Source organism: Eschrichtius robustus, chromosome 12 (assembly GCF_028021215.1).
Source record: "Eschrichtius robustus isolate mEscRob2 chromosome 12, mEscRob2.pri, whole genome shotgun sequence".
In the NCBI taxonomy this organism is placed as follows: domain Eukaryota; kingdom Metazoa; phylum Chordata; class Mammalia; order Artiodactyla; family Eschrichtiidae; genus Eschrichtius; species Eschrichtius robustus.
In genome coordinates this window covers 12,956,321-13,078,216 of record NC_090835.1, presented here as the reverse complement: position 1 = coordinate 13,078,216, position 121,896 = coordinate 12,956,321, and the positions used below count along the sequence as shown (strand labels likewise).

The window sequence follows — 121,896 nt, the reverse complement described above, 5'->3', positions numbered from 1 at the left end:
GCTGGGAGGTTCTCAGGTTTGTTCCAGATCACACAGCTGACCAGGGAGGCCAGGAATTCAGATGCTGGTGGCTTGTGACTCCAGGCCTCTCTCCAAATAGTTAGATATTTATACCAATGGGGAGGGAGGGAGGGAGGGAGATGATAGATAGATAGTAGGGATACCGGTTCCCAACAAGAAGGGTAGTGAGCTTCATAGGAAGTTGTACACGGGGTTGTTGAAAAGTGACCAGGGGCACGGGCGGGGCTCCCAGGTGTAGGGTTCCTGCAGGGAGAACCCATACAGCTCAGGTGTGGTGAGTTCTTTGCTCCACGGTGGTCTAGCTCAGCTGCTTGGACTTCTTTAACTACAGAGGATGGTCTTTGCTTGTTTGTTTTACTTGGCTTCAAGTGTCTCAGAGTTGTTTTTCACACTCGGGCTATCCTACAAGATCAGGGTAGCCAGATAAAGTACAGGAGGCCCAGTTAAACTTGGATTTCAAAACTAGTACTTTTTTAGTATAAGCATGTGTCATGCAACATTTACCGGAAATTCAAATTTAACTGGGCCTCCTCTATTTGTATTTGCTAAATCTGGCAAGTTTATGCGGGGAAGAAGTTGCCTGCTCATTGAGGCAATTCATTTCTAGTGCAAAATTCCAGGGTCTTGCTGATGTGTGATCAGTTCTTTGAAGGTTGATGCCGCTGACGGTGCCAGCACGAGTTTGCTGTTTTAAGCTCTCTTTGGTTTGCTGAACTCTCCCACCCCTTTCCGAGGATGGCCTGTGTGTGTGTCCAGGGAGCTAGGGCCCGATGGCTCTCACAGCTGAAAAGGTTTACTATCGAGCCCTTTAAGAGGAAGCTGGCCGACCTTTGAACTATGACACCAGTTGCTTAAGTGTTGATTTCTTTCCCACAGTTTTCCCCCAGGCTTATGCATTCTTTCATTTTATCACCTGGCAGGGACAAATCTTGGGTTTTCATTTTAATAAATGAAAGAAAACGAATAATACACCTTCACGGGGAAAAGAGCCCACTGGAACTTTAACAAAAGGCACGTGAGTCACGTGAGTAGAAGGGGCGGTGCGGGCTCCCGGAAGGTCGGTGGGCGGTAGAGGCTCCGGGAGCCCGGGTGCAGGCCGGCCGCTGAGGTCGAGGAAGGGAGGGCCGCGCCAACCGTGAGTTCTTGTAACTTCTTTGTTAAACTCTGGTGATATTTCTCCTGTTCCCACACAGCGTTGATAAGTGAGCGCGCTGACTAGAGCTCGGTTCTATCTGAGATGAGTAGAGTTGTCTAGTCTGGCTTACACTTAAGAAACTGACTTTAATTTTTCATGGTCTAAGTTCACCCAGTTCCTACGCAGTTGTTGAGGGCACGAAGATAAACACGGCCGCCTTCTCGATTTCGGAGTGTTTCCCCTTTAAAGGAGACCGAAAATTTTTAAATAATAAGTGATAAAATAGAATGCAACAGAAGGTACTTGGGGAACATAGACTTCCTGGTGGCAAAGAGCCGAGATTTAGAAGCTAAACTGTCTACAAGATGGGAAAAAAAAAAAAAAAAGATTGAAAGAGCTTGTCCATCAGAGAAAGCTTCAGGCGTGGCTTGGAGGGATGAGGGACATGGTGGTTGTGATACGGGGTGCTCCCCGGGGACGTGGCTGGAGAGCTACGGAGAAGCCAAGTCAGAGGGGACTTGGTTTTAAAAGGAGCTTGAACTTGAAGGTGCTGGAGTTATTTAAGGGTTTTGCGCAGGGGTGATCTAGGTAGATGTGCTTCTGCTGCGATGCTTCAAAGTAAAGGAAATACCGGCGGCCAGGATACTGAGAGGCTGCTGCATTGGTCCTAGCTGAGAGATAATGCAGACAGTAGTGTGGACAAAGAATGAGAATATTTGGGGGGGAAATGAGAAATGTGCTCCTGTTCAACGTGCAGACAATTCACTGTCAATTCTGTTCGGCGTTTCTCGTTCTGAACTGCATTTACATTCATATCTATTACCTAAAAGGGGGATACGGGGGAAAAAAACAAGGTTAATTTTTTAACAAGAAATAGTTTTTGAAAACTTGGTACCCTGGAACTTGGTCTGTAGGCTGTGGAAGCAGGAATAGCTGCACAGGGGTCGTCACGGAGACCCTTGGGCTGACACGAAGTCCTATTCTAATTAGGTTTTTCACCTTTAGTCGTGCCATCAAAGACTGTTGTCGGTTCTCCGTTCTCGCTTCCAGATATCTACTTTTTCTTTAACAAATTAGCGCCTAAGGATTATTAATTCCACCAGCAGATGATCCTGACACAGACAAGCCTCCCCCATGAAAACGTTTGGGTTTTTAATCAGGATGTTCTCGGCCCACACGGAATTCCTCCCCAGCCTGCATCAGTAGCTCCAGGCCTTAAGGCATTTCAGTGAGGCTCAGGTGGCCGAGCTCTTGGCAAACTGCCCTTCCCCCTCTGGTCTCCCCGGCGCACTCAGCGCATGGCAAACACTGCATTTCAGGTGGGGCTGAAATCCTTATTGGAAAGGCTGTCGTTCAGAAGCACTGTTTGAGCATGAAGGCTCTTGGGAGGGAGGTGGCCGTCCACCGTGTCCTGGTGGGAGATGGGAAGAGGTGGGTTGCCTACATCAACCTGCCGACGAGGGTATTTGCTGTGAAGCGTTCACACTGATTTGCCATGGCAGGGCAGTGAAAGCAGGACACACCACTCAAAACCCAAGTCCTTTTACATAGTGACTTACACATTGCAGCGTAGCCACAGCATCAGCAGAAAGAGACCCAGGCTACACCAGCCAGATGGCCAGGCACACGCGAGCCTCCTGGTTATTTCCAATCATGTTCTCACTAGACACCCGTCTTCCTCTCCGTGCTTTCAATTTAGACCTTGATGATCTCTGCCAAATAGCATTCAGTTCCACTGTTTGCAAGGAGCTGTGCCGGGGTGAGAAGAGGGTTTAAGAGGGTCCAAGAAGCATTGATCCCTTCTAAGAGTCAGGAACTGTCCCAGAGGCTGCAGGTAAAAATGCACTTCACATGAGCCCCATCGTCCTGGATGGCCCATCCTACAGGGCAGCTGCTCCAAGAAGGGGGCTGAGGCCCAGAACAAGGCCCCAGAGGCAGGATCAAGCAAACTCTGCTTTGGAAGGTTTCACGAAGGAGGAGGCGTGGGGTAAACGTTCCCAAAGACTGAGTGTCAGTTCCACAAGCCAGAAAAGGAAGGGCCTAACCCTCTGGGGAGACACGGGCTGCTGTGTGCTGCCCTGACACTCATATCCCCATATCAGGCGGTGGGTTGGGCTCAGTACCAGGGTGACGGCTGCCACTGAGGTGGAGGCAGGTGGGTGTGAAGCCAGCACCTCACCAAAGAGAAAGAACTGCCACACTGGGGACGGCTCTCTCCTTGTCGTCCAGCCTCCTAGGCAGAGGCAGTTTTCACTGTCCTAGGTTTCCGGGCCCCAGTTTGAAAGAGATCAGATGTGGAGTAATAAGTCGAAAAAGGGGGGTAGGGTTTTTGTTGGGTTTTTTGCAGGGCTTTTCCTGCAACAAAACAGTTGGTTCTCAAATTTTGATATTCACCAGAATCACCTGGAGCAGCTGTTCGCAAAGTGGGGTCAGGAGACCAGCATCAGCATCACCTGAGAGCTTAGGAGAAAGCAGATTCTCAGCCCCCCCGGACCTACTGAGTCACAAGCTCTGATCTGCTTTAATGAGCCCGCCAGGTGATTCTGATGCGCTCAAGTTTGAGAATGCCTAACCTAAGACTCTTACAGATTCCTAAACACCGTTCACAGAGCTTCTAGATCAGGTGATCAGATATTTTGCCGGTCATTGCAGCCATGCCCTCCTGGTCCCAATCCCTAAGCGGACTTCAGCTTGTTTCCTAGCCATCCCCTCCACATTTCCGGGGTCACTTGCGCCTGTATTCAGCCCCTCACTATCCATTTCATATCTAACATGCTCTCTGAGCCACAGTGATTGCATCTGTCAAACAGGGGCAATAGGAGCATGTGGGCTTCTCAGGATTAGAGGTGATGTCTGGGAAGCGTCTGGTGCAGCTCCTGACACTTGGCATCTTAGCTCAGGCTGCTGTAACAAAGCACCACAGTCTGGGGGGCTTATAAACAACAGAAATTTATTTCTCACAGTTTTGGAGGCTGGAAGTCCCAGATCAAGGTGTCAGCATGCTGGGGTTCTGGTGAGAGTCCTCTTCCTGGGTTGCAGAAGGCCAACTTCTCATATCACATGTGGGAAAAACTCTTTGGGATCCCTTTGTAAGAGCACTAATCCCATTCATGAGCATTCCAACCTAGTCACCTGCCCAAGGCCCCACCTCCAAATACCATCACATTGGGGTGTAGAGTTTCAACACGTGAATGGGGGGTGGGGCGCATTCAGTCCATAACTCTTGGAAATAGGCAGTAACTGACAGCTGCCAGACTGCTGTGCCTACTGTCCTGGGCCCAAGTCCTGCTGTTTGCAGTGGACGGTTATCAGAAAAACAACCCCTGGGGACTTCCCCAGTGGTTAAGAATCCACCTGCCAATGAAGGGGACACGGGTTCGAGCCCTGGTCCGGGAAGATTCCACATGCTGCGGAACTAAGTTGTGGCGCAACTAAGCCCGTGCACCACAACTACTGAGCCCTTGTGCCACAACTACTGAAGCCCGTGCACCTAGAGCCCGTGCTCCACAATGAGAGAAGCCACCGCAATGAGAAGCCTGCGCACTGCATTGAAGAGTAGCCCACACTCGTTGCAACTAGAGAAAAGCCCGTGTGCAGCAACGGGGACCCAACGCAACCAAAAAAGAAAAGAAACACAACCCCTGGAAGTATTTGGTAGTCAGCATGCCCCATTCCTGGATCAAACTGACTAAATCAACTATGAAAAGCATGTAGAGTCTGCCACAGTGGAGGTTCGTTCTGAGCACTGTGACCTTTCCCTGTCCTAAGCTTCCTGCTCCAGGGCCGTGTACAATCAGCCCTGTTTGGATCCCTTCAAGTACCAAGTGTCCCTCCTACCCCCTCTCGGCCCAGGCCACACCTGTACTTGGTTCTACCTGTAGCCCATGGCCCATCACAAGGGCCACCGATCTAGTTGCAGACTCATACAGCAGGATGTTAGAGGAGGAATTCCTGTCTAGATTGGCATGTTTGTTGGGATACCTGTAGGACCCCTTCCAAACCTCCAAGGCTAGGGCTGACCCAGCACTACTTGACCAGATGCCCAACAAGTTGCTCTGAAGTCTTTGCAAGCAGACGTCTCTTCAGAAAACTCATTCTTAATTAAGTGATCCCCTTCCAACACAATTCCACCCAATGCCTTTCTCAGTATAATCCCAGAATATCAAGGCTGGCTTTGAGAATATAATCTTCAAACAAAATCCTGTCCCCTCCTTTGGTATGGACTGATACGTTAGCTTCTTATGTTTTGAAATTTGTTTGCCTCAAATGATGCTAACTTGATTGTGCCCATAGAACTTGAGATTCTCTCTCTCTCTCTCTCTCTCTCTCTCTCTCTCTCTCTCTCTCTCTGTCTCTCTGTCTGTCTGTCTGTCTGTGTCTCTCTCTCTCTCTCTCTCTCTCACACACACACACACACACACACACACACACTACTTGAAAGAAAAAGTATTCCAGAACTCAGAATAAAAACACCATGGCTCCCACTTGCTATAGGGAAGATAGTCTTCAATCCAAGTTCACTGTTCACTCCAGGATGGTGCAAAATGCCTTCTTCCTGAGATTTTAGCTGATCGTTACCAGTGGCAGCTGAACCAGTCAACCTGGCACTACCAGAGTAAACACAGTTGGCGTTAGCCTTAATAACTGTCTCTCGCGCAGAAGTGTTTGAGGTGAGTGATGCAGATCAGGAGACTGGCAGGTGAGGAGGTGCTGCCCTGTGCAGAGATCAGACCTGGCAGGACAGTCAGATGAAACAATCAACCTGTGTGAGTTAGGAGACTGTGTTGAGGGATTTGTATGCGTGTTTTTCCCCTTGCAGCTAAATTGAGTGTCCGGTAAACTCCTCCTAGCCAAGAAACAGTTGTTCCCATTCTTATCACTGGGGCTCGTGAGCGTGAGTTGGTTTTGACACTGCTCTAGGGACAGTCAAAACACGGAGTCCTCCAGGGTCTCAGATCCATCCTCCTCCACATAGCTTATGACTTCAATTTCTGTTTCACCAGAACAGGTTTTCTGCAAAACAAACCATCCTTCCTTAGATGTCTTCTAGAGAACTTTTTGAGTCTTTGAATTTCTTTACAATTGGTTTCAAGTCAGTTTTGCTTATGAAAATAGTAAATGGTCACTGAAGAAAATACGGAAAATGAAGTAGGAAAAAACCCAAAAAATACCCGTGAACTTAACTCCCAAGCACAGCCCACTGTTTGTCTTCAGCCCTTTTTTCTAGATAGAAAGTTATCTTTACAGTTATATGAAGAGCTTTATAAGTGGATTTCTTTCTGCGTAGCATCACATCCTACTTTAAATTACATACAGCTAGCCCTCGGTATCCACAGCCTTCACCCTTTTACATAATGGACTCGAGCGTCTGTGGATGTTGGTGCCCGCTGGGTCTCCTGGAACCATGCTGCCTGCAGATGCTGAGGGATGACTGTATGTTCTTTGGCTGCCTCATTTTGAATAGTTCCATTGTTGACTATAGTCAACACAGGTTGACTATAGTCCACAGTTGACTATAGTCTTCCCTTAAATAGGGGTCTTATGGCCAATTTTGGCTATTATAAATAATGCTGATATTAATTACAAAATTCATGACCAAAAAAATACCTCCTGTAAGAGATTGTATTCCTTGACCCCCTTTACTCATTTGAGGTCACTTGACCTCACTTTACTCATTCAGCACATCTTTTTCATATTTTTTTAAGTGAAGTACAGTTGATTTACAGTGTTGTACTGGTCTCTGCTGGACAGCAAAGTGACTCAGTTCTACACATACATATTATTTTTTTTTAATATTCTTTTCCATTATGGTTTGTCACAGGATATTGAATATAGTGTCCTGTGCTATACAGTAGGACCTTGTTGTTTATCCATCCTATATACAGTAGTTTACATCTACCATCCCCAAACTCCCAGCCCATCCCTCCCCCCTAACCCGCCCTTGACAGCCATAAGTCTGTTCTCTATGTCTATGAGTCTGTTTCTGTTTTGTAGATAGGTTCATTTGTGCCGTATTTTAGATTCCACATATAAGTGATATTACATGGTGTTTGTCTTTCTGACTGACTTCACTTAATATGATAATCTCTAGTTGCATCCATGTTGCTGCCAATGGCATTATTTTATTCTTTATGGCTGAGTAGTATTCCATTGTACTGTATATACGAACCACATCTTCTTTATCCATTCATCTGTCGATGGACATTTAGGTTGTTTCCATGTCTTGGCTATTGTGAACAGTGCTGCTGTGAACATAGGGGTGCATGTATGTTTTTGAATTATAGTTTTGTCCAGGAGTGGGATTGCTCTATCATATGGTAATTCTATTTTTAGTTTTCTGAGGAACCTCCATACTGTTTTCCATAGTGGCTGCACCAACTTACATTCCCACCAACAGTGTAGGAATCATTCCACACTTTTGTTTTTTTGGCTGCACTGGGTCTTAGTTGCAGCCCATGGGATCTTTTTTTAGTTGTGGCACATGGGCTCTCAGTTGCAGCATGCATGTGGGATCTAGTTCCCTGACCAGGGATTGGGCCCGGTCCCCTGCATTGGGAGCACGGAATCTTAACCACTGCACTGCCAGGGAAGTCCCAGAACATTTTTTGCACTGGACACCATGTGATGCGTTGAATACGCAGTGATGAACACGGCAGCTGTGCTCTCTGCCTTATGTACTTTTAATAGGTTGCTGTCTACTTAATCTGGGAAGGAACCCTCTCCGGTTACCAGCGTAGAAACAAAGAATGGCTGGAAACCAGTTTGTACCAAATGGAAAGCTCAGAGTAAGAGTTTTTTCAGTGAGTCTTTTTTATCACTAAGCCAGCTCATCCCCCTCCTTCTTCCCTCCCTCTCCTCCCACCAGAACCTGTCTCTTGAGTGTTACAGAACAATTTCTAACTCAGGCCTGGACAAGCAAAAACATGCTTAACAGCCTCTCTGGGTTGGCAGCTACCCTCTGAATCCCAGGATGCTGGGTACCAACATCAAGCTGAGAGGTGTGAGCGGTGATGAAAAGCAGAGGGTTTCCTTTCCCGCCAGCGGGAGGCTTCCCGGCGGTTTGCCCATAACTCTAATGGACCCCCTCGTTGTCCTTGTAGCAAAGGCCCCAGAAGTGGGTTGCACAGGCTCTGCCTTTGAAGGTAGAGGCTGGGGCACTGCCACACGTGGCCCAGCTATGGTTAGCTCTGTACTGAGGCACCTACTCCTCCAGGTGGAGGTGGTAGAACTGAGAGCAGGAGGTGACACTTCATTTCCCCAATTCTCCCCACTCTCCCCCTCCACCCTGCAGGCCTCCCGCCCCGTCCCTCTCAGTGATGTGTTCTTCCTGACCCGCTGAAATGTGAGAGGAGGGTGCGTTGTCCAGAAGAGCTTGGCAGTGATGGGTTTTGACATGAATCCTTTGCTTATTCTGAAACCAGCCTGTCTACCCCAAGAGTTGTTTTGCACACATGACTTGATTTTTTTTTTTTTTTTTTTTTTTTTGGCTGTATCGGGTCTTAATTGTGTGGGCTTCTCTCTAGTTTTGGCATGTGGGTTTTCTCTTCTCTAGCTGTGGCCCGCAGGCTCCAGGGCGTGTGGGCTCTGTAGTTTGTGGCACATGGGCTCTCTAGTTGAGGCGCTGACCTCAGTAGTTGTGGCGCTGGCTTAGTTGCCCCGCGGCATGTGGGATCTTAGTTCCCCAACCAGGGATCAAAGCCACGTCCCCTGCACTGGAAGGCGATTCTTTACCACTGAACCACCAGGGAAATCCCCATGACTTGATCTTAATTAACAACAAACCGCAAACTTACACAGTAAGCTGTTAAGCCAGTTTCTTTTACCAACCTCAGAATGTGCAAGGAAATCTTTGGGGGCTGTGAAGGAAAATGAGATACCGGCACTAAGATGTGCTATTAAGAAGCTGGGACAGATGACTTGAGTCTGCTGCTTAAACCACAGGTGCTTTCCAGGCATGAGTGTGCCAGATCCAGGAGGGATCCACAGCACGAATTCACAGGAAGCGAAACAAGTTTCACAGTGGGGCACACGTTCCTTCCAGAAAAGCTACGGGTTAACAGGAGCAAGCTGGCAGTCCCCCTGATAAAGGAGACCACAAGGGTGGAACTGAGGGTAGGGGTGACTATAGGGCTAGCCTCGATTCTCTGCTTCAGTAGGTCAGTGACTGTCATCCGCTAAATCATCCCAAACACCCGAACTGCAAACTCTAAAGAAAGGTCACCGCTTACTGCAGTGATCCATTTTGGTGAGTGAATGATCGACTCAAACGCCCCTACAACCAGGCACCAGTTGACTCCTCCTACCATGAGTAACTTTATCAGAGAGAAAATGAAATTTGTTAAGAAAATTGCTTGATGAGGGTCTGCAGTCTGCAGCCTGTGGGCTGAGTCTGGCTCGTCGCCTGATTTTGTAAATAAAGTTTTATTGGCCAGAGCCATTTGCATATTGTCTGTGGATGTTTTCCCACTACAGTGGCAGTGTGATAAAGCATTTGGCCCTTGAATGTTTACTATCTGGCTCTTTACAGAAAGTCGGCTGGCCCCTGATCTAAATAACCATTCAATTTAAGGACAGATTTGACAAGCAACATGCAATACACTGAACATCACAAGACCTTGCTGACAAAAATTAAAGAAAACCTGCAAAAATAAGGTGAGATGTCATGTTTACAGATCGGAAGACTCGTTATGTTTAAGATGTCACTTCTCCCCAAATGCACCTATAATACAAGACAATCCTGGTCAGGATCCCAGCAGCTTTTTTTGTTGAAAGTGATAAACTGGCTCTAAAATTTATATGGAAATAAAAAGGACCTAGAATAACCAAAACAACTTTGAACAGTCATGTTTGGAAGCCTTACACTACCTGGTCTCCAAGTTTACAGTAAAGCTCTAGTCATCAAGACAGTATTATATTAGCATAAAGATAGACAAATAGATCAATGAAACCTAATAGTCCAGAAGTAGACACAGATGTACATGGACAACTTATTTTCAACAAAGATGTCAAGGCATTTCACTAGGGAAAGGATGACTTCTACCATGTGATGCTAGAACAATTGGATGCCATTGGTAAGTGAGCATTCAGTTAAGCCTGAGTGCTCTGAATGGTTAACAGCGCCTAAGAAAACATATTTGGGGAAATCATTTGCCTTTTCTATGGTTCTTTATACTAAGGAACTAGGGAAAATCCCTCTGAAAAACTTTACTGATTGGGGTACCCATGTGTAGAAACATTGATTGTTAGAATGTCAGAGCTAAACAGGTCATTGGACCATCTCATCTGTGCCCCTTACTGTGCAGAAATGGAAGTCAGGGCCCATGGGGTTGAAGGAATTGCCCAAGGTCACTTAAGAGCTGGGTGATAGAAAATAAAAATTCAAGTCTGACTGTTGAGATCACTCATAATTGAGTAGGACCTTTGCAATATTCAAAGACTGTAATGAACATATATTAAAACAATCAGCCAAAGAGCAGAATGACTAAAGCAACATGAAGGCACCTGGCCTCCTGGGTAAAGACCCTGCCTTGTAACATGGAAAACGAATGACCCAGTGACAGATCCCTGGGGACCCAGCCCTGGGCAGATATGACATATCATAAGAACCTTCAATATTACCTCATAGTTGATGGTTACAAAGAATTCTTTAATATTACTCTTTGGTGCCGGAACAGGTGGAAACAACTTGGTCCATAAGTGGCATCTGAAAACAGAGTAAAGAAGGGAAATAGCTAAGCAAGAACAGCCTTTCTTGTCCTTAAATATCTACTCTAAAAATTGACCTAGTTAATCCCTGAACCTGCTGTTTTGTAAATTCAAAATCTTCATTGACTAAGACTTCCAAATATCTACACTGTAATAATAGTTGAAGACCTCGGGGGTACTGCAAGACTCTGATGTGACTTCTGGATCATCCAAGAAAGACAAAATGGCAATTGCTTCATGTTGGTGCGTGTTACCAGGCCTGATTTCTGAAAATGATGTACATCAAGTGCGTGGGGCCCCAGGGTTACCCACGACGCTGGTAGGCGGCCCCTCCCCCTAGGCGCCAGCTCTCAGGGTTTACTGTCTTTTCCCTCTCCTTTGAGCTGCCAACCGCCCCCCAGCCTATAGATGCCATCTGATGAGACATTTATAATAGTGAAGCTGTTTAAAATAAAAGTCACTTTCTAAATTGTGAAAAAGCTAAGATAGAACATGTTCTGAAGCCTCCTAAGTGGCACTTGGCCTTCCTGGATGCCAGAAGGGATGAGAAGTTCTTATGGGGCCATTTGCAAGCTCTAGGTTTGGCCACCAAATCTGCATGACACTTCTAGAATCTGCGTCTGACCTGGGAACGATCAGCCACTAAGGGACTGGATGACCGAAGGGCCAGGGTAGGAGTTGGTACCTCATAATTGGGGATCATGACACAGGAGGCACCATAGTGACTTCAGCATCCAATGGGATGCCTTCCTTTACCCAAGACGTAACAAGCATGCCCTGGGGGCTCAACAGAGGCAACCAAGTTTGGAGTGGAAGGCAGTCAAGGAATCAAAAAAACACAAATGTAAAAACCTTCATAGAGGGGCTTCCCTGGCATTCCTGTGGTTAAGAATCCACACTTCCACTGCAGGGAGCACGGGTTTGATGCCTGGTTGGGGAACTAAGATCCCACATGCCACGCTGTGCAGCCAAAAAAAAATCCTTCATGGAAATGAATAGACTGTTGGCAGATTCAGGAAGGGGGTATCTAATGCCTGAGGGCTGTGTTGTGCTCTGTGTCCAGTTTCTGCAAATCACCTCCTGTTTCCCAGTTTTTTATTTGGTCTACACTCATCTTGGAAAGGCTGTCCAGGAAGACACAAAAATGTCATAAATTCCACCTGATAACAAGAACCCTCCATCCGGTGGATGCATGGCAAGAAGGTAAAAATCCAATATTTAGATCCCAGTGAAAGCACCCAAATAAAAAGAATACCTACATTCTGCAGATGAGTGAGAAAATTAACAAGATAAAGCAGATGGTCGCCGTAACTGCAATAAGGAACCATTTTGTCCAGGGCTTCTGCTCATTGTTTCCTAATGAAAAAAAGAAAAAAAAAAAGCAAAAGAAATCAGAACTCGAATCATCAACAGAAAAGAGAGAGGACTACACTAGGGCATCAGGGGGCTTGGGTCTGAGTTGAAGGTGCTGGGTGATGCTGGGAAAGTAGCTTAACCTCCCCGAACTTTAGATTGTTCATCTGTAAAATGGGGCAGGGTGGGCAGGGAGCATCCATCTCACAAAGTTGATACAAGGGTGAAATGAAATAATGGCAATGACGATGAGGCCACTTTTAATCTTGAGGCATTATTTAATCAGTGAGCAGATATTTATGGAGTATATATTCTAGGTAATATGCCAGCTGGATCTTGGAGCTTAGCAGCTTTTGGTGAGTACTAAGGTTTTTGGATGAAAAAGGTACAAAAATGTAAGCCTACTCAGTAACCTAATTGCAGTACAATCAAAACATTTTACAAAGTTGGACTTTTAGAGGAAGTACAGTGTGGGATAATACTCATAGTTCACAACAAAGGTATCAGACTCGGTTGTAAGTTTACAATCTGAATTATCCTCACAACACCTCTTACGATTATACCTGTTTCACAGATGGGAACGTAGATGCTAACTTGATTCAGTACAGAAAGTATAAATATGCCACATGCTGCCCGACTATCTAGTTAAATTTGCTTCTAATCTATACTCAAGGATAGCTCCTTCTATGGGCTTTGATGATAGCTTTGGGGTGTGTGTGATTTTTTTTAAGGTACTGGAAATGCCTTCAAGAAAAACCCAAGGCCATTTACCAAATGGTGTTTAAAGGGTAACCCGCTTGCTAAACTGCCTGATTCATTTTTAGAGAAGAATGCAAATCTTGAGTTATCTCCCTGAATGCATGGGTCCTTTCTGTGTTCATTCATTCCGTTATTCACCCATTTAGCCAATATTTATTGGGCTCCTATTATGTGTGGGACATTGTACATGTTGCTGGGAGATGGTTAAAAGAAAGCATGTGAACCCTCCCTTCCTGCAATTGAGGGAAGAAGTCGATAAGCAAATAAAGACACAGGTAATTTAGTGACAGCAGCTCTAAGTACAGAGGTGAGATATACACCCCACACCAGGAGAAGCAGGTCCTAATCCTTGGTTTGCCATTAACGGTTTCTATTATAAAATGAGAAGTGAATGTAAGTGGAATTTTCAAGCCCCTTGTAAATATCTTAAGACTTCCAAAAGCCCCAAAATACTTAAAACTCAAATCTTTCCAGGTATCAGGATGGAGAGATGTCTTGAGGATTTAATGCTAGTGATTCCAATGTTGCCTTGATCTCATACACTTTTTTTTTTTTTTTTTTTTTTTTTGGCCTCCTGAGACTCTTACTTGAGGTTTATCTTCTACCTCCCAAAAGCTTTAATCTCTCCTCCTCCATCTCTTCCTTTCTGCTTTCAAATATTCATAGAGTCCTTTATCTTAAATAAGCCATTACTTTGCTCTGCCATCTCTCCCAACTATCATCCAATACCTCCTTACTTTATTTCCCAGCCTCATTTCTTGAATAAGGGATTCAGGCAGCTTCATTTTCCCATCTCAGAAAGCACTTTAAAAAATTGCTGGTGGCTTCCTCCTGGTTGAAGCCAAAGGACGGTCAGTTTCTTTTTCCAACTTTATTTTTCCTGACCTCCCTCCTGAATTTCAAACTTGATGGTTGCACCCACATGGAAACCAAGCCACTGGCTCCTTTACCCAAATATTCCTCTTCTTCAATATCATTTCCTTCCCCCCTTTTTAATTTCAACTGCCCCTCACCGCTCAGCCTTGACCCTCTGGTATTTTCCACTATGGTCTATTCTTTGAACTTTGCAAAGTTTGTTGAGCACAGCTTCGTCTTTTAATTCCATGGCATCCTCTCCCGAGTCTTTATCCCTGCCCAGCTCCCGGTCTGGATCTCAGACTGCCTGCAGGTGGAACCCACTGGGATGTGTCTCAAAGCTGACAACATTCAAAACCAAACTCACACCCTTCTTCACATCAAAACAACTTCCCTCATAACTTCCCCCTTCTGATCTCCCCTCTTCCAAGATCCCAAACTGGAATCCTTGGAAGGCACTTGGATTCTTCTCATTCTCTGTAGCCCCTCCCTCCTTTCCTCATCCACTTGGTTTACACCAGTACATCATACCCAACCATAAATGCAAGAGAACCAGCCACATGTATACACATATCCCCTCCCTTTTGGATTTCCCTCCCATCCACGTCACCACAGAGCACTGAGTACAGTTCCCCGTGCTATACAGCAGGCCCTCACTAGTTACCTATTTCATACCCAGTGGCGTATATATGTCCATTCCAACCTCCCAATTCATCCCACCCCCCTTTCTCCCCACCCCCGGTGTCCACACGTTTGTTCTCTACATCTGTGTCTCTATTTCTGCTTTGCAAATAGGTTCATCTGTACTATCATAAATGCAAGATATGCATGCTTTTGTCTCATGACTTTGCCTAGTCTGGAAACCTGGGTTCTATTCCTAGCTTGTTGTGAAGGTGGCCGTTCTGGGCCTCAGTTTCCTCATCTGCAAAAATGAGGAAGTTCAACTCTGACCCTTAAGAACGCTCTCAATCCAGCACATTTTTTAGTACCCCTGACCCAATCCAGGGCATTGTCATTTGGTGTATACTGACCTCTCACAAAATTGACTTTAGTATATTTTCATTGGCGAAAGTTGGAAATTTGTAGAAAAGAACAAAAAATAAAAGTTATCAGAAACCAGCAGTCACCAATAGCTTATCTTCTATACATGTTTTGACATTCCCTTTTCAGGTACCAGGCACTCCGCGAAGTGCTCACCTTGCAATCTCACTTGAATTCTCACAGCAGTGCTTCAGGGTGGGCGCTGCTGTCCTAGTTTGATGGATGGGGGAGCTGTCGCAGAGAAGGGCGGAGGGGGTCAGCTGAGGACCACGGCTAGTAGCTGGGGGTGAAGCCCAGGGCGTGCTGAGCGGCTGTGCTCTTAACCACGGTGCAGGGACCCCATCCCACTGCCCACCACCCCCAAACCCAGTACCCACCGCGTGGGCAGGCGCTTCACGGAACACCCCCCCCCCCCCCGAGTGTCCTCTTCCTGGCTGGATACCGCTTCCTTCCAAGGTTGTGTCTCAGCTGCTGGACGTGGCTGGGTTCGCAGGCTGTGTCTCCAGGAGAAGGGGGCTGCCTTGTAAGCGACCCCTCCTCCTGATGCTCCCTAGGCTCTAGCCAGGACTGAATCACTTTATTTAAAACCTCTGACCATGGCGTTGAAAACGAAGTTTCATGTATTTATAGCTATTTTACAAACAGGTGGTGGCCACACTTTGGCTCTCTGAGGCTCTGCTTTTCATCATTTTACAAACCTTTTATTTTCCCAAATCCCATAGACACTCAGTGGTTCTAGGATTAGTATTCAGTTCTCTGGATTGTCACCGAGTGTCCCGTTAAACCTAGTTTTTACTGCACTTGCACGTAGCTAATATAAAGAGCAACTGGGGCGAACTACTACCGTGAAATCAAATACCAGCTCGCTTTATTTGCCACTCTGACTTCCTGCATAAGGGATTCTGCCTGCCTCATTGCCCCATCTCTGAAACTCACTGTAGCACACTTTGAACCATTATGCGAGTCCCCTAACAAGTACATTCAGAAACTCTAGACTCATATACGTGGATTATAAATTTAGCAAGGGTTATGCCAGTAGCAAAATTATTCCTGTTTACAAGTAGGTTAAACAGGTGAAGCTTGAGTTCTGCAGAAAGAATGATGTTACCAGTATTATCAGGGTGGCACCCTGGGTCCCGTTGGTGTCTCAAATTGTGCAATTCTCTGCAGGCTGTTATTGTCAGGTCCTGATAAAAGTGCCGTTCACTTCTGAGCATGCTTACACAAATCTTTTCAGTTAAACCACTCTCTAGCTGTTCACTTGAGCGCTCACATTGATAAGTGAAGATTCTCTCTGAATTAACAAAACCTCTTTGGAGAGGCAACTGATTTTATTTCTTTCGATCAAAAAAAAGTTAGCGGTGCATGCAAGGTACTATGTGGAAAGCAAAGTCACGGTCACTGCCTGGAGGGAGGGGCACATGAGTCATTTCTCCCCACCTGGCTTCTGCAGTGTCCCACCTTGCTTCAGAACTACTCCCCTACCGCCACCTGAGAACAGAGCTAACCCCCCAGACAGCAGAGCCGAGGTCAGCTTTACTGCAAAGAAAACCTAAACTGGCAGGTAAATTCAGTGCAAGAAAAAGCTTTCACATGTTCACTACCAAATGGAAATTGCTTGGGGATTATCTACCGTTACGTTATTTATTAATGCAAAAACGAAGTTGAGAGTCAGTTATGTAAGTAGAATGAATTGAAGACAGCACCTCCTCTGATTTCACTGAAGGTAGAACAGGGGTGCAGTTCCCCCTGACAGTGTATATCCTTCCGGTCAAAATGATTAAGAATTTTAATTCTGTAAAAGTTGGGAGGCCCCTCGGTACATCATTAATTTGAATTCTGGGGTCTCTGACTTTGGACATTTTCTTAAGAACAAGTGTTTCAAGGTAACTTGAATGTTTTCTCTGACTCAAGAATGACTTTTCTGCCGTCAAAACGGAAGCCACAGATGTTTCTTTTCAAGAAATTGATGGGCACCACTGTTTGGTTATGCAGAGATGAGCTTTAGAAAGACGAAGTCGCAAAGCCTGTCCTGCCAAGGAGAAGAAGCCCTTCAGACTCTGCACCTCCTTCTAGGATGTTCTCCCAATATTGACAACTTGGAGCATTTGGGAGCTCAGCTGTCTGTTTTCTTGGTGACCTTGGCTTCCTCAGTTTCTGACGTCTCGACCATTTAACCTTGAGAATTAGCCAACTAATGACCATTCTGCTTGTGCTGTACGTCCTGGGAGTGTATGGTGGGAAAGGGACAGAGGGGGACGAATAGCATGGTGGTTAAAGAGAATCAGGCCCTGGACCTAGTCGCAGCTCCGCCTCTGGCTTCCCTCAGAGCTTTGTCAAATCATTTTCCTCCTGGTGCTGCAGCCCCACTTGTTCTAGAATTGTATGATCTTGGTAGTTCAGACTAATAACTCTTAGGAGGTCAATTTGGTTTGGAGGCTTGTTCCGCCCTTAAGCTGTTCATACAAGTACGACTTTTAGGGATTCCATATTGCATTTGAATCTAATTTCAGACTCAACAGTAGGTTCTGCAGGAAAAGAGCTCATTAGTAAATTGATGGGGCTCTTCCAGTGAAGCAGCCCTACTCTGTTAAACCAGCAGGCGCTGGGAGGAGTTCTGAGGGCACTGACAGGGCTGGATAACTGAGAGGATGCAGGTGCATCAGTCTACAAAGCCTCCTGCACTTGTCTTTCATTAGAGGGGGAGGCCGCGGCATCGTCTGTGAAGGGACCCGCCAAGCTGGTCACAGGCTCACAATGCAAGCAGAAATCATAAGCAAGCCCTTTGGGGGGGGGGGGTGAGCTTTGTAAGGCAGCTGTCAAGTGGATTGTGGGAGGTTTTTTTTAGGGGAAAAAAATCCCTTTACCTGATTTCGGGAGAGTGAAAGAGAGGGGTCGGCAAATGCAGCCTCAGTGGACCGAACATAGGTAGTCCAGGGTCCAGAGCAAAATGCACAAAACGTGTTCTGTGTTCATCTGGGGAAGTTGGGCTCAATGACCCAAAACATGGAAAGGACATGGAGATGCTTGGGATGGGGGGGGGGGGTGTGTAGGTGTACCTTCACGCGCTCAGGATTCCCTAGAGGGATCAGTGCCGTACTGTTGGTCTGCATTTGTCCCCAGTAGGACACGACCTGATGAAGCTAAATAGAGAACTCCTCTTTGCCATCTTCTTCTTTGCAGACTTCTGCACACAGCACCAAGAGGTGTGTGCCTTCTGGGGCCCTAGGCAACCCAGAACTTTCTTCCCTGTAAGGGGTTTCCTGGCCCTGTCCTACCAACCTGCTAAAGCAACTGAAAGCTGCAGAGGCTGCAGTCTTCACATAGAAGTAAGAAACAGGGGTGAAGCGCTTTCATCCTGGTTCTGCCACTTACAACAGAGGTGACCCTGAGCAGGGAGCCCTCAGGAGCTTCCATCACCTGCTTTGTTCAACGGGGATAAGAACTGGCTGAGTTATTCCTGTAAAGTGATTGGCCCGGTGCTAGTTCATAGTAGGTGTTCAATGAATGTTATTAAAACTGTGATTATGATTAAACACATCGTGTCAGCAGTAAGGCATCAAGATAATTTCCCTAAATCATCAAAGCCAGACTAAGATTGGAGCCCTTTCAGAATCCTCAGAAGGCAGAGTCATAAGCTCAGGCCTGGAGGGAAAGAAAACACCAAATATTCAAGATACTAGGGAGTAGGAAAGGGCATAAAGCATGATGGTCCTCACCCTCAAGGAGGTTTGTATTAAAATGAACGCCATGGACAACTCCTAAGGGGATATTTAGACTAGAGTAGCCTGAAGAGGTCAATGCAAGTGTCCCCATTGCTTGGGCTCCATGGAGGCTGACCAGCTCATGAGCTGGCAAGGCAACCCTTTCACTGCCGCCAGTCTCCACAGCCAATCCTCCTGCCTCTGTCTCCCTGGCTGGCACTGTCACCCAAGGGGTGACAAAGCATCACAGAAAGAGCACGGCGTGGACCCAGTCCTGTGGCTGTGTTCTAGGTCTGGGTTCATCACTTCCTAGCTCTGTCACTTGGGGTAGCTCCTTAACCCCTCTGCGTCTCTTTGCTCATCTGTAAATTAGGAAAATCCTGTGTTTGTGAAGATACATAAAATAACGTAGGTGAACACGCCAAGCACAGTGCCTGCCCCAAGAGGGGAGTCCGACCTTCCTCCCATCATCTGGCGGGGCTGTCTCGAGGCAGAGGTCACGCGTGGAAGTCTGGTGTGGACACCACACCTCCAGGCGGCCGGGCCTGAAAGCACAGGGGAGCTCCCTGCTCCTGACATTTGGGGACAGAAGTTGAAAGCTCCCTGCTGGCCCTCAGGCCACGGGGCTGAGGCGGCCCTGCTCCCCCTGTTGGGAATGAGTAAGCGGTAGGGCTGCCAGGCGTGGGGCTACCAGGCTGGAAACCACAGGAGCCTGGGGAAAAGGAAACAGTGGATCAAAGCGGCCACCACATTTACCAACCCGAAACCCCCCATTTACAAAGAAAACCCAGCATCGTCACATGTTATATCACCCTCAGGGAAGCCAGGTGGGTTTTTCAAGTTCCTGACTGGGTCAGCTTTTTGTTCCTCAATCAGTTTTTGTCACTAATGATCCAGAAGCCCGCCATTTCTTCACAAAAGCTTTTGAACTTGCAAAATTCATTTGGAAGACCCAGGGAAAGTGGATCTGAGCCCTCTGCAGTGTCTCCCCTTCACCTTTCTCCTTCCTGGTTTTCTCCCTGTTTCACGACAGTGTGAGGATGTGAAAAGAAAGATGGTGACGAAAGGAAAAGAAAAAGAGCACAGGCACGGAGTCTGAGGGTGGAGCCGGCAAGGTGTAAAATGTAGGAGGTGGGCTGGAGGATCTTGAAGGTGACACCAAGCCCTCCAGGTTTTGATTCCACGTGCCCTGGGGCCGGTGTGCCGGGTTTCCTCACTCATTCACAGCCCATGAATGTCACGTCCGAGGAAAAAGGCACCAGAGTTTCCCTGTGGGAACCTTGCTTCCATCCCAGCCCCAGTTCTTACTTCCCTCCCTGATTTTCTGCTTCCAACTCTTTTCATGAAGACCTTACCGATTCTAGAATGTGTGATGTGACGCTAAGGCTCCCCCCACCCTAAACACACACACACACACGCAAACAAACTGTGACAGAAAGCCACGGCCAGGATTTCCTGTGAGTAACAGGTCTCGAGGAAGATGCCCCGAAAGGAAGCCTCCACCCGTGTTGACCTTGACCGCACAGCTGAGCCATCTGAGAAATGCGGTGAACTTTCCCCTACTCCCCAGGGTGTAAGTGCTACACATCTCAAGCCTAAAGCAATGTGGTTTTTTTTTGGTAAATACATTTTAATTGGTACCTGGTACCATCATCGAATAGATCCTGGCCTTCAGATACGGACTTCAGTGAAGTCAGGGCAAAACCCAGTGGTTTGTTTGAGGGGCAGGGCCTGTGCTGGGGGGGAAGACCCGTCACTGATATGCAGGACTCAGAGCCACTGAGCCTGACCGGCAGCACGGCTGGGTGGACACGTGTGTAACGCTCTTTTCCACGGGGAAGGGCGTTATTGTCGGAAACTTTGTTTTCATTATTGCTTGTTTCCTGCATGATACTTGAGCTTCTGGGAGGGGAGAGAGAAGAGAAGATGATGGACTTGAGAAAAGGAATATCTTCACTCAGACCAGAAACCACTCAGGAGACACCAGGTTTTGGTAAACAGGAGATGGCCCAGATAATAAGGGAACAGAAGAGTCCGGAAGTTACGAAAGTTGCAAAAGGAGGAAGAAGTGTGAAAAGTGGAAAGTTCGCCCTTCAGATAAGGCAGAGAAACCAGCTGAGGAAGGGCAGCTGATAACGAGGGCTGATAAGATGAAACTGCTCCTTCCATCTGAGGAAAAAAAAAAAAAAGAAGTATTCCATGTTCTGGAAATCCCAGCACAGGAGGGCAGAGTTTCAGGGCAGGTGAAGAGCCCACTGTGGCTGGCTGGACCCCTGACGGCTGCCCCTGTGCCTCTTGACTGTCCAGGGACCTTGCCCACCGGAGCAGGACAGCAGTCCTGTCTCCTCCGCCCTCCCTTTTCATCAGTCAAAACTTAGTCGTCTGGTGTCTCTCTCTTGATTCAATAACCCTGGGTGATGATGGGTTAATTAGTAAATTGAATCTCTTCCAATTCGCTACTTGACTCATATGTCACCTATTTGAGAATATTATCCATTAATAGCCACTTCTTGGCTGTTTGATAAATACTGAATTATTTAATATCTCTGGGCCTCCGTTTCCCTCAAATAAAGGAGGTGGACTTAATAATCTCTAACAAAGAGGTGATATGTGAGTCGGGCCTTGGTGTGAAAGTGGAAGGGGAGGGCTCCAGGGTGCCATTTTTAAGACAAGGTAGGAGTGGAGGAAGGATGTCTAGAGGAAATGAATGGAGCGGAAACACTGCCTGGTAGGCTGCAGGCAGAGCATTATTATTGCTGCATCCTCGCCGGGTAAGGAAGAGCCATGTGGAATGTCCCAGAGGAGCCCGGGCTTCCTGTGATGTTTATTAATCATCCTGATGACAGTAGAGAGCCTGCATTGATTAAATTCACTAGTGATCCTAAAGTGAGCAGGGAAGTCACTTCCAGAAAGGATGGATTTATAAGGTGCATGGTAATATGAATCAGCTCATCTTCACGACCAGGCTGGCAGCAAATGAAATGGGATTTGCCGTGGATGCTGGCAGTGAGGCACACCTGAGAGCAAACGATAATGAGCCCGGTTCCGAGCTAGGAAGCTGTTATTTAGAAAATAATCATGGGGCGCCAGCTCTAAAGTGGAGAGTGAAAAATAAATTAAAAACAGGCTTAAAATAAACTCTCAGCACAGGTCACGATCTCTCTCTCAGCACTTTTGTCGGTGGTTGATGGGGGTAAGAGAACATGAAAGGCAGAGTAGGGAAGAACTTACAAGTGAGGAGACTCACATGTTACAGGTGAGGAGACTGAGACCCAGAGGGGTTAGAGGCGACTGACGAGGTCGGGGGCAGCCAAACCCTGCCACGCTGGTCACCACCCTGACCCCTGCAGGGGTGACAACAGACGACCACACCTTCGGATGACCTGAATGTACCCTGAGATTCCCTCTCAACACAGCTGTCAAAGCAGTCTCCGATTACTGGGCTCATGAAATATTATCTCCGCATCTCTAACATCAGTCAAAGAGCTAGACACTGGCAGAGCCACGACCAAAACCTAGATCTCCTGATTTCTCTCTCGCTTTCTTCCGCTCTCTAAGTTCTAAACTCTCAACAGACAACACTGATGAGAATTCAAAACCCAAACACTAAAAAATCAGAACTGGCTCCTTGGTCAGAACTTCCCACCTTGGTCTCCAAGTTAGTTTGAGGTCCTCAAACAGAATTTTTAAAAAAGAAGTAAAAAAAAAAACTCTGAAACTGTATGCGCAGTGATGTTGGGAAGACACTCAGAAATATCAACAATTGGGGGCCAATGAGTTTTGGGCCTTTGGGGAATAACAAAGCATTAAAAAAAAAAAATCCACCAAATGCGGGTCATGAAAATTAAGCTTCTACCGCAGGCATTTGAAGAAATTCATAGCCTTGTTGAAAATTCCCTGCGACGGATTCACGTTTCTTCTGCTGGTCCCCCTCTCGGGGCGTAGAGTGGATTTCGTCTGTGCAGATAAAGCGGTGTGGAAGGGGTGCCTGTGTGCGGTGGGTCTGTTTCGTCAGGTTGGGGCCTGGACCTGGGCAGGATGCAGGGGGGAGGGGGAAAGTCTGGCTTTGGCAGAAACATGAAGTAGGTGCAATTGGCCGGTTCTCAGTTCCTTTTGTCCTTTCGGTTCCCTCTCCCAGCAAGGCTCATGCTGGTCCTCTGAGTTCCAGTGGGGTGATATGGCGGCCGTGCCATAAGGCTGTGCTGGTCGTGTCACACAGCTCTAGGGGCTTCTTTCCCCTTTGGAAACTCAGCGACTCAGTAAGGCCAGTCCCCTTGCAGGCTCAGAACCCAGCTCCATTTCTCGGGTCTTTCCTTGTCTTTCCCAATCTCCCTTGGAAATCTGCCTGCTATGCATCTGGGCTGACTTACATCCACATGGGCCCATGGGTCACTGCCCAGGAATGTCCTGCAGAGACACCCATTAGCCTAAGTGAATGAATGAAATGATAGAAAATCCTAGCATATGCCACAAGAAATCTCTCCTTAGGTACACCCTTCAGTGGAGCGTTAACTACCTCGTAGGATGAGGGAGAGTGATAATCACGTGCTTGACCAACCATAACCACAAAGTTAGCTACCAGGATCCCTTAAATACATCTTTAATTTGTTTAGCTCTTTGCAGCTTGCAACGTCCCGGCCCCCATGCCATAGAGCTAAGGTCTCTGGTGCTGGCGTCAGTCAACTTGGGTTTGAATTCCTTCTCTGCCACTTACTGGCCATGCAGAGTTAAGCAAACTGTCTAAACTTTCGAAACCTGTTTTCTCATCTGCAGAACAGTTTGGTGGATAGGATTAGTGAAGCTAGTGCATGTGAAGCACTTAGCACAGGGCTTGGAGGATAGTCAGCAATAAATGTTATGTGCTGTCGTTTGTATTTCACAATAACCTGTGAGACAGGAGAGGTGGATATTGATTATCTCCTTAGTCCTGGGAATCCACGGATGGGCAGAGAGAAGTGGTTTGTTCAAGGGTATGTAGTCAGTACGTGCTAAGGCTGGCATTAAACCTGAGCTTTCTATGGAAGACTCCAGAATTCTTCCCCCCTCTTTGTGTCCTTGTAGCTCTTATGCAGCACTTAGCCACATAGGTCTGCATCCCCAGGCTGCATGTCTGTGGCCCATACATGAGACACACTAGTTGTTTTTGTAACTGGCCAAGATACGCAGATAATAACAAACAGAGGGTGTGCATGTTCTAGCATCATGGTGCAACGCCACCTCTCCAGGTTAGGGAATTGCCATAACATAAACATATGTCTCCCTGACATAAAGGGAGAATGGAAATTTGCCCTTTCATTCAGAGCCACCATCATCACCCTTCTCCAATCCCACAGACACATACAATGATCATATTATTTGCCAAGTAAGCTAGTCAGTTTAATCATAAGTAAAAACGGCTGCAGAACCAGTGCCGGAGCCCAGGTGATGCCCAGTCCTTTGGATCCTCTAGGTCTGTTATGCTGAAGGCCCAGGGCTGGATCCAGACTTTGTGGGCCCTGAGCTTATTCAGTTTTGGAATCTTCTTTATGAAATGAGACAAAAGTATAAATTCAAAATTAGGTATAGGAAAATTATAGAAATGGAGACCAGATTAGTAGTCGACAGGGGTTAGGAATGGAGGAGAGGAGAGAGAAATGCAAGTGCTTAAAAAAGGGCAAAAGGAAGGACCCTTGTGGTGACCTATACATGAACCTGCACATGGGATAAAATTGCATAGAACTAATACACAAATGAGTAGATATGAAATCGATGAAATCTGAATAAGATCAGTGGGTTGTAGCAATGCCACCTTTTTGGTTGCCATATTATATTACAGTTTTGCAAGAAGTTACTCTTGAGAGAAACTTCTCTTGACATTATTCCTTATGACTGCATATGAATCTACAGTTATTTCAGAACAAAAAAATTTAATTTGGAAAAACTGAATAGAAGTAGAACCAGATAATCTGGAAAAAAAAAAACAAAAAAACAGTACCAGACTTTGGAAGGGCTCTTACTAGTGAGAAGCTTGAACACTGGAGCTTCATTGGCCTCATGGTAAATCCACCTCTGGTCGAAAAGGCAGCAGACTGCCAGAGGATGAGGCTTAGTAGGGACGTGAAAGCATTTCAAGACTCACAAGTGAAGGTGTACACTTTCCAGGAGGGTCTGTTATAACCACAAGTAAGGTCACTTGCTTTAAAATAAACACGAGATACTCACCCACATAAATAGGCTGACTCCACTCACTGGAGGGCCCCCCCGCTCTGCACGCAGAGCTCACTGCTGCTCTCACTTGAATGGAATACTCAGAAATACCATCAATTATGGAGATGAATGTATTGGTCGTCATTTTTTCTGTCTAAATGGGAAAAAATAGCATTGTAAGAATCCCTGGACACGCAATTTAAATTATGCCAATCATCAGGATGGGAGGTCGTATGTAAGTAATGTGACTCAGTATTCAGTGACCCATTTAAAATCAGTTAAGACTCACGTCGATTAGTTTATTGTAGACCGCTTCACTATGGAGGTGTTGGCAGTCACCCTTCGGGGGAAAGCTATGTAGTAAGCAAAATAAATAAAACAGGCAATTGTAAGATCTAGATGATCCATCCGGGTCCAACTGATATTTCCAGAGTGAAAGACTGGAGTGGCACATAGCAGAATGCATAACCTCCCTCATCTTGTTCCTGGATGTTCTCTAATCACCTAACTAACGATATCGCATGGCTTCCGTCATATTCAACAGGATCCAGCAAACTACAGTTTATGGCCAATCTGGCCTGCTACCTGTTTTTTTAAGGACTGCAAGCTAAGAATGACTTATATATTTTTCAGTGTTTGAAAAATATAAAAAGAATAATATTTTGTGACTCATGAAAAGTACATGAAATTGACATTTCAGTGTCCACAAACACAGAAATTACACCTGTTTGCTTGTATTGATGGCAGAGCTGAGTAATTGTGACAAAAACGGTATGATCGGCAAAGCCTAAAATACCTACTCTCTGGCCTTTTACATTGAAAGTTCGCTGATCCCTGATACAATGTCTCACCCCAAGCCAGGAGGCAAGGAGACAGGGGTGGAGGGGGCATAAGGAAGCAGAAAGAGCAAGGACCTTGAATCTAGGAAGAAGGGGGTTTGAATCCCAGGTCTACCTCCAACTAACTGCAGGGCAATTTCCTTGACCTCTCTGAGCCTCAGTTTTCTCATCTGTAAAATAGGAACCATACCACCTAATGGATTATTGAATTAAATGGAATTAACTTTGTAAAGCCCAAGTTTAAAGATATATTGGGTTGAATCATATGAAAACTGATAATATTCAACAACCCATTTTTGACCTGCAAAAACAGCCATTTTGGGCAGTTCAACCTAATAATAAGCACTCAGTAAATGCCAGTTTGCCATAGGCAACACAGGCTAACATTGTCTAGTGTTGAAATGAGGCTGTTTTCTCACAAACCCTTCTATATTCTCTCTACTGGTCAGTGTCCCCACCATGCAGCTAATACCCCAAACCCGAGATGTGTCCCTGGCCTCCCGTGTCTTACATACTCCTGAATGTGTTTCTCCTTTCTTCGTCCCTGCCCCAAAACCACTGCCATTTTAGGTCTCATCATTTTTTGCTTGGACCGTTGCAGTAGCCGTGAAACTGGTATTCTATGTGCACATGTCCCCTCTCCATCCATACCCAGTTTTCATGCTGCTACCAAAATAATTCTGCAATTCTGCAGATGTGTTCACATTTTTCTATCAAGCTAAACACTTTAGTGGTTTCCATTGCCTATGACCATGGTTTTAAAAAGAGAAACCATTTCTTTTTATAAACAAAATCGTAGAGTCATTCTGGGAGAAGTCCCAGTGTAAGAGCTAGAGTTATGATTCCAACGTTGGCCTTACGTCCAGGCTGACTAAATTACTGCCACTTGGCTGAAGGAACCATGCTCACTCATGCTGTGGAGTTGCTCCTTCTGCCTAGAACCCCTGCCACTCCAAGGGTGGTTGGAGGACTGGTGTGAGTCAGGAGCTGTTTATTGCTGATCCTTGAGAAGATAAATACAGAAACGGAGACAACAATTTGGGAGCTTTCATAGCAACCTGGCATTGTCATGGCGTCCAAGCCCAGGATCACTGGGCTTGTCTTTGGCTATATGCGATTTTTCTAGCAAATCATTTTTATTGTATTTTACAGAAGTACCAATGTAGGGTGGATTAGAAATTTAAAAAAGAAAGCCAGTCTTTCACCATGTGAGCTTAAATACATGGGGAAGTGCTGGCTAAAAAAAGTCCTTCTCTGCTTCTCCCACTAGGCAAGTTTCTATTCATCCTTCAAGATTCCGTTCAATTCCCCTCCCCTGGGTGGAGGCCCTGGCAGCTTGCTTTGTCCACTCCCTCCTTTGTATCCACGTTGACATTTACGATGGTCAGGCAGCTCTGAGGCTGAGTGAGTGCATCCAGTAGACCAGGCCCCTTGATAGCAGAAACAGTACCTATTTATCTCTGTATATCCCACAGAGAAGCCGGCTCGTAAATATTTATTAACCCGAATTGAATTGAATTGAATTGAATTGAATTGAATTTGTAAGGCAGAAGTTTGAATCCTGACTTCTATTGTATTCTTGCTTTGTGACTTTGGGCAACTTACTTAATCTCTCAGTGCCTCACTTTCCTGTAAAATGAAAATGATCGTTACATAATAGAGTAACTGTGAGGATAATAAAGCATAATGCATAGTTGATGCTCAATAAATATTGACTTTAATTCAGTTCCTTTCCCCTTGAACTTTTTGTCCATTAGGGCTAAGGAGGCAGGGTTTTTTTTTAAGTTGAGGTAAAATGCACATAACACAATAGTTACTATCTTAACCATTTTTAAGTGCATGGTTCAGTAGTAAAGTACATTCACATTGTGCAGCCCATCTCCAGCACTCTTTTCATCTTGCAAAACTGAAACTACTCGTTAAAAACTCCCCATTCCCCCCTCACCCCAGCCCCCCAAAGCACCATTGTCCCACCATTGTCCTGATGAATTTGACTGCTCTAGGTACCTCATATAAGTGGATTCATACAATATTTGTCTTTTAGTGACTGGCTTATTTCACTTAGCATAATGTTCTCAAGGTCCATCCATGATACAGTACATGTCAGGATTGTCTTTCTTTTTAAGGCTAACAATATTGCATTGTATGGATAGACCACATTTTGTTTATCCATTCCTCTGTCGATGGACACTTGGGTTGCTTCCTTCTTCTGGCTACTGTGAATAATGTTGCTATGAACACGGATGGACAAAGATCTTTGAGACCCTGCTTTCAATTCGTTTGGATATGTACCCACAAGTAGAAAGCTTGGGTCATATGATAATTCTACTTTTAATTTTTGAGAAATCCCTGTACTGCTTTCCGTAGCAGCTGCACCATTTCACCAGCAGTAGTGCTAATGAACTTTTACCTGATCTGTTGCATTATTTTCAACCAAAAGTAATAGATCCTTTCAAGACAAAAAGGCAGTAAGGTTTGATTTATTTTCATAAAACCCAGATAGATGTAGATTAGATTACCTTTGACTTTGTTAATTCCGAGGTGTAACCAGCGCAGTCACTGACAATAATTTTTTAAATGTCTCTAAAAGAAATCTATCATCAAATATCAGAATGAGCTGAAGCATTACCTGAAAATACCCCTTCCTTGTGTTGTAAATTTTCACTTCGTAATCAAAGCAATGGACCGGAAAAGCAGAAACTGGTTTCTCCCATTGGATAGAGAGACAGGTTCCTTCAATCTCTGCTGTGACTTTTGCTGGAGGATTTACTCGATCTAGGTTAAAGAACCGAGAGGTCGGTGATCACGGTTGATAAATTTAATCCACCCACATTTCTCAAGGCATCTCTAAGCTACGTCTTCTCGAGTACTGTACACCAGGATTTAATCAACGAATCTGCAAGCCACAGGACTCCAGCGGCTCACATCTGACTCCCGTCTTGTGGTGCTAAAGGAGAGATCTCTCCCGTAAACCTCAAGGATTCCTACTTCATACGGCATCGAATGGTTAAATGCCTTTTCCTTCAGCTTACTGCAAGACCCAGCCCACCATCCATTTTTACTTCTGGGGTTGGACCGATCTGAGGGTAAACCTGATCCTGGAGAGAAAATGCCCTGGAGCCTCCACGAAGCCCTGCTCTACGAAGCAGGTGTGTGGCTGGACTGATTATTTCCTCTTTCTGGGCCTCAGTTTTTATTTCATTTTGTTTTGTGTATCTTGTTTTGGTTTGTTGTGAGGATTTAGTTTTCTCTTACAGAAGAAGAACGGATTGGGCTAAACTTGTCTTTACATATAACTCCACAGTTCTTCCCCCTGAGATCTCACATGATTGTTTTATGGCCACTTGATGTGGATAGAAATTATTTCTAAGTGAGTGGCCTTGTCTTAAGTTATGTGTCTTAGATCTCACAGTTGCTGAGTCATAGGGACGAGCTAAGAATGGGGCCCACTGGCTCCAGAGCCTACCATCCCCTAAGCCAAAAAATTTTTCATCAAAAGAGCATTTATTTCTTTTAGTAATCTGAGAAATTGGTCTCAATAAAATGAATAGCACACAAGAAAATGCCCATGGTCTGTCCCAGGCTGTGTCCACTGGCATCTTAATATCATTGTTTCTCAGGTCCCCCTCAGCATTTTTTATTACCTGTTTTCATGAAAGTGATATTTTTAGGTCATCTAAGTAATACTCTATTGAAGAGAATTATATAACCTCTTTAGCAAGTGCTGTGATTCTTTAAACAAAGTTATACTCCGTTTGATACACATACAGATGATAGAAACATAGAAACAGATATAGATGTCACATGCCAAACCATGTCCTTTGAATAATAACATTTTGCGTATTTATTGGATACTTAGGCCAGGCACTCTTCTAAGCACTTTATAATTATTAACATACTTAATTGTCACAAAGACCTTGTAGGAAGTATTGATTTCTCCCCATATTTCAGATAAAAAGACTGAGGCCCAGAGAAGTGACCAGCTTGTCTAAGGTCACTCAGCAAGTCAGTGGAGGAGCCAGGATCCAAGTCCAGGCAGCCTGGCTCCACAGCCCACGCTAATAAGCAGGCCACCACTGAAACCTTGAACGTTCAGAACCAGAAATGTTATGTGAGAGGCTCCTGGTGAGCTGCATTAATACAAGTATCTCGGATGAAGGAGAAGGTCTCTAGTTTTGAGAACTGAGCAAGTGAAAGCTTAAATAATATGCTTAGATCTGAGAATCACATGGTAAGGGGGACACTCTAACTCAAGAACACCCAGAGGAGAAAGTCCAGAAGGGTAGAGGATCATAAGAGGAATGCATGAGAAATTGGGGGCTGGTAGCCCAGGGAAGAGAGATCTCAGGATGGGAAACCTGGCTGCCTTTGGATAGCTGAGGGACCATCTTGTGGGGAAAAGAATCAGACCTGTTTGGGGGTGGCACCAGCCCATCACAGGACCCATGGGCAGAAATGTTACCAAAGCATCCAGAGCTGCTGAGAGATGATATGGGGTTCTTTCAGCAGTGAGTTTACTTTCCCTGGAGCGGTGATCCTCAATGAGGGGAGATTTTATCCCCTAGGGGACGTTGTTATTGTCACAACTTGGGGGGGAGGAGGTGCTACTGGCATCTCGTAGGTGGAGACCAGGGCTGCTACTGAACACCTGGTAAGGCACAGGATAGCCCCCACACAGAGTTCTTTCGCCAAATGTATCAGGAGCGCGGAGGCTGAGAAACCTTGACCCTGTGGTTCTTAAGCAGCGGGCAGATGGTCACTTAGCATCAGACAAGTAGCTAAACAAGGTGATCCTTATAACCCCTCCCAGTGCTGAGATTCTGCGATTCGGTTATTTTGGCTTTGAGTCAAGCCCATCTTACCAATGGCATGAAGGGCAAAGAGCTCATCGAAAGGCTTGATCGCAGCTTCCTCGCTTGAGCCGTTAACATACACTGCAAGCGAGTCGCGCCCTTTGCTATTGATAAAAGTCCTGGGAAACCAGCAGGCGATATTCCTCTGCAAGGTGTCTTTGCTGTATTCTTGGCATTCTTCAGTCCAAGAGCCATACCTGAATTGGAACACTCATAAGTTTTTAAGGCTGGAGGAAACAACCCACTCGCGAAAGTGAAAACAGATACTAACCTATAGTAGAGAAAATACTGCGTGTCCTCAGGGGCACCCTTGCCAACAAGCCAGGTGCAGTGAAGAGAAACTTGGTACGGCCGTAAGTGTGTGTAATTATTTGCCTTGGTGTTCGTCGTGCAAGTTAAATTCACAATTGAGGTTCCAGGAGACCCTAGATGGTCAAAAAGATTTTTTAAAAGAGTGGATATATGTATATGTATAACTCATTCACTTTGTTGTACACCGGAAAGTAACACAACAGCGTAAATTAACTATCCTCCAATAAAAATTAAAAAAAAAAAAAAAAAAAAAGAACAAGACATTGCCATGACAGCTTCTGCTTGTTTCTTTAGAAAGGGTGGTGATTGGGGAACATCAAAAAGGGCTTCACAGAGCAGGTACGATTTGATTTGGGCTATGAAGTATAGGAAGGATTCAGAAAAGCAGTCAGGTGAGCCCAGGAAAGCGAGGACTCCGAGGCAGGACTGTGCCGGTGTGTAGGGGTCATGCCTGGAAATCCATCTGAGAAGCGGAGGAATCACGTAGGGAGTGGTTGGAAAGATGTCCTGGAACCCAATTATGAGAGACCTGATTGGCCCAGATTTTGTTTATGACCCTCTGTCTTTTGAGCTGGGGAGTGAGAAATATCCGCAGTGCTGGCAGGGACGTGCCAGACACAGTTGGCTTGGTCATGACACTGAGAAGTGATCATGGTCTTGGTGAGGGTGTTGATGAGGTAAGAGAACACCGGGCAGGAACTGGTGACTAACAAAAGAAGAGAAAACTGAGGTGTGTTTGTTTTCTGACTTCCCTGTGTTTACAAAGCTTGAAATATAAAACTGGGCTCTTAGCGGCCTGCCTTACCTGGTGGGGCTTTAAGCTCCGCGGAAACCCAGCTGCTTGGCTGGAGGGAGCGGTCGTTCCACGGGACCGTCTGCACACTTGCTGAGAAGCCTTTATGAAGGATGGTTATGCGTCTGCTCTCAGTGTTCCTGGTTTCGTACTAAAAATAAGACCCACAGGTCACGATATGCAAAGGGGAAGTGGCCCTGAGAGAACTATTTTAATCAACTAGGCGTTTTCTTCCACTTTTAAAATGGCACGTAAACAGAATGCAATGAAATCGTTTTGCTAGAAAAAATTAAACCCACTGTTTCAAGGTTATGTCCTTATCCCTAAACTCATCAAGTTGTAGACATTAAATAGGTGCAGCTTTTTACAGGTCAGTTATATCAAAATAAAGTGGTTTTAAAAATGAATAAATAGGGCTTCCCTGGTGGCGCAGTGGTTGAGAATCTGCCTGCCAATGCAGGGGACACGGGTTCGAGCCCTGGCCTGGGAAGATCCCAAATGCCGCGGAGCAACTAGGCCCGTGAGCCACAGCTACTGAGCCTGCGCGTCTGGAGCCTGTGCTCGGCAACAAGAGAGGCCGCGACAGTGAGAGGCCCGTGCACCGCGATGAAGAGTGGCCCCCGCTTGCTGCAACTAGAGAAAGCCCTCGCACAGAAACGAAGACCCAACATGGCCAAAAATAAATAAATAAATAAATAAATTTAAAAAGAATTCTTTTAAAAAAACAAACAAAAAAATGAATAAATAAATTACCCAGTTCGAGATGTGTACATGTTTTAAAAATACATAATAAAAATATAAAAATTAATTCTTCAAGGATACCTGAATAAATGCTTCTTATAAAAACAAACAAAATGTTACAATGAAGGCTCCAGTTTCCTTTGACCACCACCTCTAGTTCCAGTCTCCTCACCAGAGGTAACTTTTGACAGAAAATTCTCTAGAATTCCATATTGACTGGAATTTAATTTGTTTAATTTTATTGAGCATCTACTAGGGACCTGGTGCTTTAATGTATGTCTGCAGTGAAGTTGGGGCTCTGAGAGGTTAAGTGACTGGTCCACGATTCTAAAGTCAGGAAGTGGCCGAACTGGGATTCGAACTTGGCCTCTGCGATTAGGTACCCTGCCCTCCTCCTCTTTTATTCGGCTTTTCTCTTCTGTTCTTTTGGCTATTTTAGAGGAAATTGTATAAAACCAATATCTGAACCATTGTACCTCAGAAGTTACTAAACTTGATTTTTAAGTGGAAGAATTGTCCCAAAGTTGAAATGTTCCGAGCTGCTGTTTAATGCAGGTGTGGCACTAGTTCTCAGTCATTTCAATAGAGACATTGCTCTACTGGGAATATAACAAAAAGCCCTTTAGTGGTTTTCTATTTTTTTAGTTAAAATTCCTTTGATAAGGAAGATGCAGTCAAAATTAAAATTTAAATAAGGATTGCCGTCAGAATAAATACTTACATCTTCTTCTTGTGGAGCATTTATTTTCACGTGATACCCTAGCTGGACATTTCTTTGTTCTTGATCAGTATTTGGTTCCCAGCGTAAAAGAACTTGAGCTAAATTGATAGCTTTAATGGTGAAATTGACGGGTGGGAGAAGTAAAACTGTAGATCAAAAGAAAAAAGCCACACAATGTTTAATTATACATAACATTTTAAAGTTGTTAAGTATTTTGTTGTGTAGTATAGTATTTTATTATGGCTATCAGAATGTAGCCTGAAATAATCTTGGGAAAAGTTTCCTTAGAACTGTTTTTAACTCATTTTTTTTTTTTTTTAACTTTGCCCAGGTATTTACCTATAACATCTATAGGTATTTTATTGAAATCTGAATATTTTACTATATCATTACTCAATACAAGCATAATTTTCAAAGGGTCATTATCCATTAATGGACTACAATAATGTATTAGTTTGTGGGTAGCAATGTGTTTAATGACATGGAAGAAAATAGAATAGAAAATACCAGGTGCATCAAATATATAAGAAGTACTGTTTCGTGAACCTCTTGTTTCTATTATATAAGTGTACTCACATATTTGCGTATGTACTGGTTCATGATGTTAAATGGATTTATTTCTTATTATTCAAGGTCAAAAAAACTTGTGAGCAAAATTACTCAAATAGGCATTTATAGAAAGAAAAGTGTTCTATTCCCCCCGTTAATGAACCGCTCTCTAATGTTGCCTCGAAAATGAAAGCTTTCACAAAATAAAAGATTTCATTTAAATTACAAAATCAATGCCTGTTCTTCTTAGAAATCTTGGAAAGCACAAATGATCAAAAACGAAAAGGAAAATTTACCCACACTTCTATCACCGAGAGTGACATTAGCATGTGATACATTCATTCTCTTTTTTCTTGGGCATATGTTTATACAACTTTATAATTTTTGCTAAAATTACAATATTGTACAATTATGAAACCTCCTTTGATTAATTTACTACATGTGAGGATGTTTCCACTGACCTTTAATATTCAGTAGCCTTCCCCGACTCTGCTTCCACACCTGCCACATACAGTATTCTGAGGCTCTGTACTGCACTGCCCATTATGGTAGCCACTGGCCACATGTGGCTATTTAATTTAAATAAACTCAAATGTTCATTGTCTTCGTTGCATGAGCCATATTTCAAGTGCTCGATAGTTTATCACTGGACAGTGCAGATACAGAAGATTCTCGTGGTCATAGCAAGGTCTCTTAGACAGTGCTGATGGGGGAACCATGTGACAGTTCTTTTTTTCTTAAACCCATTGATCAACAAGTTTCTGAAGCAAACGTACTGGAAGCTTCTTATTCTTTGGTTGTGAGGGCTTGGAACCATTCCCTTGCCTGGGAAGAGGTTCCAAATACGGCCATCAGCTGCAGCTTTATTCTGAGTGCCCGTTTACCCACACTTGGAATATGAGGTGTGGGTAAACTGCAGCATAAGGTGTGCATTTCAGCCGACTTTGCTTTCTTCAAATATAGCAGGTTTAAAGAGTTTGCATTCTGATAAGAATAAATGTTCCATCCCTTTTTTAAAAATGATCATTTCCTAGTTAATTATTATTTAGGAGAAAATAATGCTATCCTTTTTGTAATGTACTTTTTCTCAAAAAAAGAAATATTGAATTTAATAGACGGTGCTTACATTTTTTATCAGGAAGTAAGTCTACTTGCAGTATCACTGTGGCCGCCAAAAGAATCAGTGATGCAGGTGCCATGATGATCACATCCTGCAGAAAACAGAGACAAAAATCCAAATTGCCACCTGTTGCCATTTTAAGGAGAAACTGGCAGCTCCTTTCTAAAGAGAAATGTAGTCATTTTGCCATTTAACGAACATTTATGAACTTTCTGTTACGTGTTAGAAATACCAATATGAAAAAATCTTAGGCTTTGTCTTGCCAGTGTGGATCCGTAATCTGAGGGGCAGAATGAAGTGTAACTCGATAATTGTAATTCCAGTCTAAAAGCTGCTCCCATAAAGATGTTTATGGGGCACAGTAGGAGCAAAGGGACTTCTGAATCGAGTCCTAACGGATGAACTAGAGTTCTTGACACACACACACACACAAGTGAGGAAAGGCATCTCTGGTGGCCTTGCACACAGCCTTACAAAGCCGGAAGAGAAGAAAGAAAATAGGAGAGGACTGCTATTCAGCGGGAGACCAGAGCAGATCTTTGAACGGTAAAAGTTCTAGGCAGAGTTAATCAAATTGAAAGTAAATACCATTGCCAGTTTCATTAATAAGTATTTAAATATGAGCCAACATGACAAGAAACTTAAATCTAAAACAGTTTTAATGTGGGAAAGAGAAACTTTGTATCACAAACCTAGAATGTGTGTGGTACTTTGAACTGTGAAGAGGCTGAATTTTTTGATGAAGCCAGAAAGGAACAGACTATAAAAGAAAATGAAAACATAGTTATAGGCCTGGAGAAGATAAAAACAATATTTCTATTTATTTGAAATAAGCGGACAATGAAAAGGAATCTAGAGTAGAAAAGTTAGCATAACTCAAGTGTGGCCATCTGAAAAAGTGGTTAGGTCATTTCAGCAACTTTTTTTTACATGTGAAAGAAAAGAGTGGAGGATCTCTTGTTGGGAATTGTAGATTAGAAATCTTGAGTGTTTCCTCCGAAAATTTCAAAAGGCACTTTTCATATGAACTTAAAGAACAAGAATAACATTCCACCTGCTGTGTGCTGCCCTCACTTTTACAAAGCAGTTCTTCCTGTTTTCTCTCATGAGCTACCTCCGGCGCCTCCCCACCAGTGAAATGGTGTGTGATTATTATCCAATTTACAATGGTGAAAAGGTGTCTAAAAAGTTAAATAATTTGCCAAAAATCACGTGTCTGGTAAATCATGGAGCATAGACCCAATCTCAGATCTTCCAACCATAAAACCTTTGTTCTATACTAATTTAAATGACATGATTTTCAATTTAAAGATTTATTTAAATGGTTTGGTGTTTTCCAAACAATTCTGGTAGAACCACAGAAGATAGAACTTGGCTAAATGGATACGTTCAGGAAGTACAAAAACCACGCTTTCTTCACTTTTACGACTTAACTTACTGTTATCACTGCTTAACTTGCTAATGAAATTAGTAAAATGTCACAACATAGAAAACAGAAACAGCATACAAAGCATTTAATTCCTTTTTCAAATAAACTTAAGTACTACTAATCAGAGTTATGCCGCTTTTGATAAGAATAATCCTGTTTCTTTCTCTCTGATGATTTCACACCATGTAGAAAAAGAATTTTTAAAACAACAGTGACAATAAAAGCAAGTATTCTAGTATTTTTAAAGGTTTCAATAAGTGAGAATGTTAAGGAATTAAAGGGAAGCATTAGTAATTTAGTGAGCCTGAGAAGCAAAAATTAAAAATCCTTAACAGACAACAAAGATAGCTTCCTCTTCAAGTTTAGAAGGTGATGTCTTTGAAATGTCAGCATTTCCGGAAATAATATCACATGTGTTCTAACTTGGCAGTAATCATCATTAACAGGAAGAAGTCTAGGTCAGAAAAAAATGTAACATTGATATTCTGGAGTGACTTCTACTGCCTGGCAGAGTAAGTAGTAAGTTATAACCATACGTGTAAAAATAATAAATGTCTATCCTTTGCAATTAAATTGTTGACGTAATAAACTATTGAATGTCTCAGTGGGGAGATAATTGAATATTTTATACAACCAAGCAGTCTCCCCTAGAATTTGTTATGTGTTCTGATTTTATAGCTGTTGAAAATAGAATTATTTTTCAAATTTAATCATTCAAAAATTTTCTGATGATTAATTATTTGGCCATAAAACAGCCATACACTGTTTTTCCCCATCTTATTGTGATATTTTCTCTTAAACAGGATGATAGGTTGGAATGAAAAATGGTTGTCTTATAAGTAACATAAGATACTCAAGTGGGAGTATAAATTTTACCAAGAATGACAATTTTTTGTGGGCCAGATAAATTCCATACAAGGCTGGGTATTACTGGAGATTTGACAGTTGATCCCGTATTTTCTATAATTCTGTTTGCTGTGCTTGTTCCCTGAAAGCACCTTCAGCCTTTGCTCATGTCGCCTTAATATTTCTGGTTCCAGGCATAGCAATCACCCTTGCTGGAAAAACAACTTGAATCTCTTGAGGTCATCTCTTTAATCCAAAGATACACTGCTATATAGATGTCAACTGGGTAATATTTCATTGTGCAATAGGCTATTTCACTACCTTAAAAATATATCAGAATGACATGTTCAATTCATTCTTTTCATGGCTACCAGTTAAAATCCCCCAGAAAACCATTAAATTGTTAAAATAAGATTCAGATTCAGCAGAATGCAGCAAACATGGGTTTCCTACTTACGACTGTCAGAAATGCACGCTCAGGCTTCCCTGGTGGCTCAGGGGTTAAGAATCCGCCTGCCAGTGCAGGAGACATTGATTCGAGCCCTGGTCCGGGAAGATCCCACGTGCTGTGGAGCAACTAAGCCTGTGCGCCACAACTACTGAGCCTGCGCTCTAGAGCCCACGAGCCACAACTACTGAGCCCGCGGGCCACAACTACTGACGTCTGCGTGCCTAGGACCTGTGCTTTGCAACAAAGAGAAGCCACCGCAATGAGAAGCCCGCGCACCGCGAAGAAGAGTAGCCCTGCTCCCCACAACTAGAGAAAGCCTGCGTGCAGCAACGAAGACCCAATGCAGCCAAAAAAAGAAAAGAAAAAACAAAACAAATGCACGCTCAGTGTCTTAGAGAGCCCATGGGCTGCTGTTCGTGTGACATTTCGCTGAGTCAATCTACAATTTCTCGAGCGCTCTCTGAGAATCTGGCTTCTAGTAGGTGTTACATTCTTTGAAATTTAGAGGAAACCGGAGCACCATCTCTTGCACTACAGATGTTTCTGGAAAGTTGGGTGAAGTCCTGACAATTGGCGACAGATTTCCCCAGTGTTCCTGAGAACTCATCAGATTCTACTGAAGTTCAGACAATATTTTCCCCACTCTCTTTCCCACATATTTTGCTGCCCGGTACATTTGTTTTTTATAACCAAAGTTGAGTTTACCCTTTTTAAAGAAACTTTTTGAGTCAACTGTGGTGACAGTGAATTCAAACTCAATCTCAGTGCACAGAAATTGAAAAGCAACTGAGAGGATTCATGGTCTGTTAAGCCCTTGAAAGCAGAGTTTACTTTTTACTTCGTCTTTTCTTTTTTTTTTTCCCCCTGTACAGTGTAATCAGCAATAAAACCTATCTCTTGGGGGATGAAGAATAAATAAATAACCCAAGGTGTAAAATGCAAATGACATGTTTAGCTAGGTAGCTAGGTATGTTGCCTTACCCCCAAATGAGAAATCTACACACTCCTAAAAACACAAGTGAGTAATAAGGACCATATGTAAGGCAGGCAACTTTTTTTTTTCCTGCTACGGAACCTCTGATTAATTTTCTGAAATAGTCCTAAAATGTAACTCAGGGATTCAAATTGTTGCCACAGTCATAAACACTCGTTAGCCAAGGCAGAAAAGGTGCTGCCACCCTGAGTATTTGGAAACTGCTGGCAGAAGGAGTTGGCTGCAAATCTCCCAGTGGTTGGATGTCTTCTAGCGAATTGCACGTGGTGCACTGTCATCCCACATCCATGAGTTCCCTTCCCCAAACCCACCCCCTTTCCCGGGCTTACCTGTCTCCTGCGGTGCTCCTGTTTCCCACGACTGTACTCAGTAGCAGAAAGCCAGGACCACATCCATCAGCACCTAGCACAGTGTCAGGTGCAGGGCAGGTGCTGCACATGCCTGGCCCTATGCAGAGTAAAGGCAAATTAACACACAACGCTTAACATGTCAAGCTCTTTAGGGTAAAACCTAGCATAGGGACAAGTTAGATGAGAGCACGGCAGGCTGGGAACATGTTACAAGCCTGGTCTGTTTGGGGGGGGAGGTGTAATACTTTTGGTAACTTGCCTAAAAATTTCCCCAAGCAGCATTTCAAGTAATGAAAACAAATGAGGTGATTTGTATTCCAAAACTTTATTATGTTTGAAATGCAAACTTTGAACCAATAGCTACATTACATTAACCTAGTTTGCAATAACTGTGAAAGAGGGCATACCCTTTTACAAGAAGTAGACGTTGTACCAGGTAATGGAATTTTCGGCCTGATAATTCATTAAATTGGGTATCAAATACAGTAATCAATATGGCTATAAAAGCAGTCATTTTACATGTGTTGATGAATTTTAGGCTAATAGAGTAATAAGAGATTCTGATTTTTCTTTGTCTTCCTTTCTTTCTCCTTTTTTTTTTTCATTCCATCCATTTCTTCTGTATACATGGAAATATGTTTACATTGCTTTGGGTGAAAATTGAATTAGTGAACATAAAACCAAGTGAGATATTTCAGCAAGTTTTTGTACATTTTATATACAAATCCTAGAAAATCCTTGAAAATCCTAGAACCCCCAGAAGAAACAAAAAGCAGAATGCCTTCAGTTAGAGGCAGTGCAATCATCTCCTTCTTTGTTGTTTTTGTTTCTTAATTTGTAGCTTTCTCAATTAACTGAAACTTCCTCAAAATATTGAGATATTTTATTATATCCTGTACCCTATTTTCTAAATTCACATATTTCCTCAGAAATCTTGGCAGAACGCATGTTCTCATTTTAATCACTAAAGTATCTGCAACGGTGGGAAACAAGCCTCTTACACAAGCATCAACAAAACCTGTAGGTGTTATTTTAACGTGACTCACCTTCGCACGGATTTGCACACCTCAGTTACTTAGCCAACACACAGGAATAGAATGCTACACCCAGAGTCTATATGACCTGCCTGATACCATGTCCATAGCACCAGTATTAGTTCTGTCCCTGCTAGTAATAGAGTTTCAAGGGGTTTTGTTTTCCCCTTTTCTTTATTTAAAAGTTTGCCATATATTTATAAATCATTCTCTGTCACTTTTCCTATCCCCCCTCCGCCCCCACCATGTAATGAAATTATTAGGAGGTGGAGCCCAGGGTATTATTAGAGAGAAAGAGACATTTGCTCACTCACTCTGAGATGAATCAGCCTTGGATCCCCACTTACTGAGAAGTGCAGTGCCATGTCGTCAGAAGCAGCCGCAGGGCATTGAAAGTGAACCTTATCTCTGGGTGCACTTTTTGACTTAGAGACGGATCTCCTTCACTGTTTCATCATCGCAGCTGTAATGGTTAAAAACTCACAGCCAGTTTCCTTGACGATGGGATGGCAGCAGGGCTACTCTAAGCAAATATCAAGGAGCATTTGTGAGCGGGCAATTCTGGACGAGCCTTAACCGAAACTCCCGAGGACTAAACTGCTGTCAAGTGAAGGATCTCTCTTGTCCTGATAGCCACTATCTGATAACTGTCTCATCTGCATTTTCATTCTCTTTCAAGATGCTTTGTTCTATTCAGGAGTTGAAATGAACGTTTGCTCCTGGGTGACAAGGTAATCAAGTTTTCTCTGGGCACTTTCCAGCACTGCGTTTCTATTTTCTTTACGTGCTTCAGTCAACTAGAGTGTGTATAGCGCCTCTGTTACTTACACAATACCAGGCACATGATTTGACAGAAAAACGGGGCATCCACTATTCCCTACAAGCTGAGCAGCAATTCTCAGTTTTCTGGGGATGCATTAACCCTTCTCTGCTGTGTTAGCAGGTCCTGCGCCCTCAGGTAAATGGGTGTGGGCCATGGGAGGGGGCAGAGGAGGGAGAAGGAGTTTCCGGGTGCCATCAGTTGCTGGCATCTGTAGCCTGGACGCGCCCTGAACAAATTGTGATGGTGGCCATGTCAGTCTGCGTGCACCCTGGGACCTTCCCTTTTCTGTCATCTCCCGGTTCCCAGTGTAGCACCTCAGCTGTCCTCTCCTCGGTACCTTCAATTTAAGTAAACCTAGCTGGGTTTTCCTGTCCTTTGTTCCATTTCTGTCTGGGGAGTTTCCAGCCCACTGACTTGCAAAGCTGACTTTTTAAAAAAAATGTTGCCCGGGTGTGAATAGACAAGAGTGGCACTTAATGTATCAAGTGTCTGAGCCAGGTGGGAGTCTTTGCCTTTGAAAGGGGACCTCCAGGCTTAGCCCAAGACGGTGAGTGACGGCAGGCCCTTCGAAGCCACTGCACAAGTAGGAACCGAGGGGCCTAGGTCCCCACAGAGGAGATGCAGAGAGGTGATGGCCAGGTGAGATAAGGGCTTCAGTTTGCAAGATGACAAATGATTGGGACCCTCAATGAGATGTCCTGCAAGTCAGTGAATGTCATGTGCAAGGACAGCCATTGGGATCCCCAAGGTAATTGTTTTTGCAGTTGCCAAAAAGGAACCAGATCATTTGTTATTAGATGAGAGAGACCTTCAAGATGGCAGGGGAGTAAGACGTGGAAATCACCTTCCTCCCCACAAAGACATCAGAAATACATCTACATGTGGAAGAACTCCTACAGAACACCTACTGAATGCTGGCAGAAGACCTCAGACTTCCCAAAAGGCAAGAAACTCCCCACGTACCTGGCCGTGTGGCTGACAGGGTCTTGGTGCCCCGGCCGGGTGTCAAGCCTGAGCCTCTGAGGTGGGAGAGCCGAGTTCAGGACATTAGTCCACCAGAGACCTCCTGACTCCACGTAATATCAAACAGCAAAAGCTCTCCCAGAGATCTCCCATCTCAACGCTAAGACCCACCTCCACTCAACGACCAGCAAGCTACAGTGCTGGACACCCTATGCCAAACAACTAGCAAGGCAGGCACACAACCCCACCCATTAGCAGAGAGGCTGCCTAAAATCATAATAAGGTCACAGACACCCCAAAACACACCACCAGACATGGTCCTGCCCACCACAAAGACAAGCCTCATCCACCAGAACACAGGCACCAGTCCCCTCCACCAGGAAGCCTACACAACCCACTAAACCAACCTTACCCACTGGAGGCAGACACCAAAAACAACAGGAACTACAAACCTGCAGCCTGCAAAAAGGAGACCCCAAATGCAGTAAGTTAAGCAAAATGAGAAGACAGAGAAATATGCAGCAGATGAAAGAGCAAGGTAAAAACCCACCAGACCAAACAAATGAAGAGGAAATAGGCAGTCTACCTGAAAAACAACTCAGAGTAATGATAGTAAAGATGATCCAAAATCTCGGAAATAGAATGGAGAAGATACAAGAAACATTTAAAAAGGACCTAGAAGAACTAAAGAGCAAACAATCAATGATGAACAACACCATAAATGAAATTAAGAATTCTTTAGAAGGAATCAATAGTAGAATAACTGAGGCAAAAGAATGGATAAGTGACCTGGAAGATAAAATAGTGGAAATAACTACCACAGAGCAGAATAAAGAAAAAAGAATGAAAAGAATTGAGGACAGTCTCAGAGACCTCTGGGACAACATTAAATGCACCAACATTTGAATTATCGGGGTCCCAGAAGAAGAAGAGAAAAAGAAAGGGACTGAGAAAATATTTGTAGAGATTTTAGTTGAAAACTTCCCTAATATGGGAAAGGAAACATTCAGTCAAGTCCAGGAAGCATAGAGAGTCCCATACAGGAAAAATCCAAAGAGAAACTCGCCAAGACACATATTAATCAAACTATCAAACATTAAATACAAAGAAAAAATATTAAAAGCAGCAAGGGAAAAGCAAATAACATACAAGGGGATCCCCATAAGGTTAACAGCTGATCTTTCAGCAGAAACTCTGCAAGCCAGAAGGGAGTGGCAGAATATACTTAAACTGATGAAAGGGGAAAACCTACAAACAAGATTGTTCTACCCAGCAAGGATAGCATTCAGATTCGACAGAGAAATTAAAAGCTTTACAGACAAGCAAAAGCTAAGGGAATTCAGCACCACCCAACCAGCTTTACAACAAATGTTGAAGGAACTTCTCTAGGCAGGAAACACAAGAGGAGGAAAAGACCTACAATAACAAACCCAAATCAATTAAGAAAATGGTAAAAGGAACATACATATCTATAACTACCTTAAATGTAAATGGATTAAATGCTCCAACCAAAAGACACAGACTGGCTGAATGGATACAAAAACAAGACCCATATATATGCTGTCTACAAGAGACCCACTTTAGACCTAGGGACACATACAGACTGAAAGTGAGGGGATGGAAAAAGATATTCCATGCAAATGGAAAGCAAAAGAAAGCTGGAGTAGCAACTCTCATATCAGACAAAATAGACTTCAAAACAAAGACTGTTACAAGAGACAAGGAAGGACACTACATAATGATCCAGGGATCAATCCAAGAAGAAGCTATAACAATTGTAAATATTTATGCACCCAACATAGGAGCACCTCAGTACATAAGGCAAATACTAAGAGACATAAAAGGGGAAATCGACAGTATAGTAGGGGACTTTAACACCCCAATGGACAGATCATCTGATGGACAGATCATCCAAAATGAAAATAAATAAGGAAACACAAGCTTTAAATGATACATTAAACGAGATGGACTTTATTGATATTTATGTCCAATGAACAGATCATCCAAAATGAAAATAAATAAGGAAACACAAGCTTTAAATGATTCATTAAACAAGATCGACTTAATTGATATTTATAGGACATTCCATCCAAAAACAACAGAATACACTTTCTTCTCAAGTGCTCATGGAACGTTCTTCAGGATAGATCATATCTTGGGTCACAAATCAAGTCTTGGTAAATTTAAGAAAATTGAAATCGTATCAAGAATCTTTCCCGACCACAACGCTATGAGACTAGATATCAATTACAGGAAGAAAACTGTAAAAAATAGAAACACATGGAGGCTAAACAATACGCTACTAAATAACCAAGAGATCACTGAAGAAATCAAAGAGGAAATCACAAAATACCTAGACACATGACAATGAAAACACGATGACTCAAAACCTATGGGATGCAGCAAAAGCAGTTCTAAGAGGGAAGTGTATAGCAATACAGGCCTACCTCAAGAAACAAGAAACATCTCAAATAAACAACCTAACCTTACACCTAAAGCAATTAGAGAAAGAAGAACAAAAAACCCCCAAAGTTAGTAGAAGGAAAGAAATCATAAAGATCAGATCAGAAATAAATGAAAAAGAAATGAAGGAAACAGTAGCAAAGGTCAATAAAACTAAAAGCTGATTCTTTGAGAAGATAAACAAAATTGATAAAGCATTAGCCAGACTCATCAAGACGAAAAGGTAGAAGACTCAAATCAATAGAACTAGAAATGAAAAAGAAGTAACAACTGATACTGCAGAAATACAAAGGATCATGAGAGAATACTGCAGGCAACTATATGCCAATAACATGGACAACCTGGAAAAAATGGACAAATTCTTAGAAAAGCACAACCTTCTGAGGCTGAACCAGGAAGAAATAGAAAATATAAAGAGACCAATCACAAGCACTGAAATTGAGACTGTGATTAAAAATCTTCCAACAAACAAAAGCCCAGGACCAGATGGCTTCACAGGTGAATTCTATCCAACATTTAGAGAAGAGCTAACACCTATCCTGCTCAAACTCTTCCAAAATATTGCAGAGGGAGGAACACTCCCAAACTCATTCTACGAGGCCACAATCACCCTGATACCAAAACCAGAGAAAGATGTCAGCAAAAAAGAAAACTACAGGCCAGTGTCACTGATGAGCATAGATTTACAAATCCTCAACAAAATACCAGCAAACAGAATCCAGCAACACATTAAAAGGATCATACACCACGATCAAGTGGGGTTTATCCCAGGAATGCAAGGATTCTTCAATATACGCAAGTCAATCAATGTGATATACCATATTAACAAACTGAAGGAGAAAAACCGTATGATCATCTCAATAGATGCAGAAAAAGCTTTTGACAAAATTCAACACCCATTTATGATAAAAACCCTCAAGAAAGTGGGCATAGAGGGAACTTACCTCAACATAATGAAGGCCATATATGACAAACCCACAGCCAACATCGTTTTCATTACTGAAAAACTGAAACCCTTTCCTCTAAGATCAGGAAGAAGGCAAGGTTGCACACTCTCACCACTATTATTCAATACAGTTTTGGAAGTTTTAGCCACAGCAATCAGAGCAGAAAAGGAAATAAAAGGAATCCAAATCGGAAAAGAAGAAGTAAAGTTGTCACTGTTTGCAGATGACATGATACTATACATAGGGAATCCTAAAGATGCTACCAGAAAACTACTAGAACTAATCAATGAATTTGGTAAAGTAGCAGGATACAAAATTAATGCACAGACATCTCTTGCATTCCTATACACTAATGATGAAAAATCTGAAAGAGAAATTAAGGAAACACTGCCATTTACCATTGCAACAAAAAGAATAAAATACCTCAGAATAAACCTACCTAACGAGACAGAAGACCTGTATGCAGAAAACTACAGGACACTGATGAAAGAAAGATGATACAAACAGATGGAGAGATATACCATGTTCTTGGATTGGCAGAATCAACAGTGTGAAAATGACTACACTACCCAAAGCAATCTACAGATTCAGTGCAATCCCTATCAAACTAACAATGGTATTTTTCCCAGAACTAGAAAAAAAATTTCACAATTTGTATGGAAACACAAAAGACCCTGAATAGCTTAAGCATTCTTGAAAAAGAAAACGGAGCTGGAGGAATCAGGCTCCCTGACTTCAGACTATACTCCAAAGCTACAGTAATCAAGACAGTATGGTACTGGCACAAAAAGAGAAATATAGATCAATGGAACAGGATAGAAAGCCCAGAGATAAACCCACGCACATATGGTCACCTTATTTTTGATAAAGGAGGCAAGAATACACAATGGAGAAAAGACAGCCTCTTCAGTCAGTGGTGCTGGGAAAACTGGACAGCTACATGTAAAAGAATGAAATTAGAACACTCCTTAACACCATACAGAAAAATAAACTCAAAGTGGATTAAAGGCCTAAATGTAAGGCCAGATACTATAAAACTCTTAGAGGAAAACATAGGCAGAAAACTCTACAACATGAATCACAGCAAGATCCTTTTTGACCCACCTCCTAGAGAAATGGAAATAAAAACAAAAATAAACAAATGGGACCTAATGAAACTTAAAAGCTTTTGCACAGCAAAGGAAACCATAAACAAGACGAAAAGACAACCCACAGAATGGGAGAAAATATTTGCAAATGAAGCAACGGACAAAGGATTAATCTCCAAAATTTATAAGCAGCTCATGCAGCTCAATAGCAAATAAACAAATAACCCAATCCAAAAATGGGCAGAATACCTAAACAGACATTTCTCCAAATAAGATATAGAGATTGCCAACAAACACATCAAAGGATAGTCAACATCACTTACCAGTAGAGAAATGCAAATCAAAACTACAATGAGGTATCACCTCACACCAGTCAGAATGGCCATCATCAAAAAATCTACAAACAATAAATGCTGGAGAGGGTGCGTAGAAAAGGGAACCCTCTTGCACTGTTGGTGGGAATGTAAATTGATACAGCCACTGTGGAGAACGGTATGGAAGTTCCTTAAAAAACTAAAAATAGAACTACCATACGACCCAGCAATCCCACTACTGGGCATATACCCTGAGAAAACCATAATTCAAAATGAGTCATGTACCACAATATTCATTGCAGCTCTATGTACAATAGCCAAGACGTGGGAGCAACCTAAGCGTCCATCAACAGATGAATGGATAAAGAAGATGTGGTACATATATACAACAGAATATTACTCAGCCGTAAGAAGAAACTAAATTGAGTTCTTTGTAGTGAGGTGGATGGACCTAGAGACTGTCATACAGAGTGAAGTAAGTCAGAAAGAGAAAAACAAATGCCATATGCAAACACATATATATGGAATCTAAAAAAAAAAAAAAAAAAAAAAAACAAACCAGGCTCTGAAGAACCTAGGGGCAGGACAGGAATAAAGATGCAGACATAGAGAATGGACTTGAGGACATGGGGAGGGGCAAGGGTAAGCTGGGACGAAGTGAGAGAGTGGCATGGACATATATACACTACCAAATGTAAAATCGATAGCTAGTGGGAAGCAGCCGCATAGCACAGGGAGACCAGCTCAGTGTTTTGTGACCACCTAGAGAGGTGGGATAGGGAGGGTGGGAGGGAGACGCAAGAGGGAGGGGATATGGGGATATATGTGTGTATATATATATATATATATATATATATATATATATAGCTGATTCACTTTGTTATAAAACAGAAACTAACACACCATTGTAAAGCATTTATACTCCAATAAAGATGTTAAAAAAAAATAGAGTAGAATTAAGGCATTAAGCCTGAAATTTTATACTGCTTAGTATTAACTACAAAGGGGTTTGAGTGAATTAATTGAGTATATGAATCTCAATAAAGCTGTTAACAAACAAACAAAAATTGTTATTAGATGATCTGAAAAAAAAAAAACAACGTGATTTTTTTCCTTGGGGAAAGGAAAGTTGAAGACGAAAGAGAGAGAGATACATTTGTTTGCTAAGAGGGACCCAGAAAATTTCAGATATAGTATCAGCCATGTGGTCTGCTCTTTAGAGTCCTATATCTAATTTTAGTTGTAACATATTTGTCACTCTGGAAGCCTTAAAACTAGTCATTAATCATTGTGAGGGCAGTAATTTCTGGTCTGAAGGGCCGTTTTAACATTTTCTATATTTCTTACATACGCTTATTCAACGAATATTTATTGAATGCACCTATGCATTATGCCAGGCACTGTTACAGATATAAAGAAAATTAGACCTGGCTTGTACCCTGGATACCATCACTGTAGGTATATGACACTCTATCAACTATGCCAATATTAAAAGCAAAAACAAATGAGCTCACATTTTGTCCCATGCCCTATTTCCAAATAAGCCCAAAGGAAAATAAGAAAGGGAGGGCTTTGTATAGTTGTTTTCATGTTTGTTTTTGTTTGTTTTTTGTGGGAACGACTCTTCTTTAGAATAAATTGTAAATGTCCAAAGACAGTATAATGGAACATGCTAGAAGAATTCACAAAAATGGTTTTTCAAAAAGTGAAATCAAATTTGCCTGTATTTCTTAAGAAGCAAAATAGTCTGGGTTTAGCTGAAGAGTGTAGGTGAAAATATGAATAGTAGTAACATGGAAATCTGGATGCAGTGGTTCTACCTTGAACCCTGGTTAAAGGTGCTTATTAAAGGTTTTACTTCTAGGAATCCATTCCTTGGAAAACATGTGAAATGTAGAGGAAGATTTATCTGAGAGAGGGAAAGTAAACACAATTCATTGTACTTTTACTTATAATATTAAAAGTAATATAGAAATGGTTAAGAGAAATGTATGGCTTTTAAAGGTTGAAATAGGTGGATAGTAAAAGGAGTGTTTATCAAGAACTTTTAAACACGGAATTATGGGAAAATGTTAAGTAAAAACAACAGGAGTGCAAATATGCATATATAAATATATAATTGTTTTTCATAATCTCATTTTCTGTCAAAAGACCAAACTGATAGGAGTGGTTATCTCTAAGTGGTAGGCGTTTTAGTTAGGTATTGCTACAGAGCAGCCAACCACAAATGCTGTAGTGGGAAACAGTGATAAGCATTTATTTCTTGCCCAAGCCTCTGAGTTTTGGCTGGGGTCTGGCTAAACTTGGCTGGGCTCCCAATCACAGAGCGGGTTCAAGATTGTTCCAAGCATCTGTCGTTCATTTGGAACCTGGGGCTATGCAGGGCATGTTCTTTTCATGTGATCCCCAAAGTGCAAGAAAGTAAGACCAACTGTACAAGAACATTTGAAGTGTCTGCTTATGTCACATTCACTGACATCCCAAGAGTCAGAGCTAATTGCATGGACAGGCCCAGGGTCAGATGGTCCACACTCACAGTACATTTCCCCCACCTTGATAAGGCAAGGGCATGTGTGTATATAACCATTAGAGAGGAGTGAGAATTGGAACCAGTAGCTTGTTCTCCCACAGGGGGATTGATATTTCCTTTTTTTTTTTTTTTTAATGTTCTTTTTTTTTGAATTTTATTTATTTTTTTATACAGCAGGTTCTTATGGTATTTCCTTTAAACTTCTTCTTATACTTCTCTATATACCAATGTTTTATTCTAAGCAAATGCCGGAATAAAAAATATTTTAAAAATATTAGAGACATAGAGATCAATGGAATAGAATTGAGAGTCCAGAAATAAGCCCTCACATTAGTTGTCAACTGATTTTTTTGACAAAGTTGCCAAGATGATTCAGTGGGGGAGAAAATCAGTTTTTTCAGTAAGTGATGCATATACACATGCAAAAGAATGATATTCAACCCTTACCTCACACCATATACAAAAATAAACTCTACAGGGACCAAAGACCTAACAGTGAGCTAAACCTATAAAATTCTTAGAAGAAGACGTACATATAAATCTTGGTGACCTTGGATGAGGCCGTGGTTCCTTAAATATGACGCAGAAGCATAGGCAGTGAAAGGAAAGAAAAGATAAATTAAACTTCACCCAATTTAGAAGCTTTTGTGCTACAGAGGACACCAGCAATAGTAATAATACCATTTGCAGCAACATGGATGGACCTAGAGATTATCATACTAAATGAAGTAAGTCAGAGAAAGACAAATATCATCTGATATCACTTATGTGTGGAATCTAAAAACATAATACAAATGAACTTATTTACAGAACAGAAACAGACTCACAGACATAGAAAACACATTCGTGGTTACCAAAGGCGGTGGTGAGGAGAGATAAATTAAGAGCTTGGGATGAATAGGTACACACTACTTTATAGAAAATAGGTAAACAACAAGGTCTTACTGTATAGCACAGGAAACTATATTTAATATCTTGTAATAACCTATAATGGAAAAGAATCTGAAAAAGAATATATGTATCTATGAATCACTTTGCTGTATACCAGAAACTAATACAACATAGTAAAGCAAGTATATTTGAATTAAAAAATAAAAACAAAGTACACGAGCAAGGAAGTGAAAAGACAACCCACAGAATAGGAAAAAATATTTGCAAATCAAATACCTGATAAGGGGCTTGTATCTACAAAAAAAAAAAAAAAAATCTTACAAGTCAACAGTGAAAAGAGAAATAACCCAATTAAAAAATAGGTGAAGGATTTGAATAGAAACGTCTTCAAAATAGGTACCAATAGCCAATATGCACATGAAAAGCTGCTTGACATCATTATCCATCAGGAAAAAAAATGCAACTCAAAAGCACAGTGAAGTACCTCTTCACACCCACTAGGATGGCTAAAATAAAAAAGATAGACAATAATAGCATTGGTGAGGATGTGGAGAAATTGGAACCCTCACAGACTGTTGGTGGGAATGTAAAATGGTGCAGTCACTTCGAAAAACAGTCTGGTAATTTCTCAAAACAGTCTGGTAATTTCTCAAAAAAGTTAAACATAGAGTTGCTATATGACCCAGCAATTCCACTCTTCGGCAAATACTCCAAAGAATTGAAAACATACATCCACACGGAAATTTATATGTGACTGTTCATAGCAGAATTATTCATAACAGCCAAAAAGTGAAGCAACACAAATGTCCATAGCTGATGAGTGGGTTAAGAATATGTGGAATTTATGTTAACGCATGTATGTGGAACCTAGAAAAATGGTACAGATGAACCGCTCTGCAGGGCAGAAATTGAGACACAGATGTAGAGAACAAACGTATGGACACCAAGCAGGGAAAGCGGCGGGGTGGTGGTGGTGGTGGTGTGATGAATTGGGTGATTGGGATTGACATGTATGCACTGACGTGTATAAAATTGATGACTAATAAGAACCTGCTGTATAAAAAATAAAATTCAAAAATTCAAAAAAAAAATCCAGTTCACAAAACACCATATATTGCATAATTCCACTTACATTTAATGTTTGGAATAGGTACATCTATGGAGATAGAAAGTGGATTAGTGTTTTCCTAGGGCTGGATGGGGAACTTGGGCAGAATGGGAAGTGACTGCTAAAGGGTTCGAGGTTTCTTTTGAGGAAATGAAAGTGTTCTAAAATTGATTACAGTGGCAACTGCCTACTCTGTGACTATACTAAAAACCATAGATGTATTTTATGACATGTGAATTATGTCTCAATAAAACTGTTATTAAAAAAATAGAAAGATGGACTAACGGTTTAAATAGAATCCCAGGTGTTATTAGAACAATTCCAGTGTAAAATCTATCTGGATTTACTGTGTACAGCTAAAGTTAAAAGCATGTGTTTTTTCAGTAAGGAATCTCAGTAACCTAAGCTTTTTCAGTTCTTTACTCAGTGATCAGTTTTATTTTACTCTTTTATTTTTTCCAGTTTTATTGAGATCTAATCGACATGTAACATTGTATAAGTTTAAGGTGAACAACATAAGGATTTGATATAAGCATATAGTGTGAAATGAGTTTGCAGGGGCCAGCTCTTTGGTCTCCAAGCCAGATGCAGGAAATGAACTAGAATGTAAAAAAACTAAAAATTAAACTTAACTTTACTAATGTAAATTAGTGTTCCCTTTTAGTCTAGAAGGAACCTCCTATGTGCTTGGGACTGTCCATTGCTTTACACACATTCCTATAAACCTATTTTACATATATATAAACTGAGGCTCAGAGAAGTTACTTAGCACAGCTTCTTTATGGTGCTTTCCAAAGTCACAATGCCCAGGACGGCAAAACCTTGTATAATTGCCATAATTATTTTAAAAGGAACAGTAGAACAAGTACTTAACTGGGACTAAATATCTTATTTGGTGTTGGTGGGGAAGGAGGAGGAGATTCGTCTTGAGAAAGTTTTAGTTATTTTAGGTTAAGTCTGATTTCCTATGGGAAGACCTCTCTGTCTCTACTGTCTTTACTTTGAGTGTATGTTCAATTGCTGCATTTACCTGTCAATTTTATTTTTATGCTGCACTGAATATTATGTTTATATCTCTGTTTCTACCACTAGATGTGAGGACAGGTGTTAATTTTATCTAGCTTGGTCTTGTCAGAATCCATCAGAGTATGCAGTCTTAAGGAAAGAAGAGGGGGTTTGTGTAATTACAATAGGGAATTCCATAGGAATTCCTATATTTAAAAGTAATAAATGCGATGGAGAACATCACAAGAAAGCTGGTTTAGACTCCTCTTTTTTTTTTTTTTTTAATATTTATGTGTTTGTTTATTTTTGGCTGCGTTGGGTCTTCATTGCTGCGCGTGGGCTTTCTCTAGTTGGGGTAATCGGGGGCTACTCTTCGTTGAGGCCTGAGGGCTTCTCATTGTGGTAGCTTCTCTTGTTGCGGAGCACAGGCTCTACGGTCGTGGGCTTCAGTAGTTGTGGCGTGTGGGCTCAGTAGTTGTGGTGCACGGGCTTAGTTGCTCCGCAGCATGTGGGATCCTCCCGGACTGGGGATCGAACCTGTGTCCCTTGCATTTGCAGGCAGAGTCTTAACCACTGTGCCACCACTCTTGGTTCTGATCTGAGGCTGCTGCTAAGTCAGAATTTTGAAGGTGATTATTCTCAGTCTTTACCCTTGGGCCTCTGTTCTTTTAACTGTTACTGAAGTCCCATCTTTTAAAACTAATGACCCAGTATGAAATTTCAGAACTGCTAAAATTGATTTGTCTATTTACTTACCTGTTTTAAATGTGAAATAAAATTGCATCTGTGTGGAAAATCCCCTAGCACCAATGAAAATTGCGATTCTACATTTGCTGAGAAATATCTTTATTTGTCCTCTGGGACATCTTAAACTTTAGTTGGCTTCTATTAAACTTTTATGAGAACAAAACGAGTGAATGACTTTTTCTTCAAACAGGTGCTTTTTGTTGTTTCAATGAAAGAAGGCACTCTTGAAACAGAACTTGTTCTTTTAAACAAATTACTCAGTGTGCCTTACAAAGAAAAAAAAAAAAAAAAAAAAAAGAAAAGGGTGGGGGACAGGTTTGAGTAGATCACTACCACCACTACAAAACTGCAGAATATTAAAATTTGCTCATAATTATGTTTTTATTCTGCCTTTGTCTACATATTGCCTCAGATATCTCCAAGGGGCCTAACATGCTTTCATTATAAATTCATATCTTTATGCAAAGCATTAGTCTCCCTTCTCTGTCCTGTTTTAGAATGCAAATGCTCCTGGGAGCAGTGATTAAGGAGGGCTTTTGCTAAAGGGTCCTGGAGTGAGGTGCTGGCAGGGGGAATGCAGAACTACGATCCGAAGGCTATCACCCTGCCACTTAATAGCTCTACCTGTGTTCAGCCTTGTGTTTTTACTTGGAATAAAACCACCTGCCTAAAGCCCAGAAAAGAAAAGAAAAGAAAAAAAAAAAGGAGAAAGTATTCTGCATTAAGATCCGTGAAGTGAATGTCCCAAGTTGAACAATCAGTTGGCTTGTAACTTAATAATCCTTGGTGTTCCTATGTCTTCCCATCCCCCAGTCACTAAAGCACACACTTGAGGTTGCAGTAGATTGATATATGGTCCCCCATAGATATCCACATCCTAATGCCCAGAGCCCATGAACACATCACCTTACATTGCAGATGTGAATAAGGTGAAGATCTTTGGATGGGAAAATGATCCTGGATTATCCGGGGGCGGCCCAATGTCATCACAAAGGTCTTGTAAGAAAGTGGCAGGAGGCTGAGAGAGGTAAGAAAATATTACGCTGGTGGCTTTAAAGATGGAAGGAGGGAACCTCTAGAAGTTGGAAAAGACCAATAATAATAATAATAATAATAATTCTTCCCAAGTGTCTCCAGAAGGAATTCAGCCCTGTGGACCCATTTTAGACTTCTGACCTCCAGAACTGTGAGATACTAAATTTATGCACCAGACCCTTCTAGCCATTCTCCATGCTACAGCCAGACCCATCCGGTGAAAACACAAATGGGTTTATAGAAAGCCCTATGTAGAAAACCTTTAGTTTCTTTGTATTACCATTAAAAAGAAACCAAATGTCATCCTGTGAAGTGCCCCGCCCTGCATGATCTGGTCCCTGTCTGTTTTTCCAGCTTTATCAGAGGACAGTGGTGATTTTTGAGTCAGAATGTCTGAGTTTGGCTTCAGCTTGTACCACTTACTACCTGTGTGACCTTGGACAAGTTAACCTCTCTATGCTTCAGTTTCCTCTTTGGTAAAATACCTCATTGGCTGTTTGTGAGGATTAATGTGTTAATACAGCGCCTGGCCCTGTTCTAAGCACAATATAAATAGTTAGATAAACTTATCTTTATTGTGAGTATTGACGCATGTCATTGGTCATAGTGGACACTAAACAAACGTTTGATGGATGGATGGATGAAAAGAAGAAAGAAAACAGTGTTACATTCATAACTGCTAGACATACACCATTACTTCTCTCTAGTAGGCAGAAATGAATCCGTTTCAGAGGAACACAACCAAAACTTAGATGAGTGAAGAGACAACTAGACATTTGGGAGCCAGATTTTGGCCACTTAGATATATAGACTGGAATCAAAGATCTGATTTCCTGTGAAGAAAGATGGAAGCTGTCCACTCTTGAGAGAATCTTTAACCAGCACTGAACTTATATTGCAACAAGCATTAGTGAGTTTTCAAATGTGCATTGATAACTGTTAAGACCTGAAGTTGGTATATATAATAAATATTGATACATGTTTCTAAACTGTTCTTATCTCAATTTATTGACATTTCTTTTTAATAATACATTGCCTTCTAACTGCAGAATCATACTCATGGCTGTGGTGTTTCCAGAGTATAGATACCTGCCGAACCCTAACAGTACTCTCTGTTCATAATGTTTACTTTTGGGTATATACTATACAAAGAGAAAACTTCCTTTAGGATTTCAGTGTGGTAAGTCTCAGCTCCTTGGCGGGTAATGTTTATGGTCCTTAGGATGGGTCTGTATTAAGAGATAATAGTAAACATCCTGTGTGGAGGACAGAGGACGTCTCTAGAGCTTTGGTTAGCTTCACTACACTGGGGAGGAGCGTTGAGGGGCATTTTATCTACAGAGTTCTTCCCCCTTTAGTTTAATACCCTCCAAGTTCTTCGTTCTACTTTTATATGTCAGTGCTTTAAAAATTGAATCCATTTGAATAAGCATTCCTTGAGAGCCTTTAAACATATATTTTTAAAAAACTTCATGTTCTAGGTGTTTTTTTGCTAATATATATAGAAAGACAGTATTTTGGTCAGGTTTATTAAGGTATAACTTACATACAGGAAAGTTGACCCTTTTTCGTGTACCTTTCTGTGTGTTTTGACAGAGACACACAGTCATGTGATTGCCACAATCACCAACATATAGAACCATTCCATCACCCCCCAAAATCCTCTCCTGCCCCTTTGTAGTACACCCCTCCCTCCGTCTCCAGTCCCCGGCAACAACTGATCTGCTTCCTGCCTCTATAGTTTTGCCTTTTCCAGGATGTCGTATAAGTAGAATCATTCTGAGTGTAGCCTCCTGAGTCTGGCTTTCTTGATTGGAGTTTTAGACGTGTTGTGTGGACCAGCAGTTAACTTTTTTGTATTGCTGAGTAATATTTCTTTGTGTGGATCGACCACAGTTTACTTACCCATTCATCTGTTGGAGGAGAGTTGGCTTATTTCCAGGCTTGAATGATTATTGATAAAGCTACTGTAGCCATTCACATACATCTTTTTTAGTATGAACATAAGTTTTTATTTCTCTCAGGTAAATATCTAGGAACAGGATTGCTGGGTTGTATGGTGGGTAGTATATACATAACTTTACCAGAAATCATCAAACTGTTTTCCAAAGTGGCTGCAGCACTTTGTATTCTCACCAACAATGTATGAGAGTTCCAGGTGGTCCGCATCCTCATCAGCACTTGATATTACCAGGGTTTTTTTTGTTTGTTTCTTTTTGATTAAAATGTTCTATAGGTATGTAATGACATCTCACTGTGGTTGTAATTTGCATTTCCCTAATGCATGCTGATGTTGAATTACTTTACCTATGCTTGGTTACCAACCATATAGCTTCTTTTATTCTATTTATTTCTACATTACACTATATATCTATATATGTATACTTTAGCTACTCTTAAAATTTGAATTTAGAACTATTTGCTGCTACTGTATAAAAATACAAATAATTTTTATTTATTAACCTTGAATCCTAAGACCTTGCTAAGTTCACTTACTAGTTCTAGTAGTTTTGTCAATTCCTATGATTTCCATGTAAATTATTATGTCATCTGAAAACAAAGACAATTTCGCTTCCTTCTCAATTATTATATCTTTTATTTCTTTGCCTTGCCTTATGTTAACGGCTTGAACTATGGTAAAATGTTGAAAAGAGGTATGGAGAATGGGCATTCTTGTTGCTGATATTAGGGAGAAAGTAGCCAATATTTTACCATTAAGTATGATATTAGCTGCTCATTTTTCAGAGATACCCTTTGCCAGATTGTGGAAGTCTTCTTAATTTTTGGAGTTTTTATCATGAACGTGTGTTGAATTTTAAGTGCTTTTGATGCTGAAAACTCGGCCTCTGTGCACTGGTGCCGAATCAAATCTCAGAGACAGAGTTTTGGGTAAAGTAGGAAAGAATAGCTTTATTGCCTTGCCAGGCAAAGGGGGACACAGCGGGCTTGTGCCCTTCAAAAACTAAGTCCCAACCGGGGAGGATTTGGTGAGGAGTTTAACAGCAATGGTTCAAGCAGTGGAGTTGCTGATAAGGATCAGGGTGTGTGCAGGGCCTGCACTCTAGCCTCAGGTGATCTCCTAATGAGCTTCTCCTGTTCCTTTAATCTGGCCTCATATGGTCTCATGATGAGCTTCTCTGCAATGAAAAATGCTAACATCTTCCATTTGTTGGGGGGGGGGGGGTTTAGTTCTGTAAAAGAGCTCAAAGATATTGTTATGTGTATCGCTTGAGGCAGACCCAGGACCCTGCCCCAAGGCTGCACTAATGTTTCTTGATTGCTCCTCCCTTGTCTCTGCATCCCCTCCCTTCCCTGATTAGCAAGTGTTTGAAAGGCTTCTGTGCCCAGGAGCCCCACAAGGTCCTGCTAGGTTTCATCTTGTCTGCATCTATTGGGATGATCATATAGTTTTTATTTTTTAGCCTGTAATATGGTGAGTAACATTGATTGGTTTTTAAATGTTAAATCCACCTTGCATTCCTGGAATAAACCCAACTTGATCCACCTGGCTGGATTCAATTTGCTAAGATTTTGTTAGAGGTATTTCTTTCCGTGTACATGTGGATGTTGAACTGTAAATTCTTTCTTGGGTAATATCTATTTCAGTTTTGTTATCAGTGCTATGCTGGCCTCACATGAGAGAAAGAGTGTTCCCTCCTCTCTTTTCTGAGCAAAAACTGTTCACGATTGGTGTTATTTCTTCCTTAAGCAGTTGATAAATTTGACCACTGAAACTATCTGGGCCTGGAGTTATCTTTGTGGGAAGTCTGTTGAACAAAATTTGATTTCTTTAATAGTAAAGGGCTATTCAGACTTAAAAGTTCGATCCTGTTTCAGTTTTGATAAGTTGTATTTTTCAAAGAATTTGTCCATTTCATCTATAATATCAAATTGGTTGGCATACAATTGTCCATAATGTGTCCTATTATCTTGTTAATGTCCATATGTCTTCAGTGATGGGCTCTTTTTTTTTTTTTTACTTGTAAGCATGGTTCTTTTTTTTTTTTAAATTTAATTAATTAATTAATTAATTTTTGTCTGTGTTGGGTCTTCGTTGTTGTGCGCAGGCTTTCTCTAGTTGTGGCGAGCGGGGGCTACTCTTCGTTGCCATGTGTGGGCTTCTCATTGCGGTGGCTTGTTTTGTTGCAGAGCGCGGGCTCTAGGCACGCGGGCTTCAGTAGTTGTGGCTCACGGGCTCTAGAGCGCAGGCTCAGCAGTTGTGGTGCATGGGCTTAGTTGCCCTGCGGCGTGTGTGGGCATATGGGATCTTCCCAGACCAGGGCTCAAACTCACGTCTCCTGCATTGGCAGGTGGATTCTTATCCAGTGTGCCACCAGGGAAGTCCCCATTGATGGTATCTTTTACATTAAATGCTCTCTGTATTTTTTTCTTGGCCAGCTTAGTTAGGAGACGTATACATATGTATTTTCATTACTGTGTTAAGAAGTTGGATTGAATCAATGCTTTGTCTCTGAATGGCAACTTGGAAGGCTAGTCATATGTGCCTCAAAATGGAACACTTAACCCCTCTGAAGATAAGAGGTCTCATCAAGGGAAGCCACAGAAATACCACAGCATATGAATTTTTCTCGGACAATTTCAGGGACATTAAAGTTAAAGCAAAAAGACTACACTTACAATATTAAAACGACATTATACGATGCAGATTTTAGTTATTTTTTAGGTTATTGGAAAATTTCTTGGAAGTTTCCCATGTTAAGAATTTAGGGCTGTCCTCCCACTCTTTGGCCACTTTCTTCATTCTTCTCTGCCCTCCGGAAAACGAAAGCACTGAATCAAATCCAAGTTCTTCACTCTACAGCTGCAAAAGTCTCCAGACCGTGAAAGCCAACGGTTACAAAAATCAGATGGGAAAATAAAATATGCCCAGTAATTTCAACGGACCGGAGGCTTTCAATTTAAAACGAATGTCTCTCGAACCCTCTGCCTAGGTCTTGTCGAGGTACGTGTTATTTTAAAAAATGTGTTCTTACTCCTGGGCAGAGATTAGGGTATAGAATAGTAACATGAGTCAAGTGCGAACCGGGGAGCAGGCAAGAATAACAAGTTCACATTTACTGAGCACTTCCTCTTTACTAGGGAATAACATGACATTTAAGCCTGGCAAGCCCCTGAGAGAGGTTCTAGTGATCGTCTCATTTTACAGAGGAAGCCGGTGTCACTCGACCAAGGTCACACAGGTATGCAGTGCAGATGGGCGCCTAAATACCTCAGGGCCAGAGAGAGGCGCGGTGAGATGTAATTAAAACAAACGTACAGCCCCTGGTCCTTCGGGTCCCCCCAGGAGCAACGACTGGCTGCGCAGCCCTGGCAGGAGCTGGGGAACCGCGCTCCAGCGAGCGGCTTCCCGCGGGGAGGTGGGAGGGCCGGGGAGAGCCTGCCCGGGCCCCGCCCACGCCCTGCTGCGACTTCCCGTTCGCCGTCGACCGGCGCGCGTCAGTGACGTCCCCTCGCCTGCCGCCGGGAAGTGCGCGCGGCGATGACGGCGCAGCGGGGCCGGTGAGCGGGCGCGCGGGGTACCTGCGGGTACGCGCCGCTGGAGGGGGGGAGCGGCGGCGACGACGCGAGATGCCCGAGGGCTCTCGCGCGGGCCCGGTCTTGGGGAAGGCGGGTGCCGGGGGCGGTGAGAGGCCTCTTCCGGACTAGGGGACGGAGCCCGACGTGGAGGTCGCGGGGCCGCGTGTCCGCCACGTCTCGCCTACCGCGGGCTGATTCATCGGGCTTCCCCTGGGCGCTTTCCCTTCCTCGCGGCCGGGCCCCTGAGGGTCTCCCTTTTCTGTCCAGCACCTGTCGTGGGAGGGGCGGGACACACCGTTTCCTGGGACCTGGGTCTCCCCCCCCCCCCCCCCCCCGGGTTTTTCTGAGTTGAATCGGAGGTGGAAGGAAGCGCGGTGTTTGTCCTCCCCAGTGGTCTGGATGAGGGGAGCTCGCCCCCTGGTGGGAAGCGCCGCTCTTTGAAACCTGCTTTCCAAGTAAAGGAATGGTTCTTCTCTAGTGGTTTCCGTCAGGGGTCACTTGAGCTCTGTTGTTGCCGCCTCACGGAGGCCCACCTTATGTGGAAAGCGGGGTGGGATGACGGAGGACGGAAGGCGGGGTGTGGGTGGGTGGGATTCAGGCGACGTGATGGGAGGGGCGGATGGTGAATGAGGAAGAAGCGGGCAGCAAGGACCGGTCATGGGGAAATACCTTATTTTACAGTGCCTAGGAAGTATCCCTGGGTCGTAAGTCTCAGGTGCGTGTGGGCAGGTGTGTGACCGTGCCTTGTCCTGGAGGAGACCAAGTGTTCCTGCAAGTCTTTGAGTTACATTTTATGCAACCACTGTTCTCGGCAGCCCTGTACCCCTCACGCTCTAAACCACCTCCCGGAAGAGCACCCTAACAGTAAAATAAATATGCGCGGGTAGTATCGGTAGTATGTCCTTCATGAGTGCAAAACCAGATAACGACAAGCGTAGATCCAGCTGTAATTCTCCCTCCCATTGTCGCTTTTTTCAGTTTTTCCTCTGAACAGGAGATGAATGTCTCTCTCTGTTGATAAGTAAAATCGCAGACTATCCCTTTGTTGTCCTTCACCCGGAAGTTTCATTGTTGGGCATGCTTGCTTGTCTTGTAGGTGCGTGGTTGGTGACTTTCTCTCCAGATGCTAAGGTGCCTGGATCCGTGGCGCAGGCAGTTGCTGAGCTGCAGCTGGAGTAGACTGTGCCTTCTGAAGCACTCTCTGTTTACCATGAAGTTGCAATCTCCAGAGTTCCAGTCACTTTTCACAGAAGGCTTGAAGAGTCTGACAGGTGAGAGATTAGGATGCCTCTTCTTGCTTTGGAAGCCTGTAAAAATGGAGAGGCAGAGGGTTAACGTTTTTTAGCCAACATTCATGGTTTTTTGTTGTTGTTAAGCTAATGAAAGCAGGGTTTACCATGGGTAGTCCAAAACTATAGCCAAATCATGAGAAGAGGCAAATAATGATTGCAGTTAAAATGCATGGCTTTTTTGTGTGTCACCCCAGGTACTTTATATGCATCACAGAATTGGGCCTGCTAACTTGAGGAGTAGGTACTTTTTCTCTTGTTTTATGGTTGAAGAAACAGAGGCTTAGGAATGTGAAATGCTTTTCCAACGTTTTTATAGCTAATAACTGGAGAGCTGGGTTTTGAACTTGTGCAGTCTGGTTTGAGAACGCAGCTTGCAACCACTAAGCTATATTTCCGCCCCAGGTATAAGTGCTTTGTGAAACAACTGAAGGTAGAAGGAAGTGGGAGTTACGTCCATTTGTGCACATGCAAAACTTATCTGGAAGGAACACAGGAAACAACTTGAGCTAAGTGCCGGATTACAGCAGCTTCATCTTGCTTGCCGCAGTTCTGTCATTTCTTATGTTGGTTCTCAGCATCAGCTACTGCTGTTGCAGTGCACACAGCTGCATTTCAAAGCCTATGGTATCTTAGTCACGCCTTCAGAAATATATTAAGGTGTAGGGATGTAGAAACATGACCTTAGCTGTTGGTTTGCCACCCTGGCTGTCCATTAGATTCACCTGGGGAGCTTCTTATAACATACAGGTGCTGGTGTCCCACTCCTGCCCTACTGAACTGGAATCGGAATCTCTAGGGAGCATGGGCGTTTATACATTTTGATGAAAACTCCACCCTCTTAATTCTCATGACCAGAAGGTGGAGGAACCATTGCTTTAAAATGACTTTCCTTGCATTAGCTTATTGACAAAGCTACTTTCCTATTCTTGAAATAAGGTGATTTTTTTAGGTGTATGTCAGAGGTAAATGGTACAGAACTTGTTGATTTTTGTAGGTTCTTCACATAGTGCCGAAGTGGAGGGCCTAAAGCAGGTGCTTTGCTGTGAGTTTTAATTAGAGTGAAAAATGCTAGAAACTCACTGGCCCACAGAAGTGAGTCACATATGCTACATAAACTTTTCTGGTAACCGCATTAAAAAAATAGAGAAATGGGTGAAATGAATTTTAATAACTATTTTCAGTACATCAACTTATTTAATTCAGTATATCTACGATACCATCATTTTAATGTCAAATTTGTGTAAAAATTATGAGTGAGATAATTCCTACTCTTGCTCGTAAATCTTTGAATTCTGGTCCTTAGCACGTACCGACCGTCTTGATTCAGACTCGCCGCATTTCACGGTGCTCAAGAACCACGTGTGGCTACTGTTCATATGGCTCACGTCTAGAAGCTCCAACTTTGAGTTGAATTCTAGCTTGTTCTTTCTTTACACGCCTTTCCCAGCTCCCACTCTTCCCGTCTTCCATTGTAAGGGCCAAATGATTAGATGTAGGGAGTTAACTCTTGGGGGCCTATCTCAGATCCTTCTGCATTTTTCTTTTGGAAACAAGGCTGTGGATATTGATTACTGTTGGTCCTTGAACATTTTTTATTTTAACAGTTGCATTTGGCTTACTAACCCTGACTTCAAGAGCTGAGTTTTCTCCACCTTGAGAGGTCAAGTCCTAAGGAAGTTAGAGACGGAATAGTATGGTAAGAGAGTGCTGGTATTTGCCCAATGGTCTGGTCCTTGAAAGACTGGCAAATGGGAGCATGGGCATCTTCTAAGATTGCGTTTTTCTAGGTTATAGTGGAACTGGCAAGAATGGAATCTTGTAGTGCAGTGCCCAATGGTTAGAAAATCAACTAATTAGTTTTATTTGATCTTTGCTACTTTCTAAAGACTTGAGTATCCTGGTAAAATATAATGTTCTGTATGAGAACAATGCACAAAAACACACAAAGGAAAAAACAGATGGCTGTCGCACGGTGATGCTGTGCAGTTTCATACGGTACCAGTTCTTGAATCCTGATAGCTGTTTTGCCAAATGTGAAGTTAGTTCCCAGCGTGCAAGAATTTGGGAGGTTAGGACAGTGTATTATGCTCATAATACAGCGTTTTATAATGTCAGTTTATGTCATGTAATGTATGTTTCCTTTTGCTTAAGGACAGCCATATAATACCAGTGGCGTATGCGATTATGTCTTCGTTGTATACGTGAGACTGAAGTTCCAAGCCTAGTGCTTTTTGCATAAGTTACACGGTTAGTGGACGAGCCAGGGTTGCTGGCAGACGCTGGTCCGCGGTTAGCTGTCCGCTGCTTAGGTATGTGATGTCACCAAGTCGTATTAACATTTGGGACAGCTGGAGTAGCTGATCACTCTTGAAGTTTGGGACTTCCTAGAAACGCTGAGGAACAGATAGTTTCTTCTCTGGCAGTAACGGTCGTGCTGTGTAGTGGTCTTTTTACTAACACTTCCTGCCCGCGCTCCATCCCTACAGCCTCCAGCACTCAAAGCTCACAATTGTAAAGTGAAGCAGTTAATGAGAATTTGACTGAAAGTTAAAGTAAAATTTAGAAGATAGAGGACAGTGATAAGTTTTCTGACGAATTAATGTCATGGTCTTTAGGTTGCTCTTCAGACTGATTAATAATAGCCTGCTATCAGATGTGGCAGCTGACACAAATTAAGACCATTTGGAATGATGAGACCCTGCGTCTCATGAGTCTTAAGCTTGAGTGTACGTTAACTTTAGCTGTATGAGGTGTTATGTTCACTTGAGTATGCATGTGGTTTACAGAGTTTGTTGGAGCGTGGAATGTGTCCTTGTTTCTGTAAGATTGAAGGTGTCGGTAACTGAGGGGAAAAAGGAGCCTCTTTAAGCTGGATAATCCTTACTGTTTTGGGTCAATATAAAATCATGCCTTTCTTGCAGTTTTTGTGACTGCTGTTTCACACAGGCACGCACATGTGCCTTTACGTGCCATTCTCATTTATATCAAAATGTTAGAATTGTGAGAATTTTTGGACATAGTTACCCATTTCCATAGGGCTAATCAAAATGATGAATAGATTACTTCGAGTTCTGGAACATTTTTTCCTGTAATGTAGTTAATACACTGGATGACTTTGAACTTACAGTTTTATTTTAGTAGAGGCAGCTTGAGAATCTCAGAACAGTGGCTATCTTTGTGTTCAGCCTTGACCTTCATCCTCTTAAAGTAGGTTCAAATGAAAGTGAAACTTGCCCATTTTTTGCATTCCAACAGTTTCTTATGTACTCTCAAGTTGAAGGAAGAAAATCTTTTTAAAAAGTACACTTTTCAGTGCAGCGACCCTTTTTTTTTTTCTTTTCTTTCTTTTTCTTAAGCCTGTGTGTCACACTTCAGTTCCATCGTGAGCCAGTTTGGTATAAAGTAGAGTGAGATAGGTTTTCTACCCTGAGAAGTGGGGAGACAAAGACATAAACAGGTAATTTTCATGTAATTAAAGATAGGCTGCTCTCGTAGCTTAGGTGGAATTCACTTTACTCCACCACGAGGAGAGACTTCCTAAACTGAATCGCAGGAGTTGAGTAAGGGTGAGCTGGGTCAGTGTGTGTTCCCCACTGTGTGACCGGTTAGTGGGTCATAAAGTCGGCTTAGTGGTCCTGACCAGCCTTGAAAAATAGAGGAAAAGAGATAAAGAATGGAATAGATTAGATTGCATGGTATGTATAGTAAGGGTAAGTACTATTTCATGAAACTCTTGTTTACCTTACCTCTCTAAGTCTCAGAAAAGCTTTGGACTAACAGATGATTTTTATATTTTATTTTAAGGGGCCATGGACCCCATTTTAAGGACTCATTGGGACTTGAATGGAAATGTGGAGTTAAAGGAGTTTGCACACTTGCTCTGGGAGGGGGCTCACGGAAGTGGTAACCCTGTGGGAGAGCCTTTAGTTAAGGCAAGAAGGTAGAGGGAGGGAACCATTGTTATTTTTTCGCAGATCATTTTAGGGCGTCTCCAGAGGTCTGCAGCTGGAAGGTCTGGGAAGCACGGGTGGGGGAGGAGGATGGCGGAGAGCACAGAGGCTGGCGTGGGGGTGGAGGATGGCGCTTTGCGCTGTGGTCAGTGCGGCTAGAGCTCTGAGGCGCTTAGCCGAACGCTCGGGTCAGCGTCCTCCTGCCGCAGACCAGCAGGAGCACCCCTCGCCGAGACGGGGCGCCCTGACCATGCGGAACCTTGGGGCACCTTGGGGCCTCTGCGTAACAGGGCTGTAGAAAGGACGTCTTGTAGGATTTGAGCTTGAATCACGTGTTTTGGGGGCAAGTGGAAGAAGCGGGGGCTTTGCCGTGCATCAGGTGGTGTCAGGAAGCAGGGGTTAACCTGTGATTGTCTTAATAATTCTCACCTGGAAGGTGGGAACACAGTGTGAGGCTAACGCTGACTGGGAACTAGGAGTATCACACGTATGAACTGTTACAGGGTGCTGTCTGGACAGTGTTTGTGTCTCGTCTGTGTTCAGACATGATGACAGGTTGTCTTGATCCTGGTCGCAGCGTGGCCTTGTCTGCTGTGGATGTCCTCTGCCACGGTGACGTTCACAGGAGGACACCTGGGCCTCATGTGCATGTCCAGCTCACAGCAACACCAAGGCTTGTGTGGTGGTGGTGTCAGGCCGGGTCCTGGACGTCATGCTCACTGGGTCCCTGTGGCGTCCCTGAGTCACATGGGTGGTTGTGGTGGACTCGGCCTTGTCCTCTGCCTGCTTTGGGTGTCCTGGACTCAGGTCCTCACGGTGGCCCCAGTGTCATATGGCTTCTCCATAGAAGAGCTCTGAGCTGGTTTCAAACATCAGATGCCGGTTGTTTCTTGAAGGGTTCTCAGCTATAACGTTTATCGTGTGTGGTGTGATAGACTAATGTTTGACGGCTTCCTGCATGAATATGTTGTCTCAGCATAATACACAGAGAGAAACATGTGCAAGAACACTGCACATTTCTAAAGTATGCACGTAAACCCGGAGAGAGAAAGCGGAATTATTCACTTTACTTTTTAGTAGTAATTCACATTTACATTGATGACCTTGAAGCACTGTGGAATTCTAAATGGTCTTCCGAATTAACCTAAAAGAAATTCTGCACATTCCCTGCTTCTCATGGTTGTCAGAGGCATTCCGCTGTAGGCAGGTCGCTTCATTGCTGTGGGCCTTGTTCTCCTAATTTTTATGTAAAAAGGCTGAGTTCAATAATCTCTGCTCTCCCAAGTAGATGGGAAAACTTGTACTTCTGTGCTTAAAAGAAACACACTGAAACAGAAAACGTTCTTTTTCACCTCAGAATTATTCATCAAAGAAAATCATGAGTTAAGAATAGCAGGAGGAGCAGTGAGGGATTTATTAAGTGGAGTAAAGCCACAGGATGTGGATTTTGCTACCACTGCTACCCCTGCTCAAATGAAGGAGCTGTTTCAGTCGGTCGGCGTTCGTATGATCAACAACAAAGGAGAAAAGCACGGGACCATCACTGCCAGGGTGAGTGAAAAGTTTGACAGGAACTGCATTGCCTTTTTTGGTAAGTTAAAGAATTGTTATAGATCATTTCTAGTTTTTAAAAAGCAAATAACAAAAAGCCTAGTTAAAAAAAAAAGTCAGTCTCCTCTACCCCCTATTAAATCCTGCATCCTCCTTTGTTGAAGGCCCTTTTATTTTTATAGTCGTTACTTTTTCCCTCCACATTTCTAAAAAAGACCTTTCTACGCTCCAGTGTTTCATTTTCGTTTTTAATTTCCAGTCTTAAGATGTTGCTCGTTGAGGTCCTGCAGGGAAGATGATTGGGCCTTCCTATCACACCCTCCTCAACAGCAAGCACATACCATGCTCCTTCCCTCATCGTCTCAGTACACATGTGCCATAATTTTTGGTTAAATAAGTGCGTAACTGTTGTCTGTGGCTGGATCGTGCAGTGTGTCTCGACTACATTCCTCGTGTTCCGTGCTTTGGGTTTTCCCTGCAGTTAACGGCGTAGTTCTGTGACACAGCTCTCGTGTGCTGCTCATTCATTCATCCTGTGCTGTGCAGTTCCTCCCGGTGGCTTTCGCCACGTCAAGTTTCAGTTCCTTTTTCTGGAGCCAGCTCACCGGCTGCAGTCTGTCTTCTCCCATCTGTGCATCCTAGGCCGGCTCCCCACTCTCATCCTGGCGTTTCCCCGCACCAGATCTTGGGAGCTTCCTTGGCCTCTTACTTATCAGACCTCCTGGTTCCTGATCCCGTGGTAGTCTTTCCTGGATTATGCCCTCATTTTGGTAACCTGAGAGAGCTTTACACGTGTGAAATGTTTTTATTTTACCTTCACACTGATCTGATAGTTTGGTTGGCTGCGGAATTCAAGGCTGGGAATTATTTTCAGGCAGAAATGTAAGGGCTTTGTTTCTCTGCCTTCCCGTGCTGCCACTGAGAAGTCTGAGCTCATTCAGATCTCTCCTTTGTTTGAGACCTGATTATTATTATTATTTTTTCCCCCTCTTGGAAGCCTTTCTGATCTCTTTATCTCTGCTGTTTTTAATTTCAAGATGACGTGCCTTGGCTCGGACTTATTTTTTCATTCATTGTGTAGGGCACTTAGAGCCCCCTTGTGTTCCCCTCCTGATGTCATCCCCTTTGTTAAATGTCTTTCCCTTTGACAAATCCCGTGATGTTGGACGTTGGACCACGGGGACTGATCTCCTAGTTTTATCTTTTGTCTCTTATTTTATATTCTCGTTTGTTTTCTTTTACTTTCTCTGAGATTGCCTTAACTTGATCATCCAATTTTCCTATTGTATTGGCAACTTTTGCTGTCTTCTGAATTTTCAAGAGGTCTTTCTTACAGTATTTTTGAAAGCTTCCTGTTCTTGTTTCAGACGCAGCATCTTCTCTTATTTCCCTTAGGGCATCAATTATAGGTACTTCGACAATGTCTTTATTTCCTCTGAGCTTGTTCTGTCTTTGCTGTTGGCTTTCCTTCGGTGTGGGTATTTTTCGGTCTCTCTTTATGTTTGGGTGATCTAGTGTGTGCAGAATGACCTGAGCGCTTTACTGTAGTTCTGTGTGGGAAGCGTCAGCCAGTTAGTTATGGGACCACCACTGTCAATATCAGGAGGACTTTTCATTAGGAGACGTCAGAGGAATCCTCCAGTGTTACCCAGGTTAGAATAAGCCTGCTCGTTAGCATTTTGAAAACCAAGTGGGGAAAGGGATAGGGGTCATGTTGGTTTTTCTTCATGTTATTTTCATTGTGGTGCATCACTCCCATGGTCATGTGTCTGGTGCCCCAAGTTCTGATCATTTTGGGGTCAGCCTTTCTGGTTAATCTCTGTTTCTCTGCTTGGGTGAGGGAGGCACTCTGGAGGTCTAATTGTTTCTTACACGGATTTTCAACAGTCTTCATATTTCGTACCCTTTTCTTTGGGATAACTTGTGCCTCAAATTCCTGTTTCTGAAATTCTGTAGTGAGAACTAGTTTGTTTGTAGAGAAGAATGTGTATGAGGTTGAGAGAAATTCTAGAACAGACTTTTACGGATCATTAATGACTTTCAGTTCCTAATGAAGAGATTCCAAACTCCTGCTTGGCATGTAGCACCCTTTGCTGTCTTCCCCTACATGCTGATATGCTATTTGTCCAGTGTGCTTTCTCTTACACGTATCCCTCTTCCTCTCCATTGTGCCTTTGGTCATCTTTTCTCTTCATCTGAATGTTCTTCTTCCCACATCTGCATGTGCATATCCTACTTATTTTTCAAGGCTAAGACCACATGTCCCTCTAACATGAGGCTACCCAACTTTTCCCAGCTGGAGGTAATCTCTCTTCCCAAGATATATGTGGCACTGTATTTTAACCTCATTGATGATTACCAGTAAAGGAGCTGCAGGATGTGGTACCTGTATTTCTTCCTCTGTCAGTCCTTTGCTCAGTGGTATATATTCTGTAAATTGACATTCAGCTCTTTGCAAACGGGAGCTGTTACAAAATATTTCAAAGAGTAGCCTGGTTTGAAATTGAAGAACCAGAATATACTATTTTTAAGGGCTCTTCCCTTCTGCCACATGATTTGTCAGACATGCCATTTTTGTATGTCAGACTCATCTTTTTTAATTAAGATGGGTTTATTATTTCTTAAAAATTATTCTTTGGATCTATCTTTGAATACTGTGGGTGTCTTCCTGTCTCAAGGTATATGTGCACTAGTTGACTGTAAAAAGAAAGAAGATACCTGTCAGGCCTAACATGTTTTTTTCAATTCATCCAGTGATACTAAAAACGAATTTTAAAAAAACATATTTACTTCCAGCTTCATGAAGAAAATTTTGAAATTACTACACTACGGATTGACGTTGTCACTGATGGAAGACATGCTGAGGTCGAATTCACAACTGACTGGCAGAAAGATGCTGAACGCAGAGATCTCACTATAAATTCTATGTTTTTAGGTAATATATGTAGATAATGTTTTAATTCAGTCAATCCGAATGCCTTCTTTTTGAGTGAAACCTGCATCCTGGAAATGTTCCCCAGCTTGAGGGGTTGCATTAGTTTCTTCTAAGAGACGGCCTGTTGGTTGAAGATGACCCTGGAGCCAAGATCCCTGGGTTCCTCGGACTCCATCATTCTCTCGCTGTAAAATGAGGAAGGTGATATTAGCTTCCTTTGCAGGGTTGTTGTGAGGATTAAAGGAGCCGGTCGTGGCGAATCCCTGGCACAGTGCCTGGCACCTTATGAATCGCATCTAAAAATGTTAGGTTTCGGGTCAGAAACGCGCACACAGACACACACACACGCCGTGCCCCTTCTCCCCCTGTCGTCGCTGTACGCACACTCCACCCTCTCCTCTGCCGGAGCCGGTGGTGCACTTGGTCGGTGACGTCACCTCTTCCGCTGCCCGTTGCTCCGTGTGCCGAGCAGCACCGCTTCACCGTCTTCTGTAGCGTCGCGTTTCAGGAATTGTCTGTGCTCCGTCAGAGTTGGCGTGTGAGAGGGAACCTGTTTATCATCTCAGCTTAACTTGTTCATGAAAGGAGTGGGAATCATAATGGGAGTAGATGTGAATTACGTTAGTGTTTTGGTGCACAATTGAAGCATTAGTTTTTGTCCTTTAAATTTTAGACAAGCTCTTCGGGTTTAAATCCCCGGATTAGAAAAGAGAGATGGAGCATCCACCCTGCGTAACCTACTTTGGGGCACGGTAACTGTGAAAGGATGAAGCAATGGGATCCACTTCGTGGGATGGGGAAGGGGGCTGTAGGCCCAGACGGGGTCTCGCGCTAATTACATTAATGCCAAATCACGTTTCTACAGCACCTACTCGGTTCAAGGCGCATCAGTGCTCACTTGATACACTTTGGCTCATTTAATGCTCAGAAAAATTCCATAAAGTGGGTATTAAACTCATTCGACAGATGAGGAAACAGACTCAGAGATGTTAAGTACTTGAGCTCAAGTCATGGAGAGCCTTGATTGGTTTCCAAAGCCTGGGTGATTTATGACCAAAGGCAGCCCAGCTGGAGGCATGTTTTCTCTCCATCAGGGGGTGGAACGCCAGGTGTTAATTCCTTCTTACATCCTTTTTATTTAAACTGCTCCAACTACTGCAGTGTATGAAAAACCTTACAACTAGCTTCTCATACGCACACGCACACGTAACTAAAAGAGAGAAACGAATAGCCTTTTTCAAGAGACTATTTTATAAAAATAAAAGCTGTTCTTATTGGTACTACTGTTTTCTAACATTTGCTGAACCCTCATAATGTGCCAGCCAGTGTTCTAAGCCCATCACATAAATGTAATCTTCCCACCAACCCTATGAGTAGTTCCTGGTATTTAACTCAGGATAATTTGCTCCAAGTCCTGCAGCTGGTAAATGGGAGAATTAGGATTCCAACTTAAGCAGCCTGGCTCCAGAGGTCACATCCTTAACCACCACATTATGCTCGGCAACACAGCTTTGTTTCTCATTTTCATTCATCATTTTTTTTAAAAGGGTATTCAGAGCAAAACAAAGTACACGCCTATATATACTCAGTAATCCTCACCTTTAGCCCATTTTCCCATCCAGACTTTTTTCAAGCCTTATCAGATAAAGCATTCCTGGTTCTGGGGGTGAGGGTTACTTTGCTTTTCAAACCCTTATTTTCCGTTTTGTCACACTATGTTTTTTTCTTCCAAATTTGATCTTCTCTTTACTGAAAAAGAGCTGATTATTTCCACATTCCCCAGGGAGTTAAGAGTCTCTTCATTAAGAGAAGTAACATGAAGAGACAGATAATCTACCACATTTATGTTCTACTTTGTAATCGTTATCTTTGTCTCTTTATGTAGTTTGTTTATTTTCATTTCCTGTTATACCTTTTTGAATCTGGAGCCTTATAAATTGGCTCTAAGTGTCAAGATGCCCTGTCAGCCAAAAGAGCTTGGCAAGTGTTAATTAAGCCCGAGGTTACCAGTGTTGTTGCATTTGGGATAATCAAAGAGCATTCAGGTTCAAGAGAATTAAAATGACAAGTGGTTATCTTTTGTAGTAGTGGCAGTGCTTCCTTTCTATGATGCCACGAGGTGAAGTCTCTCTTAGGCTCACAGAGCTCCCAGTTTGGGTGGTTGAATGGTACCTGTGTCTTTGCTCAAAGTGTTTCTCTTTTTCCTTCTTGGTTCTCAGGGTGACCATCTGTCTCCAAGTTTGCCTAGGACTGAGCTAATTCCTGACATGGCGATTTCCAGTTTTAAAATCAGGAAAGTCCTGGGATGACTGGGATGAATTGATCACTTTACTCATACCTGAGGTTTTATGTGCTTTATATTAAAATTGTTTTGTTAGGTTTTTTCATTTTGTTCAACATGTGAGAGAGCATATTGTGGTAGAAATTGGTTTACAACATTTTGAATGGATATTAGGTTCACATGGTTCAAAATTCACGAAGTTTAAAAGGCTGCTTGGTGAAGTGTCACCATCAGATTTACTGTCCTCTTGCTGACAGTGCAATAAGACTTGGATCCTTGCCAAGCTGATACAAATCTGGAAGACAGTACCTCATAAACTTGCATTTCTTATGACTAAGGTTGAAAATCTTCATTTTTAAAGAGGCTTTTTGTATTTCCTGTACATATTTTTAGCTCATTTTTCCATTTATGTGGTCTTTTTCTATTTAAGAGCTTTTTGTAGATTATCGAAATTAGTCATTTTTCTTTATGATACAGACCGAAATGTGTTTTTCCCAGTATGTCATCTGTCTGATGCTTGGCATTGTGATGTTTTTTTGCTATGCAGGCATATCTGATGTTTTATGTAGTTGGATTTATTAATTTCTTTGAAGGCTCTGGTATTGTGTTTTGTTGTTTTTTCCTTGGTAATTATATTTTGAAAGGTCGTCCCTATTTCAGGATTATAAAATTTTTTCCTGTGGTTTATTATTTATTACTTTTAGTACTTAATTTCTCCAGATAGTTTTTACTACTATGTATTTTTTCCGGATTATTTTGGTAGTTCTTGTTTATTTTCCATTGTTCACTTGAAAATCAGCTTGTTTGACGTTGTCTCAGCCCACTTCATACTGGCATAGGTCTTATTTAGTTTACTGAGTGTATTGTCTTTTAATTGCTGGTGTAAATGCAGCTTTTCATTCCATTATATCTTCCATTTGATACTGGATATAGATGAATGCTATTCATGTGTCTATTTCAACCTTGTAACTCTTCACTTTGCTTAGTTTTTACTGTTTGTGATAGATTTTAGCTAATTTTCTTGAGTTTTCCAAATTTTTTCTCAGTTCCTTTTTAATTTTTTGAATTGAGGTAGTAATTGAAATACCACCTTAGTTTAAGTATACAATATGATTTGCTACTTGTATATATTAAGAAGTGATCACCACAAAAAGTCTAGTTAACATGTGACACCATACATAGTTGCAGAATTTTATTCCCCTTGTGATGAGAACTTTTAAGGTCTAGTATCTTATATGTAATACAGTATTGTTAACTGTAGTCACCATGCCGTGCATTACCTCCTCAGGACTTATTTACTTTATAGCTAGGAGTTTGTACCTCTTGACTCTCTTCACCCACTGCACCGGCCCCTGGCCTCAGCCTCTGGCAACCGCCAGTCTGTTCTCTATCTGTCAGCTTGTTTTTTTTAAGATTCTATATAAAAATGAGGTCATATGGTATTTGTCTTTCTCTGTCTGGTTTATTTCACTTAGCATAATGCCCTCGAGATCCATCCATGTTGTCACAAATGGCAAGATTTCATTCTTTTTTATGGCTGAGTAATATTCCATTGTATACGTGCCATTGTTTTCCAGTTCTTAGTGATTTTTCTTCCCTCTTTTCTAATGAATAGGTTTCGACGGTACTTTATTTGACTACTTTAATGGTTATGAAGATTTAAAAAATAAGAAAGTTAGATTTGTTGGACAAGCTAAACAGAGGATACAAGAAGATTATCTTCGAATTTTAAGATATTTCAGGTAAGGATTTCTATAAATTACATCAGTGATACAGTTTTGAATACTATTACCGGAGCACAGTTCTGATCATGTGAAATGCACAGCAGGTTAGTGTACACAATGGTGACATCCCAAATGTCTGTCTCCAAGAGACAGGATACTGTGGCTCATGAGATAATACTTAGATACTGCATCTTTTCATTGTCCAAAACAGTTACTTGCTCCTTTCTGTGATGATCTTTTAAATAATTCAGCTTTAAAAAGGTCTTTTTTCTTTTTGATTGACTATTTTCTGCACCAGTCATTCATTACACAGATATTTGAGGGCTTATCACAAGCCAGCCCTTGCGCTAGGTGCGTTGAACAGAGTAGTGAGTGAAAGCATGCCTTCATATGGCTTACCGTTTTGGGTGGTCATGGGAAATCTGTCCGAAGAATTGGGAAGGTATGAGATGCATTTGGATGGTTTTGTGGGTAGCAGTGCTTTTTCAACTCTGAACTCTAACATTTAAAAAAACTATTGTAACTGGCTAATTTATGTCTACTAATATTAATTTTTCACTGGTTGGGATCACTCTCAGAATATTCTTTGACAGAGTCTACATATTTTGTCAATAAATGCTATCCCTTTAGACTTCAGTGTTTGCAAACCGTCTCTCTTTACAAATAATAGGACACAGACTGAGGCACAGCCATAGCCATTTAGTCATTTAATTCAGATCACTAATGAACTGAATTTTGAAGATACGAGTGGTAAAAACAGGTATACTTTAATGCTTCCAGTTCTGAGAGCCCATGATACACTCCCTTGTCTGCAGCGAGATATGTTTTATTTGAAGCTCTTAATTAAAAGTATTGATGTGTACAGACAGGCAGTCTTTGAGGGGTTAAGACTCCTCCAGCATGGCATTTCAAGTCTTGTTTTTAGTGCCTGGACAAGACTGCTCTGGTTTATGCATCCACCGTCAGTACCAATTCAGAGACCTCTTTTGCTGGCCATTCTACCGTTTCAGTCAGTGATGTGAAAGTGCAGTGAGGGAGGGGGTCTGGTTCCTGCTGACTTTTAAGAAGGTTACGTACACTTTATTGGACCTCAGGTTTTCTCATGTGAGAAAAGAGAGAAGGTGAACTGACCAGATGATTGTTAAGGTCCCTCCTAGACCTAACCACTTCGCTGTTGTTTCTGATTAAATAGATGTCTGCAATAGTACTGGTAAAATGGAAAGCAGATTTTTCTGGTGAAACACCAGCATAGAGGTAGTACACTCTGAGACTTTTGCTTTGTAGGTTTTATGGGAAAATTGTAGATACACCTGGTGACCACGACCCTGAGACTTTGGAAGCAATTGCAGAAAACGCAAAAGGCTTGGCTGGAATATCAGGAGAGAGGATTTGGGTGGAACTGAAAAAAATTCTTACTAGTAACCACGTACATCATTTGATTCACCTCATCTATGACCTTGATGTGGCTCCTTACATAGGTGAGTCCAACTTAAAAAATGTTTGCCTTTTTGGCCATGAAACACGTCTGGTTTAAAAATTTCATAAGAAAAAAAACGTTTACCAATTCTAAAAGGAAAACTGGAGTATTTTAGAAGATGGTAATAAACTTTGAGGTCAGGAGTAGGACAGTTTTTTTTTACAGGTAGGGGACAGCACAGAGAGAGCACATTGTGGTGGAACAAAGCGGCCTCTGCAGTCAGTCCATCGTGGGTTTCAGTGAGGCTTTGCCACTTATCAGCGTCGCGACTTGCGTTATTTCCGTACGTGCTAGTTTCTGAATCTAACCAGAGGGGTATGAAAGTGATGGCATCTGTCTAATGGAAGGGCTGAGAGCTTCCGGGAGTTTAATACACGTAAAGCACAGAGAAGAAGACCTGACTTATACATGGAGATAGTTCAGTAGGTATTAAAATCAATATTCAGAAGCAACAGCCGGTGTTCGCGACGTGGGAGAGGACAGCAGCAGTGTAGCAGTGGTTCCTCTGTAACATGGAGCAGCAGACTGGACCCCTAGTGAGCCCTGGTGCCAGGGCATTTCTGCAAACGGAAACAGGGTTTGCTTAAGCTGGGAGTTTATTTTATTAAATGTTATCCCCTCTAAAAGTGGGTGAAAAATGCTTTTGTCCCTACAGGCTTACCTGCTAATGCAAGTTTAGAAGAATTTAACAAAGTCAGTAAAAATGTTGAAGGTTTTTCCCCAAAGCCAATGACTCTCCTGACCTCACTGTTCAAAGTACAGGATGATGTCACAAAATTGGATCTGAGGTTGAAGATTTCAAGAGAAGAGAAGAATCTCGGTTTATTTATAGTTAAAAACAGGAAAGATTTAATTAAAGCAACAGATAGTTCAGAACCTCTGAAACCCTATCAAGACTTCATTATAGATGTAAGTATGTTCTAGGCTTGGTCAGAATATAAATCATCTTTGCTGATTGTGGAACAAATTTATTAATACTAAGACCCACAAAGTATTATGTGAATTTCTTTTATTTTAAATGAAAAATTTCACATTGAGCATTTATTTAAATTTTAGGATAAGATCATTAGCAAGTGTGGTAATGTTTGATTTGGGCCCTTAAGTCTAGAGAATCTGATGCAACTGCTCGTGTGTGTGAACTCCTCAAGTACCAAGGAGAGCACGGTCTTCTGAAGGAGATGCAGCAGTGGTCCATTCCTCCATTTCCTGTAAGTGGCCATGACATCAGAAAAGTGGGCATTTCTTCTGGAAAAGAAATTGGGGCTCTCTTACAGCAGCTGAGAGAACAGTGGAAGAAAAGTGGTTACCAAATGGAAAAAGATGAACTGCTAAGTTACATAAAGAAGACCTAAAATTGATGAGAGCTGGCTACTAAAAAAGCAGAAACGTTTTGGTAAGACTAGTTTTTTCCCCTCCGCCCTTAGTGAGATTTAAGAGACTGGAATAGTGAGATTTAAGAGACTGGAATAAAAGCCAGCTTAGAGGATTTCTTCAGAAGAATAAAGGTCTTATTTTGTGAAATACAATTATATTTCAGGCACTGAAGGAAAGTCTACGTCCTCTTAATCTGACTCATATCACTGAACCTTGTAATTCTTTTGGAATAGTTCCTACTGAGGGAAAAAAAAGAGTTGGCTTCGCTTAATCTGTCTAGGTTTTTTTTAAAAAGTGGGTTTTTTGGTTTGTTTTTGCACAGGGCAGTACTAAGATTAATCCTAACACGTGGTAATAACTGTTTTGAAAAAGATGTTTCTTAGTATTTGCAATTGAAATACCTGGTTTAATTTTCTACAACGACTGCTGTACGATAAGTGTCAGTTTTTATCTGAATTCCAGAATAAACCTGTGCTTGAAAATAGCTGACAAATTTGCATAAAGTATCGTACATAAAACGTGAAGATCAGATGTGTCCCACGTGGCCGTCATTCCTACACCCAGGACTTGACTTGTTCTAGGGAGCTGTAGTTTAGTACGTAGTTGATACCTTTCTCTGCCATAATGAACGATTTCTGTAACTTCCTGCTGAGCCGGGAAAGATTAGCTTGAGGGTTGGTCTTGAGCCCGTTATTTTAATAAACATTTCCTTTGGAATTTGGAAGATAAATGTGCGTATCTACATATATGTGTGTGTGTGTGTGTGTATATATATATATATATATATATATATATATATATATATATAACAAACAGGTGCCATATATACATAGTGACAGTACTCCTGTCACTTTAAAGTAAAATAAGGGTTATGGCCTTTTGCTCTTTAAAGATCTGAGGCCAGATGCTTGCAGTGGGTGAAGAGGTGTATCACACACAAGTATTATTTATTCTGACATTTCATAATTTTCCTTTCTGTGTAGCCACTCATAGCATCTTTGTGCGCTACTGGCAAATAGCAATTTTGGACCTTGATAAAACAATTTTGAAAAGCGTATTTCTGTTAAAGCCCTGCTAAGAGGAAGTGTGACAGACAAACACTCAGTGTACAAACAGGGGCTATGTTGCAAGAAAGGGAGCCTCAGAAACGACTGCACACAGGTCAGTAATTAAACGTCTTATAAAATAACCCACTGAAATATTTAAGTATATTAAGATATATCTGGAACCAGCAACACCGTAGAATTCCTACTGTGCTATGTAGGAAGTATGCAGATTTAGCTATTTGAGGTCTGGCTTCATCACGTATAAAGAGACTTTTTTAAAAATAGTATATGCGTGTTTTTATATACCAGGAAATTTTATTTGCAGGTGTCAGTAAATAATATATAGAACATTCTGAGATTACACTCTTCAGGGGGCAAAATGTTCCCTCACTACACCTGGTTTAGAGGACGTTTTAGTTCAGTGTAAGACTGACTGACTATATGAACAAAATAGTAGAGTCATTAAAAACCCAAGGTTATTATTAGTTGTAACAAAGTAAAGGTTAGGCATATCGAATACAGAAGGGGCACATGCTAAAAAACCGACAGCGTCCTTGAGTTGCTTTTTCATTTACTCTCTTTTTACGTAAATGTGCAACCTTATGCTCAGTTGCGGATTCCAGGCTAGGCAGTCAAAACCATTGCATGTTTGTTTGGAAAAAGAAAATATTGACAAATTCAAACATGAGAAATTTAACAGTCCGTTTTTGGCCACATCCATCGTACCTGATTAGGTGAACTTTTCCCAATGAATTATGTAAAGCAGTGAAGGAACATCAATCAAAATTACGCAAATGTAAAAGGATCCAATAAACCCCTTGAACGTATAAGCAAAGAGGTAGGTGGCAAATCAGTCTGTCTAGAACTTTATCTTATCTTAAGAATTCTTTCTTACACCTAGATTATCCTGCTTATGAGTAGATATTTTACATTATTTAAACAAAGAACATGTTTAATTTAGTTTTTGCTCTTACAGTTTACTTACAGAGTTTCTTTAGTTTACATTGAACAAAATAGCCTATAAAATACATTAGCACATCTCACTTGTAGGAAGGGGACGTGTTTTAACATCTGTGTTCCACGGTAGTCTAGGTTCAAATGAAACTTTGGAACAGAATAACCAAACAACACACAAAATACTATTTTCACTAACAAACAAACATGTTAGGAAAGGAGAACTTTTATTTTGGGGCTCAAACCGTGTACTTTAGTTTCTCTGAGATACTGATTTGTAAATTTTGAAAGTATTAAAGAAAATCAGAAAGAACAAAGCCCTTTTAAAACAATACACACTGCCTTGCCTCTTTCAAAAAGGAACAGTACTAGTGCTTGGCACCCTAGCTTTTGGAAACTTCTGCTGTTTTGAGCATTGATTAGAAACGTGCCATTCTGTTCCATGTATCAGGATCAAATGAGGAACCCTCACATTATAAGAATTTATAGGAATTTCAGGTATGTTTTGTGCAGGAAATACTCTCACCAGTTTCACAGATGTCTTCACGTCCTAGCAGATCCCACAGAATAAGAGCACCAAGCTCCTAAAGTAGGTAACTCCCGAAACCAAGTATTCTAGACTGCTTTTCATCCTCTTCAAGAGTGTATTTTAGTCTAATCTTCAAATACTGTTGTTTGTTTGTTTGACTAAGAAACTGCAACCTTCCATGTAATGTCGCTTTTTACTTAGGTATGCATCAAAAGCAGTAATTTCCAAAGCAGACCTGATGTTAGCATACTGATTTTGCTAAGGAACCTTATCCCTACCGTATTCGTTTATAAGCAGAGTATTATTTTGTCTGGGCTTATGTCATCTTCGGTGTCTGGGATCGTGGGCAGCAGAGCAGATCGAGTCAAACCCCAGAATTTTTGAGGTAACATGTCTTTTTTGGTGGCTGTAAATTTCCATCCAATATGGCTTGCACAGATCCTGCACTGGGCAATGGTCCAGGCGAACCTGTAAAATTAAGGAAAGGTATCAGCTGAGGCTGTGTATCCCAGCCTATCAACCATACAAACCTGTTAACAGGAAGACAGATCTTAGAGCCAAATTCTAAGGATGGGGAAGAAGGAATACTCTTGAGTTTGGATTTATACACAGTTTCCTGAAACAAACCTCACAAAAAAGATTTTCGAGTTCAGTGGTTCAGCATGGTAACGCGTCCGTCTCTCTATATATGTTACTTGATTGTGCTCTTAAGCTGTGCTTAAATTTTTTTCTCCAATGCCAAGAAAGAAAAAAAGAATAATCATCTTATTAATACAGATGTTTTTATACAAGTTGCTGGTTGCCAGGACCACACTCTAAACTGCATCTGCATTTTCTTTTTGTTTTGTATTGCACTCAAGTTAGAAAACAGCAACCACCAGTAGAAATACACACTTTTGTGTGAGTTGCAACTGGGGATGGGGGAGGTAAAAGTGTTTTTCTCACGTAAGAAAGATTTCAGGACTACTCTTCTAAAATGAGAATGATTTGTCAGGTAATTCATCCAAAAATACAAGCCATGGCATTACAGAAGGAAAACCCAAACAAACCAAAAGCCCAAACCATGTAATGGTACTTTTTCCCCTGGGTATAGCCCCCATTTAGTATTTATGTTATGTTAACACGTTAATTCTAGTTTTAGTCCTTAAGAAGGATATATCAAATAAGACTGGACAATCCAAGTGATATGGTTCTAGGTCCAGAAGAGTAAGTGTAAGCACTAATCCCTACTCAGCTTGCCTCTTTCAAAATAAAAAGGCTGAGCCAGTATTTGGACAGATAATTAATAGGGGGGGGTCTTGAAGATAATATGGCTCAAGGAGTCTAACAGGTGGTGCTGTTGGTCCCACAGTCATACCCTGAAGGGCACTGGGCTAAAGCCAAAAAAAAAAAAACAAAAAAAAAAACAAAACATGCAAACTAGAAGGAAAGCAAGCATGGTTTCTGTGTGTTTGTTTGGTGTCTATCACTGCTTGGGTAACATTCTCTAGTTTAACACTTTACAGAATATGATACAGATACACAGTGGACCCTCGATCAACACAGGGGTTAAATCCGCCTGTAATTTACAGTTGGCCCTCATACCTGCGGTTCCTCTGCAACCAACGATTCAACCACCTGCAGACCACGCAGTACTGTTAGTATTTTTACTAGTGAAACATATCTGCGTCTAAGTGGATGCAAGCAGTTCAAATCCACGTCGTTTAGGGGGTCATACAACAGTTGATTTTCAGATTGAGCTGACAGGAAAATGAGTGTGGATTAAGTGTATAGTTAATCTGAGGAGAAGTGCAGTTGCCACCTTCTTTCTCCCTAACATTACATTCAGTGAGAGACTGTGCAAGAAGAGCTTTTTCTAGCCGTTCATGAAGTGAACATTTAAATAGAATTATTATTCACTTCATTGTCTATTTCTGATTATAATTCTAGCAGCTCTGCTTAGGACTCTGGGTTTTTCTTCCCAATTAAGGCAAAACCAAAAAAAAGGTGACCACCACCACATTACCCAGGAAACCAGCTGTGCTCTGTAGAAGGCCGGCCGATCAGATTCAAGTTGCAAGCCTTATACACGGTAAGCGTCTCATGCACGTATCCGTGAGGATTCACATAAGCTGCCATCGGCCCACATAAGGATAAACTAAAACAGAGAATCAGCACAGAGGACAAGTCAAGTCAAAACGGGGTGGGGTGGAAATAACATATTTTAAAAGAAGTTCACCAAGAAACAAGGTTCTAAGAGCTATAGTTTTTATTTAACCTTTTAGTTAAAACTAATAATAATTAAGAGGTTGGCAGTCAGCCCAGTTTTATTTGGTCTAAATGTGTTCCACGATGACAAAAAGGAAAAAATACTGCTAGTTTTTAAAATCTTCCTCAAGCTAGATAGACATTGTAAAATATATGGACTCAACTTCCCCTAAAGGAGCCTGAGAGGGGAAGTCCAATGACAAGTTTCCACTTGGTCATTCTTGGGCATCTGAGTACTCTGCAAACAGCAGTTCTTCCCTTCTTGATTTATAATGACTTTTTGTCAGAAAAGCATCCGTACACGTTCAGAAGCATGTCCTCCTTTATCTTTGACGCTATGTGGCGAAACTGATATTTGAGTGAAATATCATGGTAGGTAGGGCACTAAGAAGATATCCTCTAACTGACAGATTTTCAACAAGGAGGTGGGGGGCGGGGGAGGAGAGAACTGCTCAGCTGTTTTACTTCACCATGCTCATTACCTATGAAAAATCCCTTACATAGCCCCACTGTTGTTCTGGCCAACATGGAGTTAATTCCCCCCTATTTCATTTGCTGAGTATTTGTAATTTAATGGAGGGAAATATATGGAGAACCGAAATACGGTCTCGCCTTTAATTCTGTTATGGCAGTTGGAAAAACGTATTCAGATCTATACTAAAAATGTAATAAAGATCTCACCTGAATATTTCATTTTTGGTGGTTATTTCTGTTTCTTGACATTGTTTACAGCAAAGAGACGTACACTAAAAAAATTTAAGAGAAAATTAGTGGGAAAACGCTCCCAAGGTGTTGATCCCTCTGATTATCATATTTTCCTTCCAGCCATTCAACAACAGAGTTTTAAAGATGGAACAAGAAAAACACAATCTGAGATCTAACACACATTCACTCACAAAACTAATGACCTTCTAGGATGGATAGAGAAATAGTGACCGATATATATATATATATATATATATATATATATATATACACACACACACACATATACACACACACATACATAAACCATACATGGTTCATGTAGAAATCAAGTGTTCAAAGTCTGAATGAAGATCACATAAAGGTTATTATGTCTGAGGAATGCAAAACAATTCAAGTTTCTGTCTTATGATCCCAAATGAAATATATAAAATAATCCTTTAAAATATTTTTAATGCCAACCATGATGATGGACAACTAGCTCTCTAATTCCACGACTACATGAATGGACCCTACAGATCGTTCTAACAGCGCACCCTCGCTCTCTAGACCGACTGAACGTGGGCATCCGAACACATTCACTTATATACTCACTTTATTCATAATGTCTAGTTCACAGCGAAGTCGTTGGATCGCACTACCAATTTTAAGGAGCTGAATTCTTAACACATCATCAATAGGAAGACAGGCAGCTACTCTGTAAGAAAAATCTTAAAGACATGGTGGGTTTTTCAAGCTTTAAACTGAGGAAGGAGTTAAGTATCAGGATAGCTTATGAATGCGATAACATCCTTTTGAAATAAACCCTTCTCTACAGGGTTCCCAAAGAACACATTTCACACAGTTATAAACAGTCCTACAGTATATACCAGCTCTTAGGAAGTTCTACAGTGTAACTTCTTTTCCCATACTTGCTTTTGTAAATGTCTTTGAAATTAAACCTGAAATCAAGCCCATGTTAGAATAAGTCACTTATTTGCTATGAGACTAGAAAAATAGCTAAACTGTACCTAATTAACAGATCTGTAAGTAAGGTAATAATAAGTCGTGGTACTGCACTCACTTTTAATGGCACCTTGAAGAGACCAGGGAAAGGAGAGTCTTCACACTCAAGCGGTTTTGGATTGCAAGCCATTTATTGCAACTTGAACTTTTTATGAAAACCTTGCCTAAAATAGGAGTGCTCAGAGAATTTAAGACCTTTGCTACTATTAACTAAAAAATACCCATTTGTTTTGTAATTGCTCAAAGCAAAAGAAGTGGGTATGCTTTTCAGAATACTAATTAAAAATTTTTTTTTTTTGGTTTCATTTTCATTAAACAGAAAACATACAAAAAAATTTCTTTCAGTAGGGCGTCACAGGTCACAGGAAGGAAACTGATTTTTCATACCTATTGGATTTGAAGGAAGAGAATCCTCTTTCAGATTTTCATCCCATTCGTGTAGCTGTCGCTTGATTCTCTCCATTAAGGTTTCCTTGTTTTGTTTGAAACAAAAGTAGCCATAATAAGGTTCACAGACTTTTTACACTTTACTGGCAGCTTGTCAACTCAATAAACCTAATATATTAGCAGCAATTTAAGTCATCACTACCTAGTAAAATTCCGAGTTTAAATGTGTCCGTTTTCTTAGGCAGAAGTGATGGGAGACCCAGCTTTGCCCAGCACTAGGCTGGCTTTCCAGGCCTCTCCTCCCACGCTCTGGCTATCTCAGAGGGAGGCCTCCTCTTCCCTTTTCTAGGAAGCCTCTTCTGTCGGTCCGTGTAAGCTGCACCCGCACTTGCTACCTACGCACCCTCCTTGGCACTTACTACATAAGATGCTCACTGTCTTTTCACCAGTGGACGCAAAAACGACTCTTGTCTATTGTGCGTTTGTAATGGCTCAGAAGCTGCTGAAGGGCAGACGGAACTGTAGTTTCCTTTAGTGTTGCCCATGTGGTAAGTGCTCACAACCTATGGGTTTAGTTTGCCCAGGGCTCCATATCTGTGGGCGGGCCGATTCCCTAAGCGAAAGGCTGACATTTGTTGAACGTCCGCGACATCCCAAAGACGACATAACCCATTTTATAGATGATTTCAAGTTTTGCCCCACACCACGGGAAAAGTAACAGAAATCAGGCTTTGAACACAGTCTCTGGGTCTAGAAGCCAGATTCTCTGAACTATTCCAGCAGTCTCTTAATTTTTCAAGATGTCATGATGCCTAATAAAAAAATCTGAGGTGCAAAAACATCGGTGGATGCATCAATTAGTACACTAGGGATCAGGAAATTGAAGTTAATATACTTGTTTAGGAAAAAACCAAAACATTGTGGAAGGATTCTTTATTTTTCCTAAATGTAACTAGCCCTTGACTCAGCAAAATTTCAAATGCTTAATAAACCCTAAAATGCCTCAATATCTTGTCCTGAGGTTGCAAGCCACTATAAACTGAGGGAAAACTAAAAATCCATCACATTAAGAGCCAAGTCTATCCAGCAGTATGATTCCTGCCTGTTCCACTTAAATGTAATGAATGGCATTAGTTCCAAAAATAAAACCGCACTGGGTATGAAAGCCTGTTTTGTTCTAATGACCCTTAATTATGCCATGGCTTGCCCCAGGAGCACAAAGTTCAAGGTAAGTTACTTACAGCATCATATAAGGAATACAGCCAGCGAGGCCATGAAGTCAAATTTGCACAATGAAACTTTCTCTGAAAACAGGGAAAAAAAAAAGTCACTTAAAAAACACCACAGAATCAAGATCTTGTAGTAGAAAGGAACACGTTTAAAAAATGATCTTGGCCCAGGAAGACTTTCTAATTTCAAAAAGATGGAAAAGCTGGCAGATAATCCCATAATAGACGATTATCTATTATATTTGACAATGATGTTTCTACCTGAATTCCTGCAGCATTTGAATGTTGCGAAGACCCAATAATTAAGATGTCAGTCCTCAGAGTATATATTCAGTGCAATACCGATGAGATTGGAACTTAGAAGTATAATTTAAAGTTCATCTGAGAGAACAGATGTGTGAAAACAACCAAGAAAATCTGGACAGGGAAGTGTTCTATAGGACACGAAAACAGGATTGAAAGGATGCACTGCGGTTGTAAGCAACCTAACCATCTCTCAACAATAGTTAAATACAACAGAATACTTTGACACCAGAGAAGATTCTGCACCTGACCAAAGAATGTATAGAATATAAAGAATGATCACGTTTTCTTAATAAAACAAAACCTACATATGTACACATATTTGTAATTTTGTACACAAGCTGTCAATTGACAGAGGGCATGACACATGAAACTGGGTGGGAAAGGGGTACGGGAGGTCAGAAAGAACTATCAAGAGTGGAACATGAAAGGCAAGATAACCTTCAACAAAAGAAAAGGGAAATCCTACGCTTGCACCTGCAAGACCAAGCGAGTGGGTGCGAGATGGGGAGCGTGGGTACACGGCACATGCAGAGAGGACTTGGGGTCTTAGCTCATGGTTGTAAACTAACCAGCGCACTGCAGAGCTCACCCCCTACTGCCCCCACAATCCTATTCTAGCGCTATTAGAAGAAGACTAGGCACTAAGATGAGACAGTAACGTTGCTCTTCTGTGATGGTCAGAAATGGGAACTTTCCCTGTCGGGGGCCAGGATGCTGAAGATAGGTCTAGAGTTCACACTAGGGATGTGTGTTTTGGAGCTGCCTCTCAAGAGGATGTGATACTTGCTTACGAATAATTCAGAAACTGCTACGTGGATGAGGACACACTTGCCCTCAAAGGCTCGTGGGCTACAGCTCTAACCAATGGATTCTTATTAAAGCAGAATTTTTGGCTCAATATAATTCTTATGTTTGAAGCTTCCCAAAGATGGTCTGGGATGGCCTCTGAGCACATGCTCAGGTAGTGATTTAAGCCTGAGGAGGTCAGACCAAAACCTAACGCTAGTAAGAATTTTTGTCAGAGTCCAGTTACAGAATAAAAAATGCTAACAGCCCATCAGGTAACTGAATATTCAGTAATAGTAACGGCAACCACTTTACACGTCTTAAAAGATTTTGATAAGACTGGCAGTATTATCACCCCAATTTAAAGGTAAGGAAACAGGCACAGAAGGATGCTTGCTCAAGGTCACAGCTGGTAAATGGGGATTGGCTAGGACCGTGTATTCAGGGGGTCTGACTCCAACCGTTACTTATTCAACAAATATTTTGAGCACCTAGGATGTACCTGACATTATTTTTATGCATTTGGTGTACACCAATGAGTAAAAGCACAGCAAAAGAATAAAATCATTGCCCTGTGGAGCTTATGTTTTAGTGGGGAGAGGCTTACTTTCTAGAGGGGTACTTATTAGCATTACGAAATGACAAAGATCCAATGAAGTTTCAGTTTGGATGACTGACACACTCTGAATTCAGTCACTAATATATACTTTACACATCAAAATGATCACTTGTGTGATACAAAAGCAAGTAATTTGACACCCACAGAAAGATAAAAAGAAATTAAAATAATTTATTTATATATAAACATTACTCCTTACTATAATATACAGCGAATAGGATATGAAGGGCAAGGCGCCATCAGGGTCAGTGTCATGACCATCCGATCTGCCCCTACCAGGCTTTGTGAATGTGAACAAGCTGCAGCCTCAGGTCTCCGTTCCCTACTTTTCAACGTGAGGCGGCCTCTAAAATTCTTTATCAGGATTACCCTGACAGATTCTACAGTTCTATTTACAAATCAATTAAATATACGTACTACAACCTTAATATTTCACCCTTTAGAAAGTCAACTGTACAAACTGAAGAGAAGCAAACCAGGAGAGATCAGCTAGCTTTTATTGAACTGCCAAAATTTAAGCCACTTCAATATCCTCAAATTTAAGAGTTCCATTTAGATTCCTGGCACAATAGGAAAGGCCCGACTTTCATCTGGGTAATACTGATGATAAGTCCCAGCAATTTATGGGCATTCTTCAAGTCCATCAACACCATGAGTTACTTCCTAAAAGGGCTATACACTTCAAGAAAATTTTAATACTAGCCAAAAAGTTAGGTGCTTAAGAGTGACCAATGACTGATTCTCCAACGAAGTAGTATTCGCTCCAGGAATAGGATTTACTCCTGAAAGCAGGCAGAAAGGCCCTTCAAATGACTGTCTGTTACGTGCAGGTAATCCATCACATTTTTTCCATTTTTAAGCCTCATAACTATAGCTTCGGCTTTGCCTCCCAACAATGTAGAATGTTCAAAAAATGTCAAACTCCACTTAAATGGTTCTTTGAAGTGCAATGAAATTGGAAGAGTAATGTGAAAGGCTAAGTGTGAATAGTAAAATGTTACCACTGGTTTACATAGTGACCAGAGGTGGTCGTTTGTTGTATTAACACCTATCACAATCAGCAATGTAAATGATCAAAACAATTTATCCAAATAATTCAAGCTTTTGAATTTTTGAAACAAGTTTTTGTTTCCTTCCTTCATCAAATCCTACTTGCTTATAAGAACTGGAATGGAATGGCGAGCTTTTTCTTGATCCCGAGGCTTATAAGCTCACAATGGCAGATGGGCAACTATAAGCTTAAGGTGTATGCCAGGGAAATCACTACTCTGGTTTGAGGAAGTCCCTGAATACACACAGCCACGATTTCAAGACTTTTCTTCTCTCTACGATAAAAATAGACAACAAATATCATTGCTCCTTCTGCTACTATTATTATCCCGGAACAAGGCAACAACAGATTCTAATGGCCACGTGCAAAAGTTAAGAAGCAGTAGTAGCCAAACAAACCTTGACTAGAGAAGAGCAGTGAGGGGTTACTGGTCATATTTTTACTTACAAAATTATACAGTCTCCACAGTTATAGCAGTATCCTGGTGAGGCATAAACAGACTGATCACAGAGCAGAAGAAAAAATAAAATAAAAAACATGAATCTGGTCTATAATAAGGTAGCATCTCAGTGAGGGAAAATATGACCCTCTCAGAAAATGGTCAAAGGACAACGGAGAGCTACCTGGAAAAAGGAGCACTGAAACCACAGCAGGACAAACTACACTTGGATCAAAGCTTACACTCTGATCATTAAAGACAATGAAATCGGCAGTAAAAGATGACATGTTGTACTTTTATTAAAGGATGAAGACTCCTTTGCACAGGGAAGTATTTCTACTTATGATTCGGAATATGGAAGTACTCAAAAAAAAAGATAAATTCAACTATGTATGACAGCACACCAAAAACAAAGTTAAAAGACAAAAAAAATGACAAACTAAAGGAAATGTTTGGAACTCATTAATCATAGACAAAAGGATAGGCTTCCTAATGTGTAAAGAACTCCTAGCAATCAATGAAGGGCGAAGACTATGAAGACAATTCCAACTAAAGGAAATATGAATTGCTCTTAAACACAAAATGCCACACAGCTCACTCATATTCAGAGAAATTCAAATTAAACCTCCAACAAGATACTGTATTTTACTTATCAGATCAGCAAAAATTAACCTGGATACCCTAAAGCCTTGGTGAAACACTGACAATCAGGACAGAGATAGGAACAACCTCCTTAGTGAGGTACTTTGAAAACACCTGTCAACACTACAAGTGCAGTTGCCCTGACATCCGATAATCCCACTTCTCAAAATCTGCCCTATATATTCACCTGTATGAAAGGTCATTTGTACACAGCACTTAGTGCAGGTCTGTTATCCAGAGGGGACTGGTTATATAAATTATAGTGCATCCATACAGAGAATACTGTGCAGCTTTCAAAAGAAGGAAGCAGTGCTCCAAAAACGAATACAGAAGAATCTCCTACACTCTTGAGAGAGAAGACGGTGCAGGACAGTATGGATCCTTTTACGTAAGAAAAAGGAAAGAAGTTAGAATATTTATCTTTATTTTCATGAAGAAACTTGGGAAGAAGACTGAGAAGCTAACCTGTGAACTCCTGTTTGGGGCCTCCCCCTTCTGAGTTAGTTCAGTTCCTCCCTGTTCTGTACGAGAAGCAGGAGGAACCATGGCTTATAAATTTAGCAGAGACCAGACGGATACGCTTCAGTCACTTTCTTAATATGTTCCCACATTTGATTTCTTTCTTTTTTTTTTTTTAACAAATTTATTTATTTATTTGCTTTTATTCTGGCTGTGTTGGGTCTTCGTTGCTGCTCGCGGGCTCTCTCTAGTTGCAGCAAGCGGGGGCTACTCTACGTTGTGGTGCGCGGGCTTCTCATTGCGGTGGCTTCTCTTATTGCAGAGCACGGACTCCAGGCGTGCAGGCTTCAGTAGTTGTGGCACGTGGGCTCAGTAGTTGTGGCTCGCGGGCTCTAGAGCGCAGGCTCAGTAGTTGTGGCTCACGGGCTTAGCTGCTCCATGGCATGTGGGATCTTCCTGGACCAGGGCTCAAACCCGTGTCCCCTGCGTTGGCAGGCGGATTCTTAACCACTGCGCCACCAGGGAAGCCCACCCACATTTGATTTCTTTTTATACTTCATACTCTTTTTCTGATTAACATAGAAGGGCTTTATAAATGAACAAGTAGATAGATAGTCTGGGCAAGCAGGGAGTGTACTTAGAAACATTCACATTGTACTCCAAGTAGGTGAAACACCACTTTCCTCTCTTTCAGGGAATCCCACTTCAGTAAACCCAGTGAAGAGAGAAAGGCGCTGTGATAAGAAAGGAAATAAGTAAACATGAGTTTCAAAGATCAAATCACTGAATGAGGAAGGTTTCCAGATAGAAGTGGGTTTGGAAGAGTGCTTCCTGATAATACTGGCCTAACTCCTTAATCATTAGGGACATCTTCTCCAATGTTCCCTTGTCAGGATGGAAGATAACGGAAGCGTAAATAATTTTGTCATTTGGATTTTTTTAGTTTTCAATGGCAAATGTTAAGAGGGGTGTGCACACAGTTTCAAGGTTAACTGAATACATGTCAGGAAGACTCCACTCCACTCCTAGACCCTTTAAGTATCTTCTCTGGTGGAAAAGCGGGTGGCAACCCGATTACTGCGAGTTGGCTTAAGAATCAACTAAGCATCTCCCAGTTCTGGCCCCGTGAACCACTTCTCAGACACAAAGATGCACAAGTCAGATGTAAATAAACTCTGCAGAGAGGGCTGACCCGAGCCCCAGATCTGCCTGAAGCCAAGTGCTGTGACGCAAGTTAGTGTCCGGCTACGGGTGCAATAGGACGACCCACTGAGACGGCACCTAGGGCCCGTGGAGTTCCCACTGGTGTCATCTGCCATCCCTTCCCTCTGCTCCACTCCACGTTTTGATGCCAGCAGGATGGCTCTAAGTGGTCTCTCTAAAGTAGAACAGAGATTGTAGGGCACCTGGAGTCCAAAATAGATCAGCTAGCAATTTTTCTTGGCCTAGTGATCTAGATCCAAATTTCAGAACCTAAGAAACTCTACCCAAAGTTTAAGCAAGGGAACCCCTTGAACGATCTGAAAAATACACGGGATGAGGCATTTCTATCTCTGAAAACCTTTTATGTCTCTCTCATTCCTTAGCACCTTCTGTTTAGTTCTTGGCAACTCTGAATGTGAAGATAACTGAGGGCTCATGTTTGAGAGTCCAGAATTACTGGAGAAATAAGACAACAGGGCAAGGTCAAAAGATCTGGTTCCAAACAAAAATGTGCTTCCTTGGCCTTTGCACACGTGTCCTTCCTTGCTGTTGCTGAGCCAGTGACAACCCAGCTGCAAAGGCCTAATTCTGAATTCAATGTGAACACGTGGAGGTGCTTTAACCACAGAATAGGAGGAGTTTAATCAGTAATTCACACAAAAATTACATGTACAAAGTTTTCTCTGCCTAACCCAAGTTCAGGTTTAAGATGGCAAGGACCTGCAAAGAGAACGCAGAACTAGTCGTCCAGAGCACTTAAGTCAGGAATTAACTCCAATCACTCTCACTCTATGCTTAGAGCTGTGCAAAGAGTTAACTTGCGATTTATAAGCGGTTAAGAGTTTTTAACAAAAATCTTGGTGTGGAAGAACTATGATATAAATCAAAATACTGCCTCCTGAAAACTCACCCAGCGACTGAAATACACAGCTGTCTAAATACCGAGAGGCTGTGGAGGCACGCCCTGGTGCGGTTACCTCACCAAAGAACCACATCTCGGCACCACCCGGTGCCAGACTCACCGCTAGGCACTAAATGACTCCACACGCTCCAAAACCGCCCCATGGAGCCACGTGCCGGCAGCGCTATCCTCCACATACTGATTTCAGCAGTTACACTGAAAATGACTAGGACGGCAAAACCTTCCACTGTTCCACTGCTAAAATAAACAAGAGTGAAAGTATATTTAAAGTGCCTGTATCAAGTCTGAAAATACGAGTACTGCACAGCTATACAAAAGCTACTGTAAACTTATGGCAGTATCAATATTCTGAAACCGTCAAAAATTTTAGTGTCAAAGCTTGGGAAGCTTTAAGCAGTCTAATTAAACTTTCTCATCAGAATCTTCTTAGAAACACTAATTAAGCCACAGTATCTCATGACACAGACTGGTGAGCTGAAACACAAACTAACGAGACCAAGGAGCCTACAGAAAGCCAGTCATGAGCCTGCTGCCCGTCAACCACCCATCCTGCACAAAGCTCTCTCTGGAAACTGGACGACTTCTACTGCAAGACCACTAAGAGTGGAGGTACAGTGACTAGTGTATGAGACCCTCTTATGAATGATATATGCTAATCACATCAAATTAGGATCCTATGCTCATCTACATCAAAATTAAAAACTTCACTACTCTACATGACAAAGAGCAAAGGATGATTAGCACAGGATTTTTCAGGTTACTATGAAAATTGTCTTTCCATATTTTTAAAAGATAAATCTCAGAAAGCCAACTGATTCTAAATTCAGAAACTGGTAAATTTTTTCCTTTAGGTAGAAATCATAAATATTAGGTATTTTATACTCATAACTGATACATCTCACAAATGAGTACAAACAAGCTTCATCAGTATTTTTTCTAAGAGAAAGAACGATCTAGCCAAAAGGATATACACAGGAATTAATGCCCCAACAGGCAATACTTTTAAAGAGCACCTAGTCTCAAGCCAATTTTTGTGATGTCAATAGTGTTGTACAAGAGCAAAAAAAAATCTTCCTGTCACAAGTCCAGAAGGAGCAAAACGTACTTCACTACTGTGTACTCTCCCAAACGCTTTTTCTGAGGTAAAGCGTTTATGACGCAAGAGCCAAGCATCTCATCTGACCACAGTCTAATAAGAGACTCCTGCAGAACTTAAAACCACGAGTTATTAATTAATACATAACTTACAGGCGTAATAGCTGGAATACCTCACAGTATTGTAACATTTTACTGCTTTTGCAAACTGCTTTTACATAAACAGCTGCCTATGAAATTTTTAGAAGCTCCAGCACGATCAAACGCGGCTACAGTATTGTCCAGAAGGAGTCTGGGGAAGGAGATCATGAGAGTTGTTTGTGTCTCTTTCTTAAACAGGAAAAAAGCAACCTGTCTTTGTTGTTTTGAAGAGGCATAAAAAAGAAGTTTCTCACCTTCTGGTATTTCTGCCACCATTTATATGAACACTGGTCTTCCCGTGAGACAGGTTTCGAAGGAACTATCTGGCACTTATTGAGGGATTCTAACTGAACTGCAGACATGGTTGAAGGCAACACACACTCAGGAAGAATTTGCACTTTAGCTTGCTGGATTCTGAAATAAAGAGAACCAGGCATGTTGTTCATTTTTTAGGTAATCTTAACTCCAACTATTAAGTTTCTAAACATTATGGGTAATTTTAAATACTAAGATTTTCAAAGTTTTCTTTTTTAAACATACTCATCATATGCTATTATGACACAAGAAATTTTCAAAAAATACTGTATTTCATAAATCATACTGAAGTTAAAACCAAAGGTAACCTAAGATTTTTTATCTCACTGTGGAATGGAAAGGGAGATTTTTACGTTTCAGATAGTCTATAAATGAAACAAAGTTAAAAAAATCAATATACAACCAACCCCTATGCATATCTTGATAACTTCTAAATTAATTCCTCAGACATCATTAGACACACCCCGCCCCTCCCCTTGCCCCGTCTCTTTACGTTGCCCGACTCTTACATCTATCCCTTCTCATAAATCACCGAACCTGAGGAGTAGGTAGAGAAAGGAAGAGAAATCAAGAACCCATTTACATGGGTAAGATTAGATAAGACTAAAGAATTACACACAGCCTTATTCCTATGTGCATTCCTTTTCTCATTCCTAAGCATTTACCCTGAATATGCAAAGAATCAAAATATCCATCATATTATCTTTTTTTTACTTTAAAAATTATTTCAACTCTCATGCCAGTGAAGTCATCATTCTAGAATGCTACTTGAGAATATCATAATTGCAAGCATCTCATCATGAATTAATGCCAAGAGGAAGGTTGTACCTCCGAACCACAGTCTTATGAGCCATTTAATCTCCTAGCATACCTTTTCAAATGCAGAAGGTATCAACACATCCAAACGCTGGAACAAAACACTATCAGACTGATGAAGTCAGATATATTACAAAATAATTACAAAAATATTACAAGTCTCTGCTTCACTATTAATCATGCTTAGGAATTCTAAAGTGGTCTTTCACTGTAACCACTGTCTCAACCCACAAAAACTTATGACACTTTGATGTCTGAATTGCCTCACAGGGTTAAGCACTGGTCTCTGTTCCTTTTGTGAAGCCCGCCCAGGGTCTGCTGCACACGGCTGCTTCTTCTCCCAGCAGCTGAGTTTTGGTTGTAACATAAACTAGTTTTGTTTCTTCCTGACCTGTTTATGGCAGTTGTTTTGCGATTACAGTTGCATAATTTACATAAATATTTTTTTGAAGTGGAAGTTTTCTTTTAAATTTTATTTTATTCAAGTATAGTTGATTTACAATGTTGTGTTAATTTCTGATGTACCGCAAAGTGATTCAGTTGTATACACACACATACAGACGTACACACACACACACATATATGTGTGTGTGTGTGCGTCTATGTGTATATTCTTTTTCATATTCTTTTCCATTATGGTTATAATAGGATATTTTGAATATAGTTCCCTGGCTATACAGCAGAATCTTGTTGTTTGATAGTTTATATAAATATTATAGCAACTGATAAAATATAAGTACAAAATTAAAACTGCTTCAATGAATATTAGGTTGAGCCAAAAAAATGCTTTCAAATTAGGTTCAGACAATTCTAATGGTAAGAAAAAAAGTGCACAAATCTGCAAGGCTTCTGTGCTCAGACAGCCTTGTGAGTATCTTCAGAACCTCTCTTTGAAGAAAAACTACAGTTATAAACTGCAGATAGATGATGCACAATGAAAGCTGTTAATGCAAGAAAGACTAGTGCCATCTCTAATCCGCAGACCCAATTCGAAGAAAGTATCCTGTCTTTCCATCAAACGTAGAATGAATGAAGGGACATTTATATATTTTAAGTTAAAATAAAATGTTTAAGATATGTATGTGTAAATTTTTATGACTTCTATGTTTAATTAACCCTTTTCACTAAAAATTATTCATCTCAATTATGACAGGTAAGAGAGCTTCTTTTGTAATTCCAAATAGAGTATTAATCTCCTTTTCCTCTCTACATGTAAGAAATACTCAGGAACTCCTGAAGAGTCCTACAGTGATTCAACGATACACTTCTATTTTTTTTTTTTTATTAATTTTTCAAATAAATTTCCACGTGCTCAGAAGATGCCACAGAAATAAAGACTCACTCTGGAAGAGTAGCAGTATACTTTTTACATATGAAGAGTCATTTATGTAGAAGACAAATGACTATTACCTGGTACTGCATTACTAAAGAAAAGGAAACTGGCCTGAGGCGCAAACGTGCGATGGAGGAATTCAGGCTTAGTGGGAAGAGCACTGGTTTGGAAGTCAGGGACCTAGAACCAACCAGCTGCTGCCTACTAGTTGTATGACCTTAGGCAAATTACTTACCTCTCTAGCACTTCGTTTCCTTATTTGAAAAAAGAGGAGCTTGCACTAGATTATCTCCATAGTTCCTTCTGTGTCACCATTTCCAGTGAAGGTAGTGACAGGACCAGAAGGGCAGTGGAGACAGAGGATTCTCACTCCGTGGAGGTCTTTTAAATTAAGACAGACTCACTTTTGTGAGAGGCTGTGGCAGTGGGTCTCAGGGATACTACAGAGAATGGGCCCTTTCCCAGTCCTGTCTGGCCCTATCAGTTTCACGCTCATCTCTACTAGAGTCAAAGGTATATCCCTTGACTTGCTTTCACAGTTAAGGGTCTATTGCCATCTTGTGTCCAAACTAGTTGTCCACAATCACAAGTCACTGATGTCGACAGTCTCAGAAGTATACTTTTCCCCAAGTCAATTTGCCATTGTGGTTTCTGGAATACAGTATTCACAAATACTCAAAATTTTATAAGCATGAGGATAGTAAGTACTTTAAAAATGGAACTGTTAGTAAAATCCACAGCAACAAAACAGCTTGCTAACTGTCTCAATGCAGAGCCCTCAGGGGGACACTCTTTCATTCATTCACGTAACACTGATGGTCCTAAATGCAGAACACGTAGAAGTCTCAGCCACTGTCCTGAGCAGCTCGCCTCGAGGGAGACACACACAACCCTATGATGACAGTACACTGTGTTCAGTGCTGGGAGGGTTTGCGCAGCGAATGCTCTGGGTGGGGGTCACCAGGAGGGTAGCACTAACCCCCCCCCCGAGGGCTCTGGCACCCTACCCCTCATTCTTCTATGCTCTCTCAAGCTCCAAAGGGTGGCTGACCCCTCAATATTTTCATAGTTCAATAATATTTATGAATGCCCACTATGTGAACAACACAGACAAAAAGTTATTGCCCACAGGCAGCTCGTATTCTTTTTTAAATCTTTAAAGATCCCTCTGAGTGTCCATGCGTTCGGAGGACGTTACCTGTGCAACACAGAGACCTGACAAGATTTTCAACCGTGGCTACAGATAAGAGACCAATTCACTAGGGCTGGGGGGACCCAAGAATCTGTTTCTAAGACTTCACTGGTGATTCACTGGTGATTTTTAGGTACCATAGTTAAGAACCACTCCTATAAAAGGAAACATGCAGTGTTGAGGACAATATGCTGTGTGGTTTTTTTTGGAGGTTTGCTTGTTTGTTTGTTTTAAGAGTAAAGGTGAACTGCATTTTTTAAAATGAGGTATTCCTTAAATTTGTGAAAAAACCCTAACCATGAGAGCCACGCCAGAATAGTGACTGCTGAAACAGAACACTCAGAGAATTTCTAAACTGTACAAGGCACAGAGATGACAAGTGCTTTCTGGTCACTTACTAAGTATGTGATCCGTTACGGGTGAGAGCACACTCACGGTGGAGACGGGCACTCAGTGTAAACGCTCCTCCACAGTCCAGAAGGAGGTGGCAGGCTGACCGCCATGGCTCCCCAAGCACAGGGATGCCACACACAGCTTACCAGGCTCTGACCTCCCACGCTTTTCAATCTGAAGAGAGGTCTTCAACCCCAAAGAAGCCCTGCCCCACATGACACTGCCTGTAGGGTTTACATTACCGTTCCCAAACCTAGAGGGACGTTAAGAATCACCTGGAAATCATCAGAAAAGATGCTGTGGCCTCACTCCCAGACTGATGGCTCTCTAGGGATGGGAGGGGAGGTTGGAACTCAAGCATCCATAGTTTTAAAAACTTCCCAGGGCATCTGATGCACAGCAAAGTTGGAAACCCCTAGGCTATACTTTCAAAGGGAAAAGAACAACTAGTTAAAAGTCACAAAATGTGAAGGGTCAGCACAACAGAAAAAATATAAGAAAACCATTTCATTTTATGATGTTCAAGGAGCTTTAAGACACATCGTGTTTCTTACCCGTCTGACTGTGTCCTGAGCTCAAGGACTTTGAATCTTTGTCTTCCGATTGCTTTCACTTTCACAATCTCAATTCCAAAATCCTGTTCTTCTCGATAGGCGTATATCTCTGCTGTTGTTCCAAACTGTGCTTCCCTTTCCTGTACGTTACTTCCAAGGTAAATTTTAAAAAGGAAACAGTTTTGAACATTTAGTTTTCAGATATGCAAAGTTGACAAAAGCAATACACATGGGAAAACAATTTATAGCAATCGGCTCTCATTGCAAAGCTATTTAATTTTATTTATTTTAGAATCACACAGGGAATTGAGATACATAAAGGGGCTTCAGGAAGTACAGTTAGAGCCCATTAGGAAAAGAACAGATTGCTAGTCATTGAAAATGACCTAGGACTGATAGGACTTTAAACTCTCACTTCCCGAACCAAACATTCTTTTTATTCAGCAGACCATCCTTTCTGCTGCTTATCGGCAGCACTGTACTGGGGGGCCGGGGCGGGAGGGGGACCTTCCTGTATGGATATCCTGCCTCTACCACTGATTTCCTCTAGTTGTCATGGGATACTTCAAATTCAGCTTCAATTTAGCGCGGGTCTGTAAAAGGACTGTTTAGGAATTTTGAGACGGTGAAATAACTAGTTGCTCTTTTGTAAAAGTAATCCTTTACATTACAATGTAAAGCCCTCTTTTTCTTTAAATAAAGATAGTTCTTGAAAATAAGATTCTAGAAATGTTTTTCATTAAATACTAATGATACAAAACCTTTCAAATCCCAGAAAGTTCAAATGTGTATGAAAGGTAAAGCCTGATTTAGATGGTAATGATCATACCGAAATACTCCAACTTGCACTTTCACACTTTTTATCCGAATGTTTTACTTCCCAACCTCATCCCATCTCCTGTGCATGCAGAACAGTAGTCAGTTTTGGCTTTAAAACCACCTCTCCTGGGACTGCGCGAGAGACCGTTAAGTCAATCAGCTCTAAGATTTTACCTGTATGCAAGCACTGCAAAGGTTCTATCCTTCTGAATTAAATTCCGCACCATACTGACTTCTTGGGGACTGAAAAGCTGAAGAGGTAAGGTCTGCCCGGGTATCAGGATCATCATCACCTGGGGCAGGACTGGAATCACCGGGCAGCTGTCGTCATCGTGCAAAGTCCTGCCGTGAAATTCCTCCATATCAGAGCCCAGATACTACAGAGGAGCACACACGGGGTCAGTGTCGTTACAGATATGGAACAAAAACACAAGCTCAACAGACTGAACAGCAAATCCGCATAAGGAAACATACACAGAGGGTACAAATATTTAAATAATAAACTTGCTGTATCAGCTCCCACATGAAAATCTATTTTTGACTCCTAGAAGTAGAATTTCTAATTTCTTGTGAAGAATCTCTCACATACATAAAAATTCAAGAGCATTTTTTAAGTTCAAAACATTGGGCTGGCCAAAAGGTTCGTTCGTTGTTTTCCGTAAGACGGCTCTAGTAGCGCTTAGCTGTCTTCAACTTCACTCAAAACAATCTTGTTAGACTGTATCGTGACAGCTGTCATATCAGCGTGCATTTTTTAAAAAAAACTGATCAAAATTGGTGAATTTTTGTCTAGTCATTTAAATACTGAAGATGGAAGAAAAAAAGCAACATTTTCGTCACAGTATGCTTTATTATTTTTAAGGAAGGTAAAAATGCAACTGAAACGCAAAAAAAAAGATTTGTGCCGCGTAGGGAGAAGATGCCGTGACTGATTGAACGTGTCAGAAGTGGTCTGCGGAGTTTCGTGCTGGAGATTTCTCGCTGGACGATGCTCCACGGTCGGGTAGACCAGTTGACGTTGACGGCGATCAGATCGAGACATTAACTGGGAACAAGCAACGTCATACCACGCGGGAGATAGCCGACATTATCAAAATATCCAAATCAAGCGCTGAAAACCATTTGTACCAGCTTGGTTATGTGAATCATTTTGATGTTTGGTTTCCACATAAGTTAAGTGAAAAAAATCTTCTTGACCATATTTCTGCATGTGATTTTCTACTGAAACATAATGAAAATGTTCCGTTTTTAAAACAAATTGTGACGGGCGATGAAAAGTGGATACTGTACAAAAACGCAGATGGAAGAGATCGTGAGGCAAGCGAAACGAACCACCCCTACCACACCAAAGGCCGGTTTCATCCAAAGAAGGTGATATTGTGTATATGGTGGGATTGGAAGGGAGCCCTCTATTATGAGCTCTTTCTGGAAAACCAAACGATTCATTCCAACAAGTACTGCTCCCAGTTAGACCAACTGAAAGCAGCACTCGATGAAAAGCGTCCGGAATTAGTCAACAGAAAATGCATAATCTTCCATCAGGATAACGCAGACCGCATGTTTCTTTGATGACCAGGCAAAAACTGTTACAGCCTGGCTGGGAAGTTCTGACTCATCTGCTATATTCACCAGACACTGCACCTTCGAATTTCCATTTATTTTGGTCTTTACAAAATTCTCTTAATGGAAAAATATTTTCAATTCCCTGGAAGACTGTAAAAGGCACTTGGAACAGTTCTTTGCTCAAAAAGATAAAAAGTTTTGGGAAGATGGAATTATGAAGTTGCCTAAAAAATGGCAGAAGGTAGTGGAACAAAAGGGTGAATACGCTGTTCAATAAAGTTCTTGGTGAAAATGAAAAATGTCCTTTACGTTCACCTAAAAAACGAAGGCACTTTTTGGCCAACCTGGTATTTGATTTTGACTAAGCTAGACATCTCTATGTCCAAAGAGCATAAATGACAAGTATAAAATGCTAGAATGTTAAACAACACCCTGTGACCCAGTAGTACAGAGAATAAGAAGTACTTTAGTAGCCCCACTACTAGCAAAGACGTAAGAAGAGCACCAATTGTTCAAAGAATTACAGCTAGTAACAGACATGGTATCAAACCGCTTAACAATTACAGCTGAAGACTGTTTATCTACTGTCAAGAGCCCACATCCTCATCCACAACTTCTGGTGTGAGGTAATTTCCAGTAATGCTAAAAGCAGTCATTCGCTTTCAAGAACATCCATCTACGGTTAAATGTACGTATTTATCATACTAGATCTGTTACAAAATTACATACTGTATGTGATGTCGGAAGACTAGTGTCAAAATTTATGATGTTTGGTTTCTTGGGTTCTTTGCTATCCTGGTCTTCAACTTCCATTTCAATTTCATCTTCTTCCTCATCCTCTGCTGTAAAAGTACAATATTATAAGGAAAACAAAACAAAACAAAACAGATGCATGAACATGTAAAAGCTATGTTCCCTTTCAAATACCTAATTCCTTCATGAGGATTCTGGGCCCATGAAAAGAGAGGTTCTTGTAAACACCACACACACTTGGGAATCTGGACAGTACTGTGAAGAGGCAGCTGGAGGGCTGGGGTCTAGGCTGGGCTCTTCCACCAACTACTTTTTTTAAAATCAATATTTAATTTTAGAATAGTTTAAGACTTACAGAAAAGTTGCAAAGATAAAAGAGAGTTCCTGTATACCTCACATCCATCTCCTGATAGCTAATGTCTTGTATTAGTGCGGTATATCTGTCATAACTAAGGAATCAGCATTGGCACATTACTGTTAACTACACACATTTTATTTGGATTTCCTTAGCTTTTATCTAATATCCTTTTTCTGTTCCAGGACCCCATCCAGAACACCACATTACATTCAGTTGTCATGTCTCCTTAGCTTCCTCTGGGCTGGGATGGTCTCTCAGAGTTTCCTTGTTTCTGATGGCTTTGACAGTTTTGAGGACTACTAGCCAGGCATTTTTGTAGAATGTCCCTCAATTAGGATTTGTGTTTTGGGGAGGAAGCCTAGGGAGGTGAAGAGCCATTTTCATCATGTCCTATCAAGGGTGCACACTACCGATGTCACTTATAACTACTGAAGCTGACCTTGATCACCTGGATGAGGTAGTGTTAGTCAGATTTCTCGACTGGAAAGCTACTTTCCCCCTCCTTTCCCCATTGTACTCTTTGTAAGCAAATCACTAGGGACAACTCACATCTAAGGAGCAGGGATTATGTTCCACCTCCTTGAAGGGGGACTACCTGCATAAATGATTGGAAATTCTTCTGCAGAGGAGGTTTACCTCTTCTCCCTTGCTAGGAACTAATTTTGACACCTCAGACAATTCATCCCACCTGCTTAAACCTTAGTTCCCTCATTTGAAAAATGACAGGCATGAACAAGAACAATCTCTAAAGTTCTTTCAAACGTTTAAAGAGCTTCTGGAGAAGACAGGAGGGAAGGAAGGAAAGAAGGAAGGAGAGAGGGAGGGAGAGAAGGAAGGAAGGAGGGGAGAAGGAAAAGAAGGAAGGAAAGAAAGAAGGAATAAAGCAAGCAGGCCCCCAAATAAACTTCTAAGTGGATAAAATGTCTTTACAAAGTAGTTATTTTCCTTTGTGCATATCATTATTTAAATCAAACCACCTCCAGCTAGGTCCCTGACAAGAAAATATAAATGTTTTTCAACATGGCAACTGCCTTGGACTCTCTCATTAATTCTTCTAAATTCCTTAGATATAAGGCTTTGTCAAAGAGAACATAATTATTTCCATTTAAATTCAAATGTTCAGTGGTTTAACGCTTCATACAAAATTTTCCTAAGCACAAAGAAATTTCATTAAGAGACCGAGAGATAACAAAGAAAAATCTAAACCGACGAAATATTCTGAATCTACTTCCTTGCATTCACAATTCTGACACCACGGTTTTCACTAAGCATTTTGACACTCTATTGCTCTATTACACAGAGTTTAAAAGGTCAAATTTTAGCTTAAAGGCTAGAATTCATAATTTTAAAATTTACATGTTAACTGTTCCAACTTCGTCTCTAAATGATCTCCTTACACAAAGTAGTCCTTCTCATAGGAAACCCACTTCCCCCACTTGGCTGTGTATCTATTAGTGTTTTGTTTGGTTGGGACAGATTCTTCGAATCTTAAATATTAAGCTAGTTCCTTAGCGTTTAAAGTGGATTACTCTTCAAAACAATTCATTCTACATGGATGTATGGACAATCCAATGTTTCTACAAATAAAACTCACGTATGCTTTGCAAAAGCAGGATTATCGTACTGACAATCTCTCTGAGCCCTTTCGCACCCGATTTTTTTTTTTGACAAAACACACTGAGTGTTCAGAGCTTCCAGGGTGAAGTGTGATGACTCATCTCATGCAGGAGCACCCTGTGGATGCCAACAGAACATCAGCATCTTCCCTGACACGCTGGCTTTGGCACAGACAGAGCGGGGCTGATGTCTCTGAAAAAACAGCTCAGGTCTTCAGTCAAGTTCAATTCGGCTAGGTTGCTTCCGCATCGATCACTGAGTCTGATCCTGATGTATTTCTCTGGAAAAGGTCCCTCGTATATGGAGGGCATGCCTTCAGTCTCTTCCTGTTCCAACCCACGCCACTCCCAGTGGGCAAATTAGTCCTCCAAGCACAGCTTCTCTTAGGTCTGAAACCCACAACTGTTTCTTTGCAACCCACGGAAGAAACCCCCAGTCCCACTGGCAAGAGATGCAAGATTCCCAACACTCCGACCCAAGCTTCCAGGCCTTATCTTCTGCAAGCCCATCCTAAGTTATATGCTTTTGGATGTCTCCAGTACACCCCACAGGGCTTTCCCCCAATCCGTTTCGGCCCTGAACAATCCCTCCCTCTGATGGAGGGTAAGAGCATTTGCTTAACTGGCCTAAATCAACGGTCTTCTGCTAGTTATATTTTCAGGAGGCTCATACAGATGATAAACCCCCTCAAGTATCAGACTGTATATCATACCTTACTTCCTGACACACAGTGAAGGGACTCAGCTAATAGTCTCAGTTTGGCTGAGACACGTCTTGGAAAGCATCTCCTGTCTAGAGCCTTCCACGACAAAACTGTACAATTATTCCAGGTTTTTTTTCTACCCAGTATTCCAACGTTAAGTCCAAAGTATAAATTTTCACAAAACATAAAAGAGAGAGAAAACTGAGTTTAACATCACAGTCCTAAGTATCTCTAATTAAGCTTGTTCTACCATGTGTTTGAACTATGTGCCTAAGAACAGACCAAATACCGTCTTGGCCGTGAAGTGGTTGAGAGACACCAGCTATGCAGACAGACTCGGATAGGAGTCCTGGCCCTGCAGCTGCGTGACCTTGGGCAAGTCACACACTAATCTGCCAATCCACTTCTCACCCACCAAATCAGGATTAGAAAAGAAATGTGGGGAGGATTAAACGGAGAAACGCATGCAAAGCGCTTATGGCAAGGCCCGTGACGTGGCAAACAGTTAATACATGGTAGCTGTCACCCTTATGAAAGGGAAGAAGTCGAGGAAAAGTCCGGGCTGCTGAGCTCTATCCCAGTCCCCCGCTCTTCCCTCGACCCAGTTTCAGACCATTTCCTGGGAGCCAAGTTCTGGACACACGGAGGATGGAGAGCATGGGGTCCCTGCCTTTTGGGGGAGACCCCCCTCCCCGGCCTCCAAACCCTCGTCCCCAACCGGGGGGACCGAGCCGCTGGGAGAAGCGCCGCTACTGGGTCCCTGGCCGGCGGCCCGATGCGCGGCCGCTTCCGGCGCGGCCCCGCCGGCTCCATAGCGCCCGCCCGCCTCCCCGGCCCCGCCGTGCCGCTCACGGCTCGGGCCTCGCCCCCTCCCGCCGCCAGGGACCGGCCCCGGACGGTTACCGGGCAGGAGCGGCAAGTGATTGCCCATGTTGTTCGCAGCGTCCTGCGGATCTCCCTCGCCGGCCATGTCTGTTTACCCGCAGAGGAGCTTGGGACAGGGCGGCGGCCGAGCCGCCGGGGGAGGGTCCGCGCCGCGCCGCCGCCGTCGCGCCCCGGGCCACAGCGCCCTCTGACGGCGCCCGCGGGGCGGACCGCGCGCTGGCCCGCCCGGAAAGGCGCAGCGGGCGGGAGGGCCGTCGCCACAGGGGCTGAGCGCTGTGTCCGCTGCCCTGGGTGACCTGGTGCCCGCCTCGATGGGTGCAGAGCCCTCGCCTGTTCCCGCCCCTGGCACGACATTTTACACGTGGAGAAACAGGCTCAGATTCTTTAGTCTCCACCTCGCTCTTAACGAGGGGGCCGGGGAGCAAATAGAAACCCAATTTTACAGCATTAGCTCCAATTTTTAAAATAAAAACCGTACACATGGAGACTGGGCCAATGCATCAATTATTCCAAGGGCGGCTGGGTTATAGCTGATTTTCTTTTCAACAGTCTTAAGTAGTTTACATATATAATTAACATGTATTGGTCAGAAACAAATACTAGAAATGATGATAACACAGAATACAAAAAGGCCTATGATTGGCAAGTGAGATTGTCAGAATATAAAACAGCTTACTCATTATTACTTTAACAAAAGTGAGTCATTATATAGCCAAAAAAAAAAAAAAAAATACTGCAGAATGCAAAAAGATACATAATTCTGTTGACTGGTAAGGTTCCTGTTTTGGAGGATGGACAAAAGTTTCCTTAGTATCTTTACAATGTCATCCTTTCAGCGAAGGAGGAAACTGAAAAATCCTTAAGTGCAATAAAACACCTAAACATGGTGGGGAGGAGAAGGGTGAGAGGAAGAAGCAGCATTGCTCTGAAGAAAACAATAATGAATGCGATATTTTAAAATGTTTGTTCCAAAAGTTTGCTCACTGAAAAGTTAAAAGCTGAAAGAAAACCTCGGGAGAGAGGCTGATGAATCCATTCAGAGTCACTCTGCCTTCTGTCCCCGAACACACTCTCGGGCCTTGGTCGAGTCATTTATGGCCTCAGTTTACCCATTTGCAAAATGAGAATGGGTCAAACAGCATCTCAGATTTGTTCTAATTAACAATGGCTGCAGTATTAATGATAGCATTGCCTTTTATGGTTATATATAACAGTTACAGATTATAGGTTAATAACAATTACATAGCATACATTATTGTGATGGGTTAGTAGAATTAAGATGGTCACTCTAGACAGGTGAAGGATGAGAGAAAGGAGAATACAGGAGAGAGAGAGAGAACAATGAGAGAAAGGTTGGGCTCTCTCTCTCTCTGTGTGTGTGTGTGTGTGTGTGTGTGTGTGTGTGTGTGTGTGAGAGAGAGAGAGAGAGAGAGAGAGAAGGGTGATAGCAAGTACACATATATATATACATTAGCAGTGTTACTATGGTTTATAGAATTGCAAAGAACTGTGCTTACCTGCAGCATAAGTTTCTTTACATTGCAAACATCTGGCCCCTAAACAAGGAAGCTCTGACCTTCCCGGGTCCTCCCCAGAGGTGGTACCAGCACTGTGCCCTGCACCCCGGGTCAACCAAGAACCCTGTGGGCAAGAAAGGACAGCTGTGAGCCTGGCGGGGTCAGCAGATGTGGCTGGAAAAGCACTCGCTCCTCTTTCTTCCTTTGTGCTCAGCCCCAGGGTCACTGATGCTACCATCTGTGTACCTTTCACTCCCCATTCGCCTCCTTTTCCTCGCCTCCATTCACATTCACCATCTGCTCCCGCCTTCATTTCATTACCCTCCCCCCCTCGCTGGAGTGTGCCCAGTCATCCATAGCTTTGTCTTTCAAGAGGGGTAACAACAAATGATCACTGAACAAAAGCATCTCAGCAAGCAGGTTTCTTGAATTAAGCCCTGGTTATTAAAACCAGAAAGGAAAACATGATCATTCACCATTTATTTTTAATTGGGTAACTTTATCTTGAAGTAAGGCATCACACTGAGTGGCTTACATTGCTTCTTGTTTGTATGAAATCTATTCATTGATAAGGAGCTCTGCAAACCAGTGGGAAAGGAAACTTATAAATTCATAGATCTTTGTCTCATAGTTCGAGAATTAACTTTAATAGGATAAAATTAAGGCTAATATTAGATGAGAGAAAATGCGAATCAAAAAAGCCCCACTGCACTTTTAATTTCTGGCTTCTACACTACGTTAGCAGCAAGGGATACACACACTGGGAAGAGACATTTTGGGCTCCCTTCTGGCTTTTGTATTATCTGCAAATATATTTTTAATGTGTTAAAGAAAACTACCGCCTTGGTCTAAGCAGCCAATGATCTCTTGCCTGGATTACTGCACTAGCTTCAGTGATGGTTTTCTGGCTTCCACCCTTGGTGCCCACAGCTCATTCTCAACAAAGGAGCCAGAGTCAGACCACGTGACCACCCCGCTCACAGCCCCTCCTCCCCCCCCCCCCCCCACCTCACTGTAAGCCACTTCCTCCCAGTGGCCCCCACGTCCTGCTCTGACCTCCCTTCACTACCGTCCGGGCTCTCCCACTGCTCTGGCCCCTGTGTTACACAACCAGACAGGGGCCGCTCCCACCTCAGGGCCTTTGCACTGGCTATTCCCTTTGCCTGGAATGTTCTGCCCCCGTGTGGGCATGTGACTTGCTGCCTTACATCTTCCAGGTCTTTGATGAAATGTCCCCCCTTAGGGAGTCTTTCCCAGATTACCCAATATCTAACTGCAACCCCACCCCAGTCTCATCACCCTCTATCCTCCTTCTCTGTTTTATTTTCGTTCAGAGCACTGCATCACCTTCTAAAGTACTGTGAAGCTTACTTTTTAAAAATATCCTCCCCACTCCAAGCATGTAAACTCAGTGGGGGGAGTCAGATATCTATGCCCCTTGTGTCTGCTCCTGTGTCCCAAGGGCCTGTCACTTAATAAGTGCTCAAAAAAATGTTTATAGAATGAAGAAATGAATGAATTGCACAGTTATGGGAGACATTGCTGATTGACCCGACACCAACTCCTCTCTTCTTCCTGGCTAAGAACCCTCATTTTGTTTGGGGCAATGGTGTGCCCAGCCCCACAGAGTCACATTTGCTCTAAGCCCGTCATAGCCCACTCCCCTTCCCTGAGATCTTTTGCAGCTTGTGGCAGCCAGGAGATACAGTTCTGGTTGATGTAACACAGAGAAGAAAGTCAGCTTGGCAACCATGGAGAAGAGTGAAAAGGGAAAGTTTTTCCTTCATGATTAAAGGAAGAGATTTCATTCCTACTCACTCCTGCAGGGATGAAGATTAAGCTCCATATTGGTTTGCCCAATAAAACCAGCCAAGCTAGTCCAAACAGCCAAAAAGAGCTTTTAAAGGAAATCATGAACTTCAGAAAAATCAAAGCTAGGTTTACTTGTAGTTATATTTATCATTTTTAAATGAAGGGATTAATTCGTTAATTTTGGAACTGTGTAAATCTTCTGACTCCTTACCTTTGTGTGCAAAAGCACATTTAAGTGACAGCTTTACCTCGTCCCCAGAGCCCTTTCCCAGTCTTCCAGGGTGACAGTTCTGTCTACCACTCTTAAGACAGAGGTCAAAAACTGGTGACCCCCAAGCGAGAATTCGAAGGAAGTGTTTGGTCTTTGTGGCATTTTGAGTTTTTGAATGAATTGACAACATTGACAAATTGAAGGGTACACATACAGATATTGATTTCCTTTTAAAACCGGGAACATTTGGCAACTGTAGTTTAGATTCATGTGTGGGGACAATTGCCTTGAGCCAACTGGCAGCTGCCCTTTTAGATGGGGTGGCCCTGCCTGGATCCGTTCGGCACTGTGTTTGCCACCTGTTGTATGGGCACGAGTAGGGAGAGTGACACCAACCCTAACTGGTCCACGGCAGCCGTGGTGTGTGTCTAGTGGACCACAGCACCCACTGCCCCCTTCCCCTCTCCAAAGTGTGCCAGTTTGGACAATGAATTACATGCCCCTGAGGAGCCTGGAGCACTGTGCCGGGTCTATGCAGTCTTCAACAACCACTGGGCAGGATTCGCAGTCATGTTTCACATTCCTTGACAAGAAAGGGTTGGAGTCAGGGATCTTCAATTCTTTGTAGCTCTGCGACATTTTCATGAAGTAGTGCTGTTACTAACTTAAGAAAAAAATCTTTGGAATTAAAATCCTGTTAATTCTCATGTTCCTAATTTCCAGAAACCATAGCTAGTTTCCAAAACTTGCCCAAGTGGAGAGATCTTTTTAATTTGCGGGGGGGGGGGGGGAGGGGGGGGGCGGGGGCGGGGCGGGCAACCTGTATATCAGGAAAAGTAATACTCTAACCGGCAATGCATCTCTTCTTTACTTCTCACCTTCAAGCGCTGGGTCTGGAAGCCATTGTCACGGGATGTGCATTTTGGCATCTATTATCCTGTAAATCCCAGAGTTAAAAGGGAATGAAAGATGGATCTTGGCTGTTTACGCAGACCTAGAGGGGAGAGAGCAGGCAGAAAACCAGATGTATAAGGATATTTCATGGCCCCTTCAAAATGCTGACAATTTTATTAACTACTCACTTTCATATTTCAGTAATATGGTGAAGAATTTGGGATTTGAAAAATACCTTTATATACATCTTTGAATGCTACGGTAATATTTTCAGATAACACCAGAGCCTATTCAAGTCCAAGCAGGTTGGATTATTTGCAAAAATGATTATTTGTGATGATACTTAATGCTGCAATTTACTGAGACTTCCTGCCATCCCATCCATCTCTGACCAGACAGGTAAAAGAGGGAAGATCGTGCAAGATAGTAAAGTGTTGGGCAATTTATGGTTTTAAACTTGTATACTGTCTTCATGACTCATCCAGGAGCTTTTCCTGACGCCACGTGCTGTTTCCACTGCAGTTAAAGGCGTCCAGAGTATCACAGGGAGATGAATGCAAAGCAAGGAGTGCAGAGTCCTGGGTTCTAGTCACTACCTTCTTTCCAGCTGTGGTCTTGGCTGGGTCATTTCAATGTCTCCCCCGCTGGCCTTTTATTCTTGGCCTTGCGTGTAAGGGTTTACAATGGCCAGGACGTGTGAAGTTTTGCAATCAGAACAAAATCTCAGTGGCTTAACACAAGTTTTTCTTTTTTTTTTTTCTCCCACATCAGGTCTGTTCTGGGTTTGGTGATTCTCTGAGATGGATCCCCAGTCTAATCTGCTTCTTCAGCCTTGTGCCACCTCTTTATAGGTATATACGTCTATAATCACTGATTGCCATGGTACAGAAAAAGCCCTGAAGAATTGAGCACTGCCTCTTAAATGCTCCTGCCTGCGGGTGACACCTGTCCCCTCCACGCATATGGCACTGGCTGAAGTGAATCCAAGCCTGACTTCAAAATACCCTGTACTTTGGTTGCACCAGGAACATCTGCCACAGGGTGTGTGTACGTATACATGAATGTCCATATGTGTACAAACATATATACACATATACACACATATATTCAGATATATACCCATATATGTTTCAGAATACTTTGCCCAGATAAAATTTACACGGATGCATAAATAAATAAATAAACAAATGAAAGTGGAACGCTTGAGGTTGATGCTTTTCGTCCCATCACCCTTCTACACTTAAGGGGCACCACGGTTCGACAATCCATGGACATTTCTCAAACGCTGTGATGTGACCCAAGGCCAGGAACTGAGTAACTTCATAAGCTACTAGCTCAAAAATAAGAGACCAGCACGATGACCAGTGCAGATGTAATGAGAATAAACTATCTCATAACATCTGCACTATATGAGAAAGTCAAGCAACTCATGAGGGAGATGAGAAGACAGAAAGGAAAAACCGATCAAATTAGGGTCTGAATAAATATGATTCCAATAGCATGAAGAGGATTTGGGTCCCCAAATTCTAGTACATACATTCTTAGCTACCACTGACTTTACCATTCATATCAAGAAAAGGCAGAAAAACTTAGATCCTTGGTGTTAATTGGGAAAGGTATGTCATGTGAAGTTATTAATGGATGCATGAGAAATGTGGCTTACAATGAAAGAAAAATAGAAAGATGGATAAAACAGTCTAATGATGTGTTCGGGAGAGAAACTAACTGGAAGACGAAGTAGACAGAAAAAGGCTTAGATGATTTGTAAGCCAGCTCCAGAGCTGAGAACAGAACCTGGATGTGGTCAGAGACAAAAATCATTCTAAGACTCCAGACTCTGGATTACTTGGCTCTTCTTCAACTCAGATTAATAAGCATGTTCACTGTTTGTGTGCTGTGTGCGAGGTGATGTTACAGGAACCAGGGAAACTGACAGCGTGAGAAAACACACAGGAGTGCCTGTCCTCGGGGAGCTTACATCCTACTGGGAAAATGAAGATAATGAGTTAGTTAGAGAAAAAAGATGACTGAAATGTAGTCTTTGCCCTTGGCTGAGTTGTAGTGTGAAGGTGAGGGGCAGGGGGAAGCAGCATATAAACAACCTAACAAAGAACCCAGTGCAGCGGCCACATTATACATTGCTTTTTTTTCCTCAAAAGAAATTGTATGTAAACCATGATGGTTGCTGGAAGGAGGGGACGCATTTCTATACGGAGTGCAGGGACCTTCTAAGAGGAGGAGGGTCCTCACCACTCATATTAAACCGCTGGACTCGGCATTGACACAGGGCTAGTTAGCGTGGCAGTGGCAGCACGAAGAAGCTTCTCCTTCAATTGTCCACATTTCAGTGACGACATCAGACCGCTGCATGTGGCTACAGAGACGAGCAGTCGGTAGGCCTTAGAGTGTAAGCATGTTAGATCGGCAAGCACTGAAGGGGTGTATCACTCGCTCAATTTCCTTCATAAAAATTACTTACGGACTTAACATTAGCCATCTGAGAGCTTAATCAAAACTAAGGACCCAAGAAGAGGGATCTTATTATGTAAAAGGATTCACCTTTAGTCTTTACATCTAGAAATTTATCCCATGGAAATAATTCACAGAGCAGACAAAAATTTACACACAAAGATGTTCGCATCAGCATTATTTAAAACACGCAAGGTGGAAACCAAGTCAATGTCCAGTATTTTCTGAGTCATTTGATCCCTTCCTTACAAATTGTTTCTCTGCTTGGATGAGTCAGTGTCAGTTTCTTTTTGTTACTGAAAATCCTGACTGATATATATGGAATGTAATGGACAAACAAAATAATACACAACCAAAATAATGAAATATTCTGTCATACTGGTTGCCTCTGGATACTGGGATTCCTCCCTCCCCCCACTGGCTTCTAAAACCTTTCTATTTTTCCAAGATGTCATGATTACAATAATTTATGAGTAAACATAACTGTAAGTACTGTCATAATTTAAAAAAAATTAAACGGTGTATTTTTTTTCCCCAAAGGGATCACAAAAGTAGTTGAAATAAGACACACATAGGTGAGAGCCCAAGCCACAACGTGACAAGCGCTATCTAGAGGAACTTCCTGCCGTGGGAGAGTAGTGTATAAAGAATTACTTTACTAGATGGAGTCATACACTGGCCTCGAGGTTCATTGCTATCCAAACAGAAACATATAAAATCCACCTGAGTGGACCAAGTGTTGGGCCCAGAATCATGCTCTCGAGATGGCCCTTGTTTTATTATGAGTTTCCTGTGTGCTTGGGCCTCCTGGCAGCCTGACAGAGCACTTCCTCTAAGTTAGAAGACTTAGTTCTGGTTCTGTTACTTGCAGACCAGCAAAAACACGTTAAATGGTTGCTCTGATCCAAAATTGGTACGCATGCTATCCTTTCATTGAATTTACAGCAATCTTGAGAGGCAGGTGCTATCATCCCTATTTTTTATGATCACAAGTCACCTTCTCCCTATGAAGTGGGAGGTTCAGGCTGAATGATTTTCTAGGTCCCAATCAGCTTTCGTTTTCTATGACTTGGTGAACTCAGATCTTAGCTCACAGTGTGTTCCTTAACCTTTACCCTATCCACTTGGTCCTTGCCTCTCCACTGCCTGGATCTACCTCCAGATTTGTCCTTTTACTATAGATTTGGAGCACTATTCTTGCTTCTTTGGACACCCCTCAGCTTCCCCCAAGACAGATGGCATGGAGAAGCAAGTCCATGGGGCGGGAAGATGAAGAATGCATGTAGGTTTCTCTAGAGTAGTGTTTTTAGGTGTGGCCTGGAGTCCACTGCAGGCTGTAGGGGTTTTCCTGGATGGATGGTAAGTGTATCCCAGGATGAAAGCCTTTTCTTTGGAGACAGTAGACACAAGCGCATAGATTTTCATTTTGATGCACAAGTAGGACTATTTATTAATAAAGTTTAAAAACAAGGGTAACTGAAACTTGGTTTTCATAAACTAAAATTGGGGTATTATTAGACTTTGCTAAAGACTTTAATTTTCTATTCTATCAAGAAGTCTGGAAACCACCCAATGCTTTGGCAGTACGGCAAGTATGGCAGTATGAGAACGTGGAAGCATGAGGTGAAGGGGTTCCCAGGACTTTCTGGAAGGGCTCTGTATTACATGGACTGCATCTGTGCTGTCTCAGTCGGTCTTGGTCCTGGACTGTTGCTCTCATTGTTTCATGAATTAATGTAATTGAGAGATTATTTTGGGATTTGCCCTTGTTGATCATTATGTTGGTTGACTGAAGCATTTTCAGAGATGTGATTGTTACTCCAGAGATGTGTGTGTTCACTCCATCATCTAGCCATCTTGGAGTTCTTTTGTTCTAGAAAGCCAGAACACATAGGATGGACAGAGGTAGGGCTTTTGCACTGCTGTAATGAGTCAAGATCTAAGAAGTCAGAAAGCCACTGATTTATAGTCCAGCTTGATGTCTTTTGTGCTTTATCACATGGCTACGGTACTCTCCGCAGGAGTCTCTCTGTGTTGGCTAAGATGCTTGGGCAGTCACCATACTCCAATCAAGCAAAGTGACTGTTCTGCTTTAAATATATGTCCGGCCTGTCCCTGGAAAAGCAGAGCATCCTGGGATTAGCCAGGCCCTCAGCACAAGCTCTCACTGTGCCAGGCTTGGGCTTAAAAGACCAGAGTGGTGAAGCTCTTATTATTCTGAAACAGTCAAGTGTAAACCTTGCTGATGATGGTTTGGCCCAATGCCTTGGGCAGAGATGTAATCGATGAATATGAAAAGCCATAACCCTTTTCCTGCAAAAGTGTTTCCTACCTCACTCAGCTCAAGTGTCCCTTCATCCAAAAGTCTTTCCTGATCTCTCCAAGCAACTATGGCATTTGCCACTTTGTTATGAAATTTTATTTTTATCTGTCCCATTGTCTGCGAGTGTCTGCCGAGGACAGAGAACATGCCTCCTCACTCATCTCTGCATGCTCCGTGAATAGCCCAGTGCTGGGATGGGGTTGATAAACAACTGTTGGACCAAATTCAGCTTGAAAAAGAACGTGACAGACAGAAGAGTCCAGCCTCTGTCTATCCAGTCATAGTATGTGCTGTTTAGAGGGATGGCTCACAGACAGAACCCAGCGCCACTTGCAGCAGCATGGATGGACCTAGAGATTATTATACTAAGTGAAGTCAAGTCAGACAGAGAAAGACAAATACCATATGATAGCACTTAGATGTAGAATCTAAAGAAAATGAATCAAATGAACTAACTGACAAAGCAGAAATAGACCCACAGACATAGAAAACAAACTTATGATTACCAAAGGGGAAAGGGGGGAGGAATAAATTAGGAGTCTGGGATTAACAAATACACACTACTGTATATAAAACAGATAACCAACAAGGACCTACTGTATAGCACAGGGAACTCTACTCAATATGCTGTAATGACCTATAAGGGAAAAGAATCTGAAAAAGAGTATATATACACACACATATATATATATATTTATGCATAAATGAATCACTTTGCTGCACACCTGAAACTAACACAACATTGTAAATCAAATACACGTCAATAAAAAAAGGTAGTATAGGCCTCCAGGCCCCAAGTTAGGACAAAAGAAAGGGGGAACACATGGAAGATAATGATTGTAATAATCTATCTTAGCTGAACGCTTTCTACTTGCCAAGCCCTGGGTGAGAGTTTCCATCCATTATTTCAGTTAATCCTCCCAATAGTCCCAAATGCAGGCATTTTTAAGCCCACTGGAAGGGAACCAGAGAGTTGAAGTTTGGTTATTAAGCCTACAGAGCATGGAAGCAGCAGAGCTGGCAATTCAAATTCACACCAGTTTGTCTCCAAAAAGAACTTAGTCACTCTAGTTGAAGACCATGAGAGGCATGGTCTGACCACAGGTGGGACACACCCTGTGGGACGAGGGGCAGAGCAGAAGGGAGGCGGGTGTGGTGAAAGCCTTGGCAAATACGAGGGACATTCAGTCCTTAGAAACAGGAGGAAAGGAAGGATGCTGGGGGGAGGGTTGGGGCATATGCTGGGCGCAATAATGATCCTCCAAAGAGCTCCGCAACCCAAGCCTGGAACCTGTGACTATGTTACCTTATGTGGCAAAAGGGACTTTGCAGATGTGTGAAACTAAGAATCTTGAGATGGAAAATTACCATAGACTATTTGGGTGGCTCAGTATCATCACTAGGGTCCTTATAAGAAGGATGCAGGAGGGTCAGAGCCAGAGAAGATGTGATGCAGAAGCAGAGGTGCGGTGAGGAGGGACCACGAGCCAATGAACTCGGCGGCCTCTAGAAGCTGGAAAAGGCAAGGAAACAGAGCCTCCCCAGGGCCTCCAGAAGAAGCACAGCCAACACCTAGATTTTAGCTCACTGAGACTGATTTTGGACCTCTGACCTCCAGAACAGTAAGACAATAAATTTGTGTCCTTTAAGGCACTGAGTTTGTGGCAGTTTATTACAGTGGTGAAAGGAAACTAATGCAGGGCAGAATGTTGAAGATACAGAGGTCCTGAAATGGAGACAAGATTTCTGAGGTCAGGTTGGTTTGGGGAGGGGACGGAGCAGTGTGTGGCTGGGCCAATGTTTTCAAGCTAAGCCCAGGATGTCTGGGGTGCTTGTTAAATGCAGATCCCTGGGCCCCGCCTTAGAACCTCCCAATCGGACCGCCCATGCAGGGCTCCCCACAACCTGTGTGTGTTGCTGTGACAGAGGGTGCATCAAGCTATAGCCTACCCATACAGATAAAAACAAATGAAAGCAGCTGACGGGAGAATACTGCTTTGCAATGGCCTTTGTGGAGAGGAAAATTCCGAGCAGACCTAGGATAAAGAGGTTGCTCACTACCCCCCACCAGCGGTGCTCATGGAGGTCAATTACCCCTTCACGACATCTTTTTTGAACGATGACCATGTTCCAGTGAACTCTTAGGTGTTGAGGACATACGGTGGTGAACAAAACCGGCCTCCTCATCCTCCCTGAGAAGCTACACGCTGGTGGGAAAAACAGAACAGACTTGGATTTGATAGACATGCAAGCACCTATCACAAATGATGGGTGCCGGAACGGAAAACTCCAGGGAGCTGTGAGCCTCTCACCGGAGGCGCTGGCCTGTCTGGGGAGGGAAGCCCAAAACCCCTTCCCCAGGAAGTGATCCCTGAAGCGTGAGAGAGGGCCAACTACGGGGAACAGGGTGTCTGCGGGGTAGGGGATGGCATAGCGGGAAGGGCGTATGTAAGAGCCCTGAGGCAGGAGGGACCCAGGGGGCTGGAGGACAGGGCGGAAGGTGAAGGCGGCTGAGGTGAGGCTGCAGGGAGAGCACACCCTGAGGACCACACTAAGAATTTCCACCTTCCCCAGAGCAGGGGGGCACGTCATCAGGTTTGGCAATTAGCACTTGGCCGCCAGGTGGAGGGTCAGGTGACGTGGGGAGGGGAGGACTAGGGGACACCGATTTGGAGGCTGGGAGTAACCGCCCCAGCGCCTGACAGCCACAGGCTGCCCAGTGAGACTTAGCTCCCCCAACTAATTCCACAAGAGCGCCGCACAGGTTCAGCTTTTAAAGGAAGTCAGATTTTTAGCTCACCCTACACTTCAGCCCGATGATAAATGAATAAACGAGCTCTCATAGTTTCTCCAAATCTCAGCATGTGGACGCAGCGTCCACAATGAGGAAAGTGCAGTGGCTGTGTCTATAGGTGCTTCAACTGCATTCAAACAATTGTGTATAGGAAAGGAATAAACCAGACAGTTTTCCTATTGGTTATGGCTTGGGGAGCAGCGTGGGTCTAGGTTTTGATTGTAGAAAAGGCGTAGAAGGACTGTTCTCACCCGAAGACAATTACCATCTGCGAGAACAAAGTACAGAAATCAAAGCGACAGTCAGTAAAAGTAGCTTCAAGCACATCAATAGGATCTGTGGTTATTTTCACCACAGTGACAAGGACACCTGAAAGACCAGCTAAAAGAAGATAAGGACTTCAAAAGAAGGTAAAGAAGGAAAGACACTGATGTTATCTGCCATATTTTTATGAGCTAATCTGACCAGAAAATATTGATGACTGTAAAAGTTCCCTGGAGTCAGGAGACCTGCTATGAATTTTCCTGTCTCATTTACCATAATCCTGTACAGTTTTATAGTAAATCCTCTTTATTTTTGGATTGGAATATGAAGATAAAAATGAGTTAGATTGATCTGAATTGTTATCTGTTCTACCTGGCACCTCCTGGCTGGATGACCTTGGGCAGGTTACTTAAACTCTCTTGCCTTTATCTTCTCATCTTTTCAGTAGGAATAGTGAGAGTTCTCATCCTAATGGGTTGATGTGAGATGAGGCGTGATGATGTGGTGAAGCTTTACAGCAAGTGGGTACACGGCAAACATGTGCTTAGCTGAGCCATTTTAACTTTTAAAGGTTAGCTATTTTGAACTGCTACACATCTCAAGCCTAGATTCAAGCCCGTTGTTGGTTGTATCTTCCCCACTCTTTGCCTTCGTGTTCTCTTGATAAGTATTAAGCTCTCGCCTCTCAGCTCCGACCCTGTTCTTCTCTATTTGTGGTGATGGGGCCCCACATGGCCGACCAGGCTCGGCTTGGACAGCCGCCGGTAGGGAGCGCTAGCGGGACACTGCGAGGCTGGAGGAGGAGGGCACTGAGCCTTCCGGCCTGCTTCTTGTTCCCAAGGCACCAAGCACTTCATTGCAACAGCGTGAGTTTGTTGCCAGAGCAGCAATCAAATCCAGTTTGGAGCTTTTGCAGCACTCTTGCGTCCCGTCTCAGAGACCCAGCACCAGCTGGCTGTGCCTCTTCCTCAGAGGCCCAAATCCCTGCTCAGCAAGCTCAGCGGAAGCCCCTTCTCAGGGTTTCTGAGTTTAATAGTGTCAACATTTCCCTTTGCTCCTCCAGTTCTGGGAGGCAGGTCGGGGTAACTCTTTCTGGCAGTTGCTACCTCCGCGAGACCTTAGTGTTTTCTTTTGGTCTGATATTCAGTTACAGAGATGGCAGTTTTGTATCTAGCTAATAATTCTTTGTATTAAACTCTCTCCTTCCAAGTAACCTGGGATGGTTTATGTCTGACTGGACCCTGACGGAAGCACTCTTGTGGTGTCTTTCGATGAAAAGAAGTTCTTACTTTGAATATAATCCAACTTATCAAACAACTTGTACAATTCTTTTTTTAAAAGTCCAAAAGAAAAATGAGCAAAACATTTGAACATGTACTTCCCCAAAGACGATGTCCGAACGCCCAACAAACACGAGAACTCGTTTGACTTTCTTAGTAATTTAGGAAAATGCTAATTAAAACTCTAGGGCACCTACGAGACTGATTACTATTAAATATACTAAGAATACCAAATCTTGATGAGGATGTGGAACAGTGGGAACTCTCCAACTCTACAGGCAGGAGTATAAATTGGTTCCAGCCACTTTGGCAAACGTTTTGGAAGTGCTTACATAATGCTCACACGTGTGACCCAGCTATTACATCGGAGGGATGTCCCCAGTAGAGATGCATGTACAAGAAGGTTCATAGAAATATTTTCGGTGACAATTCCCATCTGGAAGTAACACAAATATCCTCCAAACACAGAATGGATAAAGAAATTGAAGTCTATTTATATAGGGTGATACTATACAGTAACAGAAATTGGACGAACTATAGCTATATAGAACAAGAATAATTCTAGCCAAACTATTGTTGAGCAAAAGAAGACAGATAGAAAACAAAAAATGTAATGTGACTCCATCGATATAAGTTCAAAAACTGAAAAAAAAAAAAATTTGGTGTTGGAAGTCAGGATAGTTGCCACCCTTGGGGCTGATGTGAGACGTATGGATGGGCAGGAAGACAGAGGGGTTTTTGGGTTGGTGGTGTTCTATTTCTTGACCTGGGTGATGGTTTCAAGGATATAATTACTCTGTTCATTGTGTGTTAATGCAGTGAGCCATGCATTTTGATTTAGGAAGTGCGCTCTACTTCAGTAAAAGATTAAAATATTTACAACCTGAAGTTTCCCATCTTTATTGGGTATTTATTTTGAAAAATTACCAGCTTCTCCCTTACTATGCTTTAGCTTGCTTTAGAGAGTCATCTCTATCTTGGGTTTCTTGGAATCCCCTGAAGATCTAGAAGCCAAAACAAAGTTGCTCTAACCGTTGGTTGTGGTGCCAGATATTGCGTACTAAGAGAACACTCCTTCAGAGCAGAGTTTTACTTGGTTTCGAATCTCCAAGACTGAGTGCATTGTCTGCCTCAAGTAAGTGCTCAGTAAATGTCTCTTGAATGGATGCTGGGGGACTTTTGCCTAAAATGTCTCATTACTATTCTCACCACTCTAATACAGTACCTTGCATAAAAAAGGCATCCAAACGTATATATTGAGTGTACAAAAATGAATTTCGAAAGCATGATTATAAACTACATGGTGCCTCACTGAAAGGTCAAATCCTTTTGAACTTTTCAATAAATTGTCACCAATTTCCTAGGTAAGGTACATCACCATCCAAATATATTTTCTGCTTTTGTGGTTTTTTTTTCCCTGCCAACATTTTTAGATACCCAAGAAACTGTTACTTGATTTCCTATTTTCTAGAAGTCGTGGGTTGATATTACAGAGGTGGCATGCTATGATAAAAATAGTAGTGGCCAGTCCTGCTCAACCACAGACCAGCTGGTTGATTGTCACCAGTCCTTTGAACTATGCTTGGCCTCAAGCTATCCATCTTTAAAATGAAGAAGTTGGACTTGTTAAGGACAGAAAATATGTGCTCTGCCAGTGACTATTCTTTCCTCCTGCCCAGGGCAGACATTGCTAATCGATCACATAACACTTGTCCACTGAGCCCCAGTAGCCAAAGAGTTCTTCTCAGCGTGGCATACCAGAGCCATACCAATCAATTGTAGTTGGCAACTATACAAAACCTAGTTATCAACCCTCACCTGAATGACATAAAGTCCTGTTCACTTCCAAAGTTCTATGGTTCCATGATCTATAAAAAGCAATATTCTCTGCAATGACTCCAAGGCGCTGCATGATTTTTAAAGTGCATTCAGAACGATCAAAGTAAGATTACATTTTATTACTCACAGTTTCAAAGTTAAGAGTATTTTGTGGCATTATCAGTCTTTGCAAATGGATAATCCACATACAGTACTCATTGAACACAACTCGTCTTACATATGCATTTCATTTCTAGGATGAGATCTGAAAGCAGCACAGGGACACCCATCAAGTATCAGAGTAGAATGCAGATACCCCAACTCTGAAATCCGCCCCCCCCCCCCAGTCCCTTAAGCATTAACAGTAAAATGAATTTTCCTAAAATGGTAGCACTTGACAGGTAAGCATTTTGGGTGCCTCTTCATTCAGAGGGTGAATTTAGAGAAATCAGGAATAAAGATCTGAGCAATCTGAGCAGAGGCCTGAGGTTTGAAGTATTTGAATAATATCTTCAAATTAGGTTTCACATCAAATTCAAGTTTATCTAATGACTCTGGATGGACATCTTTATCTACTGTTAAGTATATTAAGCTGAGTGTCTGGATAATCACTGTGTAATAACACTGTTCACATAGTGCTACTTGGATGAGAGGAGAGTGAGGAGTTTGTGGGTTTCCCAAACACTGTGGTGATTAGAGTATCAAATCACTGGCGAGTAACGAGTGCTTTCCATTCCAGTCTCCTTGAAAAAGCTGTGTCCTCAGCCTAGAAGTGGAACGCCTTTTATTAATTCACCCAAGAGTTGGGATTACAAGTCCATTTTTTCCCCCTCTATTGGAGAACATGACTTCTGACCTCAAGAGACACAGTTCTCAGACTGACAAGGTAGTACCTGGGCTGAAACTAAAACCACTTTTCATGATGCTTCACAGGTCTTCACTCGCAGGAAAGCATCTTGAAAGTTCCAGTGAGCAGAGGGCATGAGCAAGTGCCTGGGGGTTGATGAATGGGGCTGAAGTGCTGGCTCTGCCACTAGGATGCAACCCTTAACCTCTGGAGTCCGTTTCCATGTGCATGAATCGAGGAGTGAACTAGACACTCCTAAGGTTTCCTCCAGCTCTATCATTCTAAATGGTGATCATTAATGTTAGTTAAGGGATCAAACAAACTACCGATGATTTCCAAATTTTCCAGATAATTTAGGCCAAAGTAGATTGTAGACCACGTTAAAGCAGAGATTCTGTTTATTATTTGGAGACGTGTCTGCCAGTCTCTAGTCAGCCTGAGCTGACAGCTTGTGTGTCAGCTCGTACATCCAGCTGCCTCGCCTTCCACGGCTGTCCCCTCAAATCAGGGTCAGTTTCCTGGTTTGGGGAGCAAGACCTCAAAACGTGATGCACCCGCTGACTTGCAAGGTAGGCTCAGGCAACGCAGATTCTAAGATACTGTGACAAAAGTTTACTCTCCAATCCTGCTTTCTTCTCATTGATGAGAACTTCTGCTGTAGCAGAAAGAGTACTTCAGGTTTTGTTTTGGAGCAGTTCCTGATCCTTCGAGCCTCAGTTTAGTTACCTGCAGGTGAAGGAGGCGGCCTGGGAGATCTTGACGGTCCCCTTCTGCTCTATGACTTCACATGTATCTGGATGCTATCTTTGGCTTCCAACTTCCTCAAACCCAGACTAATTACCTTTATGATCCAGAGCTACATGATAGAGGCTACTTGCCTCAGAAGGTCCTTTTACTATTTATACTGGGTATACCCACCGCAACTGGCTTAGCCTGAGTGGCATTTGTTATGAGTTATCAAGTGTGTTTTTAGACCATTCAATGGTTTTCCTAGGGGTGCTGAAAAATCACTCTGGCTGAACATATTAGTGTATGTACATATACATACACATATATGTACACACACACACACACACACACACACACACACACACACACATTTCAAAGGAATTCTTTAGAGACCAATGTCAAAACGTCTAAATGTGAGGATCCTGATGAGTTTGAGGCCCAGGCCAAATGACCCTCATGAGTCCTCTCCCAGGAGGCCCTGGTTTTCCCACCCAATGAGCTATGGAAAGTGCCAAACTCCTGAATAGTACTTGGATTCTTAGGGCATATTTGTTAGTTTTCTATCGCTGCCACAATAAATTACTACAAACGTGGCAGCTTAAACAATACAGATTTATTATTTTACAGCTCTGTAAGTCAGAAGTCCAGTTCGGGTCTGGCTGGGCTGAAACAGAGGTGCTGGCAGGGCTCCATTCCTCTCTGGAAACTCTAGGGAAGCCTTGAACCTTGCCCTTCGCAGCTTCTGAAGGCGGCATGTGCTCCCTGGCCCCTGGCTCCCTTCCTCTGTCTTTAGAGCCACCAGTGACCTCTCTGACCCCCCTTCCATCATCACATCTCTCTTTCTGATCAGTCAGGAAAGGTTCTCTGATTTTGAGGACTTGTGATTAGACGGAGCCTACCTGGATGATCCCTTCTAACCTCCCCATCTCAAGGTCCTTAACCTAATCGCATTTGCAAAATACCTTTTTCCATGTAAGATAGCACATTCACAGTTTTGGGGATCAAACACAGACATCTTTAGGGGGGCATAATTCCGCCTCCCCAAACATACTCAGTGGAGGCCTTCAGGAAAGTCTGTTTTTTGCTCCCAAGGACGAGGCATGGGGGGAAATCTAAAGCCTCAGAGTGATTCTAAAAAACATGTACAGCCAACAGGGCCTTCGAGACCATCTGGTGAAACCTCTCACCTTACTGGTGAGGAAACTGGGGCCCAGACAGGGGCGTGACTTGCTCAAGGTCACACGATGATTACAGAAGAGGGGCTGTCGGTGGAATCCAGCTGTCCTGGCTCACAGCCTACTCTCTTTCCACTGCCCCCGGTAGCCCTCCTGACGGGACTCTCATGGCAAACAAGCATTTTGTTTTTATAAAACCACTGATGGGAGGCTTTGTTCTACTTGGAAGAAGAGTTTTGAGTGAGAACAGGAATTTGTTAAAAGGTTTGTTATGAAATGTCAAGATGGTTTGCCATTTTACAAAAATATCATTTTTAATCCCAAGTGACAAAATTACTCTGTTTCTAAAGAGAGATGGTATTTAAATAAAGGTCACAGAAAATCAAGGGGCAAATGCAGCATATGATGTATCAGAAATTTAAAGATAAATTCAAAGAATCCATGGGAACCTTAGAAATTTCACCATTCTCTCTTCTGCTCTGGTTCACCCTGTCTTTAAGTTCCTGAATCTACATAATCTTGCGTCATTCCATCCAGCATTCCACCCATCCACCCATCCCTCATCCCCACCCTACAAGCTATCCATTGCATACCGACCATGTGCCTGGGGCGCTTGGGATACAGTGGTGAAGAAGACAAGAGGCCACACACTCCTAGGGCTGAGAGTAGTAAACAGCGGTGTCCCAAGGTGTGTTCTATGCCTCACCTGGTTACCAGACTCCTGGCTCCTACACATCTATAGACGTAGAAGGAGCTGGACCCAGGACTCTGCATTTTAGCAAGCTTCCCAGGTGATTTTAATAAACATTAAGTTTTGGATCCTACTATTGTTGTAAATAACAATAATTCAGCTGGTAGAGCCCCACTTCC

General features: G+C 42.3%; 3 protein-coding genes across 9 annotated transcripts; 1 reads left to right on the top strand and 2 right to left on the bottom strand.

The window, feature by feature from the left end:
• Positions 1-6,082: 6,082 nt before the first annotated feature.
• IL5RA (interleukin 5 receptor subunit alpha) lies at positions 6,083-40,156 on the bottom strand. Its single transcript, XM_068559143.1, has 11 exons — positions 40,139-40,156; positions 34,694-34,778; positions 33,019-33,164; positions 31,569-31,707; positions 30,723-30,876; positions 30,461-30,648; positions 28,228-28,373; positions 24,775-24,913; positions 12,121-12,217; positions 10,775-10,859; positions 6,083-6,169 (listed from the first exon to the last, which is right to left on the bottom strand). Exons 1-11 carry the CDS (start codon positions 40,154-40,156, stop codon positions 6,083-6,085), a joined length of 1,284 nt encoding a protein of 427 aa, XP_068415244.1.
• A 19,011-nt stretch (positions 40,157-59,167) lies between these two features.
• TRNT1 (tRNA nucleotidyl transferase 1) lies at positions 59,168-79,767 on the top strand. Of its 4 annotated transcripts, none has more exons than XM_068558842.1 (8): positions 59,168-59,225; positions 60,340-60,514; positions 65,843-66,036; positions 68,833-68,971; positions 72,868-72,994; positions 74,261-74,454; positions 75,109-75,362; positions 75,557-79,767. In XM_068558842.1, exons 2-8 carry the CDS (start codon positions 60,367-60,369, stop codon positions 75,803-75,805), a joined length of 1,305 nt encoding a protein of 434 aa, XP_068414943.1. In that variant the 5' UTR covers positions 59,168-59,225; positions 60,340-60,366; the 3' UTR covers positions 75,806-79,767. The 4 variants fall into 4 exon arrangements, with proteins under 4 accessions (XP_068414943.1, XP_068414945.1, XP_068414947.1 ...); XM_068558844.1 differs by having other exon boundaries at positions 59,189-59,252; XM_068558846.1 differs by lacking the exon at positions 59,168-59,225 and adding an exon at positions 59,330-59,349.
• On the bottom strand, positions 75,448-103,015 carry CRBN (cereblon). Of its 4 annotated transcripts, none has more exons than XM_068558840.1 (12): positions 102,912-103,015; positions 99,307-99,419; positions 97,189-97,391; positions 96,196-96,345; positions 91,847-92,006; positions 83,942-84,004; positions 82,701-82,785; positions 81,903-82,018; positions 81,285-81,349; positions 80,362-80,493; positions 78,635-78,824; positions 75,448-75,730 (listed from the first exon to the last, which is right to left on the bottom strand). In XM_068558840.1, the coding sequence occupies exons 1-11, from the start codon at positions 102,976-102,978 to the stop codon at positions 78,644-78,646; spliced, it is 1,335 nt and encodes a 444-aa protein (XP_068414941.1). In that variant the 5' UTR covers positions 102,979-103,015; the 3' UTR covers positions 75,448-75,730; positions 78,635-78,643. The 4 variants fall into 4 exon arrangements, with proteins under 4 accessions (XP_068414941.1, XP_068414940.1, XP_068414939.1 ...); XM_068558839.1 differs by having other exon boundaries at positions 75,448-75,698; XM_068558838.1 differs by having other exon boundaries at positions 75,448-78,824.
• Positions 103,016-121,896: the final 18,881 nt, after the last annotated feature.

Excerpts from the sequence above, each read along its gene's own strand:
- IL5RA (XM_068559143.1), bottom strand. Across the intron at positions 24,914-28,227 it reads CAAGGAAGGGGTATTTTCAG|ACAGAAAAAATGACGACCAA; the intron begins GTAATGCTTCAG and ends TTTCCCATTTAG. Across the intron at positions 6,170-10,774 it reads TTGTAACCATCAACTATGAG|AAAACCTGTTCTGGTGAAAC; the intron begins GTAATATTGAAG and ends TTTGTTTTGCAG.
- TRNT1 (XM_068558842.1), top strand. The coding sequence starts at position 60,367 with ATGCTAAGGTGCCTGGATCCGTGGCGCAGGCAGTTGCTGAGCTGCAGC. Across the intron at positions 66,037-68,832 it reads ACGGGACCATCACTGCCAGG|CTTCATGAAGAAAATTTTGA; the intron begins GTGAGTGAAAAG and ends ATTTACTTCCAG. Across the intron at positions 74,455-75,108 it reads TGATGTGGCTCCTTACATAG|GCTTACCTGCTAATGCAAGT; the intron begins GTGAGTCCAACT and ends TTGTCCCTACAG.
- CRBN (XM_068558838.1), bottom strand. The coding sequence starts at position 102,978 with ATGGCCGGCGAGGGAGATCCGCAGGACGCTGCGAACAACATGGGCAAT. Across the intron at positions 99,420-102,911 it reads TCACTTGCCGCTCCTGCCCG|CAGAGGATGAGGAAGAAGAT; the intron begins GTAACCGTCCGG and ends GTACTTTTACAG. Across the intron at positions 96,346-97,188 it reads TTTGCAGTGCTTGCATACAG|TAACGTACAGGAAAGGGAAG; the intron begins GTAAAATCTTAG and ends TTACCTTGGAAG.